At 38.0% G+C, this 109409-nt stretch overlaps 9 protein-coding genes and 5 pseudogenes across 11 annotated transcripts; 4 read left to right on the top strand and 10 right to left on the bottom strand.

The window, feature by feature from the left end:
• The first annotated feature begins 1184 nt into the window (after window positions 1-1184).
• LOC149027960 (ankyrin repeat family protein / regulator of chromosome condensation (RCC1) family protein) lies at window positions 1185-14651 on the top strand. 3 transcript variants are annotated; one of them, XM_089167286.1, is made up of 12 exons: window positions 1185-1342; window positions 1405-1472; window positions 2977-3547; window positions 3813-3990; window positions 4095-4320; window positions 5078-5217; window positions 5535-5821; window positions 7768-7968; window positions 8065-8565; window positions 9320-9976; window positions 10628-11164; window positions 13635-14651. In XM_089167286.1, exons 3-12 carry the CDS (start codon window positions 3272-3274, stop codon window positions 13857-13859), a joined length of 3228 nt encoding a protein of 1075 aa, XP_089023412.1. In that variant the 5' UTR covers window positions 1185-1342; window positions 1405-1472; window positions 2977-3271; the 3' UTR covers window positions 13860-14651. The 3 variants fall into 3 exon arrangements, with proteins under 3 accessions (XP_089023412.1, XP_089023396.1, XP_089023405.1); XM_089167270.1 differs by lacking the exon at window positions 1405-1472; XM_089167279.1 differs by lacking the exon at window positions 1405-1472 and having other exon boundaries at window positions 1185-1404.
• Window positions 14652-22794: 8143 nt separating this feature from the next.
• Window positions 22795-26636, bottom strand: LOC149027959 (C2 calcium/lipid-binding plant phosphoribosyltransferase family protein). Its single transcript, XM_089167261.1, has one exon. It carries the CDS (start codon window positions 26315-26317, stop codon window positions 23171-23173), a length of 3147 nt encoding a protein of 1048 aa, XP_089023387.1. The 5' UTR covers window positions 26318-26636; the 3' UTR covers window positions 22795-23170.
• A 2533-nt stretch (window positions 26637-29169) lies between these two features.
• On the top strand, window positions 29170-43164 carry LOC149027958 (abscisic-aldehyde oxidase-like). The gene is made up of 10 exons (XM_089167255.1): window positions 29170-29635; window positions 30100-31785; window positions 32550-32809; window positions 32907-33116; window positions 33481-33699; window positions 33877-34842; window positions 36365-36460; window positions 40237-40335; window positions 40841-41030; window positions 42492-43164. Exons 1-10 carry the CDS (start codon window positions 29443-29445, stop codon window positions 42707-42709), a joined length of 4137 nt encoding a protein of 1378 aa, XP_089023381.1. The 5' UTR covers window positions 29170-29442; the 3' UTR covers window positions 42710-43164.
• A 2061-nt stretch (window positions 43165-45225) lies between these two features.
• LOC149027957 (basic form of pathogenesis-related protein 1-like) lies at window positions 45226-46010 on the bottom strand (annotated as a pseudogene).
• Window positions 46011-48451: 2441 nt separating this feature from the next.
• Window positions 48452-49217, bottom strand: LOC149027956 (pathogenesis-related protein 1A-like). The gene has a single exon (XM_089147569.1). It carries the CDS (start codon window positions 49203-49205, stop codon window positions 48714-48716), a length of 492 nt encoding a protein of 163 aa, XP_089003695.1. The 5' UTR covers window positions 49206-49217; the 3' UTR covers window positions 48452-48713.
• Window positions 49218-50217: 1000 nt separating this feature from the next.
• On the bottom strand, window positions 50218-51875 carry LOC149027955 (basic form of pathogenesis-related protein 1-like; annotated as a pseudogene).
• A 20-nt stretch (window positions 51876-51895) lies between these two features.
• Window positions 51896-52394, bottom strand: LOC149027954 (basic form of pathogenesis-related protein 1-like; annotated as a pseudogene).
• A 2029-nt stretch (window positions 52395-54423) lies between these two features.
• On the bottom strand, window positions 54424-55137 carry LOC149027953 (pathogenesis-related protein PRB1-2-like; annotated as a pseudogene).
• Window positions 55138-57149: 2012 nt separating this feature from the next.
• On the bottom strand, window positions 57150-57721 carry LOC149027952 (pathogenesis-related protein 1A-like). Its single transcript, XM_089147563.1, has one exon. It carries the CDS (start codon window positions 57707-57709, stop codon window positions 57218-57220), a length of 492 nt encoding a protein of 163 aa, XP_089003689.1. The 5' UTR covers window positions 57710-57721; the 3' UTR covers window positions 57150-57217.
• A 1682-nt stretch (window positions 57722-59403) lies between these two features.
• On the bottom strand, window positions 59404-59913 carry LOC149027951 (basic form of pathogenesis-related protein 1-like). Its single transcript, XM_089145602.1, has one exon. The coding sequence runs from the start codon at window positions 59911-59913 to the stop codon at window positions 59404-59406; it is 510 nt and encodes a 169-aa protein (XP_089001728.1).
• A 960-nt stretch (window positions 59914-60873) lies between these two features.
• On the bottom strand, window positions 60874-61775 carry LOC149027950 (pathogenesis-related protein 1C-like). The gene has a single exon (XM_089147560.1). The coding sequence runs from the start codon at window positions 61752-61754 to the stop codon at window positions 61263-61265; it is 492 nt and encodes a 163-aa protein (XP_089003686.1). The 5' UTR covers window positions 61755-61775; the 3' UTR covers window positions 60874-61262.
• A 1892-nt stretch (window positions 61776-63667) lies between these two features.
• LOC149027949 (basic form of pathogenesis-related protein 1-like) lies at window positions 63668-64180 on the bottom strand (annotated as a pseudogene).
• A 5724-nt stretch (window positions 64181-69904) lies between these two features.
• LOC149027948 (indole-3-acetaldehyde oxidase-like) lies at window positions 69905-93947 on the top strand. Its single transcript, XM_089167247.1, has 10 exons — window positions 69905-70446; window positions 71710-73395; window positions 73938-74197; window positions 74314-74517; window positions 75096-75314; window positions 80090-81055; window positions 91798-91893; window positions 92230-92328; window positions 92709-92898; window positions 93206-93947. Exons 1-10 carry the CDS (start codon window positions 70293-70295, stop codon window positions 93421-93423), a joined length of 4092 nt encoding a protein of 1363 aa, XP_089023373.1. The 5' UTR covers window positions 69905-70292; the 3' UTR covers window positions 93424-93947.
• An 891-nt stretch (window positions 93948-94838) lies between these two features.
• LOC149027947 (abscisic-aldehyde oxidase-like) lies at window positions 94839-107945 on the top strand. The gene is made up of 10 exons (XM_089167243.1): window positions 94839-95252; window positions 96301-97983; window positions 98712-98971; window positions 99089-99298; window positions 99911-100129; window positions 102865-103830; window positions 106042-106137; window positions 106493-106591; window positions 106967-107156; window positions 107460-107945. Exons 1-10 carry the CDS (start codon window positions 95105-95107, stop codon window positions 107675-107677), a joined length of 4089 nt encoding a protein of 1362 aa, XP_089023369.1. The 5' UTR covers window positions 94839-95104; the 3' UTR covers window positions 107678-107945.
• The last annotated feature ends 1464 nt before the right edge of the window (window positions 107946-109409 follow it).

The raw sequence follows: 109409 nt of genomic DNA, 5'->3' as shown, positions 1-109409 counted from the left end.
AGAGTGTTAGATGATTTCTCATTTGCAATAAAAGCAATCTAAGTTTTGTTATCATTGCATTTTTGTATATAGAATCTCTTTATTATGTTGTTAGTTGATAAATGTGACCGATAAGAAATATGTCATATATTTAAATAGTTATGAATAAAGTTATCTCCTTGAAGATGTGGTCAGAGCCTCAGAAACACATATAAGTTGGTCCAAATGAACCTCAATTCTAAAAAAAATTTTAATAAAAAAGAAAGAAAACAAGGATATCAACCTCCCATGCACAACTCATGATTTTCATTCGATTTCACATATAAAAATTCCAACTTAACTTTGAAGGATTGTTCAATTAGTAAGAGCAAATTCCTCTAAACCATGAGGTCAAAGAATTGAATCCCCTTATATTTAAATTATATATAAAAAAAAATCTTTTATTTTTAAAGAAAATTTTTTGGTTAAATCTTTAAATTTGGTGAAATCTTTGATATGAACTTAATTGGTGAACCGATTAACCAAAAAAAATAAAAAAAGTTAGTAGGTGAACCACGGTTCAACCGGACAAGGCTGAGCGGTTAGGTGTTCACACTTCTGATTACGTGTAAGGCCCCAGCTACGGGAGGAAAGCTGGCAGTTACAGATTCACTTACGTAGTGACCTTATGACTTACACCATTACAAGTGCAAGCGGTTTGAAGAAACTGAAATGTGTCCACGTCAGCTTGCCACACCGCCTCGTTGCCCAGAACGACCGTTTGATCCTTTTTGGTGGGCTCTATTTGGATTAAATGATTTAAATCTGTAAATAGATTAAATCCTCCTTTTCAATTTCAGAAGGGTAAATTCGTCTAATGGGTTCTCCCTGTTCTCCTATCAGGCTATTACGACACGGTAGCCTCACGTGCTCTACCTTACAAGAATGCAAACGGAGATGTTGAAATGTCAGAAAATCCCTTCAAGGCGTCATCGCACGTGCCTGTTGTCGTCCGATTTCGACCACGTCAACATTAAGGAAGTGGACAGAGAAAAGAAAGACTGTAGAAACGTGTAACCGATGAAGTAGAGAAGAGGGATATCAGGGGTATTCTGGTCATTCATTATCAGATGCGGTTGGCGAATTTCAACATTTGCCCTCGAGGGATACAAGGCAAGAGCGGAGAGGTCGATGAGTCTTTCTAGTGTCTCTCTCTCTCTCTCTCTCTCTCTCCTCTCGGGTATATTCCAATGCTCGATTCTGTCTTCAACAGAGCTTATAATCGCATAAGAGGTGAAGAAAAGAGAACGCAAAGTTCCGGACTTTATTCCTTATTCGTTGCTGAATTCTGATTTCGTCTTTTCCTGGACTTGCAGGCTTCGAGGTACTTTTCTTTTCCTCTCAATTGTGGAAGTTTTGTTTCTGAACCGTTTTGAAATCTCTCAGGTTTCTTCTCTCTCCTTCATCTTCTAGTACCTTGGCTTGTTGGAAAGTTATTTCTATCTCTCTCTCAAGTACGTGTCAGTTTATCTCATTTGATATTTAGGATTTCCTCATTCTTTTGCTGCTTCTGTTTTTTGCGTTTTTTTCCCCTTTGGTAGAGAATTTGTTGAGTGTCATGTGATTTTTGTGCTTCTTGTCATCTATTTTTGGATTATTAGTTGATCTCCTAGTTCGCGGGATCTTGTTTTAGGGATTTAATGTTGTATCTGTCATTCTCAAGTGTAGTGATCCTTGTTTTCTTAGACAATTACTTGCTATAATTGGATAATTTGGCCCCGTCACTGCTACCATGTTCTGAAGGCCCTTTGAGTTTCGATTAAATGGATCACGCGGGTAATTGGTATGAAGAGTAAAATTGACTGTTATGATCCGTGGGAAGAGATTCTGTTGCTTTTTTTAAATCAGCTTTTCAAGTTGGTGAGAAATGGGGGCGATAGTTTGTAAATGTTTTTGACACCATTTCGTGCTTAAAATTTCTTCAGGAAATGCATTTCTTGAGTTTATCAGTTGAAATTTTTTTGTGTTGTCCACAAGGCGTCATTTTCATTTTTCTCAGGTAAATGTTTAACAATGAGATGTTTTAATACCTGATGTTAGTTGCATGTCTTCAAAGATTTTAGGATTAATTGCCAGTTTAGTTCTTTCAAAGTTACAATGACTATTCTTAGTTATTTTCATCGTGAACCTGGATACCGAATAATTCTATGACGTCTTACTGGAAACTTTGCAGAGCTATAAATGATCTGGTCTCATGTTATTGTGTGCCATGATACTCTGTAAATACTTTTAATGATATCATTCCTTGTCTTTTCTCTTCCAATTTACCGCTGTCTATCTCCGTGTCCTAATTTTAGCTACACCAATTTTGTTTATATGTTACTCTCCTCCACCCGGATCCAGCTACATTTGTTAATTCTACTCATATAGTTGTCTTAGGAAAAGGTTCCATGATCTTGTTAGAATGCATCGATCGCAACACACAAAATTACCTGCCACTTTGTCTACCATATTCTACTTTAATGTGTAGCATGTGTTTCTACTTTATTTTTTATTAGCCAATGTACCCAAAGTCTTCACTTTTGAGGTGTTACTGTGGGTTTCCATTGGACCCTTCTCATGAAACATGGGATGGCCAAGCACAATCTGTCTTCTTGCAGCTCTTCTCTCTCTCTCGCTCTTTTTTTTTTTTTTTTTTTTGGGGGGGGGGGGGGGGTGGGGTGATGTTGGGTGAGTAGGAAGAAAAGTTAATTGTAGTCTTCAGTTTCAAGTCCTACTCATACGATTTTGACTGTTTAAGTTCTGGATCTGGGTATGATTATATGTCGCTGGATGTATCATGTTCTTTACATACTGTCAGTTCTATACTTAGATATATGTTCTATATGTTTTTCTATTTTCATTGATTGTGTCTTAGCTAAAAATCTGGATGTTTACAGAAGAAATTTTGAATATGATGTAGCTTCCCTTGTTTCAAGTACTTCTATATATTTTCTATCTACTAACCCATGGTTTCAGGAATGGCTAGGATAGCTCTGTTCTGTTTACAATAACGATGGATATGGAGATGGTGGTCTAACGGTTAGTCATTATGCTAACTTCCAATGGATCGACTCCTGACCATCGATGAAGGCCAAAGCTACTTGGTGTGAAGAATGAGTTTGACCAACTAATCTCTGGGTTATGGGGGATGTGGCTCTCAATATTCTGAAGAAGGGAATCATAAGTTATATTGCGTGACAAGCCGTGGGTTGGGAAAAAGAGGCTATAAAGTTGGCAGTTGAATATTTTATTGTGTGTGCAAAATAGAGCTATGGAAGTTTCACCATCACATTTGGTCCGAAAGCAGAGTCAGCAGACAACCATGCGCAAACTTTCTTCTAATGGATCCCAGAAAGATCTGTGTTTTGTTACGCGGGATGGTTCATCATCCGAAGTAGATTTGGCTTTGGCGTTACTGAAAAAGAACGGGGGCAATATCAATGCAAGGAATACTTTTGGTCTCACTCCTCTTCACATAGCAACATGGAGAAATCACATACCTATTGTGAGGAGGCTTATAGCAGCTGGTGCTGATCCTGATGCCAGGGTGTGTTGGTCATCTATTCTTATAGTGTCTTTTTTAAACATTTGAATAATTTCGTTAGCTTTCTCGTTTAAAAATGACCATAATAAGTTACTAATGGAACTCAGCAATCTCATGCTAATTTTGTAAATGAACCAGTATTAGTTCCCGTATATGATCACCTGTCAAACAATGGTTCTGTAGTACCACAAATTTTGATCTTTTCTTGTAGTTTGTCTTTGCAATTATATCTGTTCTCATTGTGCGTCACTATATTTTTATCTTGTAGGATGGGGAATCAGGATGGAGTAGCCTACATAGGGCTCTCCATTTTGGTCATCTTGCTGTGGCAAATATTCTCCTTCAATCTGGTGCTTCTCTTACATTGGAAGACTCTAAATCTCGAACCCCTGTTGATCTCCTCTCTGGGCCTGTGATGCAGGCTGTTGGAAATGTTCATAATGCAGGTAGGCCAATGCAGTGAATAAGGGGCATTGTAAATTCTAAATCTTTTCTGGTTTGATGAGTTGTGTTGAGCACAGTTTTTGTGTTGTGATGTCTGTTGTCTCAGTTTCAGAGGTGTTTAGCTGGGGAAGTGGTGCCAACTATCAACTAGGAACTGGGAATGCACACATTCAGAAGTTACCATGCAAAGTTGATTCGCTTCAAGGTTCTTCTATTAAGTTGATATCTGCGGCAAAGTTCCATAGTGTAGCAGTTGGCACTCGTGGAGAAGTGTACACTTGGGGATTTGGAAGAGGAGGTCGGCTTGGACACCCTGACTTTGATATCCACAGGTAATTGAATGTTCAAAGCTGTATCATCTTGTAGGCTAGCCTGTTTGCTAAACTGCGATGTCTCTTCCCTGGCATTTTCTTCATCCCTGCATTGCTTGATGATCTATTCCGTCAAGCACATCTTGTGCAAGAATAGTAACATAAATCCAAATAAAATTTTCAATCATCCAGAGGATATCCGTTGGACAATCCAAATCAGGTATTAGATCATTCAAGTGAAGCAACCTGTGCTGCTGAAATGAGAATTGATAATAACAGCAATAGAAACCCTTCACTTAATCAGGAGACTAACGAACGAGTGGCTATTTGAACTTGTTGCAGGTTCGGGCTTGTAAACAATTAAATTAGACTGCAACAAATCATTGACCTTGATTAAGAGAGGTTGGTTTGAGAGTTAAGAAATTTTAAGGACATTATTGAGGCTGTCAACAAGGGAAATCTAACAATTCATCTAAAGATGGTAGTGGTTACTTTATTCCCATTATTTCTTGCTGTTAAGAAGTGAACAAATCCAAATAGGCTGCATTGTAACTCATGGTTAATCTTCTTTCTCCCTTCCCGTATATCTATCCAGTGGTTTAGAAGTGACTTCACAAAGCATGCAATCTTTAGTCATATTATTTATGGTTATGTGCTTACATTTGTGAAGTGCCTGTTGATACTGCTTCTATCCCTGGTAATGCAATTCAAACCTCAAAAATGGTCTTGAGCAGTCTGTGCATTTTTAGGGTGCTGACTTTCTCTTTATTGTTTGTAGTGGCCAAGCTGCAGTTATTACTCCCCGACAGGTTACTTCTGGTCTAGGTTCCTGCCGAGTGAAGGTAGTTGCAGCTGCTAAACATCACACTGTTATAGCAACAGAAGGCGGGGAAGTGTTTACTTGGGGATCCAATAGAGGTATATTGTGGGTAGAATATTTCTGGTGAAGTTCCAGAATTTTTTATTCTGGGGAACCTTTTTGCTATTGTCTTATACAATTAGATGTTTCATGAGACATACAAAATAACCCCTCAAATACTTGGTTGCTTTTAATCATCTGTCAGAAAAAAATGGGATGGGAGGAAAGTCAGTTTGGCATGTTCATGCTGTTTGTTGTTTCTTGATGTTGGGAGGGCAAGAAAGGAACTCAACTTGCTTGTTGTTTTTTCTTGGCATGTTTTTAATATTTCATGGCTTCCTGTTTATTTTAGTTCCTTCCTGAAAATATCCTGCAGAGGGTCAGCTTGGGTATACTTCTATAGATACCCAACCTACTCCACGACGAGTGAGTTCCCTTAAACAAAGAGTAATTGCTATTGCTGCTGCGAACAAGCACACTGCTGTGGTTTCTGAATCTGGTGAAGTTTTCACGTGGGGATGCAACAAGGAGGGCCAGCTTGGTTATGGAACCTCCAACTCTGCATCAAACTACATCCCAAGGGTGGTTGAATCGGTGAAATTCAAACGTATGATTGGAGTATCAGCCTCAAAGTATCATACAATTGTTTTAGGCGATGGAGAGGTAACATGCAGCATATGCTTGTTTGAATTCAAAGTGTTCATTTTCCCAGTCAAATTTACGTCTTGATTTTCTTTGATAGTTTGATTTGTCAAAGGAGTTAATGTCATGCATTGAATTCTTATTATGCTCTCTCTCTCTCTTCTCTCTCTCTCTCTCTCAATTTTTGCAAGCTTGAGTTTGTTGGATCAAGGAGATGAAGAGGTGGTGAATTGGGTATTCAACAATGTGTTGGCAATCAATATATTGTTACTCAAAACTTGAAGACCCAAAAGAGAGTCAGAAATTAAAGAAATCTTAATGGAATTACATTGTGAAGGGAATAGACAATGGTTGACACAACAAAAAGTCCAATGCCTACGTACACTATCAAGATGTCCCATCTTGGACTTTCCAATTGTTGTAGTCGAATATGATCAAACAATATATATATCTTTATGGGTTGGACAGCCCATGAATTTTGGGTCACACTCAAACCTAGTGATTTTTCTTAGGTTCACAACTACCAATCCTATATGACTTCACAAAGTGGAAATGAAGGACGCCATTCTCAAGTAGTCAAAGTTTACAAATGAAACTTCAAAGAATAACTTCTAAAAACATAATATCTTCAAGATACTCAATACTTGGTGATTCTCAATCAAGGGGAACTTAGACACAATAAAAGCTATTCGATTGATGATACAAGTGTTAGTGAATTGTTTTCAATGAAATTTATTTTAATGCTCTTCAGCGGTCTAAATACTGTTTGAAGACTAGCTTTAACAGCCCATTTTCACCAACCATTGAGCTGGTTCTAGGTGATATTACCGTATATAAGCATTGTGCAGTAACTGACTGCTCCCCGGCAGGTTGGTGCATTGGCAAGTGAACAGCTAGTATTGTTCATTAGGTTGATGCACAAAGCCAGCTTGCCTAAGGACCTCTTGGGAGGCTTTCAGCTAATTTAAGCGTCTGATTCTACTGAGTACTCTTGGAAATATTACCCTGTTCCCAACTAATGATCCAGTTGGTGATCAAGCTAGATTTTTCATGTGATTCTCTGTTATTTCACAAATATAATTCTAACTTATTTTAAGTGAAAAAAAAAAACTTCGATTTGGTTGTATAGCCTCCCAAGGCTGGTTTACCGAAATGCCTTTAGGTTTGCTATTTGGGCATCATTTGGATTTTTGGTTAAAGAGAACCACCTTACATGTTGTGCTAGGAATTACAAAGTATGCAATACTAAAAGGAAATTCCTGACACTAGAATCTACCCTTGATGGAGTTCCTTGATGATACTGTTGAAATTCTTGATGAAATATTGACCAAATTGTGCTTGAACTTGATGTTCAAAGGCTTGATTTAGGTGCTCTGCACATGCATCAATTATTGTGAGACCAAACAAGTAAATTTAAAATGGATTGAACAAGGCAAAAACAACCACAAAGGGGTGGAACTTGATGCTGATTATGGACATATAGAAGCATAGTTGTCAGGGCGATGATTAGGCATCCAGGTGTCGCCTAGCCACCTGGCAATGCCTAGGTGCCTTGTTTGGTGTTGCCTTGGTTTTGTTCGCGTCCTTAGACACCTTGACAACTATATATAGAAGTGATTATGCGAAAGGGGTTAGGTTTATGCTTGGCTTATCTGTCACAAGTTGGAAGGCCAGGATCATGAAGTGACTTGACCAGTCAGAACACGTCATGCAAATAATTTGCACAAGTACAAAGGGGGGGGGGTTATCAAAGACTTCTTTCAGATTTTTGCCAAAAACAATGATATCACCTATGACTTAACAATGAATAATAAGCTTTGTATGTGGAATTTATTAATAGAAATTGGTATGGATGTGCAAATTCTGTTTAATGACAATGCTGTTGTGTCTTCCCCCCCCCCCCCCCCCCCTTCTTTTCTCAATAAATTTTCCTCCATTATATGGGTGTGGATCACTATGGCTTGCAGGTGCATACTTGGGGGCATAGACAAGTCAACCCCAGAAAAGTAGACATTGTTAAGTGTAGGAACAATGGGCCAGTGAAGTTTCATTATTGTGGACGATCTAAAGTGATTTCTATAGCCGCAGGGATGGTACACAGTATGGCTCTCACAGCCGATGGTTCAGTGTTTTATTGGAATTCTGCCTATCCAGAAAGATGCCAACAGGTTTGTTCTAACTATAATCTACCTTGTATGCCTATCCACGCCTTTCATCAACTCAATAATATCTGAATCTCGTCATTTGCCTGCTGCTTCATGTAGTTGTACTCTCTCAGTGAGAAAAATGTGGTCAGTATTTCTGCGGGCAAATACTGGGCTGCTGCAGTTACAGATACAGGTGATGTTTACATGTGGGATGGAAGGAAAAGTAAGGATGAACCTCCTGTTATGACCAGACTGCATGGTGTGAAGAGGGTTACTTCTGTTTCAGTTGGTGAAACACATATGTTGTTTGTTTGTGCTCTTTATCACCCATCTTGTCACTCCGAATCGGTGGAGAAACCTCAGGAGTCACTTGTAGAGGTTGCTGATGAATCAGAGGAGTTAGACGAACATTTTATGTTCACTGCTATGGAAGAAGTGGAAAACAGGGGGATGCCATCTATTGTGCATAAGGATGATCAGGATGACAAGCATACACCAAGCTTAAAAAGTCTTTGTGAAAAGACAGCAGTGCAGGCTCTATTGGAGCCAAAAAATGCTATACAGCTGCTTGAAATTGCTGATGCTTTGGGAGCAGATGAACTGAGGAGGCACTGTGAGGTAATTATTTTCAACATATATTACCTTTGAATATTTTTGCAAATTCTCCAGAAAATCTTAAAATTCTTAAATCCTTAAAAGAGAGGTGGTGCTGAGTTTCAGGGCTTTCTGTCTGAAATGAATTTTCTACTAGTAATCCTTGCCCCTATTTTAACATAGTTTGTCTGTGGTTTCAATAACCGGTATTTGTTGAGAAGTTTTCCTTTTTCAATGAGATTGATGTTTCAGAATGTACTTCTATTATGCCTGAGGATAGGAAGAAGTCCCAGCATGTACCATGTTCATGTTCATGTGGGACACATGCGTGGCTTCTCGGGTTCACTATCCTGTAAGTGTTAAAGGGTGAATATCTGACATGAGGGCCATATTGGAGACCACCGGTTCTATAGACTACCATATGTTCTGTGCTGAGCAGAAAGTAAGTTGGTATATTCCATTGTTATTGCAGTTGTCAAGGTGCACGTAATGCCCTGGGTACCTAAGTTTTGAGGTGCCCAGTCTAAATAATGAAGCCAGTATACCAGTATGAATGAAAAATCTGGCCTGTTGTATGATGCACTTTGGCACCTTGACAATTATGAATCTATGATTGTCACTGCCTTCTAGCATATGAATCTTTACTTTATTACTTGAACAAATAGTGTAGATAGCATTTGCATCTTCATTTTCTGACAGTTACCCTTCAATTTCTTGGTGTTCCAGAATCTCTCTTCTTACTTCCAAAGCTTATAAAGGTAACCACACCTTTTTGCAGGAGATGGCCATTCGCAATCTGGACTACATATTTACTGTCTCTTCACAAGACATGGCAAGTGCATCACTTGATGTTCTGGCTAATCTGGAGAAACTATTGGACACAAGGTCCTCTGAACCATGGAGTTACCGTAGGCTGCCTACTCCGACAGCTACTTTTCCTGCAATAATCAATAGTGAAGAGGAGGACAACGAGAGTGAAGGCCTCAGGGTCCGTGCCAATCCCTTGAGACACATCTTAAAGAATCAGGGGTACCAAGGTTCAGTCTACTTTCAACAAGATGGTGCTAATCCAGCTGTCCAAAAAGCAGTCCGGACTCTGCGGAAGAAGTTGCAGCAGATTGAGGTGCTTGAGATTAAACAGGCGAACGGCCACCTTCTTGACGAGCAGCAAATCGCAAAACTCCGAACAAAGCCATTTCTTGAAAATTCACTTGCTGAGCTTGGTGTTCCAGTTGAGATACAAGAGGGTGCTTCATCGCCTGTGTTGCTAGATGGGAAAGGGAAAAAGCTTGATGTGCCTAGAAAACAGAGGAGAAAGAGTAAACAGAAAATGGCACAAGTGGAAGCTGCCTCTGGAAGCACTGGGGATGCTGTAGAGCCTGTCCCTGTAAAGGGTTTTGTGAGTGTTGAGATCCCTCAAATGCCTGAGCTCAAGGTTGGTCATCGTCCTTTCAGTGAACTGTCAAGTAGGATGTAATTCCTTTCTCAATGTGGTTTTAGTAAATGGGAGAGATAAATCTTAAGTTGGTGAGATCATTAATAACTTGAGCATCACAGGTACTACAGACAGTCTTGACTCTCAAACATGGGACATAGGCCTTAGCCATCCAGTTTATCTGGAGATCACAGTGATTGAAGTTAACATTTTTTTTTTTTGGTTTTTGATAAGCTGGCATTTTTAATTTTGCACAGTTTTTAATTGTGGAAAATGTGCCAGTTGAGCCATTAAAAGTCCCAAGTTTGGATGGCTACTGCCTTCTGCCTAAGGTTTCAACTATTTGGCTCTGATAGGCAGGATTGGTTGGTTGGCTGGTTTGTGCTGCTCCACCTGATACATATTGATATGAATTCTCCCCTCAAAATATTACACCAGATGGCTTCTATCCTGCCCGTACTGTAAAATATGCATGCGCGAGGGCTAGCTTCAGTAGCCACTGATGTGACTCGCACATGCCTTAATAATGTGTTTGTGCTTAATTTATTCTATCAATTCTTTCATCTTGGAAACCATCGATGTTTAGGTTCTTCCTTTTATGATTCCTCCGTAATTTTTCCACTAAATTTGTTGTGTTGTGATTTTTAATAGGAGGATCCTAATATTGAAGAGGTTGACAGCAGCCACATCATGGAAGAATCTCCTTTATGTAATCTGAATAAAGAAAATTCTGACTCCCACCACAGTAAGAAACAGTTGCCTACCATAACTAAGAAGAAGAAAAAGAAAGGTGGTCTTTCAATGTTCCTGACTGGTGGCCTTGATGATGATGTTAAAGATACTGCTTCCCCACCTCCAGTGCCCAAAAATGAAGGCCCTGTGTGGGGTGGGGCTAAGATTTTGAAAGGGTCCACTTCACTACGTGAGATCCAGACTGAACAGGGCAAAACAAAGGTTCAGCCAAGTAGGTTGGTTAAGGATTCAAGCGAAGGTCTTGTAGATGGAAAAAGTGGACAAATCCGACTGGGTTCATTCATGCAGGTGGGTATGGTTTCTAGCCCAATATCTGTGGGTTCTGCTCGCCCATCACCTATGTCTGATGGAGAGAAAAGCACTCCCCCCTGGGCTGCTGCTGGCTCTTCTCCTATATTCTCCAAGCTATCTCTTAGGGACATTCAGCTGCAGCAGGTAACATGTTTTCATAATTCTTTTGTTCTTTTTATGATTTTATCAAATATTGGAAGTGATTCTTTCCTGAGTGCATCAATATGGTTTGGAAGTTTATCAAAAAGGAAAAGCTTTAAGTTATGAGCACAAAGAAATAAAATAATGGTGTGCTCTTTAGCTTTTCTGCTCCCCCATAGACCCCTCCCAGATTCCCCAAAGAACAGACAGACTGTTGTTACTGGGGGCTTAGATCTGTCCGGCTCAATCAGAGCTGATGCCCCCACCCACACCCCCCCCCCCCCCCAACACAAAAAAGAAAAAAAAATCTGTTTTTCTCTTTGGTTAATATATTATTTATTTGTCAAAAAAAAATGTTCTTAGTTGTATAATTTTTATAATAATACGTTAAGGTAAGTAGTAACATATGTTATTCTCAAATGATATCATTTTTATAATTTCTTGAGTTTCAAAGTTGTTGCTACTACTAGGGTTCTCACCAGGTTATATTTAAGGCCGGTCTCACTAAATCTGATTCTAATCTGTTAATCATATTGTCCAATCCGGCTTAATCCGCCTATCGTGATTAGAACCTGACAAATGTAGTTCTAGATTGGTATGAGACCAAGAAGAAGCCAATATCTAGGATAGAAGTCATAGAACTAGGGTTAGGGTTTGGTAGAACCTAGGGTTAGGTTTCAGTAGAACCTGGGTTTAATGGCACTGTTATGTCAAGTAAGAGCGGGGAAGTCGACCAATGTAGGTTTGGAATTTCTTGATTTGAAGAATCAGCAAATTTGGGTTTTGAGTTCAGGTTTCTAGCATGGAATCTTGGGGGGAAATCAAGGGTTTATAGTGAGGTCTTGGATTGATTTTCTTTCTTTCTTTCTTTCTTCCTTTCTTCTTTTTTGGGGGTTGGGGGCTGGTGTGGTTGGTAGATCCAAATTTTGGAGAAAATTGATGGCAAGCAGTAGGTTTGTAGTTTTTCAAGGCTTCGATGGATGGAATGCAATTGAGCTTTGGATGGGGGCAGAAAAGCCTTTGATCCAATTCGGGGTTTTGTGGCTGGCAATATAGGTTGGAACAGGCTCTGGGAAACTTAGGATTAGGCTGTGAGAGAATTAGAATAAGAAGAGTTGGGGTTGGGATATTTAATATACTTCTAGTTTAAGGATATACTGAACAGCAGGTTGGTGAGTCAAAAATGAGTTATTATTGATGAAGAGTATCCACAACTAGAGAGACCTCCGAGAATTTGGATATGGCAGCCTTGGGAATGCCTGAAGAATAATTATTATCATTATTATTATTATTTATTTTCTTGAAAAAAGAGAAAAGGGGGGGGGGGGGGTTATCTCTCTGAAGCAGAGAACTGATCATTGAAACTTTCTTACAAACTTATTGTGCCATGCTCCTCAAGAGATACTATGAGTCCAAATTAGATCAGATACTACGACCCAAACCTACATTAGGATCCTAATTAGGATTGGTTTTCAAATTCCCTATAGGATTACAAATAAGAATGTAAATAAATTATAAATAACCTAAACCTAGGCCCACGATTTTGGTACTCAGAGGAAGGGCATCTCTGACTTGATCTAGGATCCCATATCCGATCTGATCCCATCAGATCCAATTTTCCTAGTACTTGCTATGGTAATTGGAGTATTCTGTTCTAAAAAGAATCAACAAAAAGGAGAGGCTGAAATAGAAAGGAGTGATGTGACTGAGGTTAGTAATTGGTATCTTTTATCTCGGTTTTGATGTCAAATTTGGGAGAGGTGGACCTCAAAGAAATACAAGGAAAATAGATCCCTGCAGATCCTTTGATTTGAGGGAACTGAATCATAGATGCTCCTGGGCGCACCGCAAGAATTTCAACATGCCTGTGAACTTCGAAGGTCTGCTGTGGTTTGATGGAAGAATGAATTCACTATGGGCTGGTGGATGGCTGCTAAGGAAGGCAGCCACCCAAAAATCAAATGTCACCGGCCAGCATATGCTAGCACTGATGGCGAATGATGAATGAAAGAGAGAGGTGTTTAGAGATGAGGATTGGGGGCAGTGAAGGACCAAGATTTTTCATTTATTATGTTATAAAACTAAATTATACCGAATCTATTTCTACTATTATTTATACCCTATGCATACATTATTACAAAATTGGATTGGGTGTTCAATGGATCAGGTTGGTTTTTTTTTTTTTTTTTTTGGGGGGGGGGGGGGGGAGGGGGATTTGATGGCTTCAAATTTTAAATTAAGATCTTAATCCTAGCGAATTCGTGTTGTATATTTATTCTTTTGGGGTACATAATTCGTGTTGGATGTAATTTGATCCATTTACACCTTAGCTGCCATATCTCAGACACATCTGTGTCCTCAACTTGCTGTCAACCTCTGAGCTTATTACATAGTCTATGAATGGTTTTCCGCACTCAGTTTTGCAGCTTCAGCTTCTAGTTGTGATAATCACCCAATTACTGTTGCAATGCAGGAGAAAAACCATCATGCTGTTTCTCACAGCCCAAAAACCAGAACGGCTGGATTTGCTGTCTCTTCTGGCCAGGGCTCTCCATCAGACACTGCTAGTTCGAATCGCTGGTTCAAACCAGAGGCCGACTCTGCTTCATCAATCCGTTCTATTCAGATAGAGGAGAAAGCAATGAAGGACCTCAAGCGCTTCTACAGCAGCGTTAAGTTGGTGAAAAATCCTACCTAAGTCATATAATCTCTAACCAGTAGATTTGAAATTCTTTTCTTTTTTTTTTTTTTCTTCTGGGCCAAAGTATTCTTTTCACTTCGGCTATTCTCCCTAGGATGTAAATTTTCTGTACAGATATCTGATTGTACATCAACTGTCGTAGAGTAGGTTCATCATCATCATCTTCATCTTCTTATCCAAATCTTTTCAATATCAAGTCAAGCCCCTTATAAATCATGGCCTACTGGATGGTGTTGAGTCGGGATGGAGTGTTCAGGTTAATGGTTGGAGGAGTTTTTAAATGCAGACCTTTCTGATTCGATGAAGGCTCGACTGTTGACGAAGAACCAGTAAAACAATAACAATTCCAGACGAAGGTGGCTTGGAGAATTTTTTAGACATTTCTCCTCTACAATGCACTCGTAGTTAAAGCTGTGTGATAATGTTAATGTTTATCATCTTTCATTATCGTGAAAGACGGCTTATCGATGCTTTTCAGTTCTTATTGTTACCTTTTTGACTCTTTTATGCTAGTTCATTGTTTACCCCCAAAAAAAAGAGGAAGAAAAAAAAAATGCTAGTTCATTGAGTCTGATCTTTGGTGCTGTGGGGATGGTTCGTGCTCCGAACTCTATAGAGTGTATTATTAGGTTAAATTTGTGAGAATATGCTATTTTGTTGCTCACATTCGGTAAAGAAAAATTACTGTACCTGCTTCCTTCATTGTATTATTGAGAGGGTGAAAACATGTATTGTTATATAATAAAGATAAAAGATGGTGTATGCTTTTTGTTGATGAGGGTTGATAGATGAGATTCAAACAATAAGTTGTTGTACAATGCATATCAAATAATCAGTTGTATACAGTTCATATCAAAAATAGTCTTATAGTTTCTTTGCTTTCATCGTCAGTTATTTAACATATATATATGTGCACTATTGTGCATAGTAGATGATGTTTTGAAGGATTAATACTAAGTTAAGATTATGGAGAACAGCTTTGGAATGAAGATGTTTTAAATTAAGTAGAAAGAATACAAAATATATAGTTTATAACTTTAGTCATGATTGAACAAACAATGAGGTGGTGAAATTTGATAATAAAGAGATTCCTCTAAGTGATTGTTTTAGGTATTTTGGTATAATTATAAATAAAAGAGGTGATATAGAGCAATGATGTTTTTAAAGAATCAAAATAGGGTGAATGAAGTTGAGATGTGCATTTGGGATTTTGTGTGATCTACATATTCTGTTAAAGCTTAAAGAAAAATTTTATAAGATTGTTGTTCAACTAGCTATAATGTACAATGTAGAGTGTTGGGATGTTAAAAGGAATTATATAGCTAAATTTAGTGTAACAAAAATGAGAATACCAATATAGATTAGTGGTAAAACTAAGAAGGACAGGATAAAAAAATTAACATATTAGAGTTGGTTTATAGTTGCTCCCAAAAGTGATAAACTACGAGAAAGTCATTTGAGGTGGCACAACGACACTCAAAAGAGGCCTATAAATGTTTCTATATGTGAAAAATAATCAAAATTGAAAGAACTAAAAAAACTAAGACAGACCGAATATAATTTTAGGAGAATTTTGGTGAGAAATGATATGCATAGTTTAGGCTTTGTATCTAGCATTGTCCTCAAGCAAAAGTGATTGGACGATAAAAATCTATGTAGCGGACTCCATTTAGTCGAGCCAATTTAGTCGAGCCAATGCAATTATTGTAAAGTTAAAGATAATATTAATAATAAAAAATAAAAAATAAGAAGATTTGGGAAGATAAAAATGAAATAGAGGTTGAGTAGTAAATGCAAAAACTGCAGCTTTGAAGGTTCAATTATTGCTTTAGCTTTTTGGCCTATATGCCCTCTCACACCTAGCAACCAAATTTCATAGTATCTGATTGTAATCCAAAAATGCAGAAATTGCAGGTTAATGTCATCAAAGTGGGTCCCTTTCACACTGCACTGAACAGTCTTATTGTATGATTGATAATTTCCAGAGTCATGGTGAGCAGGGAGGAAAGCTGAGGAGATTTCTTCTTTTCAATGCTTCCATCTAAAACGGGCCAAAGCCCTAAAAAACATTGTTGTCAGCTGCCTTAAGTGCTATATAAAGGTAACAAAAGTTGGAAGCAGTTGGGCCTCTAAGAGAAGGGCTTTTTTTTTTGGGTTTTCTATCATGATAACAGAAGTGGGTGGGCCCTTTATACGTGTCAATGTTGTGGTCATCAGTTATTGAGCCCACATGAAACTCCAATCGAGTGTCTGACCCCACACTAACCAAAGTGGGTGGGCCCAGATTGGAAATCACTGCAAATGTTAAATAGATAGAACCAAAGATCTCCCAATTCCTTGTTCCGAAAAGAAGAAAAATCATTGCTTAAAATCATGTGAATAATCATCTATCTACTTCTTTCCTTCTTTTTGTTTTCTTTTAGTATTCCTGAACCAAAGTGGTGCTTCTGAGTGAAGAGGAAGGAAAAACTTAAGAGAGAGAGAGAGAGAGAGCAGTGAATTTGTGTATTTGTTATGGAACAGGCCGACACAGATCTTGATTCTCACCCATCTTATTTCCTGTAGCTTGAAAGTAGTGTTGAGCGTTTTACAGAATTTTTCCTAGGGTTTTCTTTTTTCAGTTGAATCGGACCAGTTCCTGGTTTCCTGGCCGTTCCTAATTTCACCCTTATATGGATACTAACAAATTGATCGTGTCAATTCAGCTTATGCTAGTAAAGCTGTCGATTGGATGTCTAAGTCTACGCTCAGTCCTTAAGTGCTCCATGATGTCTTTTCAAAATGTTCATTTGGGTTTGGAGGAGGTTCTTCTGGTGAATCATGATGTTGGCTTTTGTTAGTTTTTCTTTGGGTTCTTGTAGACGCGACTAGATGGTTTAAGTGCTCAATTGGTCGGTCTTTTCTGAGAACGATGTTCATTATGAGAATCGTTTTCTAGCAATTTTAACAAAAAACGGTAGTGTGAATATAATTTTAACCATGTGGTAAAATTTACACACTGAGAGCGGGAATGAGTGGAATTTGTGTGAATGAAGCTTGGGTGAGTGTCTTTCTTAATGTAATTTTGACGTAATTTTTGTTTTTAAGAATAACGAAATAAGTCAAATTTGTTTTGCAAAAAGCCTTTCTCAGGCACAAAATTGGACTGATTCGTACGCTTTTTGAAACTGTTTTTGACCCTTTACCAAACATGCCCTAAGGGATTGACTTTTCTATTTCCCCCTGTTTGTCTCATGCATTGATTCATTGATTCATTGATTCATTGTAGTGGTTGGAAGATTAACATAGGTACCATTATGATCTACCGAGGCAAGCTAACCGCCTCATTGACTCTTGCACATAGATGGCTCTTTTGATTCCAAATAAGATAGATTGGACCATCTCCTATCCTAGGCTCTTATTATAGATGCATGTATCATGGATTCTTTGGCTTCCACTTTTTTTATTGGAGTACAAACAACCTCTCGTTGTGAAAGTAAAATTAAGCGTTTAAACATTATGATGAAATACATAAAACAATAATTACATCATCACAATTTTTGTTTCATTTAAAAATTTTCCTTTTGGTTCAAAGTTAACCTATGAGAATTTGACTGCATCATCACATTTTTTCATTATGTTCTTCCTGTTGGTTCAAAGTTAACCTCTGAGAATGTGATGGTCTCTCTCTCTCTCCACATGTAGATACTCAAGCAAAGACACACTGAATATCAACGATAGTGATAACATAAGGTGGAAGTAGTGATTCTCTAATTGATTGGGTTAGGTTATTGGGATTCCTCAACAAAGTTTTCATTCCTATTACTTTCATACTTAGTGTGATGGGATGGGTTTGTCTCTTATCTGTCTATTCAATAGTTAAGGTAATTACCTTGTTCAGAAAGAATATTTACAGCCACAGAGGCACGATGGTGGTAGTGGTGAGTGGTGAATGAGAGAATCCTTTCCTTTTACGATTGATAGAGAAATCCTCATTGGTGTTAGCTTTTTCTCTCTTTTTATGTGAGCTCAACTTTTATACATAAAGAAATGAAGCCCGAGGACAACTATGTACGCCTCCCATGCTTCCTTGTCTCTCTCTCCCTCTACTTCCCTCTTCTCTTTCTTCGTTATTTTCAGTGATTCTTTTTTTCCACAGTGATAGCCTGTAAAAGTCTTAAGCACTCTCTCTACACCCATAAAAGCCATAGAAGAAGACAACATCATCCCCCAAAATCTACCAGCTTTTCCTTATTTTATTCTCCATATGACCTGTCTATCATGTGCTTTTCTTAACTATTGCTTCTCCATACCTCTCCTGCCTCTTCGTTTAAAAGCTCTTAATTTCCTCCATTTCAGTTAACATTGGTTCTTGTATGTGAGATATGGGAGAGGTTATTTGAGAACCTGCGAGCTCTGCAGCCTAGCTAGCTAGCTAGTTATCTATAGTGGGTTTGATTGAAAAGAAAGAACAGATTTGCAACTAGGAAAGTAGGTGTTTGGAATGAGGTTTGATCCAAGATCCTTCGGTATAATCGTCTATCTTTACCTTCAATTTGATTCCATATCATGGTTTCTTATAGTGGAGTGATCTCGGACCAGGCTTCATTCCTCACACGAGGCTTTCCATCAAAAGGAAAACAGGAGAAGCTTTTACGGTGATCATGATCCAGCTTTAATAGATGCACCATGTATCTGTCTCGAACCCACTAAGGCACTCTCCATGGAGCTCTAGAACATGGTCCGCTCTTCGATCAGAAGGAACTGATCTAGGTAAGTTTCGCTTTTTCCTTATCCAAACCCTCTTCGGATCTCTGCAAAACCCTTTGCAGCTTAAGAAGTGATGAAGTAATAAGCATCATCATCTTCTCTGCTTAGGTTTTCCCTTTAGCTTCAGTAGTCTCTATAGAGAGTTTACCTAGGGTTTCTTTTATTTACTAAAAGTTTCTTTATACTGCCCTGTTAAAATTGAAGAAGTTCTCCTTTTTTTGGTTTTCTTGGAAACAACAAAGCATTATTCCACATGATGTTCATCTCAAGAGTAAAGGAATTATGTGGGAACTTATCATTATCTTCTTGGGTTTTTCTATTTGGAGTTTCTCAAAATTCCATCTCAACAGTATTTTCAGTTGTCTCTTTGTTTATCAACTTCTTTGGTTTTCTGTCTCTCATCTTTAATTATTTATTTGATTGTTTCTATTGTTCGTCCTACACTATAAAAGAAACAATTCCTGATTGTTATTCCAGTACTAATGAATCAGTACTGTTCCATAGTTAGAGAAACAACAGTTGGGCCTTAGAGAGGTCCAGGCTCAATTTTAATGATGCTTTGGGAATTCCTTGTACGCCAATGATCAGATTCTGAATCATAGAGTACTGTTTGTTTATGTATTTCTTTGTGTGGGCTCTACTCTTTAGCTTATCTTCTTCTTCTTCTTCTTCTTCTTCTTCTTCTTCTCATCGAGTGGTTCTCATTATTTCCTTCTTATTTCAAACAAAAAGAGTATTTTGAAGGTTTTTGAATTACTTAATCACATTTGATATACAGTCTTAGTAGCCATTGTATGTAAAAGCTCAAATCATATTTGATGGAAGGTACCCTCACATGTATATGATAGAAACCAGAAGATCTCCAGTGCAACGAGTGTGAAACCATTTTCCTTATACTCTTTCTCATGTGTAAGTACACTACAGAAAAAACCAGACTGTGTTAATATATAAATATCAAACACAAAAACTCATACAAAAGAAGAGATGGAGATCGTGGTTAGGAACAAAATATACAAGGCAACTGAATGGAAAACAAGGTTCGTTCTCTGTTCTACTACCGGACTACCCTAATGGAGGAACTTCAATCCAATATGCTTGTTGTAGATCTAGATTTTGTTCTTTCTGTGTGCAAAGTCTTTTGGGTTTTCAGCTGTGAGGATCTCCCCTGCTGATTGGGTACGTATATCCTTTGAGGCTTGTACTGTTTCTTGTTTGCCTACGTTCTCCCAGAAAGAATGAAACTTTTCCATAGCTCTGAACTTAATTTTCATCTTTATTAATTAGCAGGTGGAGATACATGAGTAGTTCATAACCATGCAGCTATAATGACCTATATTTCCAGATATATAGTGATAATATTCCTGTAACTTGCTATCTTATCAGTAAGTCTCTTTGGGTTTCTTTGATTATTACTTTTATACTTACTAGCTGCAAATTTATACGTGAAAATCCTTTAAAAAAAATATCTGGTGCATTACAGTAACAAGCCTTGCACATATAATAAGGACATGTTAGGTTACTATTTAATTATTTGCTAGTACCGTAACCAATCTCAACTCTCAAGTTCTGCTGCAATTTTTGTTGTTTCAATCTCTTCAATAAGAACACAAGATGAAATGAAGACATTAACTAAGGCTCTCTTTCTTTGTGTCTATATTTTGGAATGGAAGGTAGGGTGTTAGGTGGAAAGGATGCATGTGTTTGTGGACGATGGTGCGCATGCATGAGGCTGTGTGCGTTTCCCTCCTAAAGTCATTCATTTTCTATGTTTCTTGTTGCATAGAAGTTTGCATATGACTTACGCTTGGAATAAGACATGATAGGCTCTGCACCTGCACAGAATGGGTGACTTTTTCAGTTGCAGATCCTCTCCAGAGATGCGTGCAGCACAGTTCGCTTGTGGGATGCCCATATATTGTAAACCCTAAAATTCCTGAGCTTACATGTATGGTTTTAACTCAAATAAAATTTCAGCAGATGACAAAGTAAAGTTTGGGAAAGCTAAGTAGGACTCTTTTGTGTTCTGGGAAACCAGTTGTATTGTGTAAATTAAAGCGTCATTGTATGATTTTGTACTGAGAGATTGTTTCTTATCTGGAAAGGGTGTTTGATAAACTCGTTTTGAAAATGAACGCGCATAAAAACAAAGGTTGTCGATCAAGTACACAAGACAAGAGAGAGCAAAGTTTACATAGTTTGCTAGCAGGGGTGGTATGAGAGATTCACCATCCGAATTATATTCATATGAAAACGTTTTACATGTTCTATAAATTTTTTTCTTAAACCCACTTTTCTCATCAGTTCATTCTTTAAGAAGCAATTCAAAAAAAAAAAAAAAAAAAAAACCTATACAAAGAATAAAATATAATGCACGCATACATGAAGTACATGAGTGGATATTTGAGTATATGGTTATCGTGGTACTGTCCTCATGATATTTTGTCTTAATTGATTATACTATGTAACCATGAAAATTGTCATCAAAGTTTCCTGAATACAAATAAATTTTCACAGACCGAGAGGCTAGTGCTTATATGATTTACAGTAATGGTTGTCTAACTAAATGTGAATATAATTGGACGTAAGAGACTTTTAAGCAAGCAATGTTATATCATCCATGGCAAGCATGGTTTTTACCCACTGTTTTCAACCATTTAATGATTCTCATTTAACTTTTCAAATTTGATTTTATGGAAGACGTTTGTGCCTTTGGGATTGATTTGTAAATAAGAATAATATAAAGTGATTTCAAGTGGATGGCTTAGTTGGTAAAGACCAGCATACTATATTAAGAAGTTAATTAAAGTTTGAATCTTCTTGAAGTCAAGATTAAATCCTGTAAAAATAAAAAGTTCTCTCCTTACATATTAAACTACCCGTATGAGGATTACTCATAGAAAACAATTTAATACTCCTACACTGAAGGGTGATTACGAAGAAAAGAAATGACCAGAAGATGTGATATATTGTTTTCAGAAAGGAAAAAGGGAATACAAAAGAACTCAATAGAAACATTGCATATAATGTGTATGCGCACTTCTTTTTGTTTTTTTGTTGCCAATCCCAGTTTCCAAGACTTTGCTATAACTAATCTGGTGTTCGACCCGGATTGCACACTTGGCTGTGGTGGGTGAGTCTCCGAGCGGGGATTTTTGCATCCACAAGGTTTCGATACTAGAATCTTGCTTAAGGTGACCAACCTGCTTACCACTTGGACCAACCCCCGTTGGTGTGTATGCACACTTCTAGTGTATTAGTATTAGAATGGGTGTCGTTAACATAAAAATCAAACATCACATTGGATTCATTGCGGATATTGATAGAATCAGCCACTTGCCCTTAATAATTGTCAAAATATGTATTTTTAGACTATTCCTTGCCTATATAGTGCATAAATCCATATGATATTGCCAATGTACAATATATAACACCGATGCCTAGAACCATCGCTTTACATTAGCACTTTCTTGTATGTAATATGCATGTATCTCTTTCATCTCATAATAGAAGTAAGGGATAATTACTGTTGCCCCCCTGTACTTTGATTTTATTACTAATAAAACCCTGTTCTTTACAAAATTACTGTTGCCCCCCTTCCTCATAACGGTGTTAAGTAGCCGTTAAGTTTGAATATGTAATGTCCACTTTGTCCTTCATTAAAATTAAGAAATCAAAAGACGATACTACCCCATTTATAAAAACCAGATTAAATGTCAATTTTACCATAACTTCATTTATTTTGAATTAAAAAAATATTGGTTTTCCACCTTCACTAAACTTATTTATTTTGAATTAAAGAAATTGGCAAAATTCAAATTCGATTTGGTTTCCCACCTTCTCCTCTAGCATACGTAGGGAAGGAAACCACAATTTTTTTTATTTTTTTTGGGGGACTGGTGCTTTTTTAATATTGTAAACAAAACGTAACACCTCCCCATGGGAGTTTAGACTTTTAACCGCTTTACTAACCCACCATTGACGAAACCACAAAATCTTGTCAGAGAAGGAATTAACAAAGTAGGTGATATTCAGTTTCTAAATTTGAGTTGAATTCTATCTTCCCTCCTCTTCGGTTTCTATTTTAAATTTATTCAATTATTATTTCTTTATTTTGGTGATTTTTTTTAGAGTAAAACAGATTATGATAATTTTTTTCTCTACAATTAATTAAGGGTATTACTGTAACTTGACAAAAGGGCAAATAAGTAAAGAAATAAGTAAAATGGTATTTTGGGATTTTCAAAAAATATGGAGATGCCACATCATCAGTAAACTAACGGAACTTAACAGTAGGGGGCATTAGTAATTATAGACAAAGTTAAAGGTTGGATTAGTAATTTTTCAAAATACAGGGGATACATTAGTAATAAAATCAAAGTACAGGGAGGCAATAATAATTATCCCTAGAAGTAAATATGTCATTATTATAGGAGAAACAGAGAGAAACCTGCCCTTTTTCTTATGACACCAAAAAAAAACGAAACGAAATACGTTACATTACAGTTAAGGAATAAGTCAAAAATTAAAGGACACGTGCATGCCTTTGCTACTCCTAGTTCCTACATGATGCGATCGGACAGCGCAGGAAGTCTTCTGAAGAAATTCAATGCCGGCGGTGGCATTCGATCTCGGAACATCGGATGGCGTAGATAATAAAACCCCGCCGCCATTGCTGCCATCTTCGTAGGTATCAAATACATTAACATCGCCACCACAAAGCACAACCCCACGAATATGCCAGTCGCCCTTGGATCTCTCCACGTCACCAGCGCCTGTACCCTCTCTCCCTGCGTTGCCAAATCACCCAATAATGTCTGCACCCTCGCCCCTAGCGTCCGCAGCTTATCGTATCTCACTCGCACCACTTCCGATGATCTATTGGTTGGCACTGTATCAAACTCCTCGTCCAGCTCTTCCTGATCCACTGCATCCACCTGTGAAATCTTAGGGCAAAGGTGAGGCAATGGGTCCTTCGCTCGAAACCTATAGTTCCATGCACCGATCACGAAAACGTAGAATGCTAGCGTTGGGATTATTAGATCTGGGAACCAAACCAGCATCACCAACAATGCATGCACCAGCAGCGTAGCTGTTGGGTTCTTCCATGTACGCGTATCTTCCACCCATCGGACCACGTCGATCACTCCAGCAACCACATTGATGATTCGGTACCAATTCGCACGTACCTTTCTCATGCTAAAAGCTTGTGAATCGGCATCAAGCATGTATAATACCACTTCACGCCTCACCGGCGGCTCTGATCTTGACAGGTGTTGGGCCACGATCTTCGCCGCTGCGTTCCTTAACATTTCTTGTTGAAATACTCCGAGTGGTTTGATATGGTGCATTCTCGGCATCATCGGCTGCGTGTACACGTGTATCAGATCAAGCGTGGGAACCGCAGGTACGAACCGTACAGCGATCTCTATGTCTCCCATCTTCTTCGCTCCCGTAGGCGACAACAGAAGCAATGGATACGTATTCCTATACTTACGACCCTTTTCCAACGTTGAGATACGTATCCGAATCTTACCGATACGGAAATCGGGTCGCATCACGGAGGGTTCTTTAGAACCGTCCGTTTCGTAGATTCCCCAGCTGTCAAAAACTCCTATAGAGAGCACTGTACAAGGATCGTATACCCTCCATGTGTATTGCTCGTTCCACTTGGGATCCAAGCTGTCAGCGACCGTACGCGTCCGCACCCATTTCTGACCATACTTGGCGACGGCATAAGCATCGGTGGATCCCTTGCCGTCGATTGTCTTCATGGGGAGAAGATCCTTGCATGCGATGATACCAAGCTCCACCGTACCAACTGGGGGCTTCCAGAGCTGCCTTGCCGTCGGACGGAAATCGCTGGACACGTGAGCCGCTTCGTCCATCACGTGATATCCTCCATCGAAGCATAGGCGGAGGTGGATACGCCCCTTGTTAACCTTCTTCTCACCATCCTCGAGGCCAAACCACCGTGATACAACCTTCCGGTCATCCACGCGCCTTTCGATCGTTGCTAGTCGTATGCTGGCGATACCCAAAACAGGCGATTCCTTTGATTGGCGGTTTTCCAGATAGAAAACTAGTTCATCTCCGAAAGGTTCGGCAGCGACGAATAAGAGATCCTCGTTCCATGTCGGCGATCCGTTACGACTGACAGAGACTTTAGTCTTCAGTGCCTGGAAACCTAATTTAGCTTTGACTTGAAAGCTGGATTCCCTTAACGCCGTACCCTGCAGAATGTCTTGGGCTTCGATGACCGTAGCTCTTAGGTACCACAGCTTCGGCGAGAGATAGACCTTGGAACGTGCACTAACGTTGCCAGCAGTATCACTTTTCCACGCGTCGGAGAAGGACTCATCAGCCTGGGTGCCAATCCACGTCGCCAGCATGAGATCTCCATTGCGGGAGCCATTTCCTTCCAACCTGTACCATTGCGGAGCTAGTGGGCTATCTGGTGGGTCCCGTAATGGGATCTCTGTTACGTCGAAGCAAATCCCTCCGAGGAACTTCCCTGCCACATCGGAGTCCAAGTTGGAACACGACGTGGGCACGTCCAACACGGAGACTTCCAGCGTGGTGGCCAACTCGGGGGAATCGCGGCTGAAGGCGAAAGTCTGGTCCCACTCGAAGTAGTTGCTTTTCCGGGCCGGCTTGGTTTGTACCTGAGTACTAGAAACGGCGATGTCGACCACCGGGTAACCTTTGGTGGGAAGGAATCGGGCCTTGACGACTCGGACGAACAAGTAGTGCATCTTCTCCACCAAATCATAAGTGCATCGCTCGTTTGAAATTCTTTCTGAAGGATCGGACGTGAAATTCAGATTATCCGACATTTGTGGCGGGTAGATCGGCCGAGGGTGGTTGAATCGGGTAACTTTAGATTCGGGAGCGGATACTCTCTGAAACTTTACTTCAGGCAATGGGACCACTGTGGGCGGATCAGCCTGGTTTTCAGTATCAGGAGGCGTGGGTTCTGGTGGTGGGTCCACCGGATTTTCACTTACTTCGGGTTCTGGGTCTTTTGCTGGTTCAGGGGTAATTTCCGGTGCCGGTGGTGCAGGTTCCTCCGCTGGTGGTGGTGCTGCCTCCGCCGGGGGTGCGGGGTTAGATTCCGGCGGTGGTGGCTCCGATGACGTGGCATCGACATTAGCCTTTTCCTCTACCTCCTGTGCTGGCGGCTCCCCAGACGGTGGTGGTTCAGATACTTCAGCCGCTTCTGGTGGATTATCTTTCTCTTTCTCATCCTTCACTTCCTCCACCGCGGGTGGCGGAGGAGCCTCCGGAGCTGGCGGAGGGTCCACCACATCTACGTAGTAAATCCTCAAACCAATCTCACCTTGCACCCAATTGAAAAAGCTTTTCTTTTCTAAGGGAAAGAAAATCAATGCCTCCTCACCTTTCCGCACAAACTGGTTGGAATTCAACCTGATCCGACCCAAGAAATTGTTTCTCTTGGTCGGTCCAACACGGCGATCATGGTAGACATCAAGCTCAAGCGTATCACCGAACACATCAGATGGGCCTCCGGCGTTGAACTCTAGCACTTCATTCCATGTAGGGTTTAGGTCACGAGGCAGTGTCTGGGTTCGTTTCCGCTGGCCATGGAAATCAACAACAACGTATGGACTGGAAGCTCCGTGCCCATCCTTGGGTTGGAGATTGTGGGCTTCAACCACCTCCACGATGAGCTTCTGAACAGTAGCCATGGCGATTGTTACGTTATTGCATGATTTAGCAGAATTTCAAGAAAGAGAGAGAGAGGGAAGAGAGGCAAGTGTGTATAAGGTGATTGGATTATAAAAGAGAAGGGAAAGTTAAAGAAACAAATGAAAGACAGAGAAGAGATGGTGTTGGGTTAGTGGATCTCTTAGGTGTAACCGTGTAGGAAACGGAGGAAAAGGAAGAAGAGACGATAGGAAAGGTGCTTAACTTCATGTGCAAGCAGCCTTGGGGAACGGGTAACACCAGTCTTTTCTTCTGCTTGTGATGATAAAAACATATACTTTGGCCGGCTAATGGGTTGAAAGATTCTTCCTGAATTGCTTTTTTATCTCCATTTCTACTGTGAAACCTCCATCTCTACTCTGTTTTCTTTTCTCTCTCTTTATCATATTTTGATTTGTTTACGCATTTGTCTGTTAAAGGTGCTGGGAGTGGTGTTTACTTTCCAAAGATAAGTATCTTTTCTGTCACCGACCTTGGACCCATGGGACTATTGGATCTGCGTGATTGAACCTTCCCTTTTTTCTTTTTGAATTTCACACCCCATTGTTTCTCTCTGATCTTTTCTGCATGAGGTAGATCAGAACCCAAAATTCTGCTAGGGAAGATCTAAACTAATGATCAGGACTTGAAATTAAGGATATCCAGCAACGATTTGTAACTTTGAATTATATTGAAGGTTTGTAGTAAGGTGCAAGCTCGTTAAGAATCTTGTATTGTATCTTTAAGAGACAAGTTTTGCCTTGATAGTACTAATCCATGCATTCCTCTTTCTTATAGTTCACTCAAAGTCTGAACAGGATTTGGAGTCAAAATTTTAACCTTAATAGTTTTATAGGAATTTGGTCTCTTCTTGAAATTTTCTGACTTCGTTTCTCCATGGTTTCTCATGATTAAGAATGGTTTGGTTTTGTCAATATATTCACACTACTTATTAATTTTATTCGCTAAACTTTTTCCACCCTTATCTTATCTTATAAGGGTCTTTTTTTTCACTTTATGCTTTGTTGAATACATTGATTACTTGTTGTACCAAAAAATACAACAATCAAGTTGCTAAGCATCAATTTTTTTGGGTAAAAGCTAAGCACCAAAATAAGATCTATAAAACATAGAATACTAACATTACTTTAGGGTCTATTTGGTTATTTGAATCTAGGGGATTTCATTTCAATTGAAGATTTATATTTGTTTAGTTGTAAAGCATCTCTGGATTCATGATATTAATCTAGGGATTTCACTCTTTTGTCTAAAATTGTGAATTAAGTCATTCATCGGTATTGGGTGAAATCCATGGATTTCACCATAAGTATAAAATTGATGAAATTTGCAGATTCATGCTAAGTAACCCAATGGAACTCTATGAACTTCGATAGGTTTGAGGCTAACCAAACAGTTACCATGAATCTGTAGATTTGAAATTTATAGATTTAAAATCGCATTTCATTTTAAATTCTTGATTTCATTTCAAACCGCCCTTACCAAATTTATAATGATTAAGCCTATGCACCAATGGTAAAAAATCAATTTTATCTAAATAGCATTTTATTATAATTATATTGCAAGATCAATTGATTTTTTTAGGAAACAAAAAAAATGGAAAACAAAGTATATAAAAATATAAAGACAGTGACAACAATATGTGTAGTTCTTTCTCTGCCTAGCAATCGAGTGATTTCTATTCAACAACAAAAGGGTGGATGACATACCACCCATCCTTTGGCTTATCCGCTTGATTTCTTGATATAGAGGAATTGATAGAGAGAAGTCTTCCTAGGTCGTTGGTTAACTAAATAACAAATTTAGGGTTCTCTTCCTCCTCCCCATCCGCTCCTTGGTGGAGGGAGCCAATCAGGCTAAGTCCGTTATGGGCTGATTAGAATTGGGCCTGGGCCTGGGCTGGGCTAAGGATATAGGATCAAGCCTTAAAAGTATACTAATGGGTCTAACGATTGTACAAGCGTTTCAAAAAAACCAAGCCCACGTGGACCCTTTTCCAACCCAAACTGCTGATCCAGCAACTCGAAGGGGAAAGTATTTCCAGCCAATGTGTGTTGTCCATTTTAATGGGGAACATTCAAGTTCAACTCACCAACCAAACGTTAAAGCCACCTAAACTGGAACAATATCATGTCTATTTTTGACAAGGAAATGGTCCATCTATTTCCTTGTAGATGTGTGTCATGTGTCCTATGGTTGAAATTCATTTATAGTCACATTATATGGCACACATCTAAAAAAAATTGATGGTCCATTTATGACAAAGAAATGGACCTGATAAATTTCTCATCTAAACTTGAGTTGGGTATATATATTTTGATACACATAGGTATAGTTGAAAAAGTTATAAAAATGAGAAAAAAAAAAAAAAAAAAAACTGAAACTGAGTGGTTAAGATTCACTCATTCTATTTTAATCGTAGTTCAATGCTGCGCAATAAAAAATTTTATCCACCCGAATTGAACTTGGATGTTGCATGTTAAACATGCATTACTTGTTGCCAACATTGGAGATCGAATTCCCTCATAAGATTGTGCCGTGGCATTTAAGTAATTCAACGGTCAACCAACAAGAGTTTAAATAAAATTCAAATTTATGGATGGGTTTAAATAACATTTAATTTTAGTTTGAATTGGGTAACCGTTGGATTACTTAAATGCCACATGACACAATCCTAGAAGGAAATTGTGAGGAATTGCGGAAAGAAATTACAGAGGAGGTGAATCCGTCAAATTGAACCTAGTCAAACCGAACCTAAAGTCAGTAATGCCACGTGGCACGTGACTTCCATTTTAGTGGCAGTGGACTGTAAAACATTTTAGGTTGTCTCTTCTCAGTTAGTCAGTTCCTTCCGTTACAGAAAGAGAAAGGAAATTCAGTGGACTGGAAAACATTTTAGGTTGTCTCTTCTCAGTTAGTCAGTTCCTTCCGTTACAGAAAGAGAAAGGAAATTCTCTGGATTCGGTCCCCTTACAGAAATAGAAATGGAAATTCTCTGGATTCGGTCGCAAATAATCTGTTTATTTATTTATTTTTCCATTTTCTCAAAACTTCACTCTTTTTTAATTATTAGTTTTGTCCTTTCCGGGAAGCTTGAGGAATCGAAGTAATGAAGTCGGCGTCAGGAGTGACAGAACATACTCAGCGGAACTCGGGGATGGAAGGGATCGGAGAGAAGAAGCTGGTTTTTGCTATCAATGGCGAGAGATTCGAATTATCCAGCATCGAACCTTCTACTACTTTGCTTGATTTCTTGCGCTCTCGGACGCGTTTCAGAAGTGCTAAGCTTAGTTGTGGCGAAGGTCACTTCTTTCTCTCTGCTTATCCACCCATTCGATCATCGGTTTTTTACCTCGTAATTGCTGTTGGGTTTCTTTCTTTTGAATCTTATGCCGTTTTCTGCCAACCTTCTTTTCCTAGGTATGTTTTGTTGTTTTGTCGTCGGTTCTTGAAACCATTTACTCACTGTTTTATTTATGACAATCATTCATACACTTCCTTTTATCCCCTTTGAGTTGATTCTTCTGCTCAGTTTTGGGTGTTTACGGTTTGGATTTCCTCATTAGTAAGTTGAGGAATTCGACGTGTTCGTGATGGTTAACTTTTCAATGAGGATTTTTTAGGATTCCTGAAGGGATAGAGGTTTCGGACTTATTTGGTTTCACAGAGTAGGACTTAGAGCACAGGATTTCAACGCTTGATTTCTGAAATACCGTGTGGAATGCAGTTTGCTTTCAGATTTAATACAAAACAAATATTTTTGCAGGTGGCTGTGGAGCATGTGTTGTTCTTCTGTCCAAGTATGACCCTGTGCTTGACCAAGTCGAGGACTTCACAATCAGTTCTTGTTTGACTCTTCTTTGCAGCTTAAATGGATGCTCAATTACCACCAGTGAAGGGCTTGGAAACAGTAGAGATGGATTCCACTCAATCCAGCAAAGACTCGCTGGTTTTCATGCTTCACAGTGTGGCTTCTGTACGCCTGGGATGTGCATGTCCCTTTTCTCTGCTCTCTGCAATTCTGAAAAGACCTCAAGACCAGAGTCGTCTCCAGGTTTTACCAAGCTCACTGTATCAGAAGCTGAGAAGGCTATTGCTGGCAATCTCTGTCGGTGCACTGGTTACCGACCAATTGCTGATGCCTGCAAAAGTTTTGCAGCTGATGTTGATTTGGAAGATCTGGGTCTTAATCGTTTTTGGAGTAAGGGGGAGAACAAAGATGTTGGTAGATTACCCTCTTATAGGCATACAAATGGCGTTTGTACTTTTCCTGAGTTCTTGAAAAAAGAAATAAAAAACAATACCCTTTTGAATATAAGAGATCATTCCTGGCATAGTCCTGTTAGTGTTGAGGAGCTGCAGAGCCTATTGGGACTTGAAGAAGCAGACAACAAGACACGGGTAAAACTAGTTGTTGGTAACACCGGAATGGGCTATTACAAAGAGCTTGAGCACTACAACAAGTACATTGATCTAAGTCATATCCCTGAGCTTTCTATCATCAGAAGGGATAGCACAGGGATTGACATTGGAGGAGCTGTTTCAATCTCCAATGTCATCAAAGCTTTGAAGGAAGAAAGCAAAGGTATTCCTGGATATGAAGAAGCAGTCTTTAACAAAATTGCTGATCATATGGATAAGATTGCCTCTGAGTACATCAGAAATACTGCAAGTTTGGGGGGCAACTTGGTCATGGCGCAAAGAAATCAATTTCCTTCAGATATTGCAACTGTACTTCTTGCTGCAGGTGCATCTGTAGATTTACAGTTTGGAACCAAAAGATTAAAGCTTACATTAGAGGAATTCTTGGAGAGCCCTCCCATTAATTCTTTAACCATACTCCTGACTGTTAGAATCCCATTTTGGGAACAAATAAGAAATGTTTCCTCCAAAATCCAAATCAGTTTGATCTTTGAAACCTATCGGGCTGCACCAAGACCCCTTGGAAATGCACTGCCCTATCTCAATGCTGCATTTTTTGCTCAGGTTTCTGAGTATGAAGATTGTGATGGAGTTATCTTGGAAAGCCTACACTTGGCTTTTGGTGCCTATGGGACTAAACATGCAATAAGAGCAAGGAGGGTTGAGGAGTTTTTAACTGGCAAATTGCTTAGTGTGGCTCTTCTATTTGATGCTGTTAAGTTACTCCGGGAAATTATAATACCTGACGACCATGTTTCACATCCTGCTTACAGGTCAAGTTTGGGTGTTGGTTTTCTTTTTGATTTTCTTCGTCCTCTGGTTGCTGGGGTTGGTGAAATTCTAAGGGGTGGAAATGGAGCTATTAATGGCATCCCAAATGGCAACAAACTGGAGAATAATTTTCATAAATTGGATAATATTAAAAAGCCAAGTTTGCTCTCCTCTGCAAAGCAGGTGGTGGAAGTTGTCAGAGATTATAATCCAGTTGGTGAACCAACAGCGAAGGCTGGTGCTGAGATCCAAGCTTCTGGTTTGTATAACCAAATTTATATTTTCTATCTTTTTCTTCTTTTTGGTGTTTTTTTGCCTGTACTGGGAGTGAGGGATACTAAACTTGTCCATGATTGTCCTATCTTTGTGAAAGGGTTTCTTGTTGCTTATCTGCAAAAAGAGATGGATTTTTGTTCATTTTCATCTTTCTATTTCTTTCTTGTTTAATAATAAGAAAGCCTATGATCACACCTATATAATCAATTATTCTTTGGTAAGAGAAGAAATTTTTGTGTGTTTCTCTGGCCTGTGTAATCATATGGTTGGTTGCACTGAGGTTGCCATCATAATGAATTCACCCCCCCCCCTTTGTGCATGTAGGGAGGTTGGCTTCTTCGTAGCATAAGGGTACATAAATAGTAGCATGAACCTAGTTGAAACTTCCATACGCTTAGATTACGTAATTGCCCCTTGTCTCATTTGGTCCATTCATACTGTAGGGGTAAAAACATGGTTTTACACGCCTTTGTTGAAAATTTCCTGTGCTTAAATTACATTATTGTTCCTTGTTTTATTCAGTCCATCATGCATCTCAGAGGGTTACAACTTACAACATCATGTAACCAGGAAGGGTTGCATGGAGAATATCCCATTTTCACTCTTAAAAGGGAATGAAAAAGTTGTATGGAGCTTAAGAAGGAGAAGAATCAGTAGCTTTTTATTGGATTATCCAATTAAATTTTTTTACGTCTTCTGTTAATTGGTGTTGCTCTCATGTTTGAATTTCTATATTTTGATAATTAGGTGAGGCTGTTTATGTGGATGATATTCCTTCACCAAAGGATTGCCTTTATGGATCATTCATTTCCAGCACAAAACCTTTGGCAAGAGTAAAGGGTATTATGCTGAAATCCACATCATTATCAGATGGAGTTGTGGGGGTTATTACAGTTAAAGGAATCCCAAAAGGAGGGGAAAATGTTGGAGCTCAGAGTATTTTTGGTACGGAACCTTTATTTGCTGATGATTTTACTCGGTATGCAGGCCAGCCAATTGGATTTGTGGTAATTATGATTAGGTTCATCTGGAATTATATATAATGTATATTCATTTTATGATATTTTTTGGGGGGAGTAATTTAGTCGCTGAAAGCTTGTGTAGGTTGCGGATACACAGAAACATGCCAACGTGGCTGCCAATTGTGCAATGGTTGAGTATGACACCGAAAATCTAGAACCACCTGTTTTGACAGTTGAGGAGGCTGTTGACAAATCCAGTTTTTTTGAGGTCCCTCCATTCCTAAGCCCAAAACCCATTGGCAATTTCTCCAAAGGAATGGCAGAAGCAGACCACAGGATCCTCTCTGCTGAGGTGATTCTCTTATTCTTCTTTTATTTAAGGCATTGACTGTAGACTGGTAGCACAACTAGGACCCAACAATCCCAAAGTATGTACTATGAGTTAACTTAGAACTCTGCTTTTTAATTCAATTTTTATGAACTGCTCCTGTTTAAATATTTATTTATTTTTTGATGTTGTAAAAGCATTTATTCTTTGCCTTTTCTTCTCCCAGCACTGGATGTTTTTCTTCCAGTTTATCCTTTAAATGGTGACAGTTCACACATGAGCTATTGCTCCATTATGGCTGTCTTTGTGGCTAAGTAATTCTTAGAGTAATCAATCAAGTCTCCTACTATTAACTACCTTGATGTCATTTTTGAACGGTGATTTGCAGATCCAACTTGGATCACAGTACTATTTCTATATGGAGACACAAACTGCCCTTGCTGTACCAGATGAAGACAATTGCATGGTAGTTTACAGCTCCTCCCAGTGCCCTGAGAATGCACAGATTGTGATTGCAAAATGCCTCGGTTTACCTCATCATAATGTCCGTGTTATTACTAGGAGGGTTGGAGGAGGATTCGGTGGAAAAGCCATAAGGTCTCTGCCTGTGAGTATCCCTATTCTATGGTACCTAGAAATGGGCCTTGGAAACAGATGTAGAGACATTTTTCTTAGTTTTGCCTTCTTTAATTGAACAGTATCCTTTGGCAACTCAGGACTTGTCCTTCAGTGAACACCTTTTTTTTTTCCCCCTGTTTCTTACAAATTGTTAAATATGTTTTAGGTGGCCACGGCATGTGCACTTGCAGCCCATAAGCTTCAGCGTCCTGTCCGAATTTACCTCGATCGAAAGACAGATATGAGGATGGCAGGAGGACGACATCCTATGAAAGTAAACTACAGTGTGGGGTTCAAATCTAGTGGAATTATCACGGCTTTACACCTAGATGTATTAATTAATGCAGGTATTTCTGAGGATGTAAGCCCAGTAATTCCACATAATATGATGGGTCCACTGAAGAAATATAACTGGGGAGCTTTGTCTGTTAATATGAAAGTCTGCAAGACAAACCATTCTAGTAAGTCAGCCATGCGGGGACCTGGAGAGGTACAGGCTTCATATATTGCTGAGGCTGTCATCGAGCATGTGGCATCTATTCTTTCCATGGAAGTTGATTCTGTCAGGGACAAAAATCTCCACACTTTTGAGAGTCTTAAAGTTTTCTATGAAGGAGTTTCGGGGGAATCATTTGAGTATACTTTGCCGTCTGTGATGGATAGGTTGGTAAGCTCGTGTGACTTCCACCAAAGATTTGAAGTAATAAGACAATTCAACAATTGTAACAAATGGAAGAAGAGAGGAATTTCACAGGTACCTATTGTCCATCAAGTTATGGTAAGGCCAACACCAGGAAAAGTGAGCCTCCTCAATGATGGTTCAGTTGTTGTTGAAGTTGGAGGGATTGAGCTGGGCCAGGGCCTCTGGACAAAGGTGAAGCAGATGGCAGCATTTGCTCTCAGCCAAGTACTACCTGATGAAAGTAGCAACCTCTTGGATAGAGTACGGGTCATTCAAGCAGATACATTAAGCCTAGTTCAGGGAGGGTTTACTTCTGGTAGTACCACATCTGAGTCAAGTTGTGAAGCTGTTCGACTTTGCTGCAATGCATTGGTTGAAAGATTATTTCCTATCAAGGAAAAGTTGCAGGAGAAGATGGGTACAGTTTCATGGGACATGTTAATTTTACAGGTGACTTTTTCAGCTTTGAAAATTGTTGTGTGCGCCTCAAAACTCTTGTAACCTGTTTGAAGTGTGACCTGCTTTGACATATTCTTATGGCAACCTCAATTACTTGTTTTCTGATATCTGTTATGGACCTTTGAGGCTACACCATAAACCCTATCCACGAACCTAATCTGACCTACCTAAACTTAACCTATTTTGTCCCATAAGTTGGTTCTGATCAAGTTCTTGGAAGAATAAGGCTCCTTGTTGATTATCTCTCAGTTTATAGGACTACATTACATGCAAACATAGATGGTCGTTATGTCACAAAAGGGGAAGAGAGTGACAAAGAATAAAGTTAACAGACATGAAACTGAACTTCATCACCAGTGGACGTTGTCACCCAAATCTGCCACCCATCTCCCAATTTATGAAGTTGTGAGCTTATTTGTTTCAGAAAAACTTTTTATCCTTATCTTGTCTAACAGAACTTCCTTCAATTTGAAAGCTAATATGCTTAACCACTTTAGCTGAGCAGAACTTCATGTGAACCATTTACCAAGTTCAGAAATTGGGTTGAAGAACTGATCAAAACCATTATCCTGTGAGACTGAACATTGGTATAGCATTACTGTGGCCGGTTCCCCAAGAAGACTAATTCACCCCTCAGGCCTTGCATGAGTGGTGGATCAGAGAGGTTTATTTAAGGGAGTTCTATCCCAAATGACCTGCCATATTGACGAGAAAAGACACATTGTTTTTCAATGTTGATAGCTATCAGCAGTTGGCCAGAGGTAACCACCAATTAACAATTGAGTCATACTATTCATTTTGAGTTCTGACAACCAAGGTAGAATCTATTCCAATTAGCTTTTACAATTCACAATCTGAGAGATGTTTCTCACTCTTTTCTATTGGACTAGAAACAGGAAAAATGTTAGTATCATCCATGCTTTTGACAGAGAATTTGGGGATAACTTTTGCACATTTGGTCCCGTGACTCCCGTCATGCATTATCAATCAAATACCCATCCTATTGGTGTTCTAGTATATGGATGTGAAGAATACTTCTCAGAAGGCACATTTTTTTATTACCTCTCGCCACTGCATGCAAACTTTACTTGTTGAAAAAGTAGTCGAAACTCTAGCTGCATAATGTGACTTGAGGAAATGGAGACACAAATTTGTTTCGTAGACTACCATTAGATTGCTTGTATGGTTTTGGGATTAAAAATCAAATTCCCACTTATTTTAAATGCTTCTTAGAAAAGCAAGCAAGACTTCAGAACTGTTGTCTTAAGCTGTATTATATGTTACTTTGAAAGCTTTAGAACATCAAGCAAAGTAATCTTGTACTGGTTCTTTTGAGTCCAAAAATTATCTTTTAACAGCCATAAAACGTAACTGTCAAAATTAACTTGACTCAAGAAATCAATTTCATAGAGAATAGAAAATCTCGAAGGACCATGGTAAAGAGGCAGTTTATTTCTCTTCCTCTTGGTTTTTCTCTCTTTGTGCATCAATTGAATGCATTTACGTTTTGCAGGCATATCTTCAAGCTGTGAACTTATCGGCAAGTGCTTACTATGTTCCTGATGTAAGCTCCACCCAGTATCTAAACTATGGTGCAGCTGTGAGCGAGGTGAGTACAAATGACACATTCTCATGTAATCCCCCCCCCACCCTTTGGTCTTCTCTTGAACTACTATTTGCACCGTGAAGTAGCATTGGTTTTTGTTTCAGCTGGTTTGTTGGCATTGATAATTTGGAACTATCATAAGGATTGAATCCTGAACTAGCATTTTGTAATATATTTTAATACAACAGTAACACTGTTAGAGAAATCAAGAGCAAAGGATTCTTTTTTACAAAATACTAGCTGATCAGAATTGGTGTTATCCTCGCTAAACAGGGGGGATGCTTACATCAAGATGAGGAAATGGGCTGCTTTGGGTAAGCCCACAAAGCAGGGTGTGTACAGTTTTCGAGTATCAGTGACATTGCCAAAGCTCTAATCAGGTCACTCTGTGCAGAACTTTGGTTCATGGAACAAGGTGATGGTCGAGAGAGCAACAAGAAGAGTAATCTGGAAAGGTTCAAATTAAAAAAAATAAAAATGAAGCAAAATTAGTGCTGGTGTTCTTTACAAGCGGTTGTCTGCATTATAACCTGGGAGTAGTTATAAATAATATTGAACTGGGGGGATCTATGAATATTGGATGATGGCTTGCTCCATTGCCTTCCATGGCACAGAGAAGAAGGAAGTGTTCCAACAGCATGGGTGGAAATATGTTCACCAATGTCTTGAAGTATAAACCTTTCTACCAAAAAAATAGCATAGGGACTTAAGGTAAGAATAAGCAATTTCCAGATATAGTGGTCTAAGATGGAGAGTCGCGTTGGATGACTTTGCTGTGGATTAGCAAGAACCATTTCATTGACCAGTTGAGCGTAGTTGTAGGGAAAGAAATTCACGAGTGTTAAGAGTGAAATTAAACAGCACCTATGTAAGAAGACATTCGGGTAGAATACTGAATTCAATGGACCAATCTCATTCTTTTATCAGGAATAACAGAAAGATTCTTTCTATGTAGATTGTGCATAACAGGGGTTGTACTTGTAGATGATCCTTTGGTCGAGATTTTGTTACTGATTCAATTTCATTTCCTTTTGTTCTCCAATCTCCACAGCATTCTTTTGATTGATTTGTTGGGCACTAGTGCTGGTTGGTCTTTGACTTTGACCACCATAGCAGTAGTTAAGAAATACTACACAGTACTGAAGTTTTTATTTTATTTTTATTTGAACTTCTAATATATAAATAGAATCATGTGGAAAAGAGCACCCTCAAAAGGATAATTAAAGTGTTGGGGAAAGGTAAAGATACTGATACTTTGCACTTCTTTCCTGAAATAACTGTCCTCTTAAAAAAGAGGGGGGGGGGGAGTTAAAGGAATGGTGCTTAATACCCCCCCCCCTCAAACCCCCCAAAAAAGTGTCCAGAATGGTTAAATGCAAAGTTAGATACAAGGGATAATATTATTGCTGAAATCGATAAAATAAATTGGGACAGCCAAAAATGGGAAGGAGAATGATGATTGTGAGTTATAGGGAGTTCATTGGAGATGACAGTTACAATTGGATTTGTAGACAAATATTCAGAAGATGAAGTAGCATATGTCACAAGGACGCCAAAATTACTAACATCAATCAAATGGAATCATTGTTGCCAAGTAGTCACAGGTTTGAGTCTTTGAAGACTTATTCTTTTAGCTTTATTTTCTAATTTTTCCAAATTAGACAATGTTTGTTTTTCAATATCTTTGGGTTCTTTATCTCTTTAACTGAGTAATTAATTCTCTAATTTCTTCCTTTAAGGGTATCTTAGAAAAATTAACTATGGGCACCTTGTTTTTATAATCTTCAATCTTTTGATTGATAATCTAAATTTCGCATAATTGTGAACTATCAATCTTTTATACTTAATCTATGCTCAATATCTTTTAGTATGAGATTTTTCTCACCAATACTACTAGCTAAAATTCTAAGAATCTTCTCAACCATTTCCCAATCTTTCTTTAGATTTTCTAAAAGACTTATCAAAAGATCAATCAAACAGTTAATCTGGTCAGGAATATCTTCATGCTTATTACTATGCAGTTTATGCCTAAAATGCATAGAATGAAAATGGCAAGTAATCTTGTATTTATCTAAAGAGGTAATCTTTATACTAGTTGTATCAACTATCTCAAGACCAAGATATTCTAATTTTTTCAAATCAGACATTAGAATACTTTTGGAAATATCTTTGCATATGAGTATCTAGAATAGGTAAGCTGTAAGTAAAATTTTCTGCATATTTATCTATAATTTTTTCAAAATTTAGATAAATATCTCCATAAGAAGATATAGCTTTTTCATAGATAGCATCTTTAACATGCATAGGCAAATAATGCAAATCTGATGAACTATCATAAATTATATATCTGCAATATTCATTGAAAATGTCACGAAGACAATCTGGTTTTGGCAGATGTTTGTACACAGCTAATCTATCTATCATGTAAAAGAAACATGAATAAATTTGGAACATAATCTTATAATTAACTTAGGGCTTGTTTCATTACCAAGATATGAAAGAAAATACTACACAATTCCACAAGGAAGAAAACTGCTCTGATACCATAGGGGGGGGGTTGGTCTATATACTCAGGTATATAGATTTTTTTATATATGTGTGTATATATATATATATATATATATATATATATATATATATATATACACACCAAAACTCGCTGGAGAGAGGATAATAGAAAGCAAAATGTTTTAGATGCATTAAGACATAAGAGTAATGATCAAAGTGTCTTTGTGAAGGATGAGGTGACTATAAGAAATGTTACATCAATTATTTCATGAAAACCATATAGGGGGTCATGATTTAGGAGGAATATACGACACTGAAACAATTCCACCAAAAGGGCATTGAGAAGCGTCTAATGCAGTTAAGATGTGATGGTATTGCAATTGAGGTGTAGAAATACATGGAGCTGAAGGATTGTCTTGGCTAACTGGTTGCGGAGCAAAATGATCAATAAGAGGATTCTAGATGCTATCCATTCTATGAAACTACTGGACTGAAAAGGATGGTTCTTGAGCAGGTTATTTGGTTTTATTTGACCTGAGAAGTGAAATCAATTTGAGACTTCTTGGTGGTTGAGCTCCTCTGCCTAGGGTAGTCTGTATTTTTTTTTTTGGGAGGGGGGGCTTTTGAGTTATTTTACGAAGAGGGGAAACATTAAATTAGTTCCTTCCTGGTCAGTGCAAGTAGTGTATTGCCTCTTGGTTAATTGGTTTCTCTCTTTTTAATAGAGCTACATGTGTCAGTTGGCCTTAATGAGTCATCAATTTTGTCAGAGTTTTGCAAACTTTTAATTCAAGTTTACATTTAATAAGAAAAGATATAATTGTTGCAAGAGTCAAAATACCAACTAAATTAATCACAGCTTCTAATGGATTATTCCACCAAGATCCAGCACCAATCTTCACACCACAACCCATATCAGCCTTAGCAACTATTCACATGAACAGTTACTCGTGCTATACTGTCCATGGTAGTTGTAAAATTAAGAGGTCTGGGTGAAGTGAGGAGATTCTGGAGTTTTGGTATATATCATCTTTATATTCTCCCTTGTCTCTCAAGATATTCACCGTGTGGGCTTTATTCAATGTTGGAGCTTTCATTAAATGTATGATATGGTGTTGTACCTGCTTGGGTAGTCAATTGGAAGAGGACTCACACTTAGTGGTTCAGTTTCCAGTTGGCATATGATTTGGTGGTTATCTTGTAGCCAATCTGTGACTATGTCAGGTTGCTAGAACGTTAATTGCTAATGCTATTAGTTGTGTGACTGACAGGTGGAAATAGACCTTCTTACTGGAGCAACCGTAATTCTGCAAACAGATATTATCTATGACTGTGGACAGAGCCTGAACCCTGCTGTTGATTTGGGACAGGTTTGTTCAGCTAAAATCTTATCTGCATTGTACTCCCTCTTTTAAGTTACTGTTCTCTCTTTCTTTCTTTGGATAGAATGATAATTCTCTTGTGTGATGCGCCGTCTAGGTTGTGTTATAATTTTCAAAAAGTTAATGCAATTGTACAGTAAATTTTCCTTGGAAAATGACCAAAAGAAGCTACTATTGACAGTTTGTATCATTGTAGAATGGTAAGATGTGCTACTCTCATTTTGTTGACATACACTGGAAAATATTAGTCCTACAAATCTCCCAGATTGAATGTTTTTAATCAACCAAATGATCTTCTAGGAGTGTCCCAAAAAATTTGGAGTAGTCTAAGAGGGTATGACAATGGTTCAAGTTATTTTTGGTTCTAGATTTATTCTTAAGTTGAATCCATTAATCCAGACATTGTAGGAAGACCCATTGGATGCTTTATTTTAATTTACTGCCCACCATAAACATGATTAGTCACCTCACATTTGCATATAACTTCCTACAGATTGAAGGTGCTTTTGTTCAAGGGATTGGGTTTTTCATGCTGGAAGAGTACCTGACAAACTCTGATGGATTGGTAGTGTCAGAGGGTACCTGGACATATAAGATTCCAACCATTGACACGATACCCAAAAAGTTCAATGTGGAGATATGGAATAGTGGACATCACCAGAGACGTGTTCTCTCCTCCAAAGGTATGGTCTCTAGTTGTCCGCTCGTCTGAGTTGTGTGTATAATAGTATATTTGCATGCACTTCCCCCAAAAGATGTTCTATTATGTATCCTGCATGTGTAATCTCATGGACCCACCCTGCAGTGGGCCCACTTTGATTTGTGTGGCCGAGGATGGAAAACAATAATGATCCAAACCGCAGTAAATTGTATGTATTCAGCTAGTTTTGTCATATTGCATTTCCAATGGCAAAGCTTTGTGTAGGGCGTGAAGGTTTAACTAACCAGAAGAGGATTTTCAGTCTAGTGATTAGATGAGATTACAATAGATTGAAGATAGATGGATGACCAAGAGCCGCTGTATGGTTTATTTTGTTACTTTATTTTTCAAATGGTGTGAACCTCTTGATATATCACACAATTAAAGGCCTAGAAATTAGGAACCATTTGAACTTCTTGCTTCTGTGTCTTTACTTGGCAAGCATTTCTTATTATTTCTGTAGTGCTGCAGCCATTTTCCCTTCTTTGACTAGTAGGTGTTAATTGGAAGGGCTGTGCCCAAGGTCTTCCAAAACTGTGGGTTTGCAGATCGAGTCCCAACCCATATTATGACTTTATGAGTACCCCCCTTCTCTTTCTTTTCTCCTTTCTCTCCTCCCCCAAACAAAACTTCACAAAACTGATCCTATTATGTCTCTTCCAATTCTGGCCATGGAAATTGAAACTGTAAACGGGAAAGAGAGTGGGCCATATAGAAGCAAATCCTTGCTGAGGATGGTGTATATTCTTTTGGCACCTTAAACTAGCACCGTATCACTTCTTTCTGCTGGTGCATTCATTGCTTTTCATTCTAATTGACAATGTGATACAGATTCATCATCAGATTGGGCTTCTTTGCTTAAGAATAAGCCTAGGGTTGCATTACATACATGATGTTTCTTCAACCTGTTGGTTTTCTATACAGGCTTCTATGGGCTAAACTATGGGAAGTTAGGTTAACTATGAAATTAGCTTCTGTACTTCTACAATGTCTGAACCGTTTGATATGGTTAAAATTGTGCATCTAGATTGTCTTGATTCTGAAGGTATGGAACTAAATTAAACTTCTAGGCCAGCGATATCTGAAAATATCTTTTGAGCTTTTCCTCCTTTTATGTTCACCTCCAGTTTTAGCTATGTTGCGGATCTGTTGGATAACTCCCTATTCATACCCGCTACTACTTATCTCATTACTTTGACCTTTTCATCCTTATCTTCCTCTTCTTGCTCAACAATGGTTGCTGCTGAATTCGGCAAAGAGTATTTTTCAATCTTGCTGTTTTCGAATACCATGTGTTTTTTTTCTTTCTTTCTTTCTTAGTGGTGGTGGGTGGAGGGCAGTTATGTTGTAATTACTGTAGTTAACTAGTGTAAATTAGCTAGTAATTCAGAACATTGTAAGTGTTCAATCATGATTGGTTTCTTAAGATAAATTTGTCATGCAGCTTCTGGGGAACCACCATTACTTTTGGCTGTCTCAGTTCACTGTGCAACCAGAGCAGCTATTAAAGAAGCTAGAAAGGAGCTTCTTTCCTGGAGCGGGTCTGATGCATCACATTCAACATTCCAACTGGAGGTCCCTGCAACTATGCCTGTTGTCAAGGAGCTTTGTGGACTTGACAATGTTGAGAAATATTTACAAAGCTTGCTTTCTAGTCAATAGAAGATCAGTTTGTCATGAATAATTTGCATGGATATGCAAAGTCCCTGTGAATATACACATAAAAGCCATAGCAGCCTGGAGAATCTTGAAAAGGATTGAACTTCAACAGAGATGGATCTTTGTTTATATTATGGATTTCCAGAAATATGCAAACAGGGAGTCGTTGGGAGACCGGATTGCACGTGTACCGGAGGCAACTTCTCAGGGCAGGCCTGGCTCAAACTTTTCTGATTGCTATTAAGGCCCTGGCTTGAAGACTGTTTTACTCATGAATTCTTCTCTGTACGTGTGACGTGATGACAAAAATTGCTCCCAATTTTTATTTTTTTTTATTAGAAACAAAGTGATATTACAAAGGGTATTTATATAATTCAACTGGGAATAGAACCTCCCATGTGTTTATAAGCTTGGACTTCCTGCTTTTGGGATAATTGGATTCGAACATTAGTAATCGCCTTTGCTAAGGTAAAAAGATCCTCTATTAACTCGATTGGTCATGCTATTTGAGATTTGGGAATGTATTGTGCTAGCTCATCAAAAGTTGTCCAGATCTTTGGGATGTGGATACCAGAAGAGCCACGTAAGCCAATTTTATAAAGTTTGATTGTAGTCAAGAGTCATCTAGGGTTTTAAAGAAGGAAAATAATTTTCAAATCCTGGTTGCGTTTTCGAGCCTCTTCCAAGCGAATTTGGCTTTATTTGCTTAGGTATAGGCGTACAACTTAGGCAGGAAAAAGGAATTTTGTTTTCCATCAACTGAAATTTTGGTAATTAGACAAGTTTGTTTTATTTTGCTTTTCAAAATTGTTCATGACAAACTGATCTTCTATTGACAAGAAAGCAAGCTTTGTAAATATTTCTCAACATTGTCGAGTCCACAAAGCTTCTTGACAACAGGCATAATTGCAGGCATAGTTAATTGACATGAATAATTTATCTTCGGTTAATATATTCAGTTAGAAGATTATTTCGATATTAAATTGTTTATGCTTCAGTTTATTCATAAATTGAAGGAAGAAAAATAAGAGGGTATAAGGGTAATTTAGTTATAAAAATCAAGGTATATCTTTAGTTGGTCTTTTTTGAAAATTACATGTATATCTGTTTTGAATAAGAAGTTATTTTGATCAATCTCAAGGAATCGAAGTGAAAAATTCCCAGATTGTTATAAATTTCAAAAAACCCCTCCTTGCAACTCATATATACATCCCAGACCCTAGAGCTACTATTCATCCAGGTCAATGCAGTCTAAGAAATCATCATATAAAATACAACTTTAATCTGCTGTCCATGAAGTTAAACATTTGTTCCAATTTTCCAACTGTATTTAATGTATATTATCATTTATTTTTTCCATTTTCAACATTTTGTGAGCTCTAAACATCTAATGAAATTGAAGACCGCAATTTCATAACCGCGGTTCAATGGAAAAACTTGTATGCTGAATTTTTTTTATTTTATATTTTTAAATTATGCTGGGTTTATTTTAATATACTCTCTTCTCGAGGTCCATCTGCAGAAGCCGCTGGATAGACGACATGTAACCTATGCGGCTACCAAGCAGTTATGAGTCGTCTATCCGGCGGTGCTTTTGAATTCAGTGATGCGCATGGTGAGGATCAAAACTTGTGGTCTATCTCGACCATTCATTTTGCCCTTTTTTTTTACTAACTTTGGATCTCGGCTGTAGGCAGTTTTAATACTATGCATTAATTGTGCAACACTGAAGCATGGCCCCCCAAACGGTCTAGGCAGATGAATGGATGGGCAGACGACATCCCTAGATGGAAAAGATCTGAATTCTTAATTTTTTGAAAACAACATGGGAAGTGTACCTTAGTGCCACATTAAGGCTGTTCCATTAAAACCCAGCAATCGCTGGCTGCAATTTATTCAATTTCAGCACTATTTCAGTTGGTGTGGTTTTTCGGGAAACTCCCTAGATACTTTGGAGTAATCTTTTCAAGATTCATGTTATGACATTTGGTGGTGAAGTGAAGGATCACATCGTTGCCGGCCGGGATGAGATCACGGCCGGAGAGTGGAGACAGCTTCTAACCCTACCTCTTTGGCTCACCCCACCAGACTTCATATATTTTGTCAAGAATGAGTTAGCACCAGTGAAGTGAGATGCCCCGGTTGTTGTCTATGGTAGAGTGTTTCTCTCTCATGAATCAGAGATCTATCAAGATCTTGAGGTTCATTCTGGCCGGAATAACAAAGATTGGAAAAGATAAAGAAGATAATTCACCTCATTTAATCAGAATTTAACTTTGATATTATCATAGGAAGGACAAGCTCGATCGGGGAATTTCCCATGAACAAGTCTTGTTTCCTATTACTAGTTTATTATTGCTAAACATGAGCAAGGACTCTTCAGATAGTTCTTAATCAGACCAGAGACATAATAAGCTAGTGATTATCACTCATGTTGCTAGCTTCAAATACAATATAGTAGCAAATTAGAAGTGGGTGGGTTACTAGTAAGGAAGATTTTTAGAAGAGCAACAGGAAATTCAATAAGGACGCTTGCTGACATGGTTGTCTGGAGGATCATAATTGCAAATGACGAGGGTCCTCCATTATTATTGTACAGAACCCTACAAGTCTACAACAACTAAACTTAACTGAGCTCTTCGAAACCACTTGGGTATAGTGTCCACATTAGTGCCCCCTGGTACATGAATTCGAAGTGTAATCATAAAATGTTTTCTCATCCACCCATAGCTTCACAGCCATTGCAGCTAAAATATTACCGAAACTCTAAGGGATGTTCTCACGGGAAGGCCTCCGAAGTGCGGGAGAGCACATCTCCAGCTCTTTGCTTGGCATGGCTTTGAGCATAGGCAGCTATTGTGTCATTCCATGTCATGCATGGACCCAACACCGACATCTTCACGGGTAACATAGTGGGGGTGATAAGTAGTCATTTGGAGAGTTCTGGGCTTTGGAGATGTGGAAGAAGAAGAGGAGCTAACTCACCAAGCTTGTGATCCCATCTTTTTTTAATTTTATTTAAGGGTACTTCTCTTCTTTCTTTCTTCTTGTGATCCCATCGGATCTTCTGCTTCTTTTTTTTTTTTTTCTTCTTTTTTTTTTCTTTTTTTTTCATTTTTAAATAAATTGTATTAAGAAAGAGAAAAGCTAGCCCCGAGCTAGAGACAGTACAATCTATGAAATCTAGAAATAGAACCCAATACAGATTTGCAAGTGTGGTGTGTAGTGAACAAAGGTATCCTGGAAGAGAACTGCTTAATTCATTAGCAAAACAATCAGCCACCAATTTAGCTTCTATGTACATGATCAAACCTAATAGATGCAAAAGAAGATGCCAATGTTTGATGTCATTAATGATGTGATACAGTTATTTCAAGAATAAACTAATAATATGGAAGAATTTAAGAATGATGTTAACCAAAATCTATCACCCTATGAGCTTGTACTTTCCTTTCCTTTTACTTAAATTATTGGGTAAGCTTGAAGATTGAAGTATAAGAACATCCCCGCTCTTATTCAATCAACAAAATATAAATAACTAAATAAATTCCCAAGAGAGAACCTTACAAGAGTGTGCTACTGTCTTCAATTATGCTAAAGTAATCTCAATTATACAATTCAAAATAACTCTTCATCAGGCAAATGGGTGACGGGCCTGGTGGTCTAATCTGTACATCGTAGTCGAAATAGTCACCGAGAAACTAATCTTTTCTACCTGTAGAATATCAGTGGCAGGATGCATGACCATGTTGATGAGACTACACATGACAACATACATGGTGGGATATTTTTATTTTAGGGTTCCTGGAAATTTTTTTCTTGTGACTTTTGTTTCGGTGAATTTTCATTCAATTTCACACCCTGTATGAACTCAAAAAGACATAGCTATTATTACAAAAGTATGAACTCAAAAAGACATAGCTATTCTTCACCAAAAAAAAAAGAAGAGACATAGCTATATTTTATTTCTTTAAAAGTTTCCACTCACTAAGTTAATAGACATGAGTAAATGATGTCTACAATTGATATTTTATATTTAATAAATATAAATTTATTAAATAAATTAATATTAATGACATCCTAACTCATCATTTATTAGTTACCAAAAATACTAATTTTTTATTAAATGCCAGCAAAGGAAAATTCATAAATAAATAAAAATATTAATAGTAAATATCTTTATATTAAACTGTATTAATTTTCGAATGAATAATTACCAAAACTTTCACCCAAAAAAAATATTATTACCAAAACAACACCACCTAGAGAATCCAATCATTTATTTCCAAACCCAATAGTTACCTTCTTAACTTCATCCTCACTCCTCTAAATCTCATCTCTTTCGTTTTCTTGAAATTTAAATTCTACTGGTTTGCCAAGACTAGAGCAAATAGACTCCTTGTCAAGAATTTGTTATTCTTTTCGTTTCCTTCTTTGTTATTATATTTAGTTGTATTTATTTAATTAATAATACTTTAATAGTAATCAGATATGAAAATATTAACCCCATTACATTCGATATTGTCATGATTTTATCAAATTCACTTGAAAATAAATGTACATACAGTGATATAGATGCTAACATATGTTTAGATCGACTTGGATTCTCTTAAACCATTTTGTTGCTTAGAAAGGAAAATTACCTTGAAAAAATGAAGAAAAAGAGGGGTAAAATTTAATTTCAAATCAATATAGTTAACTTAGCAATGAATACCTCGTACGTATGCACTTGAATTTTTACTGATTTTAAATAAAAATGTTTTAAGCTGACCATGGAAGAGTCGAGATCTGCTATCACTACAAGGAAGGAGAAAACCTACACCCTTAAATAAATTGGATTCTTATTGTCATAACACTTTGTGCAAATTTAACCATCCATGTGTCAAAAGTATAATTTAATGCGGAATTTTAGCATCGTCTAGAAATTGAGATCTTAATGACCTTGGAAGTCTCCAAAATATTCTCCATGAGTTTTGTTGAATCCAAATCCGTTTTATAATGCATTTAGTAGTGAGTCACATAACGTGTGAAGTATTGAAAACATGCATATAAGCTTGTTTAGGCTGTGTTTAGCATGCTTTAATATTCCAAGTTAAATGTTGATTAAGCAACTAGATTAGGTCTACAAATTTTTTAAGGAAAGATGAAAAATTATCGACGACTGCCACTTAGTCATACTTTAGGTTCGTAAACTAGGTCAAGACGGTTTAGAATGAAATGAATTGGCCACCCTTTCATGGTATATATATAGAATCATTATGGTGTAAGGTGGTCATTTCACACCCAGCTTCGTCCACACCGTGCACAAAATTAGTTAGCCTTCTTTATGGTATTCTCCTTTTTCTTCTTCTTTTATTTATTTATTTTATTTTGAATATGAAACGGTCTATATATTAAAGCATGACCTGCGTGTGAATTCCAAATTACAAAAGTCCAGAAATTAGTACTTCTGGCAAACATATTGTTTCATCATCAAAAGGACCTTGCATAGTATACATTGTATGTTATGCTTGTCTCAATTTCTTAAACTTATTTTTTGTACTTAAACAGGTCAAAAGATCCAAGATAGAAAGACATAACTAAACAACAGGCAAAGCTCCTGGCTTCTCCTCTAGTAACTGTTAGAATGTTCTGCAACACTAGTGACACCTTCCAATTCTTACACTTATTTAAAAAATTAATGCACTCAAATACGTCTGGTGATGACTAGAATATATGTTTCTAAGGTCTCTAAGAATAGGGCAAGGCTTGAGCATGGTACAATAATACTATAATTCCTAATTGTATAGCCTATGTTTTTTATATGTATAAAAGAATAAAAACAACGATTAAAACAGATAAAAGAAAACTTACTTATATTGCTTTATTCTTATATTCTTCTCAATATTATTATTATTGCTGATCAACATAACATATGACACCCTATCGAAAAAAGGAAAAAACAGAACATAGCATACAACAGCAAATTAAGGTGGTTTTCTGGGAAGATTTTCTAAATGACAACTACTCAATAAGGACTTTCCCCTTGATAGTTGCCTGGAGGATCATAGTTGCAAGTGATGAAGGTACCTCCACTGTTGCACTGAACTCTACCACAACCAAGCCGAACCGAGTTTCTCCAAACCACCTGGGTGTAGTGCCTGCACTCTTGCCCATCAATACAAGAATTGGAACTATAATCGTAGTATTGTTTCTCAGCCACCCACATATTGACAGCTTCTGTTGCTGACATGTCACCGGAACTCCAAGCAATGTTCTCACCATACTGTCCACCAGAGTGCTGGAGAGCACAATCTCCAGCTCTTTCGTTGGCATAATTTTGAGCATATGTGGCTACTGTGTCGTCCCATGTCATGGATCCAACACCAACATCTGAACGGGCAGAATTGTGAGGTGATAAGTAATCATCTTGAGAGTTTTGGGCTTGAGAGACATGGAAGAAGGTCAAGCCAATCAAGCAAAGAAGAGCTAAGGACTCAAGCTTATATGATGCCACCATTGCTTAATTGATAGAAAGATATAAACTTGATATGCAAAATGAGACAGAGAGTTATGGTATTTATAACCATTCGGCCAAGAAGATTCTTCTTCGACCCAATACTCAACTCTTTCCTTTTTAAAATTTCAGGTCCTAGTTAAATCTTATTTGGACAGCTTGAAGATTGTAGATAGCCAAAAACTACTTTTCTTCTTATTAAATCTAAAATTAAATAATTCCATAGAACAGCCCTTAAGAGGGGTTTCTAATTAATATTAATACTAAAATAACTCCAGATTTCTTTGACTATGACATAATCCTAGATTAAAGACTTTGAATTGACAATTCAAAGTCTACAGGAGACAAAGGGCTCAATCTATACCCCGTGTTTCATAAGTTCAAGAGAAAAACACATGGGAGGCTAGGACTAACTGAATGAAAACTGAATGACTAACTGTTTCCAATCCTCCGAGACACAAGGCACAATCAGTGACATTGAATGTGCATTATTTTTCCCCAACTAAAAAAATCATATTCCTTCTCTAAAAGTATATTCGCAAGGATCCAAAGTCTTTTCTACCTAGCCTTCAACCATTGAAGATTGAGAAGTATGTATAATCTAATAGTCAAAAGTGGTTTTCGGTATAATTAGATCCACGGAGAAAGGTTTGCTTTGCAAGAAAAGCATGACTTTTATTGCCTTACGGACTTTCAGCCCTCATTCCTAGGTACATGTCAATTTGGCTTTCTTTGTGAAGATGGAAGCCCCCATCTATTACCAAACTGGATTTTTTTTCCACCGCAGTCATCATCTCTAACCCTTGGCCGCTCTACAAGGAGAAAAATATGGATGATTAGAAGGGGAAAGAACAAAAGATTAAATAAAACATGATTCAAAAATAAGTATATAATTTTTATTCAACGATTAGTTTTTTTTCAACTGATTCATGGCCATGCATGTCACATTACATAATAGAGGGATGAAGAAATAGCAAGTTTACAGGATTTCAGGGGCGATGTATAAGGAAATTTATCAGTAAGGATGTTGGCCTATATAGTTGCCTGGAGGATCATAGTTGAAAGTAATGAAGGCTACCATTGTTGCACTCAACTTTACCACAACCAAGCCAAATGAATTCCCTCCAAACCACCTGGAAATAGTGTAGGCAATCCACTCCTCGAGCACAAGAATTGGAATTATAATTATAGTAGGGTTTCTCATCCACCCAAAGCTTGATGACATCTATTGTGGAGAATGTACTTCTAGGAGTCCACCATGCAATGTTCTCACCATAGGGTCCATTGGAATGAATGAGATCACAATCTCTGGCTCTTTGGTTGGCATAGTTTTGTGCATAATCAGCTACCTTGTCGTCCCATGTCATTGGTCCAACACCAACCTCTGCACGAGCGGCATTGTGGGGGTGACAAGTAATCCATCACCTTGAAAGTTTGGGGCTTGGGAGACATGGAAGAAGGTGGTCAAAACCAATTAAGCAAAGAATATCTAAGGACTCATGCTTACATTAAACCATTTCATTTCCATGCACGAAGATCTTGATACATGAAATGAGGTACAAGAGTAATAGTATTTATAGCCAAGATATTAAACTTAAAAGGAAATTTCAATCAAAACCTAGAATTAATTTCACCAAATTGATGATTTTTTAATGTATACCCCTATTCTTTTTCTCGTTGTGAACATTATTTGGAAAGACAGTCCAAGTGGAACACCGAGGAAGTGCATATGACTATATGACTAAATGTCGAGGTGAGTCAGAATGAAGACGGTGTGGATCTCAGATTAACCAATTTTGTCCAATGGGATTTCTATACCTAATTTTTTAACTACGTTGAACCGACTGTCGATTGAATTGACTTAGAAATCTTGAAAAAATCTTAATATTTCGGTAAGCATAGTGACCTTAGCACCAGGAGATTTCTTAAAGCTAGCAAAATATACAGAACTGATAAAACAAAACTTATGGTTGCAGGCGAGAGGATCCCAGAAGAACCTGTCGTCTAATGGGATTTTTATCCATAACCCTAATTTTTGACCCACTTTGATCCGACTGTCTATTAAATTAATTTAGAAAATTTTGAAAAAAAAAACATGGTGGCCTTATCACTAAGAGATTTTTTAAAGAAAAATAATATACAATAAAGTTGCCAAAAAAAAAAACCTTACATTTGTCTTAATACATTGTGCAAAAGACTTCCATATTCCGACTTACTTCAGTAATTTTTTTACTCTAAATCTGGACAATAAAATAAGAACAACTTGTGTAAAAGTTCTATTCGTGTTTCTTTCTGACAAACAAATTAATGCTCTCCTGGTATCTCAAATTTTATACCTACTGATCAATGAGATTAGTCAGTAGTGTGAAGCTTAATTGGCGAGGTAGCTCTATAAATAAAATTGTAGTCTAGATATATAAAATTATGGTTGAAATAAAATTTGAAATATCAAACGAACATTCGTAATAGAAAAAGATTTAGGGAATAGTAAATGAAATAATTCGCAAGTTCAGGGTTGTATACGTACTAACATAATTTACATGCAAAATAAAGCAATATGGATAATTGGATATGGGTGAAAGAACGGGAGAATTATTACTACATGATTCAAGAAGAAGTATATAATCTTTTTTTAACCCTTAGTTCTTTTCCAACTGATTCACGGCCATGCATGTTATGTTATTTATTAGAGGTTAATAAAAATCTTGGAGGATAAGAGAATCATAGTTGCAAGTGATGAAAACTCTACCATTGTTGCACTCAACCCTACCGGCTACCACAATCAAGCCGAACGGAGTCCCTCAAAACTACCTGGGTATATATAGTGCTGGCAATCCACTCCTAGAGCTCAAGAGTTGGAATTGTAATCATAGTAGGGTTTCTCATCCCCCAAAAGCTTGATGGCATCTGCGGTGGAGAATGTACTTCTAGGACTCCACCAAGCAATGTTCTCCTTGAAGTGTCCATTGGATGATTGGAATGAACGAGTTTGCAATCTCTAGCTCTCTGGTTGACTTAATTCTGTGCATAATCAGTTGCCTTGTCATCCCATGTCAGTGGCCATTGCCGGTGGCATGGGTGGGGGGGGGGTAAGTAGTCATTAGGTGAGTTTTGGGCCAGGGAAACACGTAAGAAGGTGGTCAAGCCAATCAAACAATGAAGAGCTAAGGACTTGAGCTTATATGAGACCATCTTCATTGCCATGCATAAAGATCTGAATACATAAAATGTGTTGCAGTGTTGTGGTATTTATAGACCAAGATATTAAACTCAAGGAAATTTCAATTAATGCCTTTAATTTCCCTGATTAATGATCTTTTAAGGTATATCCTAATTTTGTTACCACTGTGAACGTTTTTTGAAAAGACATTTTAAGGTATACGTACTCTAATTTTGTTGTCATTGTGAATGTTATTTGGAAAAACATTTTAAGTGAAACAGAGGAGAGGTGCATATGATGGATCTTTGTTTATATTATGGTACTTGAAGACTGTTTCACTGGTGAATTCTTCTCGTGTGATGCGATGAGAAAAATTGCTCTCAATTTAGAAAGTTAACCAAAGTCATTGTAATCTAGGGCTTTAAGTAAGAAAAGAATTTTCAAACCCTTGTTACGTTTCCGTGTCTCCTTCCAAGCGAATTTTAGCTTTATTTGCTTAGATATATAACTTATGATAAGAAAAAAGAATTTTGTCTTCCATTACTACCAACAATTACTCTTAACTGAAAATTTGGTAAGTTGGCAAGTTTGTCTTTCCAAAATTGTTAGGGTAATTTTTATATTAATCAAAAAATAACATTTTGCATTTTATCTCATAAAAAAAAAATCAAAAACACATTGTCATTCTTACGACCAAATTTTCTTTTTTAATGACCAAAATATTTTACTTATTTGGAATTTCTCTTCCGTTAGTATATTTAGTTAGAAAATTCTTTCAATACTGCTCGTATCTCTTTGTGTTCAAGGTTTGAGTACCATTTTTTATTTTATTTTTTAATGTAAAAGAGAACAAAACTACTTACATATGCATGTGGTTAAGAAGAAGTTCATCCCTTACCAACGGGGGTTGGTCCAAGTGGTAAGCAGCTTGGTCCTGCTTAAGCAAGGTTCCGGTATCGAAACCTTGTAGATGCAAAAAATCCCCGCTGGAAGACTCACCCACTGTGCGGGTCCGGATTAGTCGGGCAGCCTTGGCCGGGATTGGCAACCAAAATAAAAAAATAAAAATTCATCCGTTACGATATTAATCCATGTCTTGGAACATCCGGGATTAGCACATATCTAAAATAGGTCAGGAATAAGAAAAAGGGCCAGGTTCAGAAGGTGTTGGCATGGACACCATCTCCCCCAGTCCTCAGCCAAACACAGGCATGTAATCTGGAGTCTCAGCTGAGCAGCCTTTTCCCATCCTTCCTTTATTGCTATTAGTAGCACCTCTAGTTGAGTAAGCTTTGTAGTAACTCCAAAAGTGATATTGGTTAGGCGTTTATGAGTACAGAAAGCAAACGCCCAAGCACACCTAAGCCATGCAGCTTGTGCCTGTTCATCTGCAACCACCAATATAACGTCATTTAAAAGAGGATTAGATGGATTTCCAAAGCCAAAGGCAGAGTCCATTCCTTCCCCTCCGAAATGGGGTTGGAAGATACCTGATGTGTCGAGAAGTTTATAGAATGAAGAATTCTGTTTGGGTCATCCTTTCATTATTGAAGGAGTAGACAATATTTCGCCAATCCCACATTTAAAATAACTAGTTATAAAAATGATACTGAAAACATGGTTCAGATCTGAAACCTCCCAATTCAAAGAAGCAGCGAGCATTCCTGAATTGGCTATAAATAGAGTCTAGTTTAGAGCAAACCTGTTTAGGTAAGGAGAAATCACTTTTAAAGATTCATGCCATGACATTGTGTAGCTGGTGAAGGATCAACATCGTTGCCGGGATGAGATCACGGCCGGAGAGTGGAGATATATACCTCCTAATCCTACCCGTTTGGCTCTCCACCAGACTTCGTATATATCAAGAACGAGCTAGCATCAGTAAAATGAAATGTCCCAGTTGTTGTCTATAGTAGAGTTATTTCACTCTCATGAATCAGAGATTTATCAGGATCCTCAGGTTCATTCTGGACGGAATAACAAAGATTGGAAAAGATGAAGAAGAAACTTAACTCAGTTCATTTATTTATAACTTGAGTTTGATATTATTATAATCGGGGAATTTCCCATGAACAATTCTTGTTTCCTATTACAAATTTGTTATTGGTCAACATGACGATAGTTCTTAATCAGACCAGAGATATAAAGCTAGTGATTATCACTGATGTTGCTAGTTTCAAATACAATATAGTAGCAAATTAGAAGTGGTTTACCAGCTAGGAAGACTTTTAGAATAGCAAGAGGAAATTCAATACGGACGTTGGCCAACATAGTTGCCTGGAGGATCATAGCTGCAAATGATGAAGGTCCCTCCATTGTTACTGCACAGAACCCTACCACAACCAAGCCTAATTGAGCTCCTCCAAACCACCTGGGTATAGTGTCCACACTGGTGTCCCCCGGTACATGAATTCGAAGTGTAATTATAATATGCTTTCTCATCCACCCATAGCTTCACAGCCGTTGCAGCTGACATATTACCAGAACTCCAAGCAATGTTCTCGCCGTAAGGTCCACCGGAGTGCTGGAGAGCACAATCTCCAGCTCTTTGGTTGGCGTAGTTTTGAGCATAGGCAGCTACTGTGTCATTCCATGTCATGGACCCAACACCAACATCTGCACGCGCGGGAAGCATTGTGGGATGATAGGTAGTCATCTGGAGAGTTTTGGGCTTGACATACATGGAACAAAGCCAGGTTAATAATGAGGAAAAGAAGAAGAGCTAACTCATCAAGCTTGTGCGATCCCATCTTAATTAAATGCTACAAAGATCGATCCTTGATACTGAATGAGATAATGGGTACTTGATTTTGCTATTTATAGCTATTCCAAGATATAAACTAATAATCTGGAAGAATTTTCAATCAAAACTTAGGAATGATGTAACCAAAAATCATCCCCCTTGAGCTTTCACTTTACTTCCCTTTTACTTCATAACTTTATTATGGGTAAGCTTGAAGATTGAAGTATACGAACATGCCCGCTCTCATTCAATAAAAAAAAATATAAATAACCAAATAAATTCCCAAGAGAAAACCTTACAAGAGTGCTTTCAGTTGTGCTAAAGTAATCTCAAGTTTTAGGATTTTGACAATTCAAATTAACTCTTCATGAGGCAAATGGGTGCGGGCCTGGTGGTCTAATCTGTCCATCGTAGTTGAAAGAGTCATGAAGAAATTAATCCTTTCTAGCTGTTGAATATCAGCGGCAGCATGCATAAGCGGGTTGATGCATGAGACTATGCATGACAGCATACACGGTGGGATATTTTCATTTTAGGGTTCATGGAAAGTTTTTCTTGTGACTTTTCCTTGTGAAGTTGCATTCAATTTCACACCCTGTTTTAAATAAAAATGTTTTAAGCTGATCATGGAAGAGTCGAGATCTGCTATCACGGCAAAGAAGGAGAAGACCTAAACCCTGAAATTAAATGAACTCTTAGTTTTAGAACACTTTGTGCCAAAAGTAAATTTTAAGGCGTAATTTTACTATGGTCTAGAAATTGAAATCTTGGAAGTCTCCAAAATATTCTCCATGATTTTTGTTGACTCCAAATCCATTTTATAATGCGTTTGGTGGGTCATATAACATGTGAAGTATTGAAAACATATAAATAACTTGTTTAGGCTGTGTTTTGCATGCTTTAAAAATGCAGATTAAGCAACTAGATCAGCTCTCCAATTTCTAGGGTAAGATCACAAATGGTCAAGGATTGCCACTCAGTTACACTTTAGGTCTGAAAATTAGGTCAAGACTTTAGAATGAAATGATATTAGCTACCTATTCACGGCATCTAGAATCACTATGGTATTTCCACACCTAGCTTGTACACAACTAGTGAGTATTCTTTATATTTTATATTCTTTTGCACAAAAGTTATTAGTAGTTCTGGCAAACTTATTGTTTCGGTGTCAAAAGGGAGTACATTGTGTTAGGGATAACAGATGCACAAACACGAATAGAGAAGAACACAAGCAAAGCACACAAGGGGAATTTAACGTGGTTCGGCAAAACCCTGCCTATGTCCACCAGAGAGAAAAAGAGTTTCATTATTTCCAGGAAACCTCACACCACTTCTCACACCCACAAAGTATTATCATTTGCTTGCCCCCATCTTTATCCTCAGGATGGGTTTCTCAATCCCCTTACAGGACCGATTCCCCAATCTCCTACAGAGATTGATACGGTTATCCCACAGAGACTATTTATAAGGAAACTTAAAACCATAATCCCAATGTAATTACAATTTTACTCTAGTATTAGTAATTGACTCAAACCTTGTTTCAATTACAAATATAACCAAAACCATAATTACATGGACCCACAGAATACAAGACACCCAAACCCAACACATTATCTTTGTCTTGAATTTTTATATTGTTTTTCTTGGTGCATAAATGGGGTCCGAAGATCCAAAATAGAAACACATAATTAAATAGAGCAAAAGCTTGGATAGTTCAGCTGAAGGATCTCTTCTAACTCTAAAGGGGGATTCAAAAAGATTGTCAAGATATTCTGCAATACCACTAGGCTTGAGCAAGGTATGGTAATACGACAATCCTTGATTGTACAACCTATTATATATATAATGATGAAAGACACGAGGATGAAAACCAAGACTGAAACTTAAAGAAGGAAACATTAACATAAATTGCTTTACTCATATCTTCCTCTCAATATCATTATTGTTGATCAACATAACATATAGGTACCTTACCTTTACGCGCCACCCCCCCCCCCCCCCCCCAAAAAAAAAAATAAAATAAAAACAAAAAAATAAAGGAGGAAGGAACATAACATATAACAGCAAATTAATTGGAGGTGGTTTCTTGAAAAGATTTTTCTAAATAACAACTCAATAAGGAAGTTCCCCTTCATAGTTGCCTGGAGGATCATAGTTGCAGGTGATGAAGGTACCTCCATTGTTGCACTGGACTCTACCACAACCAAGCTGAACCGAGTTTCTCCAAACCACCTGGGTATAGTGCCTACACTCTTGCCCACCAACACAAGTATTGGAATTGTAATCGTAGTATTGTTTCTCAGCCACCCACATATTGACAGCTTCTGTTGCTGACATGTCACCAGAACTCCAAGCAATGTTCTCACCATACGGTCCACCAGAGTGCTGGAGAGCACAATCTCCAGCTCTTTCGTTGGCATAATTTTGAGCATATGCAGCTACTGTGTCGTTCCATGTCATGGATCCAACACCAACATCTGAACGGGCAGAATTGTGAGGTGATAAGTAATCATCTTGAGAATTTTGGGCTTGAGAGACATGGAAGAAGATTGAGCCAATCAAACAGAGAAGAGCTAAGGACGCAAGCTTATATGATGCAACCATCTTAACTGATAGAAAGATATAAGCCTGATACGTAGGAATGAGACACAGAGTTATGCTATTTATAACCATTCTGCCAAGAAGATTCTTCTTCCACCCAATACTTACTCTTTTAAATTTCGGCTCCCTAATTAAATCTCATTTGAACAGCTGAAAGATTGTAGAAAACTGCTTCACTTCTTATTCAGTCTAAAATGAAATAACGCACTACAACAACCCTTAAGAGGGGTTTCCTTAATACTAATACTAAAGTAATTCCAGATTATAGACTTTGAATCCCGGCCCAGAGTATAGACTTTGACAATTCAAAGTCTTTAGGAGACAAAGGGCTCCAATCTATACGTCGTGTTTCATAAAAAGAAGAGAGAAACACATGGGAGTGCTAGAAAATGTATCCCAAGTTTGGATGAATAGTAGAAAAAAGAAAACCGAATGACTATATGTTTCCAATCCTCTGAAACACAAGGCGCACTAGCTAAGTGACACATTGAATGTGCATTATTTTATTTGTTGGGTCAGGCTCATTAATCCATGTGGGGTTCAAATTTTTTAAAAGGGTCAAAAGCAAATAGGCATTTTTCAAGTTCTTTTGAAAAAACGCTGCCTCGCACAATAGAAAGTGAAAAAGAAAAAGAAAAGTTTTTTTTCTTCTGATTTTTCTGGCAAATCTGAAGGTGAAACGTTGCCGAAATAAGGTGAAATTTGAAAGGAATGATCGTGACACTTAGCTCTTCACATCAAACTGTCAGAATTTCATTGTACCATTATTCATAAGAAGCCCCTCTTGTGACTTTTCCCTATTCTCTTAGATTTCTATTTATTTGACAATGTAATTATGACTTTGTGTTCCTCTAGTATTATATAGAGATGAAATATAGATTGTATATCCATTATTATTATCATTTGATGATAGTGGAAGTTTGGGTGGACTCTGATCGGATTTTTCCGTGTTAAAAAATTCTTGTGTGTTTGTTGTGGTTTGTTTGTTGAATACTTGACCCATTATTGCTATGTTTGTTGCTTTAATTTACATTAGCATATTGTTTGGCCCCAATAGAATTCTCCAATTGAATAATCATTTCTTTCTCTAAAAATATATTCGCAAAAGATCCATAGTTACTTCGGATAAGTCTACATAGACTTTAACCATTGAAGATTGAGAATTTTAAATTTTTTATTCCCAAAATTTTTTTTTTTTTTATTAAACCCCCCGAGAATATTGTAGAGGATATCACCCCTTCCTGGGGCCGGGGGATGTAAAATCTAATAGTCAAACACTTGGTTGTTGGTCTTTGTTCAGAAATGATTTTTTGCAAAAAAAGATCCACGGAGAAAGGTTTGCTTTCCCAATAAAGCATGACTTCTATTGCCTTACGGACTTTCTTCCTATCTATAATCATATCAATTTGGCTTTCTATGTGAAGAAGCCACCATCTATTACCAAAGTAGTTTTTTCCCCACTCCATTTATCATGTCTAACCCTTAGCCATTCTACATGCCAAAAATAAAGCAATATGGATAATTGGAAGAATGAAAGAACAAAAGAATCAATAACACATGATTCAAAAATAAATATATAACTTTTATTCAACCATTAGTTTCTTCGAAGTGATTCATGGTCATGCATGTATGTTACATATTAGAGGTAATAAGAAATCGCAAGTTTACAGGATTCCTGAGCGATTTAAGGAAACTTATTAGTAAGGACGTTCGCCTATATAGTTGCCTGCAGGATCATAGTTGCAAGTGATGAAGGCCCTACCATTGTTGCACTCAACTTTACCACAACCAAGCCGAACGGATTCCCTCCAAACCACCTGAGTATAGTGTAGGCAATCCGCTCCTGGAGCACAAGAATTGGAATTATAATCATAGTAGGGTTTCTCATCCACCCAAAGCTTGACGGCATTTGCGGCGGAGAATGTATTTCCAGGACTCCACCAAGCAATGTTTTCACCATAGGGTCCATTGGAATGAATGAGATCACAATCTCCGCCTCTTTGGTTGGCATAGTTTTGTGCATAATCAGCTACCCTGTTGTCCCATGTCAATGGTTCAACACCAACCTTTGCACGAGCGGCATTGTGAGGGGATAAGTAATCATTCGGAGAGTTTTGGGCTTGGGAGATCTTGAAGAAACAAGATAAGCCAACGAAGCAAAGAAGTAGAAGAAGAGCTAGCTCATCAGCAAACTTGTCCAATGCCATCTTATATGCTTGTTCTGATACTTCCAATCCCTATGTTATCTTAGCTAGTTTTATATAGGAGAGTCTTAATTAGTTGAGCCGTTGTTGGATAGAATAACAACTCTTTTCATTAACACAAAACCTCTCCAGCTACTTCCTCTCCAATTACTTTCAACCACTAGAACAGATTATATTGTTGTAGTTAACCAAGTCAAGCTAGTCAGTTTCTCAGTTGTGGATTATGAAGCTAGTTTCATATATGCAGAATTTAGGCAAGGGTTATCCTGGAGGTTGACTACATCCTTAGGGAAGCTTTTATATATAATCAATATAGGTGGAACTTCAACCCTGACCCCGAGGGGATTTGAACTCTGACACTATAGGTGGAAGTGTTAGTCTTTTGCCAACTAAGCCACCCCTCATGGTTGAGTGCGTGCAAACTGTATAATTATTGTTTTTGAAATAATATGTTGTTTTATTGTGTTGTTATCAAGGTCGAAGCAAAGTCACTCTTAGTATCAAATTTGGCCTGCCTAACTATATAGTTAGAATCAAGATAAGAACTGAGCTCGGGTATTTAGGATCAAGGTCAAGGTTTTGTAGATAGTCAAAAGCTGCCTCGTTTTCTTATTCAATATATCTAAAAATAATGCCCTAGAACAACCCTTAAGAGGGGTTTCCTAAATACTAATACTAAAATAATCCCAGATTATGGTTTTTGATAATTCAAAGCCGGATTAATTTTTTGAAAAAACGGAAACTGTACCTTAGTGCCCACGGTAAGGTTCTTCCATTAAAACCCAGCATTACATCGTTGTAGCTGTTGAAGGATTACATCGTTGCCGGGATAAGGATCACGGCCGGAGAGTGGAGAGAGGTGAGGAAAGAGCTCCTAACCCCAGCCTTTATATGTACTGTCAAGAATAAGCATCAATGAAAAAAATGCCCTGGTTGTCGTCCATGTTGGAGTATTTCTTTCTTCATGAATCAGAGATCTATCAAGGTTCATTTGGCCGGAATAACAAAGATTGAAAAAAGATAGAGAAGAAACTTAGTTCACCTCATTTATTTATATATACCTTAACTTTGATATCATCATAGAAATGATTTTCATGCAGTAGCCTGCATGGAGAGAAGTTGGAGGACAAGCTCGATCGGGGAATCACCCATGAACAAGTTTTGTTTCCTATCACTAACATTTCATTATTGCTCAACATGGGCAAGGACTCTTTGGATACTTCGTAATCAGACCAAAGATACAAGCTAGTGATTATTGCTCATGTTTTTAACTTCAAGTAGAATATAATAATAGCATATAAGAAGTGGTTTACTAGCTAGCCAGGAAGATTCTTAGAACAGTAAGAGGAAATTCAGTAAGGACGTTGGCCGACATAGTTGCCTGGAGGATCATAGTTGCAGATGATGAAGGTCCCTCCGCTGTTGCACCGAACTTTACCACAACCAAGTCGAACCGAGTTCTTCCAAACCACCTGGGTGTAGTGCCCGCAAACTTTCCCACTAGCACAAGTGTTGGAGTTATAATTGTAGTATTGCTTCTCAGACACCCACATATTGACAGCTTGTGTGGCTGACATGTCTCCGGAACTCCAAGCAATGTTCTCACCATACTTTCCACCGGAGTGCTTGAGAGCACAATCTCCAGCTCTCTGCCTGGCATAATTTTGAGCATATGCAGCTACTTTGTCGTCCCATGTCATGGATCCAACACCAACATTTGAACGGGCAGCATTGTGAGGTGATAAGTAATCAGAATGAGAGTTTTGGGCTTGGGAGACATGGAAGAGTGCCAAGGCAAGGAGGCAAAGAACAGCTAACAACTCAGGCTTATATGATGCCACCATCTTAATTGATAAAAAGATATAGACTAGAAACTCAGAATGAGATACTCATTCAGAGTTGTGCTATTTATAGCCATATGCCATGAAGACTTTTCCTTGACCCAATACTTAACTATTTTCTTTTTGAATTTCAGCTCCCTAATTAAATCTTATTTGGACTGCTAGAAGCTATTGTAGATAACCAAAAATTAAATAATGCCCTAGACCAATCCTTAAGAGGGGTTTCTTAATACTAATAATAAAATAGTTCCAGATTATAGTCTTTGAGAATTCAAAGTCTACAAAAGGCAACGGGCTGGCTGGCCTAGTGGTTTATTACGTGATCATGTTTTCTTTGATTTAGTTCTCTATTCTTCTCAAGATAAAAAAAAAAGGATATGTCTTTTTAAAAGGAAGAGAAGGACACGTGGAAGTACTCGCACAGGCTATGTCGTTATACTGGTGTTCGATCTATCCACAATTGGATGAAAATTATATGTTTCCAATCCTCCGCAACACAAGGCGCAATCTGTGACACATTCAATGTACATTATTTTTCATTTGGCATACATGTGGAATAGTCAAAAAAAAAAATCTAAATTTCTCCAATAAATATTTGAGAAATCATATTCCTTCTCTAGCTAAAAATATCTTCCTAAAGATCCAAACTCACGTTACTCAAGTCTACATACACTTCAACTGTGGAAGACTGAGAAGCATGTATTATCTAATAGTCAAAGTGGTTTTATTATCTGAAGAGAGGCTGCTCTGCCTGTAAAACATGGCCTCTATTGTCTTTAAGCACCTTAAGCCCTCATTGGGCCTACAAGCAATTATATCCATTTTTCCTATCTCTAAGCGTATCGATCTGTCTTTCTATATGAAGAAGCCGCCATCTATTACTGAAGTAGTTTTATTTTTCCGCTGCATTCTTCGTCTCTAACCTTTAGTAGTAGTTATTTTTTTGGGTTAAAACCCTTAGCAATTATACATGCAAAAATAGATGACGAGGCTGGTTTCAAATTTTGGGCATGGAAGACATGGAAGAAGGCCGGCTAGGGCACCAATCAGAAAAAGAATAGAGCTAACTCATCAAGCTTGAATGACCCCATCTCAGTTGCCAGAATTAAGGTAAGATCTTTGCTTGATACTAAAACTGAGATAAAATTGCATTATTGATTTATAAATATTTAAGATTATCATCGTCATCATTATCATCAAAGAATTGGTTCGTTGGTGACAATAACACCTCTTAGCAAAAACTTCATTATTTCATTTCTTCCTAGTGGCCACTATATGCAAGAAAACTCTCTTGTACCCAAAGGGAAGAAGATCATCGCCATCATGAAGAAAAATTCAAATTCCAAGGCACCACCTCCGAATTGCTAGAAACATTGAATAAACTCACAACACCAGAAATAATTTATATTATTTTATTTAATATTATTATTATTTTTCTTTTCCAGAGGAAGGATATATAATTAGCAAGCGTTAGTGCGTTCTCCAGGAGGTTGAGAATTCAACTTCCCCTTCATGGTTATGGCCTTATGGGTATTGTTATATTGTCATTTGCCGGAAACAAATATGCAGTTCCAACTTCCAAGCTACCTCTCCTTGGGCGCGTATAAACTTTTTTCTTACAATTAATTCATTTTTTTTTTTTTTTTTTGCCTACCAAATACATTAGGTGATCTTATTATTATTGTTATTATTGATCACCCCATTTCCAAGTGATTCTTTTCTGGGCTACCAAACACATCAATTGACCTTATTATTATCACTATTGATCACCATGCATTTCCAAGTGATGCTTGGCCATGCATGATACATTACATATAACGGCTAATTAGTTAAATTTGAAGCACTTCAATTACTGTAAGCAAAGACTTATTACCAAAAAGAAACCGAAAAAAAAAAAGTTATCGTAAGACTTTTTATTAATAAACTCTCAAATAAGGACGTTTTCCAACATAACTGCTTGGAGCTAGGATCGTACGTGGTTGAAATTAATGAAGGTTCCTCCATTGATGCACTAAACCCTAGCACAACCAAGCTGAACCGAGTTTCTCCAAACCACTTGGGTGTAATGCAGGCACTTTCGTACCCAACACAAGAATTGGAATTGTAATCATACTAAGCCTTCTCATCCACCCGCCACATCTTGATAGCATCTGCGGCTGTCATGTTGAGACAGGACTACCATGCAATATTTTTGCCGCCTGGGCCAGTAGAGTGCACCAGATTGCGATCTATGGCTCCCTGGTTGACGTAGTCCTATGCATATTCAGCGACCTTGTCGTCCCATGTCATTGGTCCAACACCAACTTCTACACGAGCGGCATTGTGGGGTGGAAGGTAATCACCTTGAGAGTTAGGGCTTGGGAAATATGGAAGAAGATGATCAAGTCAATTAAGCAAAGAAGAGCTAAGAACGTATTCTTCGTTGCCATCCATAAAGATGTTAATACATGAAATGAGGTACAGAGTTATAGTATTTATAGCCCAAGATATTAAACATATGGAAAGTTCAATTAAAGCCTAGAATTTATTTCACCAGATCGATGATCTTTTACTGTGTACCCCTACTTTCTTCCTGTTGTGAATGTTATTTTGAAAGATAGTCCAGCTAGAACACGTAAGAGATGCATACGAGTACATGATGGGGTGTGTCAGATGTGCATCAGATGCCCTGCAATATCATCGAAGAATGGATTCAAATCGTTTGTAGCTATGGATCTGTTGGCCATCCTTCAGCCAAACAATAATGGTGTGCTGAGTGCCGACCAAGTAATCCCATATTATTGTATAATTTTAAAATTTAAAATTTTAATTTTCCTTTTTTTTTTGGTAGAATCAAATTTGAATATAAACTTTGATTTAATTCCACACCCTTATTGTTGTAGACGTGTGGATCCTATAAGAACATAATTCGTCTAATGGGATTTTTATCCCTAACCCTAATTTTTGAATCAGGTTGATCCGACTGTATATTTAAGTGATTTAGACATCTTGAAAAAAAAAAAAACTTAATCCTTGATAAACATGGGGGCCTTGGCACCAAGTGATTTCCTAAAGCAAAATATCCAAGAAATCATCCCCACAAGAAAGAGACCTCATATTTGTCTTAACACAGAATTGAAAAAGTCAAATCTACTACAAAAGGCTTCCATACAAAGTAGAGTTCAAGGGAGAAATTCCCTAATGTAATCTTACTTCAGTAATTTTTTTTCCATAAATCTTAATAATAAAATAAGAATAAATTATGTATTCGTGTTTCTTTTTGTCAAGGATAATTCTAGTTCTTCGCATACCGAGGGTGAAACTGAAAAACCACAGGCAACCCTAAATGAACTTAGGGTTGCCCCTAACAGCTACTATTCCATAAGTGCAAGGCTTCAAGAACTCCACTCAAACTCAACTATCTTCTCCATGCGTGCAAAGCTTCAAGAATCAGACTCAAACTCAACTACTTAAGAGACTCCCGCAAATTATATCTTATCCACAAGTGGATTAGACTCAGAGTTGTACACACAGGAGACATAGTTCATACCAAACACAAATAGAGATTTTGTGTACTTCAAACTCCAGAGTAAGAGTCCAAGATTAGTGTTGCACATGACTCTTGTAACTATCAATGTATAATATGTACTACAATCAATCTCAAGTAAGCAAGTCACATTCTCATAGACGTGGATTGCAAAGATCAACCGAACCACGTACATCCCTTGTCAAACTCTCTCACCTTCTCTCTCTCTCCCTCTCTTTTTTAGAAATTCCCTAATGTAATCTTTATTCAACCCTCAGTTTTTTTTCAAATTGATTCATGGCCACGCATGCATGTCATGTTACATATTAGAGGTTAATAAGACATGGCAAGTTTACACAATTTCTTGGAGGATAACGAAACTGATCAGTAAGGATGCTGGCCTATAATGTAGCAAGTGATGAAGGACCTACCATTGTAGCGCTCAACTCTACCACAACGAAGCCTTATGGATTTCCTTCAAACCACCTAGGTATGGTGTAGGCAATCCACTCCTAGAGCACAAGAGTTGGAATTGTAATCATAGTAGGGTTTTTCTACATACCTTTTATACCAAATTATGAAAATTACCAATTGAAATACTTACAAAGCTAGAACCGTCAGGCGATTTATCTTGGTCAAAGTGACTGGCAAGCAAGTACCTAGATCAGGATTCATTACAGTTCGTAACACTAACACTAGATGAGAAACCAAACATCTGAGGGAGATTTAAGGGGTTTGCTTTGTCGGGTGGACAAAAAGAAAAAATTATCCAGTCATGAGACAAATCTCAACGATAAAACAAAGAGCAAATTACGTATAAATTCTCTGGTGCTGCAAACTATTACGTTTCTTATTTGTGTTAACGTTCTTTTTAACACCTATTGATTAATGGGTTAGTCTGCAGTGAGCAGCATAATTGGCTATATAGCTCTAAAAAAAATCGTACATAGATCCAAATATAGAGAGCTCCAGTTGAATAAAATTTGAATTACGACCCAAAAGACTTTCATAATAGAAAAACATTTGAACTTTAGGGAATGGTATATGAAACATATAGTTTGCAACTTTAGGGTCATATACCTACTTCCTCCAAAATGAAACGTACCCCAATTGAGAGATGGAGAAATGAGATATCAAATGTCCATTCCTTTGAATTTTAGAGCAAGAAAACAATTGTGAAGGACTTCATTTCTAAGTTTGAAAGAGAGTGTATATCCAAGATTTGCTAAACTCAAATATGCTAATACCACTTCTTCTTTTTTCTTCTTTTTTTGGGTTCTAATACCACTTAAACGTGTTTTTTAGGCATTCCCAACCCAACCTCAAGTCTGGTTTCTCCACCTTCAAGTATAGAGGATAATATTTCCTAATTATTCTGTCGTTTTTTCATTAAATATTTGAAGGAGTTCATCTTGTCAATGTTCAGATGGGTCTATCTTCCTCTTAAATGTGTGATGGGAGGAAACATTAAGAAAGTTTTCTTTGATCTGGATTCACCAACCGGTATCTTTGAAAAACGAAAAAGAAAAATAAAGAGAATGAAACCAGTGGTGTGAAGGTGGTGGAGATGGTTATTGGGTAGCATAAAGTGAAAGGAAGAGTTGGGGGATTAGCGTTAAACAATATGTTAACTATCTAATTATTGTGGGGTTCTATGATTAACATCCTCTTCTAATCATATTAAATCCCTACTTTAACTAATTAATTCCATTATTTGCATAGAGAATATGAAACGTAGCCCTCCCTAGCTAGCTCTTTCCATTCATTTTATGCAAAGTAGATCATGAATGTATAAAGCAAGAAATTTAAAATTAGTCGGAGACTTCTCTTCTACTACATTCTTTCCTCTTTTTGATTTTTTTTTAAAACTACGATTCGTTTCTCAGCAGGTATGTTAACCTTAAATATGTGTAAGTGTTCATTAATTTCCAACGAATGAGGAGAAACTGAAGCTACCACACAGAGGTCCTCTCCCTTCATTTTCTTTAGTCGTCCAATCACTGATAAGAAAGATGAAGAGGAAGAAGAAGAAGAAAGTAAAGAAAAAGAAAATGATCAGGTTTTGATCTCATGAGTCAAAGCTACAACCCTCTTGAGCCTTGAAGAGTAATCTCAAGCAGTGGGAGTAAGGCAAGTCACCAAGGCAAAGGGAAGGCAAAGCCTTTCTTTCAGTTTCTTCCTCTATTTCTTCCTTCTTATAGCAAAGCCTTTCTTTTAGTTTCTTCTTCCATTTCTTCCTTCGCAGCAAGAGTACATTCCTACTGTGCCTCCAACAGATACTGAGAGCACAGGGCCGTTTCTCGGGCGAAGAGCTTTAGTGTAGTGCAATTAATTCGCATCAGCTGCGTACAGTGAGGATTGAATGAATGATCCACGTCAAAATCTCGAACCCCCCCCCCCCCCTCTTTTTTTTTGCAGCCATGCCTACCTATAACAAAAAACACATATGCAAAATGAGTGGTGGAGATTTGGAGGACATCTGGGCTTTTAAAGTGGACCTTAACTATTGTTCTGTTAGGCATGTTTCTAGCTCTCTGAATACTATTGCAGATGACCTAGTTAGGAGGGGCCTGTCTTGGAAGTGCACTACTAACTGGTCCCTATCCACCCCATGGTTGAAGTCTGTTTGTAACTCTTCCATGAGCTTAGTGCTTTTTGAATAAATTTCTTTAGTAAAAAAAAAAATCTACTTATCATCTCTCTCTCTTTGTGTGCACAGATCTGCATGTCTTCTCTCAATTATGTTTACTTAGCGAGTTTTGTCTTTTGATATATCAAATATAAATCACAACTGATTTTTTTTTTTTTGAATGGATTGATAATAAGACAAGTGTTATGCTTGGGTTCGGATAGGATTTACATTTTCTACAACATGGGCCTGATAACATGGGAAAGATGCCAACCCAAAGCCCCAATGGGCCAAAAATGAATCCATGGGCTTACAACACTGGCATTAAAATAAAATCAAAATTTGAAGTTGAATGTAAATGCAGTGAGAGGTCTTGAATGGGCAAAGGAGTTGAGTGTAATTCTATGGTGGTAGTAGTATTTTTGACACAAAATACCTTCTTGTGGTTTATAAGATAAGGGGAGGTGGGGCTACAATCATTTCTAATGAGATATTTACTAGAAGATTATACATTATTATAGGAAAACAAATGTGATGACAGATATTTTTCAGCAATTTTTAGTACAATTTGAGTGAGAATAATGAGCACCTCGAGAGAAATAAATGTAAGATACCAAAATGCACATTTTTAAATGCTCTCCCACCCATCCATCGCATAAATTAACGCATGAAATAATGAAATGATATATTTATATGGTATGATTCGTTTTGCTTCTACCCTTTTCATTTGAGTAGGACAAGAAGGATGAGCCACCCACATAATGATGGAGGATTGGAGAAACTCGTAGAGTACTGATTTGTAGGTATGAATGATCCAACTTGGGCTTTAACAAGCCCCAATGGGCCAAAAGTGTATCCATGGGCCTTACACAGCAGCAACAATATCCATAGATCAATTCCTATCTGCATGGAAAAAAATCCTCTGCTGTGCACAACAGTGCACTTAGATGCCAAACAATAGGCTGAAAAATCCAAAATAGAGTTATAATTTTTTTGCTTTTTCAGCCTATTGTTTGGCATCTAAGTGCATTTGTGCACAGCAGAGGATGTTTTCACTATCTACATGCTTGATATGGTCTCACACACAATATTTTCTTTTTTGGTATACTTCTCACGCACAATAACTTGTTCTTGACGTACGCTTTCGCAGATTGAATTTGGCTCGGATGTATTACTATACGTATCTAATTCCGATAAGCAAAGCTGTTATCTTATTCGAATATGGAACTTTATCAGATATCCGATTATCCGAATCCAATAAACTATTAGCTTATTAATTGTCTATTATCATTTTGGATTTTCAATTTCCGGATGCCCATTACCGGTTTTGAAATCCGATTATCAGCCTATTTTTAGTGAAAAAATTGTTTAATCAGCCTTTCGAATCTGATTATCAGCTATAATTTAGCCAATTGGCTATGGATAATTGATGGGAATTTAGAATGAATTCATGTTATTAATTAAGGTTAATCGATTTAATCGCATAAGTGATAGAATGTCATTTTTTGAGATACCATTTAATTTTTTTTTAAAAGTATTTTTCTCTAGTTGGATATTATCCTATCTAATAAGCAATTATCTAAATCTAATTTGTTTACTAGATAAATATATTTTCACCTAAGAAAATTTTGGATTTGAAAATCTTTAGAGGACTAGTGAGTGGGTTTTTATATTCAGACGTGGGTGCAAAGTTAGCATTTTTTTCTTCTTCTTTAATTTATTTAAATACATAATATAATAAAAAATAAATTTAAAAAAAGCTTCCTAACCATGTTTTACAGACAACATACTTTAACATTTTTGTCTCTGTTGATTCTTTTTTTCTTTCGATTGGGGGAAGCATCAAATCTGTGACGCTTTAATTGAAAAGTGTGGGACCTGTGGGTCATTACCGACTGCGACTGAGTAACTCTTTCGATTAAAGAAATATGATATTCAAACTAGTATATATTGCTTTTCTCTAGGATTGATGACGGTTCTTATTTAATTGTTTGGGTGTTGAAAAAAAGAGAAACAATTAAAACATTTTTAAAATTTTGTTGGCTCACTAGTTACTCCTCTGAGGGAGAACAATGATGCAGTGCATGTAGATTTGCCATGAAATCAAAAATGCACATTATTAGATGTTCTTTCCCTACCCATCGCATGCAATACAGAACTGATGTGTTTAACTCATCGTATAAACCAAGAATAACTGAAGGAGATAAATGCATTTGTTACACCCACTAACTTTAATCAGCAGATCCACTAAGCTTCTGCTGTGATGATTTCCAAAGAGATATAAAGCCCAGATGGAGTTTTCTTTGGTTACTGCTTAAATCATTCAGAAATTCCAATCAAGTTGTAGTTATATATATTTCAAGTCCAGTGATCTCAGTGATCAGCAGATTCAGCACTGAAAGAGAGAATGGAGGAACAGACACAGGAGTTGAAGCAGAAGCTGGTTTTTGCTGTTAATGGTGAGAGGTTTGAGGTGTCAAAGGTCTACCCTTCCACTACTTTGCTTGAATTCATAAGGACTCAGACCCGTTACAAAGGAACCAAGCTTGGCTGTGGTGAAGGTAATAACTTCTTCTTTTGAAGTCCTACTAGCTGACATCTCTGATCTCTCTCATTTTTTATTTACTGTTTATCCACCAAATGCAAAGCTTCCTTTATCTGTGGTTCTTAATTTTAGCTCTTGGTACAAAATTATGCTGCAAAATTGGCTATTCTCTCTACTTTTCTGTTTTCTCACCTGTTCTACTGCTTGAGGTTGGTGTCTTTTGATTTCCTCAGTTAGGGATTGTAGCAAATCAAAAGCTTTATGAAGAGTTGGGATTTGAAACCCATCTACAGTCTACAACAGATCAAACACTTCTAGTTTCGTTGCTTTTTCAACCACTTACTTGTATATAAATGCATTGATGTGCAAATGTTTTTCCATATAAAAATTCAGTCTGATCAGCACTCTTCTTGAGATTAACCAAAAAGAAAAAAATCTCAGCACTCTCTCAAACTCACAGACCTTATCACTATATTATAGCATTTCCAGCTCTAATGCTCAAAGGACTCTTCTCTTGCTTGCTTTGTTATATCATTTTCAGTTCTAGTGCTCAGAGCACTCTTATCTTGCTTGCTTAATTTATTATATCATTTCCAACTCTAGTGCTCAAAGTATTCTTCTCTTGCTTTCTTTATATTTGTTTATTTATTCTTTTGGTTTAAATTAATCCCCTTCTCTAGCTCCTACTGTGCTGAGATTTCACATGAATCATGAAACCCACTTAAATTGACGTTACTCAGAAGCTCATTCTCTCACTTTTCTGTTTTCTATTTTCTCAATATACAATTCCCGAGTGGGATCGGTATGAGCCAAGAATGCCAGACAGTTGAACTAATTGATGATATCAGAATAAAGGCTTATTAACTGGTTGCTTGGGCCACAATTCATTCCAGCCCAAATATCAACCTGGGCCAACCCTGGCCCAGGCCCAGGCCTCAGCAGACCCATGGAGCTGGAAGTGTGGACACTGTTAATTATTCAATGAGAAATTCAAATCAATGAGTTTTGAGAAGAGAAAGGATAAATATGTCTTTCTATTTTTAAAAGTCAAAAGTCAAAAGTCAAGTCAAAATGCAAGGTATAAAAGACATTTCTAATAGAACAAATTTTAAAGGATATAGATGTAATTATGTATAAATCTAGGGGTGTGTACATATAATTTGTTCTATTTCTTTTCGGTCCCCGGCGAGTCGGAAAAAAAACAGAAGAAGAAGTTTTGCAAGATTAGATAATACGTTTCAAATATAAATTCCCACCGTGACTCGTTATCTGCTTGCAGGTGGTTGTGGTGCCTGTGTTGTTCTTCTCTCCAGGTACGATCATGTCCTTCAACAGGTTGAGGAATCCTCTGTGAGTTCTTGTCTGACCCTTATTTGCAGTCTAGATGGATGTTCAATTACAACTTCAGAGGGCCTTGGAAACAGCAAATCTGGGTTCCACCCAATCCACAAAAGGTTCTCTGGTTTTCATGCTTCTCAGTGTGGTTATTGCACTCCCGGTATGTGCATGTCCTTCTTCTCTGCTCTTGTTAATTCTGAGAAGACCCAGAGGCCGGACCCTCCTTCTGGGTTCTCCAAGCTTACGGTTGCAGAAGCTGAGAAAGCTATTGCAGGCAACCTCTGTAGATGCACCGGTTATCGACCCATTGCAGATGCCTGTAAAAGCTTTGCAGCTGACGTTGATTTGGAGGATCTGGGGCTTAATTGTTTCTGGAAAAAGGGGGATGGTAAGGATGTGAAACTGGGTAACTTACCACTTTATAACAATCGGAATGAGATCTCTACATTCCCCGAATTCTTGAAAGAAGAAATGAATCCCAAAAAACTTTTGGATTCTGAAGAGTCTTCGTGGTACAATCCTGTCAGTATAGAGGAGCTTCAGAACCTATTGAAGTCGAAATTAACCGAGAACGGAGCAGGAGTGAAGCTAGTAGTTGGCAACACGGGTACGGGCTATTATAAGGAACTAGAACACTATAATATGTACATTAGCCTCCGAAATATACCTGGTCTCTCTGTCATTAGAAGGGATAGCACTGGGATTGAAATCGGAGCAACTGTGACAATCTCTAAAGCAATTCAGGCTTTGAGGGAAGATAAAGATGGTGGGTTTCGCTCCACAATCTTGTTCAGAAAAATTGCTGACCATATGGATAAGGTTGCATCAGTGTTCATCCGAAACAGTGCAAGTTTGGGGGGGAATTTGGTTATGGCTCAAAAGAATCACTTCCCCTCAGATATCGCTACAATACTTCTTGCTGCTGGTTCACATGTAGATATACAGACAGGTTGCAGAAGACAAAAACTTACGTTGGAGGAATTCTTGGAGATGCCACCATGTGACTCTGAAACCATACTTATAAGTGTTACAATCCCAAGTTGGGAACCGGTTAATAACATTTCATCAGATGGCAAAACTCAATTACTGTTCGAAACATATCGTGCTGCTCCACGGCCACTTGGGAATGCATTGCCCTATCTCAATGCAGCTTTCTTGGCTCAGGTTTCTTCATCTAAAACTTCAGATGGTGTAGTTCTCGAAAGCATTCAGCTGGCCTTTGGCACATTTGGGACTAAACATGCAATAAGGGTGAGGAAGGTGGAGGAGTTTTTAGTTGGAAAGTTTTTGAATGTGGTTGTTCTATCTGAGGCTATCAAATTACTCAAAGAAATTGTGGTTCCTGCGAAGGGAATTTCGCATCCTTCTTATCGATTAAGCTTGGTGGCTGCATTTCTTTTTGAATTTTTGCATCCACTGGTGGAAGCTAGAACTGGGATTTCCAATAATTGCTTGAATGGAAACATCAGTAGTTTTCCAGATAAGTCCTCCAGGCTAGAGAATCATCTTTATCAGAATAAGGGGCCAAGCATTCTCTCACCCGCAAAGCAGTTGGTGAAAGTTAACAGGCAGTTTCATCCAGTTGGTGAACCAATTAAAAAGACTGGGGCTGAGATCCAAGCTTCTGGTTTGTATTACTGAACTGTTAAAAAGGGCCTTTTACCTTTCTCCGTTTACTAATCTCGACCTTTTATTGATTTTAATGTTACTGACAAAGTTTTATGTTTCACCCATGCCGATACTTGTTATTCCTACAGTAATTGAGATGAAATATCCCTTTCCTATTGTACCTGTGAACACCACAATTTCCTTTTTACTATGAACATCACAATTACTTACACCCTGTCCCAATAAGCAATGGATTCTTTAAAGAACACCTTGTCTGGACACACTTTTTAGTGTTAAAGATGTCATCATCTCTAGTGTTTCATATTTGTCTGGGACTGTTCCCACATAACCACCCCCACCCCCCACCCAAAAAAAGAAAAGAAAAGAAAAAGAAGGTCACGTGTTCTGTTATTGTTTTGACTCTTGCCTTGATGTTAAATGGCATTTCTTAAGTCTAAATGTTAATTATTTTTATTAAGTTTCTTTACTGTATTCTTCAACAAACATGGAAAAAATCTTTTGGTGTTAGCAACACTTGAATCTCACCATATAATCATATAGGTGAGGCTGTCTATGTGGATGACATTCCCTCTCCAAAGGACTGCCTTCATGGAGCATTCATCTACAGCACGAAACCTTTGGCCCACGTAAAGGGTATTAAGTTCGCATCTACATCACTACCACGTGGAGTTTTGGGAGTTATTTCTGTTAAAGACATCCCAGCAGGAGGGAAGAACATAGGGATGTTACAGTCCGTTGGTTATGAACCACTATTTGCTGATGGTCTTACTGAGTTTGCGGGCCAAGCACTTGCTCTTGTGGTAGTAACACTTGGATTTTATTTCTTCTGGTTTCTAGATGTGTTTGCCATATGCTTAGATCTATTTCTTTCACTTGCTTGTTTTCTACTAATTTAATCAGTGGAATGTTTCTGTAGATTGCAGACACACAGAAACATGCAGACATGGCAGCCGGTACTGCAGTAATCGACTATGACATTGAAGGTCTTGAAGCACCAATATTAACGGTAGAAGAGGCAGTTGAGAAATCCAGCTTTTTCACTCCACTTTATTACCCAAAGCAAGTTGGTGATTTCTCGAAAGGGATGGCAGAAGCTGATCACAGAATTCTCTCAGAGGAGGTACTTCACATTTAGATTTATTCGTCTTTTCTAGGTAGAGTTGAGAATCTGGACCACAACTTGGACCTAATCAAAGACCAGGTAGGTGTTTGCCTGAACTCTTATTTGCAGTGGAAAAGGATGTAAAAGCACATTATTTTGGAACAATTAGGCTTGACTTTCTCCTCATAGAGATGGGTGGGTTCAGTACCAATTGAAATTCACATGATATAACTATTTGACTAGTGGAAAAAGAAAATAATGTGACATGGAAATATAAGCATCGTAAAAAAATGCTAATACTAATGAATCACTACCTCCACCAGTTTCAGTTTTCTTGCTAGTCAAATTTAAGGAGGTATAGCCATGCCACGAATGGATCAACAGAAAAACAAACCACTAACAGATGGATCTTCTGACCTTTGATTTACTAACCAAGTTTAGAGACTATGGTGCATACTAATAATGGGTTCCATGGTAATATGAGTCATGAATGTCAAACAAAACCAACAAAACCAAGGTGGGTCCTTTAAGCCTTGACTTTACTCTGTTCTAAAACTGTGGTTTCATACTGATAACAATTTTATGACAATATGCAGATCAAGCTTGAATCACAATACTATTTCTACTTGGAGACACAAACTACTTTTGCCGTGCCAGATGAAGACAATTGTATAGTGGTTTACAGTTCTAGCCAGGGCCCTGAAGATACCCAGGTGCTAATTGCTAGCTGCCTTGGTGTGCCTGAAAATAATGTCCGTGTGATTACAAGAAGGGTTGGAGGAGGATTTGGTGGAAAGAGCTATAGGGCTATGCCAGTAAGTGTCCATTTTCTTGCTTTTTCCAAATTAACCTCATTAAGGCTATACATATTTCAAAAGATAATATTTTACTTGAATCCCTTAAAAAGCAAATGGAAATTGTATAGGAACAAAAATAACAGAAACTGTTCAGCTAAAATGTAACTGAAATAGTCAGATAGTCATAAGTTTAAAATAAAAAAAAAGAATAAAGAAATAAATCCACCATCAGCTCAAAAAAAAAGTGACTGTGCCTTGGAACTCTTAGTCAATCATGCAATTGCCAGCCATGAGACCCACCCTCCCCCCCATATGGCTGGCTTCTTATTAACTCTTAAGTACTAAAACTGTGTTCTGCTTCATGTTCCTAGGAAGATAAGTGTTCATACAACAACAACAACAACAATAAGCCTTGTCCCAACTAAATGGGCTTGGCTACATGGATTCTTGCCCTCCAATCAGTTCTGTTCAAGGCCATGCTAGATACAAGGCCTAAGCTATACATATCCTTTCTCACCACTTATCCTAAGGTTATCTTAGGTCTACCCCTAGCTCTTCTAGTTCCTTAAATATGGATTATATCACTTCTCCATACAGGGGCATTTATAGGTCTCCGTTGAACGTGGCCGTGCCACCTCAAATGACTTTCTCGAAGCTTATCACTTATGGGAGCAACTCCCAGACCAACTCTAACATGATCATTTCTTATCTTATCCATCCTAGTTTTGCCACTCATCCATCTTAGCATCCTCATTTCTACTACACTGAGTTTATCTATATGATTGTTTTTAACAGCCCAACACTTTGCACCGTACATCATAGCTGGTCGAACAACGGTCCTATAAAATTTTCCTTTAAGCTTTAATGGAATACGCCGATACATAAGACCCCGGACACACCTTTCCACTTCATCCACCCTATTTTAATTCTTTGGGAAACCTCATCCTCTAAATCACCTCTTTTACTTATGATTGAACATAGGTACCTAAAACAATCACTCTAAGGAATCTCTTTATCATCAGGTATCACCACCTCATCATCTGCCCGATCATGACTAAAGTTACAAATTAGATATTCTGTCTTCGATCTACTAAGTTTAAAACCTTCCAAAGCTACTCTCCATGATTCTAATTTGGTATTAATCCCCACTTGGGTCTCATCCATCAACACAATATCATCCGCAAAAAGCATACACCAAGGGACCTCATCTTGAATGTCTTTGGTTAATTCATCCATTACTAGTGCAAATAGATATGGGCTTAAAGTTGACCATTGGTGTAGCCCAACTGTTATCGGGAATTCATTACTTTGTCCCCCCACTGTTTTAACACTAGTCACCGAACCATCATACATATCCTTAACTACATCTACATATTTATTTGCAACACTTCTTTTCTCTAGTACTTGCCAAATTAACGCTCTAGAGACTCTATCATAAACTTTTTCTAGGTCAATAAATACCATATGAAGGTCTTTCCTACATTCTCTATACCTTTTCATAAGTCTCCTAATAAGGTAAATAGCCTCTGTTGTAGATCTTCCCGATAACAGTTGGTTCTCCGTAACTGTAGTTAATTGTCTCAAACGGGTTTCAATTATTCTCTTCCATAATTTCATCGTATGGCTCATCAATTTAATGCCCCTATAGTTATTGCAACTTTGAATATCTCATTTATTTTTTTAAATTGGAACCACGACGCTTCTCCTCTATTCATCTGGCATTTTCCCTGTGCTCATAATCTTATTAAACAACTTAGTTAACCAAACTAGTCCATGGGTTCCTAAGCTCTTCCATACTTCAATTGGGATTTCATCAGGACCTTGTGTCTTGCCGAGTTTCATCCTCCTTAAAGCTTCTTTTACTTTGGAGTTTGGACATCGAAATTCTACGTATATAAGTTCGGACATTGGTGCCTTGGTGAAAGGTGTAATCGTCCGAATCATAAGTGCTTGAAGAATGCTCATTTATTAAACTAGAGAAATAGGTTTTCCATCTTTTCTTAATGTCTTCCTCACAAACTAATACTTTACCATCTCCATTTTTAATACATCTAACGTGGACTAGATCTCTACTCTTCCTATCCCTCATCTTAGCTATCTTATAAATAGATTTTCCCCCTTCCTTTGTGCCCAACCTGAGATAAAAATGTACTTAAAAAATATAAAAAAATCCAGCATTGCAAAACCTGTATGTATGAAACCTATTCTTCTCCTGCACTGAATTAGCTACATTGGCACTGAAACTTAGGGAAATTCTGAATTTTGCTAGACACTTTTATATCGTTGCTTGTTCTTACTGCCAATATCATACTGTGTTTTGCTTACATTGGCTAATGTATATGGTAGTGTGCCATCTAGCATATTCTCTAGAACTCTGGATTAAGTTTCAGGGATTTTTGGAACTATTTTGCCTGACACCAGCTTCATCTTTGTTCCCTAGATCTGTTTTCCCAATCTTGTTTTTTTTTTTCCCCTCCTGGATTAGTTATTGGATTTCTTATCAATGTATGAACATGAAAGTGGACACTATTGCATATGCAATGTGAACATGTAGAATTGATAGTCATGCCGTCCCACCCAAGGATTTAGGCATAGGCACTGGGTATCAGGTACCATATTGGAGGGGTATTTTAGGTAGTAATTGTATCATACTTGATCAGAGATGCAAGATTGCTGAAGATAAGCATGTAAATATCTATCAGCTTGATGCAAGGATTAGAGTCACATTTACGTATTCTATTGATGTACAACCCCCTCCCCCCCCCCCACCCCCACCCCCAAAAAAAAATGTTAGTAAAGAAAGAGATATATGCAACTTTGCCACTTTTAGTCTATATCTGTTTCAATCTGTGATCTGAGCACTATAAATCCCCAAGAACTTGTTGAAATAGGTCATTTTTTTATGCTAGATGATTGCCTCCAACTTATATTGAAGTAAAAACCACTATCCAAGGCCTTAGGTTGCTCCCTATTTTGTATCTTACCACTTCATTTTTTTAGGTTTGATGGAGTATCAGTGTATCAGATGGTATCAGTCTCATATTGATTGATGAATTATTTTGTTAAAAAATTAGTGTTGCATTGGTATGTATCGTATCAATACCCACTGATATGAAATGAAACTTGCCAATACTTAAAACCATGGTCCCATTTACTATGTTTCCTAGCTGAAATAGTTAACTTGTTCCAACAATCATTACCGGTGAGTTTCTTGGTACATTCATAAAAAGGTTCATAGATTACTTAAAAATGACATATGCAACAGATGGTTGCTATTTGTGAGCCATCTGATTTGTTGGCATCATAATTGTCAAGGCCTCACCTAGCCATCGCACGTCCAGGTGCTTTGGTAGCGTCCAAGTGTTGCCTTGATCCCGCCCTTTCGGATGCCTTGCTGGCCTAGATGCCGTGACAACTACGGTTGGCATATGAAATTTGTGTATAACCCATTGACTCATGGTACTCAAGGATTCCCATACCAATTTTCCAAAATCTTTGTCACAAGGTTATTAAAGCGGCAAAGCGACCAGAGCGATTGGGGCTCTGTCTTGTCGATTAGGCGACTAAGCGGCACTTAGGCGGCTTTAAAGTGACCAAAGCGGTTTAGTCAATATTTTTAATATAACTACTTTTAAACTACTTTTTAATACAAATACTTTTTATAATAAACTAAAGTACTAAACAAACATTCAACAATCACATTCATAAAAAAAAAAAAAAAAAAAAACATTCAAGAATCACAATTATGAAAATTATCCAAAAAAAGATTAAAAACATAACTTCATCTCATCAAGCATCATAAGATTCATAACAATAATTATATAGTATGTACTATATCAGTAATCAATGTGAAAAATGAAAATGAAAGTAGTAATTTTACATTCTTACTTACCTCTATGATAGTGCGACGCCAAATAAGTGTCTTGTACTCTTGTACATAGATCAGTAATCAGAATTGATGTATAGATTTTCCCCTTTTTTTAATCAAACAATGCCGACATGATAAATTAATAGATCTCATTATTCCGATTTCCAAGTTATTGTTTATTTAATGATTTATTGATTATCAATGTTGAATATAGCTCATGCTTCACATTCTGTTGCCGACAGACACTTTGGGCCTTGGAGTTCATTTGCAAATTGGGCCTCAACTCTGAAATGGCTCACATGTTTAAATTTATATACGGCATTGTAGAATAAATTATGATTAAAAAAAGAAAAAATAATATGCACAAATTACAAAATGTAAAAAAACGGTTACTTTAGCATCTAGGCGGCAATATGATGCAAAAGGTGGCAAAGCGGTAGTGCCTAAGCAAGAAATCAGCCCGTTAGTTAAGCGGCAACAATTTAAGCGGTTCAAAAACCGCTTTGTTGCTTAGGCATGCCTAGGCGGACGCTTTAATAACCATGCTTTGTCACATTGGTTGTGGACTCTGTGGATTTCCTCTTTGCCAAATGTTACTCAGGTCTTAGGAGTTGTGACCATTTGTTTATGTAATTCAGGGATCGGTATTCATACAGGGGAGACTCATCTATTAACTCCACTAATTTTAGGTTAGGGGGTTTGTGGGCACTTGTTAATGGTTTTTATGTCATTTCTGGTTCTGATTACATTTAATGCAGGCTGTGCACATGGCACAGCCACGCATCAGAACTTCTGCCTTCAATTTATGAGATTTTGGTTATTCCAGATGTTTATCCCCACCCTTTGAAAAACCTAAAATTGAAAATTTTGAAATAACAGAATACCCCCTTCCGTGTTTAATGTATGTTACATAACCTACTTGCAGGTTGCTGCAGCATGTGCAGTTGCAGCACACAAATTACGCCGTCCTGTCCGGGTTTACCTCAATCGTAGGACTGATATGACAATGATAGGCGGACGACATCCTATGAAAATTAACTACAGTTTAGGGTTCAAACAAAATGGGAAGATTACAGCCCTACATGTTGACATATTAATTAATGCAGGTATATCTGAAGATTGGAGTCCAATCTTTCCTCTCACCATCATTGGTGCATTGAAAAAGTATGATTGGGGAGCTCTTTCCTTTGACGTAAAGGTCTGCAAGACAAATCATACTAGTAAGTCGGCCATGAGAGCCCCAGGAGATGTTCAGGGATCATATATTGCAGAGGCTGTGATTGAGCATGTTGCATCTTATCTTTCCATGGAGGTTGAATCTGTCAGGAACCTTAATCTCCACTCATATGACAGCCTTAAGCTATTTTACGAACATGCTGCAGGGGAACCTTTTGAGTATACTTTGCCTTCACTTTTTGACAAACTGGCTGTCTCTTCAAGTCTTCAACAAAGGATTGCAGAGATACATCAGTTCAATAGCTGCAACAAATGGCAGAAAAGGGGCATTTCCCAGGTGCCTGCTGTGTATGAAGTGCGAGTGAGGACAACAGCAGGGAGAGTGGGCATCCTGAATGATGGGTCTGTCGTGGTTGAAGTTGGAGGAGTTGAAATTGGGCAGGGGCTGTGGACCAAGGTGAAACAAATGGTGGCATTTAGTCTTAGTCCAGTACTGCACAATGGAGGTGAAGACCTTTTGGAGAAAATACGGGTTATCCAAGCAGATAGCTTAAGCTTGGCGCAAGGTGGAGTAACTGGTGGAAGCACCACATCAGAGTCATGCTGCGCTGCAGTTCGTGAGTGCTGTGATTTCTTGGTCGAACGATTAACACCTGTCAAGGAAATATTGCAGAAACAAATGGATACAGTCTCATGGGATATGTTAATTCTCCAGGTAACTATTTTACCTTTAAATTTTATATAGCATATGATTTCTTGTGTTATGAGGTTCCAAGTATGGGCTACGTACGGGGCTCAACCAGCCAAACTCTACCCAAGACCAGATGAAAGAAAATCAGGTACATGCAATGACCATAACCTGGTGCTACTACTGCCTTCACAGACTACTTGGTGGGTGGGCTGGGAACAGTCTTGATCTCTCAATTACTGATACATCTAAGAAGACTGGTATATAACATGTATGATTCTTTTTATATGTAATACAGGATTATGATGGTACTGATTATATTTATATAACCTTAACCTATTAGTTACTTAGGAGGCAGCCTTGGCACAATAGTCGATATACCACAGTTGTAGCCTGAGGTCAAGGAATTGAAACAACCTCTCAGAATAAATTGCTGGGGCAAGGCCATGTAGGAAGATTGCCCTTCCCAGACTCCTGCTTGTGCAAAAGCTTTCGGCACCAGATTCTTCCGCTGATCTATTATTTACTTTGCCTTATTATCCTTTGTACTTAAAAAAGGTAGAAGAAGCAAGGCAAAGTTCACTTCTGAATAGTGCCTGTGAGTTCTGGTCTGAGCCAGACTTGAGAATAGATTTTTGGCCAAGCTTTGGCATTGGCCAAACCAACCCAGCACAGGGGGTGCTCCCACATTATTAGGGTAGTCTGCGGCTGCTATATTAAGGCCTTGGGAAGGGCCTTTGAAGCTTGGTTTTGGGTTGGATGATATCTTTATATTGGACATTCTCTAATTATCTACTACAAGAAGGAACCTGTTTTGTTTACATTTGTATGGGTGGTTTCCTCCAACTTCTCACTTGGTAGATTGTCCTATCTGAACTGCAGAACGGATGCTTAGTTGTTTCAATCAGTTTTTAACCTGAAAGATACTATTTGTTTAGACTACATCAGCAATTGTACATAAAATGTATTCATTAAATGCAGTTCCAACTTTTGGGGGAAAACCATCTAAATTTTAATACATAGAATTTGGCCCCAAGTGGTCTTTCTCAACCATTTTAATATTGAGCTGATCTTTATCAAATATCATTCACCATATTAAATTAGACAACTCTTGGAGCATATGTCATCCCGTACAGCTGCATCTGGCCACAAAGAAAGTTTATTATATGTTGAAGAATATGTAAATTTGGGAGTTTTACTGTTCACGTGAACAGTATTATGCTATTGTTTTTATTATATTTTCTATTTCTAATGTGGGAGTCTTGCTACATAAGTTTTGGGAGTTTTTAGAAAGCGTAGTTTCTATTTTGGTGGTACTTTCTATTTTCAGAACTTTCTATTTTAGGAGTTAGGAAGTTACTAAAGTTGTAATATTTTGTTTCTTTTTTCTAGAGGACAATTACTTATCTCTCAAGTTGTATTAGATTCATTAGAAGCTATAAATAAAAGTGCTTTGTGATTCTAGACTCTTAAGCAAGAATCACGAGCCTCTTCTACTAGTTCTTCATCTCTCTTCTCTTCTTCTTCTTCTCTCTTTTCTTTGTTCAAGTTCAGTTGCTGTTTTGATTATTTAATGCTTGTTTTCTAACATGGTATCAGAGCAAGTTTAATCAACTTAACTTTTGAAGCACCAAGTATCTATGTATTAATACTACAAAAAGGCCCTAAGCTTTCTGGGGATATGTCTACCTATTTGATTCAATTGAAGCTACTACTACCCTTTTTTTGTGTGCAAATCTGAAGTTCAATCTGCACTATACTGATGTCTTGGGATTCCTCTTGATTCTTGCAAAGATATGCCCATAATTCGGATTGCAAGACCTAAGTATTATCTTCCATTGTTTGTGCTATAAGTTTAGTTGCAAGTCGTATACTAGTACCCCTGTTTCATTGAATTTCTCTCTTCTGAAAAATTCTGCTGCTACCTTCTTGCTTTACTACTGCTTCCGTTGTTTATTTCAGAATCAAGTTTAGCCTTCTTTTTATCTAAAACTTCTACAAAGACCTAGAGGACTACTTTTCCTTCATATAAGATATTTTAGAGTTTTAAATCTAGCAGAAGGTTGTTGCTATGGTCCGAGATTTGATATTATTTTCTACTGCAACTACTGTTATTGCATTTCTTCTGAGTGGATTGCTGCAGCGACTACTGCAATTTTGAGATTCAAAGCTGGTACGTAAAAGGCTGATCTGCCCCAATAAATCCCCCTAGAGTTGTGCAGCATTTTATGTCAATGGTTCAGCTGAACAAGAGAGGGGTACCCCTCGACTTGTTATCAATTACCAACCTTTGAACGAGGTACTCGAATGGATTCGGTACCCTATTCCAAACAAAAAGAACCTCCTTCAAAAAATACACCAAGCAACCATCTTCTCCAAGTTTGATATGAAGTCTGGATTTTGGCAAATCTAGGTTCACGAACAAGATAGGTACAAGACCGCTTTTACTGTTCCCTTTGGTCATTACGAATGGAAGGTAATGCCCTTTGGCCTTAAAAATGCCCCAAGTGAATTTCAGAATATTATGAACAACATCCAAATCTATCCCCTGGTATCAGAGCCATGAAGGCGTGGTGTATGATTAGAACAACTCCGGTGTAACCCAAGCTTTCTTCGTGTAAGTCCGGTTACCCTCACCAATGCTCCGGTTACCCTTCTCCTTGTAACCTTATCTTTTCATCAATGCATTGTCATTTTCATCTATGCATGAAAGGGATGGCTCTGCCGACCTTTCTTTTATTTTTCTTGCATCATTTGCATATGGTCGAATTATCGCCTAAATTTCTTTCTGTTACGCATTTAATTTCATTATTGCTTTAAATTCTTTATTTTTCTTATATCATTTTCTTATGGTCGGTTATACCACCTAAGATTTTCTGTAAATTCTGTTCTGCATTTCCTGCTTATCACTTCTTTCAATTCTTTACCTTTTGTCCTATAATTTTCTTTATGCATATTTTCCTTTCTGCCAAATATTGTTCATACCTTGTTTCTTTCTTTTTAGTTTGGGTATATTGATGGCTGGATTTTCCGCCTGTTGACTTACTGTTTTGTTTATATGCTTTTGAAATCCATACTTTTATTTTCTTTCTTTTAATTTTCTTCCTAATAGTTTGGCTAGGGTATCCGAGAAGTAAAAAAGACCGTCATGGTTTGATTCCTAGAGGTGAGGCAGAAGGTGTGTAAGTCCTCTTTTGTGCTAGGTCTTAGTGACGGGTGAAGACTTCTCTAAGTGGACCCCTTTCTTTTAGGACGGAAAGAGAGAGCTTGAAAAATGAGTGTGTTTTCCCGAAGCATGTCTTCAACAACTCGTGAACCGCGGGAGACCAATTTGGCTACCAATATCCTTAACCAAGAAGAATTGAATAATGACTTTAACCAATCCTTGGCGTGATGGGTATGCCCAGGTACCCAAAAAGAAATTTACCAACAATCGATCTTCGGTTTTAGAGAAACCATTAAGACCGTTGAACAAACAATTCGTGTTTCTTCCGAATTGGAAGAAATCCCTCTTCTGCGAGCAAAACAATTCTCAACCTTAAACAACAGCATAATTACATCCATTTTGGATGTGTCCAAATAGGAATTAAGCCTCTCCACCGTGAAGGGTTAAACACTTCCCTCATTTTGGCCCTTAGAGACCAAAGATTTACCCAATTTCGGATTCCCTGTTAGGCGGTCGAGACAAGTCTTTGTCGAGGACCAATCTTCTTTAACCATTTCCCAAATCTAACAATATCCCTTGATGATAAAAACATTTTGGATTCATTAGTTGTTAACCTCCAAACCAATGGTTACGACATGAAGCCTGGATCCATACCAATTTCCTTAGTTTGCGTAATTCAATACAAGGTTATGAAATCTGAGCCCCTAAGGCCCTTAAGAAATCCACCGAGAGGACGACGGAGTTCTTTGAAGGCTTTGATTGCCAATCAGAACGATTCAACCCAAGTACGTTCGTTGGGAAGAGGTTAGTTTTCCCGCACAATGGACCTTTCAGGCTGTGCAGCCTCAGGTCAGACCTGCCTCTACCATTGCATCAATAACCCAGGACCAATCTGGTCTGTAACAATGTCTTTTGACCGAATGAACCTCTCCAAGAGGCTACAGGTGAATCCTCACGTCTATCAAATATCATCAACCATCCGAGCTTCCTGCTCAAGCATTCCTTCGGACTCTAGTAGTCTAAGGTCTGAACCTACTATCAGGCTCAGCAACCTTGTTACCAACAACCAAATTACCCATGGTGTTTACACCAAGGGAGACCAATATGAACAATCGAGGACAGCCAAGCTGACCCGGTCACCGACTCCTTCGGCTATGGAAGTTCCCCCGGAATTCTTCATTAATGATGATTATGTCTGATCGACCTTTCTCGATCGATAAAGAATTGCTTCGGCAAGACTTTAGTAGCCCTGACAATGCCCTTAGGAAAGATTGGTTTAACGATAAATTTAACCTTTCTGAAAAAATTCAGATTCGTGATGCTTGGTATCATGACATGGAACAATACAAAATTAACATGAGATTCTTTGTCTGGTTTGCCTCTTATGTTGAGGAACATCAGATAGATTATCCATGGAATAATAGAACCATAAATCAAACAATTTACCCTTTCAAGAATTGCCTCGTCAACAGAACCAAAGAAACAATAACCTCTGACCATCCCCGAGAGGACCAAATCATATTAAAAATTGAAGGTATAGATGTTTTAGCTGCCCCTTTTAAAAACAAAGAAGGCCTTAAAGATGGAAGTCCTAAAAATGTTGAACAATTAAGCAGATCTGAAATGCTTAACGAGATTGAATCCCGTTTAAGCAACCTCATCATTCTTGATACTACTGCAACACCTGCAGAAGCTTCTGCCTCCAATACCATTCACCGAATCAAAACGATTCAGGATGCATTTGATTCTAGATCTGATTCAAGTGTGCCCATCACCGAGTCATTCCATGAAATCAATACTGATAACACCAATACCCATCATTACCCTCGAATAACAAATAGCTTTTGTAAGTATAAAGATAAGTATCGGAAACGACACAAACCCTTTACACCTTACAATCGAAACAACAATACCAAAGCTTTAAACAATAAGCCTACCAAGCCATTAAACAATACCATCAATATGATCCAAAATAAGGACATTACTACTCATAATTCTCACCATACTACACACACCCAGGATTTAGACGATCAAACTTTGCAAACAACAACTAATGACCTCAAGAGTGAAGTTAAACTGCTCAAAAGGGAACTTGTCTTCCTTAAAAAGCAACTTCCTAACAATCCCACCAATACTACCCTGCCTTGTGTCCCTAATCCGAACCAACTTATCAATAGCATCCATTCCCAACAATGGCATGTTGAGGCTAATCTCATCATCAATAAATCATTTAAACTTTCAATCATTGCCTTAGTGGATACTGGTGCAACCTCCAATTGTATCAAAGAAGGACTTGTCCCTACTCAATATTATGAGAAAACCACCCATAGACTTTCTGGTGCCAATGGCCAAAGTCTAGGTGTCAATTATAAATTGTCAAATGTCCATATTTGCACCAATCAAATATGTCTTCGACAAGTCTTTATCCTTGTCAAAGATATCATCACCAATGTCATCCTTGGACAACCATTCCTAGAAATGATTAAACCCTTCACTGTGTCTAACAAGGGGATTTCAACCAAAATCCAAGGTAAACAAATTTTCTTTGCTTTCTTACGAGAATCTCAAGCTCGTGAAATAAGCCAAATCAATCATATCCAAGCCAAAGAACACCAGCTCCAATTTCTACAAAATGAAATCACCTACAAACGTCCTGAAGAACGTTTGTCCGAACCATTTATCCAAAAACAAATCCAACATTTCAAAAATATCTTTGAAAAGGAACTCTGTTCTGAATTTCCTGATGCCTTTTGGCATCGAAAGCAACACATTGTCAGACTACCTTACATCAAAGGCTTTTCCGAAACTCAAATACCAACAAAGGCCCGTGCTGTCCGATGACTCACGAGTTACGGAGGCCCGTGAACCGAAATCAATGATTTATTACGTAAAAGGCTGATCTGCCCTCGATGAAATCCCCCGGAGTTGTGCCATTTTATGTCAATGGTCCAGCTGAACAAGAGAGGGGTCCCCTCGACTTGTTATCAATTACCAACCTTTGAACGAGGTACTCGAATGGATTCGGTACCCTATTCCAAACAAAAAGAACCTCCTTCAAAAAATACACCAAGCAACCATCTTCTCCAAGTTTGATATGAAGTCTGGATTTTGGCAAATCCAGGTTCACGAACAAGATAGGTACAAGACCGCTTTATCGTTCCCTTTGGTCATTACGAATGGAAGGTAATGCCCTTTGGCCTTAAAAATGCCCCAAGTGAATTTCAGAATATTATGAACAACATCCTCAATCCTTACCAACACTTCACTGGGTCTACATCGATGATGTCCTCGTGTATTCCAAATCCATTGAAGAACATATCAAACATTTAAACAAATTCCATCAAATCATGAAAAATAATGGATTAGTCATTTCTCTAAGGAAAATGGAACTATTCCAAACAAAGATTCGATTTTTAGGTCACAACATTCACCAGGGAACCATTGTCCCCATCGACGGTCTTTAGCCTTTGCCGACAAATTCCCCGATCTTATCCTTGACAAAACCCAACTGCAGAGATTCTTGGGAGCCTTGAACTATGTTGGGATTTCATCCCACAAATTGGATCCCATTGCAGCCGCTTTATTCTCGGCTCAAGAAAAATCCAACGCCGTGGTCACCGAACCATACCAAGGCTGTCCAAACCATCAAACACCCGGTCAAGGCTATACCATGTCTTAGCCTTGCCAATCCCGACCTTCCCAAAGTCGTTGAACGTGCTTTTGAACTAGGTTCGGAGGTATCCTCAAACAGATCGATCAAGGAAAGAAGTACTTGTCCAATACACCTCCGAGTCCGAATCCGGCCCGAATTACAAGCTATTAAAAAGAAATTTTATCCATTGTTTTATGCATTCAAAAATTTGAAACGGTTTACTTAATCAAATTTTTAGTACGTGTTGATTGCGTCTGCAAAACAAGTATTGAAAAAAGATGTTCAAAACATTGCTTCAAAACAGATTTTTGCTCCTGGCAAGCATTATTGTCCCTTTGATTTTGACATTGAGCATATCAAAGGAGAATTCAATTCCATCCCCGACTTCCTAACCCGTGAATTCTTCAGGATGCAAAACTACCAATACTCCACCTTTCGATACCATCCAATAAATCCCCTCTTTGACCGGGACCGTTTAACATTGTCTTTTCCACCATTCTCGAGAAATGTTAACCATCGACATCTTCGCAAGTGGGCTCGTATCTATGAGCCCGTATTGATGAAACCTCCCGGAGATTCACGAATCCTGTAAGAACCGGTTGGTCCAATTTTGATCTTGGTAATTATCACGTCTTGTTTCGATCTCATCCGTGTCGTCGGCTCCTAAGCCAAACCGGACCGATTAAGGCGTATCTTGCATAACTCTTTATCATTCAAGGCCTTCGCCTAAACAATCCTTCCAGTTCCCAGGATGCGAAGATGGGAAACCATTAACCATACGGCATCAAAGAATGGTCCGTGTCGTGCGATAATATCGCCCCTTTTACCCGGGTAAATATGGGTTACCGTTACTATTCCGGCCCGAATAGTCCGATATGTCCCTCGAAGGGCACCGGTTCATCATTCCGTTTAAGAATGGTCCAGCCATATCCGGCTTGGTCAAATGGATAAAACCAACCAGCCAAACCCGGCTCCCAAATTGGGTTAATCATTTTGAACCGACCAATAGGAAACGTGTCTTGCCTGGAATGCCCCGGATGATTCATCATCTATAATTTCTACATCCACTCGATGAGATTTGCATCCAATGGTGTAAAGCAAGCTTATCAAATCAATGCAACATCAAGGGTCAAGAATCAAGCCTCCAATCGGCGGTCAGGTTAAAAGGAATCTTATCCCACCAACCTTATCTTCACTTTATCCTGAAGTTGCGCATCCAAAGACTTAATCATGGCCATCAATCTTGTTTCTGGCATCCGCGGATGCCGTCTTCTTCTACAAGCCCTCCTTCTTTTATAAATTGAGGGTGCTCCGAGAGGAGGTTGTTTTATTTTGCAAGATTAGAGAGTTCGGGTGCTCCTCTAGGAATAGGATTTCTCCCCCTTCCCCCTCCCCCCGAACGAAGAACATGCAACAACCCACCACAAAAATCCAAACCCGGTATATATATATATATATAAAATTTATTTTTCCTGATCTAATTTGCTCATGCCTAAGGGTTAGCGGTGGTCCAGAAATTTTTTTCCCCCTTGGTGAACAAGACCTTGTCCTGTGAGACGATTTTCTGCTGCTTGATCAGCTTTATTGGTGAATAATACACTGCTCTGTGGCTGCTACTTTTCCTTCTTGGGTTTCTTTTGTGCTCATACTTTTAAGATGCTTGTCACTGGTCATCATTAATTGTCCACGTGTAATGCTACACGTGAGGGGGAGAATGATACATTATTCTATATCTACTCAAGATGTGCTAATGGATATTATTAGTGAAGATCTTTGCCCTCAACTTATGGCATTCTACAACAATATCATTACCTATCTTTACCTATATTGCCCTTTTACCTACCTACTTGATCTATAGTTACCCATACTACCTTACCTACTTGGTCCGCAGTAACCCATACTGTCTTTTACCTTACCTACTTGGTCCGCAGTAACCCATATTGTTTTCTACCTTACCTACTTGGTCCGCAGTAACCCATACTGTTTTTTACCTTAGCTACTTGGTTTGCAGTAACTCATACTGTCCTTTACCTTACCTACTTGGTCACAGTAACTCATATTGTCCTTTACCTACCTACTTGGTCCGTAGTATCCCATACTACGCTACCAACTTGGTCCACAGTAATCAATATTGTCTTTTACCTACCCATACTTTACCAGTTACTTGCCTTCTTGTGAAGCATTTATATGGACATTGGAGTTGCAATTTTGAATATTTACTGTGGATATTTCTCCTTGCTACCGGCATTACGTGGATAATGCCTTTTGCCTACCTATTACTTGCGTTCTTGCGAAGCATTTATATGGACTTTGGAGTTACAATTTTGAAGATTTAGTGTGGATATTTCTCCCTATTACCGGCATTATATGGATAGTGTCTTTGATCCTGCTATACTTATGGACTTTGTTCGTCTTCAACATTATCGATTGTTCTCAATATTGGATGGTTCTATTGCAATGAAGAATTAAAGTTTTTTTTTAAGTTGGTGTTGATTATCTCCTGGGTGAAGTTTTCTCAGTGTTTATCGACATCTGCCATTGCTACACGATTCAAGATTGGTGCTACTTTTCAAGTTTATTCTTATTGTACAAGCTGAAGTTTTCTTTGTGTACACTCCAGCTTGAGGGGGAGTGTTGAAATATATGTAAATTTGGGAGTTTTACTATTCACGTTACTGTTCACGTGAACAGTAAAAACAGCTTTTACTGTTCACGTGAACAGTATTATGCTGTTGTTTTTATTATATTTTCTATTTCTAATGTGGGAGTCTTGCTACATAAGTTTTGGGAGTTTTTAGAAAGCATAGTTTCTATTTTCAGAACTTTCTATTTTAGGAGTTAGGAAGTTACTAAAGCTGTAATATTTTGTTTCCTTTTTCTAGAGGACAATTACTTATCTCTCAAGTTGTATTAGATTCATTAGAAGCTATAAATAAAAGTGCTCTGTGATTCTAGACTCTTAAGCAAGAATCACGAGCCTCTTCTACTAGTTCTTCATCTCTCTTCTCTTCTTCTTCTTCTCTCTTTTCTTTGTTTAAGTTCAGCTGCTGTTTTGATTATTTAATGCTTGTTTTCTAACATTATATATTACAGTTCAGAATGGTCAGTGTCTATTTTGATTAAGAGAACACTTAGTTAAAGTAATAGGATCATCTGAATCTACTTCCTGGAAACAGAGGTTACAGAATATGTTGGAGAGTACGAAGGATGGTTAGCATGGTGGACGCTGAAATAATTTGACATAAGACATGGAACAAATCATTTTTCTCTGCTTGTACCCTTCTCTAGTAGTTAAAATTAGAGAAAGTAAACATTTCGTAATCCTCAAATGGTTGAACATCGTATTTTGAAAGGATATTTCTGGCGGGGCTCATCTGAACCTATGGCAATAAAAACAGATTTTATATACTCCAAGAGTTTTGTGAAATTGTTAAGAAAATTATGTTGGAGCCCTGGTAGATTTTTGGGAATGAAGATGGTATAACTTAGTAAAATCTTGAGAAGTGATTGCTAAATGAAGTTCTAGGCATGCCATACACTGGATACAAAAAAATGGATGAGATTTAGGTCACAGAAGATGTGAGTTGGAAGTCAATGATTGTGAAAGAACAATAAGAGAAATAAGATTAATAGGTTGAAGGAGGAAAATAAAAAGAGGAGATGATGGTAGAATGTTGTGTGTGAGAGAATGAATCTCTACAGCTATCCTACTTCACCAACACAACATATGGAATTACCTTTAGCTCCCTAGGAATAAGAGACAAATACAATGCACAACCATGGGTAAATAAAGTGCCTTTATTCATAGCTCCACTATGGTGATTTAAATGATAGGGAAATGTGGAAAATTGGGATGCTTAGAAAAATAAATTGCTGAAACATTTACTTCCAGAAAGGATATGAACTAGAGAATAATCTCTCTGACACATATCATACATTCATACCTTGCAGGCGCATCACCAATCTGTTAATTTGTCAGCAGGCACTTTCTATGTTCCTGATCCTACTTCCAACCAGTATCTAAACTACGGTGCTGCCATGAGTGAGGTGAGTTGGCAAAGGTTTTCCTAATTTCAATTTCGTTTCTGGTTTTCTTCTATACAATCCTTACATACAGTAGAAACAATCAATTCCAGCTTGCATGCTGAAATTTTTATCTCATGATATAGTTCGATGTGCAACGGGTTATAACATTGCTAGTGGAATGCCACATATGGTCCATGCATTGCAGTGGTCTTGCATTTACATTGCCACCTCCCCCACCAGTTGGAAGTGGAGACCACTACAAACTCTGGCTTGCACATCCTATGTTACCAATTTTCTGGTAACCGTATAGCACTTGTTGAAGAGCTGGGTGCTTACACTGCCTTTGGTGTATTGCAGGTAGAAATTGATTTGCTCACAGGAGCAACCACTATTTTGCGGACAGATATCATTTATGATTGTGGACAGAGCCTTAATCCAGCAGTAGATTTGGGACAGGTTGGATAAACCTATTTGTACCTTAACTCTTATTTCAATTCCTTTAGCTTTCACTCATCCCCCCACAGCAAAACTTTTCTCTTGATTTTTTTATATTAAGTCTGCCTTTTGTTCACTTAATCCAATGGCTTATATTATGGCATTACAATTTTGTATTAATAGCAATCGAAGTTCTCCTAGGTGGAGACTACAGAGCGACAAGCTCCAGTGTGAGCATCAATAGCTGGTACATGTTATAGATAAGTTCTGATGAGCTGCCAAAATTTTGTAAGAATGGCCAGGATCATAGGATTATAAGGACCTGTTCCATCATGTGTTGCAAGTCTCAACTACCATGACAATAATGTTATTCAACATCTCATGTTAAATTACCTTTGCAGATTGAAGGTGCTTTTGTTCAAGGCATAGGATTTTTCATGCTGGAAGAGAACCTTACAAATTCAGATGGATTGGTGGTGTCGGAAGGCACGTGGACTTACAAGATTCCAACCATTGACACAATCCCCAAACAGCTCAATGTTGAGATACTGAATAGTGAACATCATGAAAATCGTGTTCTTTCCTCCAAAGGTAAAATCTCTAATCACCACTGTTTCTATTAATGATCTGGAATCCCATGATCAATACTTTGACCTCCCTTCATTGAGCCCCACCTGATCATCTGAGTCATAGATCAGCTAGGTTGTATTGGATGGGTAACATCATCTCACACCAATCTCAATTCAGACGGAGACCCATATGAGGTTTAATTATTAGCAAAAAGTGTGATTTGATCAGTTCATGCACGGTTTGGTATGCTATAAAGTATCATCAGTACAGTGGCACTGGTACAATATTTTATTATATACAATCTTTAAACATCTCAGTTTGCTTGCAGCTTCTGGAGAGCCACCATTGCTTCTGGCAGTCTCAGTTCACTGTGCTACAAGGGCAGCCATTATTGAAGCTAGGAACCAGCTTCTTTCATGGAAAGGTTCAGATGGGTCTGCTTCAACATTCCAATTGAAGGTCCCTGCAACCATGCCAATTGTGAAGGAGCTCTGTGGGCTTGACAATGTGGAGAGTTACTTGCAAAGTCTACTTTCTCATCAGTAACTTATCTATTTTTTTTTCCCCCTAATCATGGCAGATCTTATGTTTAATCTTGCTTCTTCCGAACACGTCTGTCCCGTCAAAATCTTTGATCAGAAAAACCCAGTGAAAAGCTTCTCCTCTTTCGACTCTTGTAGTGAAAGAGACTTAGCAAGATCAAGTATATGAAATGAGAGTGATGGTGTTAGTGTTACATTAATGCAAGTATATGCAAAGTGATCTTCCTTCCAATTGGTATATCTTGGGTTTTGAGTTGTAGTTCCATCTGTGATGATTGTTTGGGAAGGGACTGAAATGGAACCATCAAGATGACCAATTTGGTCACAAGTAATGAATATTGACTTGAGCTGCTCCTATAAAAGGTTATTAGTGTCATACTGTCATCCACTTTGACAGAGTTGTCAAGGTTTGGCTTCTCTCCAGGAGAGTATCTCCCAGGGATTGCCCACTGAGATGTGAGAGTGTGCCATGTGGAATATACCAATCCAAGGGCGAAAGATAATTCCATTTTTTACTCTTAAGTGAAACCACAAGATCCAAGAGAACCCAATCGCTATTTAAGTTTCATCTTCCCTTTTCTTCATCTATCTCACCCCATTGCAGGAGAAATGTAGAAAGATTGGGTTTGGGTTCTCTTGGATCTTGTGCTTTCACTTGTAGAGTAAAAGATTGTTTTCCTTTTAAAGTAAGAAAAAAAATCTGAATTTAGACACTTTTACAAGACTAATAAATGAGTTCTTATATTCAGACGTGGGAGCCAAGGTAGCATTATTTTTTCTTCTTTACTTTATTTGGATATAAAATATAATAATAATAAACAATAAAAACCTTGCTAACCAAGTTTGGTGGAGGTATACGTATCTAACTATTTTGTCTCTGATTAAAAAAAATGTGGTATTCAAACTGGGCGGCCTTGGAACACAAAAACATTTATTCGTTTTTCTCTACGACTGATAACGGCCATGTTCAAATGATCTTATTTAATTGTTTGAGTGTTGGAAAAAAACAGAAAGAATTAAAATATTTTTTTGAAGTTTATTGGCTTAACCCTCTGAGCGTGATTAATGAGCAAGTATGAAACCAAAATGCACATTATTATGATCTTTCCCCTCCCATCGCATTCATGACAATGTAATGATACGTGTCAGCCATCGTATGATTCCTTTATCTTTTAGCCTTTCCATTTGAGTAAGATAAGAAAGATGACACACCCATGCGTCCATGAGTCCGGATCTGCGACCCCGTCGGGGAGCACTTTGTGCTTTTGTGCTCCCCGGCGGCTTTTCCACCCCAAAATTCAAGGGCCCAGGGGTGGGTGATGGGATTTTTTTTTAATATTTTTCAGCTGTGGGGCCTACCGATTTTATGGTGGTAAAACCGTCGGAGAGCTCCCGACAAGGGTGATGATCCTGATTCTGCGGCCATGCACATTTGAAAGAAAACAAAACTACTTCATTCTGAAATCAACAGATCCACTAAGCTTCTGCTGTGATGATTTACAAAGAGTTAAGCCCAGATGGAGTTTTCCTTGTTGCTGCTGATATATATATATTTTTAATGGCAGATTCGTCACTGCTTAAGTCATTCAGAACTTCCAAGTCAAACTTCCTATTAAGTCGTAATTGTATAATTTTCAATTACAGTGATCAGCAGTGAGAGAGAGAGAGAGAGAGAGAGAGAGAGGATGGAGGAACACACACAGAAGAAGAAGCTGGTTTTTGCAGTTAATGGTGAGAGGTTTGAGGTATCAAAGGTCGACCCTTCCACTACTTTGCTTGAATTCATGAGGACTCAGACCCGTTACAAAGGAACCAAGCTTGGCTGTGGTGAAGGTAATAACTTCTTCTTCTTCTTCTTACTCTTTTGAAGTCCTACTAGCTCTGACATCTCTCTCCTTTTCCTTCCCTGTTGATCCACTAAAGGCAAAGCTTCCTTCTCCATAGTTGTTGTTGTTCTTGGTACAAAATTGGTTATTCTCTCTTCTTGTCTCACTTGTTCTACTTCTTAAAGGTGGGTGTCTTTTGATTTCTTCAGTTATGGATTGTAACAAATTAAAGCTGTATGAAGAGTTGGGATTTGACACCCATATGCAATCTACAGTAAACACAAGATTTTCAGTTAATTGTCAAAATATTTTACTTATGTCATACGATTATAAGATTTTTAAGAATAAGACAAAGAGCGATCATATGTATAAAATAATCCTATAATGACGTAGAATAACAAATTTAGAAGACCAAATACGTAGAACAAGATTAAGAAGCCAATAATAAAAGATAAAAGATTAAAGGAGGAGGAGGGGTGGTTGAACAAGTGCAACTGGGATCTGGTATGAACCAGAAACTTGAACTAATTGATAATATCAGAACATTATTAACTGGTTGCTTGGGCCACAATTCAAGCCAGCCCAAATATACAAATCCATTCATTGGGCCAGGCCCAGGCCCAGGCCTCAGCTGACCCCTGAAGTTGGAAGTGTAGAAACTGCTTGTTATTCAGTGACAACTGACAAGTTCAAATAAATGAGTTTGCATGGGAGAAGAAGAAAAGAAGAGGGAAAGAAGATTGAGTAAGGACAAATATGTCTTTTTATTTTAATATTCTCAAAATATTTGGCATAAAATATATTTCTATTAGAATAAATTTTATAGGATATAGATGTAATTATGGATAAACCCAGGGGTGTCAGGTGTGTATATATAATTTGTTCTATTTCTTGATCTCACACTGCCACACAGGCGAAAAAAAAGAGGAGTTTCTTGCTTTTTCATTGAAATTAAATTTTTAATGCATATAATGCAGTCTTTGCCATTTCCTCCAAAATATTGCTAGAAAACACGTTTCAAGTCTAAAATTTCCACTGTGACTCGTTATTTGCAGGTGGTTGTGGTGCCTGTGTTGTTCTTCTCTCGAAGTACGACGCTGTCCTTGAACGGGTTGAAGAATCCTCTGTGAGTTCATGTCTGACCCTCATTTGCAGTCTAGATGGATGTTCAATTACAACTTCAGAAGGCCTTGGAAACAGCAAATCTGGGTTCCACCCAATCCACGAAAGGTTCTCTGGTTTTCATGCTTCTCAGTGTGGTTATTGCACTCCCGGTATGTGCATGTCTTTCTTCTCAGCTCTCGTTAATTCTGAGAAGACCCAGAGGCCAGACCCTCCTCCTGGGTTCTCCAAGCTCACTGTCGCAGAAGCTGAGAAAGCTATTGCAGGCAATCTCTGTCGTTGCACCGGTTATCGACCCATTGCTGATGCCTGTAAAAGCTTTGCAGCTGACATTGATTTGGAAGATCTGGGACTTAATTGTTTCTGGAAAAAGGGGGATAGTAAGGATTTGAAATTGGGTAAATTACCACTCTATAACCCTCAGAATGAGATCTCTACATTCCCCGAATTCTTGAAAAAAGAAATGAATCCCAAAAAACTTTTGGATTCTGAAGAGTGTTCGTGGTACAATCCTGTCAGTATAGAGGAGCTTCAGAACCTACTGGAATCTAAATTAACCGAGAACGGAGCAGGAGTGAAGTTAGTTGTTGGCAACACGGGTACGGGCTATTATAAGGAACTAGAACACTATAACACGTACATTAATCTCCGAAATATACCTGATCTCTCTGTCATTAGAAGGGATAGCACTGGGATTGAAATCGGAGCAACTGTGACAATCTCTAAAGCAATCCAGGCTTTAAGGGAAGATGAGGATGGTGGGTTTCGCTCCACAATATTGTTCAGAAAAATTGCTGACCATATGGATAAGGTTGCATCGGTGTTCATCCGAAACAGTGCAAGTTTGGGGGGAAATTTGGTTATGGCTCAAAAGAATCACTTCCCCTCAGATATCGCTACAATACTTCTTGCTGCAGGTTCACTTGTAAATATACAGACAGGTTGCAGAAGACTAAAACTTACGTTGGAGGAATTCTTGGAGATGCCACCATGTGACTCTGAGACCATACTTATAAGTGTTACAATCCCAAGTTGGGAACCGGCTAATAACATTTCATCAGATGGCAAAACTCAATTGCTGTTCGAAACATATCGTGCTGCTCCACGGCCACTTGGGAATGCATTGCCCTATCTCAATGCAGCTTTCTTGGCTCAGGTTTCATCTAAAACTTCAGATGGTGTAGTTCTCGAAAGCATTCAGCTGGCCTTTGGTGCGTTTGGGACTCAACATGCAATAAGGGTGAGGAAGGTGGAGGAGCTTTTAGTTGGAAAGTTTTTGAATGTGGTTATTCTATTTGAGGCTATCAAGTTACTCAAAGAAATTGTGGTTCCTGAGAAGGGAATTTCACATCCTTCTTATCGATCAAGCTTGGTGGCTGCATTTCTTTTTGAATTTTTGCATCCACTGGTGGAAGCTAGAACTGGGATTTCCAATAATTGCTTGAATGGAAACATCAGTAGTTTTCCAGATAAGTCCTCCAGGCTAGAGAATCATCTTTATCAGAATAAGGGGCCAAGCATTCTCTCACCTGCAAAGCAGTTGGTGAAAGTTAACAGGCAGTTTCATCCAGTTGGTGAACCAATTAAAAAGATTGGGGCTGAGATCCAAGCTTCTGGTTTGTATTACTAAACTGTTAAATTTTTTTGCCTCTTTTCCATTCACTAATCTCTATCTTTGTCGTTTGAATTGTTTATCTTTTTCTTTCATATGATAATAATACTGTTATGCTTTTCCCAATCTGTATTACCCTCCTGTTAATTTAATGTTACTGACAACGTAGTTTACCCCCCAAAAAAAAAAGTTACTGACAATATTTAATGTTTTGCACCCATGCCGATAATTGTTATTCCTACATCAGTTGAGATGACAAATCCTTTCCTAATGTACCTGTGAACACTACAATTACACTTTTACTATGAACATTACAATTACTTACACCCTGACCCAAGAAGCAATGGATTCTTCAAAGAACACCTTGTCTGGACATACTTTTCTCTTTAGTGTTAAGTCATCATCATCTCTAGTGTTTCTTATTTGTCTGGGACCATTAATTGCTCTGCACAAGGAATGTCATATTTATATCCATTGCCCCCCCCCCCCCCCCCCCCCAACCAAAACCCACAAAAAAAAAAGAAAAACAAAAAAAGGTCACATGTTCTGTTCTTGTTTTAGACTCTTGCCTTGATATTTTACATGGTAGTTTCAATTCATGTTAATTAGAGTTACTTAAGTAGTTAAGTCTAAATCTTAATTAATTTACTGAAGTTTTTATTGAGCTTTTATTGTATTCTCCAACGAACATGAAAAAAATCTGTTGGGGTTTCTCACTATATATTCATATAGGTGAGGCTGTCTATGTGGATGACATCCCCTCTCCAAAGGATTGTCTTCATGGAGCATTTATTTACAGCACGAAACCTTTGGCCCACGTAAGGGGTATTAAGTTTGCATCTACATCACTACCACGTGGCGTTTTGGGAGTTATTTCTGCTAAAGACATCCCAGCAGGAGGGAAGAACATAGGGGTCATTTCCTTTCTTGGTCATGAACCACTATTTGCTGATGGTCTTACTGAGTGTGCAGGCCAGGCACTTGCCCTTGTGGTAATTAACACTTGAAATTTATTTCTGCTGGTTTCTGGATGTGTTTGCCATTTGCATGGATCTATTTTCTTCACTTGCTTGTTTTCTACTAATTTAATCAGTGGATTGGTTGTGTAGGTTGCAGATACACAGAAGCATGCAGATATGGCAGCCAGTACTGCAGTAATCGATTATGACATGGAAGGTCTAGAAGCACCAATATTAACTATAGAAGAGGCAGTTGAGAAATCCAGCTTTTTTACTGTCCCTCCACATTATTACCCAAAGCAAGTTGGTGATTTCCCAAAAGGAATGGCAGAGGCTGAGCACAGGATTCTCTCTGAGGAGGTACTTCCTTTAGATTTATTCCTCTTTTTTAGGTAGAGTTGAGAATCTGGAACACAACTTTGACCTAATCAAAGACTGTGTAGGTGTTTGCCTGGAACTCTTATTAGCAGCGATAGGATTTAAAAGCACATTATTTTGGAATAATTAGGATTGACTTTCTCCTCAGAGAGGTGAGTGGGTTCAGTATCCAATTCAAACTCACATTACAGAAGTATCTGAAAAGTGAAAATAATAATAATAATAATAATAATAATAATAATAATAATGTGACATGGAAATATAAATGTTGTAAGAAAGACACCAATGCTAATGATGCACTGCCTCCACCAGTTCCAGTTTTCTTGTTAGTCAAATTTAAGGAGGTATAGCCATGCCATGGTTGAATCCAACAGAAAACAAACCATTAACAGATGGATCTTCTGACTGCTGATTTACTAACCAAGTTGTGAAACTGTGGTGTGTACTAATAATGGGTTCTATGGTAATGTGAGTCATGAATATGACATGAAACAAAACCAACAAACCAAAATGGGGTCTTATAAGCCTTGACTTTATTCACCAGGTTCCGAAACTGTGGTTTCATACTGATAACAATTTTATGACAATATGCAGATCAAGCTTGAATCACAATACTATTTCTACATGGAGACACAAACTGCTTTTGCTGTGCCAGATGAAGACAATTGTATGGTGGTTTACAGTTCTATTCAGTGCCCTGAAGATACCCAGGTGCTGATTGCTAGCTGCCTTGGTGTGCCTGAAAATAATGTCCGTGTGATTACAAGAAGGGTAGGAGGAGGATTTGGTGGAAAGGGCTATAGGGCTATGCCAGTGAGTGTCCATTTTCTTGCTCCAAATTAACCTCATTAAGGTTTTACATATTTCAAAATATATACTTTACTTGAATTCTTTTAAAAGCAAATGGAAATTGTATAGGAAACAAAATAACAGAAACTGTCAACTGAAATGTAACTGGAAAAGTCAGATAGTCCTAAACTCTTAGTCAATCATGTGATTGCCAGCCATGGGGCCCACCCTCCATCTCACATGGTTGGATTCTTATCAACTAAGAGTACTGAAACTGTGTTCTGGTTCATGTTCATGGGAAGGTAATTGTTTGTGCAACCTGAGATAAAAAGATACCTTTTTTTATCCAGCATTATAAAACCTTGTATTATGAAACCCATTCTTCTCCTGCACTGACATAGCTATATTGGCACTGAAACTTAGAGAAATTCTGAGTTTTCTGTAACACTTTTATACTGTTGCTTGTTCTTACTGCCAATGTCATACTGTGTTTTGCTTACATTGGCTAATGTATATGATTGTGTACCATCTGATCGTATAGTTGTCTGGAACTCTGGATTAAGTTACATGAACTTTTGGAACTAATTTTCCCGATACCAGCTTCATTTGTTCCCTAAATCTGTTTTCCTGATCAACCCCCCCCCCCTTCTGGATTAGTTATTGGATTTGTTATCAATGGATGAACATAAAAGTGAATGCTGTTGCAGATGCAACTTGGACATGGAAAATTGATAGTCATACAGTCCCACCCAAGGATTTAGGTATAGGTACTGGGTATCAGATATGTCTTGGAGGGGTATTTTAAGTGATGACTGTATTGTACTTTACCAGAGATGCAAGATAATAACTGTATTGTACTTTAACAGAGATGCAAGATATGCTAAAGATAAACATGCATGTATCAATCAGCTTGATGCAAGGGTTAAAATTTACATTTATCTAATCTATTGATGCACAACCCTCCCACCCCCCCCCCCCCCCCCCCCCAAAAAAAAAAAAAGTAAATGAAGAAAAAAAAAATGCCACTTTGCCACTTCTTATCCAAATCTGTTTCAATCTGTGATTTGAGCACTATAAATCCCCGAAAACTTGTTGAAATGGGTAATTTTTTATGGTAGATAATCTCCTCCAACTTATATTGAAGTAGTTGAGAATTGAGTTACCTTGGTGCGCAAGTCAGAGTTAGTGGCTGCTTGGTGTGCAAGTTGGTAGGTAAAAGACAATATAGGTTACTGCAGACCAAGTAGGTAGGGTAATATGGATTACTACGAACCAAGTAAGTAGATAAATGTAGTATGGGTTATTATAGACCAAGTGGTAGATAAAAGTAGTATATGTTATGATAAATCAAGTAGATAGGTAATAGTAGGTAGGTAAAGTATTGTTATAGAATACCATCTTGGGAGGACAAAGATCTTCACAAATAATATCTTTCAGCACACCTTGAGTAGATATAGAGTAAGTCTCCATTCTCCCCCTCGCGTGTAGCATCACACGTGGACAATTAATGACAACCAATATCTAGTATAGAAAGATCCGAAGCAAGAATTTCCAATGAGACCTTTATGATAGACATAATCTTCATTCTTCTAGCAAGTCTGGATCCAAGAAACAATTTCCAAACTCTCCTGATGGTAGATTAAGAAAATGGCAACATTGTAATAAACCAGAATTTTTCAAAACTTGTGCACCAAGTCTGCTTTTCCAAATTAGAAACTTGTGCACCTAGGCAACTCAATTCTCAACAAAAGTAAAAACAAGTACCCAAGGCCTTAGGTTGCTCCCAATTTTGTAACTTACTCACATTTCATTTTTGTAGATTTAATGCAGGAGTATCAAGTGTATTGGATGGTATCAGTCTCATATTGGTTGATGAATTATTTTGTTGAAAAATAAGTGTTGCATTGGTATGTATTGTACCAATACCCACTGATATGAAATGAAACTTGCCAATACTTAAAACCCTGGTCCCACTTACTATGTTTCCTAGCTGAAATAGTTAACTTATTCCAACAATCATTACCTGTCCTTGAGTTTCTTTGTACATTCCATAAAAATGACCTATACAATAGATGGCTGCTATTGGTGAGCTGTTTGATTTGTTGGCATCATAGTTGTCAAGGCCTTGCCAATCCATCAGGCATCCAGGTGTCTTGTAGCATCCAAGTGTTGTCTTGTGTCCTTGGTATTGCCTTGATTCCCGACCCCCTCTCAGATGCCTTGATGGCCTAGATGCCATGACAGCTATGGTTGGCATATGAAATGTATGGGATAACCCATTGATACATGGTACTCTAGGATTCCAAATACTAATTTTCCAAAATCTTTGTCATATTGGTTGTGGACTCTGGATTTCCTCTTGGCCAAATGTTACTTATGTCTTAGACTATTATGGTTAGAAGTTGTTACCATTTGTTTATGAAATTCAGGGAAAGCTATTTGTACAGAGGAAACTTATCTGTCAACTCCATTAATTTTATTTGAGGGGGTTTGGGGTGGGGTGGGCGCTTGTTGATGGTTTTTATGTCATTTCTGATTCTGATTCCATTTAATGCAGGCCGTGTACATGCATAGCCATCCATCAGAACTTTTTCCTTCAATTTATAAGATCTCAGTTATTTCAGATGTTTATTTCTTGAAATCTTCCATTCTATGTTCTCCCCTATTTGCCCATCCTTTGAAAGACCAAAAGTTGAAATTTTGGAAACAACAGAATACCCCTTTCTATGTTTAATGTATGTTACATAACCTACTTGCAGGTTGCTACAGCATGTGCAGTTGCAGCACACAAATTACAACGTCCTGTCCGGGTTTACCTAAATCGTAGGACTGATATGATAATGATAGGAGGACGACATCCTATGAAAATTAACTACAGTGTAGGGTTCAAACAGAATGGGAAGATTACAGCCCTGCACATTGACATGTTAATCAATGCAGGTATATCTGAAGATTGTAGTCCAATCATACCTTTCATAATCACTGGTGCACTGAAAAAGTATGATTGGGGAGCTCTTTCCTTTGACATAAAGGTCTGCAAGACAAATCATACTAGTAAGTCAGCCATGAGAGCCCCTGGAGATGTTCAAGGATCATACATTGCAGAAGCTGTGATTGAGCATGTAGCATCTTATCTTTCCATGGAGGTTCATTCTGTCAGGAACCTTAATCTCCATTCATATGACAGCCTTAAGCTATTTTATGAACATGGTGCAGGAGAATCTTTTGAGTATACTTTGCCTTCACTTTTTGACAAACTGGCTGTCTCTTCAAGTCTTCAACAAAGGATTGCAGAGATACGTCAATTCAATAGCTGCAACAAATGGCAGAAAAGGGGTATTTCCCAGGTACCTGCCGTGTATGAAGTGCGAGTGAGGACGACAGCTGGGAGAGTGGGCATCCTGAATGATGGGTCTGTTGTGGTTGAAGTTGGAGGAGTTGAAATTGGGCAGGGGCTGTGGACCAAGGTGAAACAAATGGTGGCATATGGTCTTAGTCCAGTACTACACAACGAAGGTGAAGACCTTTTGGAGAAAATACGGGTTATCCAAGCAGATAGCTTAAGCTTGGTGCAAGGTGGAATAACTGGTGGAAGCACCACATCAGAGTCATGCTGCGCCGCTGTCCGTGAGTGCTGTGATATCTTGGTTGAACGATTAACACCTGTCAAGGAAATGTTGCAGAAACAAATGGATACAGTTTCATGGGATTTGTTAATTCTCCAGGTAACTATTTAACCTATAAAATATCTATAGCATATGATTTGTTGTGTTATGAGATTCCCAGTATGTGCTACGTACTGGGCTCAACCATTGAAACTCTACCCAAGACCAGATGAAAGAAAATCAGGTACATGCAATGACTGTAACCTCATGCGAGTACTGCCTTGACAGACTACCTTGGTGGGTGGACTGAGAACAGTCTTAATCTCTCAACTTTTTTTTTTTTTGGTAGGATCCTCATCTCTCAATTACTGGTACATGTAGGAAGATTAGTATATAGCATGTATGATATTTTCCTTTTTATATGTAATACCGGACTATAATGATTCTGATTATATTATGTAGAACACTAACCTATTATTTATTTAGGGGGTGTGCCTGGGCACAATGGTCTGTGAACCACAGTTGTAGCCTGAGGTCAAGGAATTGAAACAGCCTCTCAGCAAAAATTGCTGGGTAAGGCCGGGCAGGAAAATTGCCCTTCCCAGACTCCTGCTTGTGTGAAAGCCTTTGGAACCGGGTTTGTCCACTGATCTATTATTTACTTAGCCTTATTATCCTCTGCACTTGAAACGGGTAGAAGAAACAAGGGAAAGTTCACTTCTGATTCTCTGAATAGCACCAGTGAGTTCTAGTCTGAGCTAGACTTAAGAATAGATTTTTGGACAAGCTTTGGCATATGCCAGACCAATCCAGACATAGTCTGAGCTTGCTAGCACAGAGCTGATGTTAGCATGGCCAAGAATTATTTTCTTCAGAAAAAGTGAAGCTCCTAGCTAGGTTTTTTTTTCATTTTTTTTGGTGGGGGGGGGGGGGGGGTTGGTGGGGTTGAGGGCAGGGGGTGGTCCCACAGTAGTAGGATAGTCTGCAGCTGCTAAGTTATGACTATGGGAAGGGTCTGTGAAGCTTGGCTTTTAGGTTGGATGCTGTCATTATATTGGATATTCTCAAATTATCTGCTACAAGAAGAAATCTGTTTTTTATTTTTTTAACATGTGTATGGGGGTGCTTACCTCCAGCTTCTCACTGGTAGATTATCCTATCTGAACCACAGAATTGATGCTTAGTTGTCTTGATCAGTTTTCAACCTGGAAGATACTACTTGATCCGATTACATCAGTAAATCTGTACACAAAGATTATTTGTTAAATGCAGTTGTTTGAATTTGTGGGGGAAAATCAACTAAATTTTAATTGCATAGGATTTGGTCTGGAGTGGTCTATCATAACCATTTCAATATTGAGCTGATCTTTGTCAAAGATCATTCACCATAGAAAACCGGACAGCACTTGGAGCATATGTCATCCCATACAGCTGCGTCTAGCCATAAAGGAAGTTTATTAAACACTCCCAGGCCAGAATGGTCAGTGGCTGTTTAGGTTAAGAGATCACTTAGTTAAAGTAATAAGATAATCTGAATCTAGTTCCTAGAAAGAAAGGATACAGAATGTATTAGAGAGTATGAAGGATAGTTTACATGATGGATGCTGAAATAATTTGATATAAGACATGGAACAAATTATTTTTCTCTACTTGTAGACCTTCTCTAGTAGTTAAAATTAGAGAAAGGAAACATTTCTTGATCCTCAAATGGCTGAACATCATATTTGAAAGGATATTTCTGGTGGCCTCATCTGAACCTATGGCAATAAAATCGATATCATACACTCCAAGAGCTTTATAAAATTATTCAAAAAATTATGTTGGAGCCTATTAGATCTTTGGGAATGAAGATGGTAATAACTGTGGACAATCTTGAGGTGTGATTGCCACATGAAGTTCTTGGCATGCCATATACGTAAAAATGGATGAGATTTAGGTCACAGAAGATGCGAGTTGGAAGTCAATGATTGTGAAAGAACAATAAGAGAGATGAAATTGGAAGGTTGAAGGAGGAATATAAGAAGAGGAGATGAAGAGATATGATGGTAGAATGCTGTGTGAGAGAAATTTACAGCTATATTACTTCACCAACAGTCCAACACAATATATGGAATTACTTGAGCTCCCTAGGAATATGAAAAACAAAAAAGGACTAATACAATTGCCAACGCAGATTGAATCAGACCGGAATCCTACCATGAGTAAATAAACCAGTTCCGAAGTTCACAGCTCTAATATGGTGATTTAAATGATAAGGTTACATGGAAAAATTTACTTCTAGAAGGCTATGAACTAGAGAATAATCTCTCTGACACGTACCTTACCTTGCAGGCGCATCACCAATCTGTTAATTTGTCAGCAGGCACTTTCTATGTTCCTGATTCTACTTCCAACCAATATCTAAACTATGGTGCTGCTGTGAGCGAGGTGAGTTGGCAAAGGCTTCCTATCTCAATTTCATTTCTGGTTTTCTTCTATAGGAACAAATCATTGTTTCCATCATTACATAAGTTGAAATGCTCAATTCCAGCTGGCACAGTGAAATTTTTATCTTATGATATAATTCCATGTATAACCTGCTATGACAATGCTAGAGGAATGCCACATATGGTCCATGCATTGCAGTGACGTTATATTTTACATTGTGGCCTCCCCCACCAGTTGGAAGTGGAGATCACTACAAACTCTGGCTTGCATATGTTACCAAATTTCTGGTAACCATATAATAGAAAGTCGCTTGTTGAAGGTCTTGGTGCTTACCTGTGGCTTTGGTGTATTACAGGTGGAAATTGATGTGCTCACAGGAGCAACCACTATTTTGCGGACGGATATCATTTATGATTGTGGACAGAGCCTTAATCCAGCTGTTGATTTGGGACAGGTTGAATAAACCTATCTTTACTTCAACTCTCATTTCAAGTCCTTATGCTCACTTCAAACACCCCCCCCCCCGGGGGAAATTTTTTCTCTAGGCCTTTTTTCATTTAATGTATGGCATAAAAATGGCATTGCAAGTATGTATTAATAGCAATCGAAGTTCTCCCAGCTGGAGACTACAGAGCGACAAGCTCTAATGCAAACATCAATAGCTAGTACACGTGATAGATAAATTCGGATAAGCTGCCAAAAGTTTGTAGGAATGGCCAGGATCATAGACTTACAAGGACCCTGTTCCATTACGTGTTGCGAGTCTCAACTACCATGACAATAATGTTATTCAACATCTCATGTTATAAATTTATAATTACCTGTGCAGATTGAAGGTGCTTTTGTTCAAGGCATAGGATTTTTCATGCTGGAAGAGAACCTTACAAATTCAGATGGATTGGTGGTGTCGGAAGGCACGTGGACTTACAAGATTCCAACCATTGACACAATCCCCAAACAGCTCAATGTTGAGATAATGAATAGTGAACATCATGAAAATCGTGTTCTTTCCTCCAAAGGTAAAATCTCTAATCTCCACTGTTTCTATTAACGATCTGGAATCCCTTGGCCAATACTTTGACCTCCCTTCATTGAACTCCACCCGATCATCTGAGTCATAGATCAGTTAGGTTGTATCGGATGGGTAACATCATCTCACACCAATCTCAATTCAGACGAAGACCCATAAGAGATTTAATTATTAGCAAGTGGATTTGATCAGATCATGCACGGTTTTGTATGCAATGAAATATCTTCAGCACAGTGGCACTGCTACAATTTTTTAGTATATACGATCTTTAAACATCTCAGTTTGCTTGCAGCTTCTGGGGAGCCACCATTGCTTCTGGCAGTCTCAGTTCACTGTGCAACAAGAGCAGCCATTATTGAAGCCAGGAAGCAGCTTCTTTCATGGAAAGGTTCAGATGGGTCTGCTTCAACATTCCAATTGATGGTCCCTGCAACCATGCCAATTGTGAAGGAGCTCTGTGGGCTTGACAATGTTGAGAGTTACTTGCAAAGTCTACTTTCTCATCAGTAGAACTTGTCTACCTTTTTTTTTCCCCCAATCATGGCAGATCTTACATTTAATCTTGCTTCTTCCAAACATGTCTGTGCTGTCAAAATCTTTCATCAGAAGAACCCAGTGAAAAGTTTTTCCTATTTCAATTCTTGTAGTGAAAGAGAAAACTTAGCAAGACCAAGTATATGAGATGATAGTGATGCTATTAATTTTGCATTAATGCAAGTACATGCAAAGTGATCTTCTTTCCTCCAATTGATATATGTTGGGTTTAACAATAGTTCTATCTGTATGACCAATAAGGTCACAAGTAATGAATTGAGCTACTGCTCTTTCCATAAGAGGTAAGAGGTAATTGGCATTATCCAGTTTGACAGAGTTGTGATTGGAAAAGTGGTGGTATTCCCATTAGTAGCCTATTTAAGGTATTTTAAACACATTGGTGGCCTTAGATTTGTCAGAAAATAATCTTAAGTATGATTTCTAAGTCTACCAATAGTGTGAAACCAATATGTTGTAGGATTAAGGAATGCAAGATTATACAATATGTAATATAGAACCTTAAAGGCATATAAATTAAAAACAAATGTATCAAATGCATTAAATAATCTAAATGTCACCAAAATTTCATCCATAGAGTATCACAATCTTAATTTTCAAGAATAGAATTTAAAATTATACAACCATTAGAAGTTCTATATAAGTTATTAAATCATAAGTTCATAAAACAAGCAGAGAATGATTGATGTTCCTTCGATGTTGTAGATGTGCTAAGAGTAATTGCAAGTGAAAATTCAGCTGAAATCTACAAAAAATGGGCAAAAATTGGGAGGTTCAGCAAGATATGGCGACATCTCAAGCAAGATATCCCAACTCTTTGTTCTCAATTTCCATCTTGTCTCGCTTCATTGAAAAAGCGAGATATCTCGCAAGATATCCCACCATGGACTCAAAGAGTGGATATTCATGCTAATAATTACAAGAAACTCGATCCTGATCTATATAAGCGTTACAAGTCATTCATCCATTCATCAAAGACGAATATTTTCAATCCAAGAAAAGTTGATGCAAAAAAAAAAAACACATATTTTTTAAATCAAAGTTACTTTGTTTGTTTTTCTTCTCTATAGAGAAGCCTTGTGTCTGATCAAGATACATTGGTGTTAGATCCAATCGATCCACCTTGCAATGTGAAGCCCAAGTGTATTTTGTTGTCCTTATTATTCTCTCATTTCTGTTATAATATCATTCCCTCATCTCTCCATCTAGCAATAAGCCCATCAAGTTCCTAATATTCTATTTTGTTACTACCCTTACCTTGAAGTACAAATCTGTCCCTCTTTTTTTAGATTTCATCCTAAAGTTGTCATTGTGATCACATTCTAGATTTCAGCTTGCTTCACAGCTGAATTCTGTCTCACTCATATGTCAAATCTGAATTTTTTTACTGTGAAATGATCATATTTGGCTACTGTTTTGCTCAATCAAAGACAATACTGCATTACCCTTACTCCACACTCAGTGCTTAACACACAAGTATTCATCAAAACAGAGCAACAATTCATCAAAACCAAAGAGTATTACTTCACTAACCTTCACTCAAAACAGAAAATCAGCAACACTTAGAACAGCAACAAAACTGGAGTATGCTTTATCGTTTCAGCTACACTCTTCTCCTCCAATCTACCCGACAGCATCAGCTCTCCCCTGCAAGTCCACCTTGTGAAAACCCTTACAATCTTAGCAACCT

The sequence above is a fragment of the Hakea prostrata genome, chromosome 1 (genome assembly GCF_041222555.1).
Source record: "Hakea prostrata isolate BN-2017 chromosome 1, UWA_Hpros_2, whole genome shotgun sequence".
Classification (NCBI taxonomy): domain Eukaryota; kingdom Viridiplantae; phylum Streptophyta; class Magnoliopsida; order Proteales; family Proteaceae; genus Hakea; species Hakea prostrata.
The sequence above is the reverse complement of the archived record's forward strand: the minus strand, read 5'-3'. Positions and strand labels throughout refer to the sequence as shown.

Coding starts and splice junctions, on each gene's coding strand:
- LOC149027960 (XM_089167270.1), top strand. CDS start 3,272: ATGGAAGTTTCACCATCACATTTGGTCCGAAAGCAGAGTCAGCAGACA. Junction 4,321..5,077: donor CCTGACTTTGATATCCACAG/GTAATTGAATGT, acceptor TATTGTTTGTAG/TGGCCAAGCTGCAGTTATTA. Junction 8,566..9,319: donor AACTGAGGAGGCACTGTGAG/GTAATTATTTTC, acceptor ACCTTTTTGCAG/GAGATGGCCATTCGCAATCT.
- LOC149027959 (XM_089167261.1), bottom strand. CDS start 26,317: ATGGCTACTGTTCAGAAGCTCATCGTGGAGGTGGTTGAAGCCCACAAT.
- LOC149027958 (XM_089167255.1), top strand. CDS start 29,443: ATGAAGTCGGCGTCAGGAGTGACAGAACATACTCAGCGGAACTCGGGG. Junction 33,700..33,876: donor AAGCCATAAGGTCTCTGCCT/GTGAGTATCCCT, acceptor AATATGTTTTAG/GTGGCCACGGCATGTGCACT. Junction 34,843..36,364: donor GGGACATGTTAATTTTACAG/GTGACTTTTTCA, acceptor TACGTTTTGCAG/GCATATCTTCAAGCTGTGAA.
- LOC149027956 (XM_089147569.1), bottom strand. CDS start 49,205: ATGGTGGCATCATATAAGCTTGAGTCCTTAGCTCTTCTTTGCTTGATT.
- LOC149027952 (XM_089147563.1), bottom strand. CDS start 57,709: ATGGTTGCATCATATAAGCTTGCGTCCTTAGCTCTTCTCTGTTTGATT.
- LOC149027951 (XM_089145602.1), bottom strand. CDS start 59,913: ATGGCATTGGACAAGTTTGCTGATGAGCTAGCTCTTCTTCTACTTCTT.
- LOC149027950 (XM_089147560.1), bottom strand. CDS start 61,754: ATGGTGGCATCATATAAGCCTGAGTTGTTAGCTGTTCTTTGCCTCCTT.
- LOC149027948 (XM_089167247.1), top strand. CDS start 70,293: ATGGAGGAACAGACACAGGAGTTGAAGCAGAAGCTGGTTTTTGCTGTT. Junction 70,447..71,709: donor CAAGCTTGGCTGTGGTGAAG/GTAATAACTTCT, acceptor ATCTGCTTGCAG/GTGGTTGTGGTGCCTGTGTT. Junction 81,056..91,797: donor GGGATATGTTAATTCTCCAG/GTAACTATTTTA, acceptor CATACCTTGCAG/GCGCATCACCAATCTGTTAA.
- LOC149027947 (XM_089167243.1), top strand. CDS start 95,105: ATGGAGGAACACACACAGAAGAAGAAGCTGGTTTTTGCAGTTAATGGT. Junction 103,831..106,041: donor GGGATTTGTTAATTCTCCAG/GTAACTATTTAA, acceptor CTTACCTTGCAG/GCGCATCACCAATCTGTTAA. Junction 106,138..106,492: donor ATGGTGCTGCTGTGAGCGAG/GTGAGTTGGCAA, acceptor GGTGTATTACAG/GTGGAAATTGATGTGCTCAC.